Source organism: Malaya genurostris, chromosome 2, assembly GCF_030247185.1.
Source record: "Malaya genurostris strain Urasoe2022 chromosome 2, Malgen_1.1, whole genome shotgun sequence".
NCBI lineage: Eukaryota > Metazoa > Arthropoda > Insecta > Diptera > Culicidae > Malaya > Malaya genurostris.
In genome coordinates this window covers 271,655,360-271,799,538 of record NC_080571.1, presented here as the reverse complement: position 1 = coordinate 271,799,538, position 144,179 = coordinate 271,655,360, and the positions used below count along the sequence as shown (strand labels likewise).

General features: G+C 38.1%; 2 protein-coding genes across 4 annotated transcripts; one reads left to right on the top strand and one right to left on the bottom strand.

Annotated features, from left to right (window-relative positions):
- The first annotated feature begins 49,141 nt into the window (after window positions 1–49,141).
- On the top strand, window positions 49,142–97,601 carry LOC131430042 (tyrosine-protein kinase hopscotch). 3 transcript variants are annotated; one of them, XM_058594660.1, is made up of 14 exons: window positions 49,142–49,633; window positions 73,806–74,351; window positions 74,492–74,882; window positions 83,770–84,092; window positions 84,162–84,563; window positions 84,639–84,734; window positions 84,841–84,954; window positions 85,098–85,387; window positions 85,445–85,572; window positions 85,654–86,299; window positions 86,365–86,469; window positions 86,533–87,104; window positions 87,174–87,511; window positions 96,330–97,601. In XM_058594660.1, exons 3-14 carry the CDS (start codon window positions 74,646–74,648, stop codon window positions 96,481–96,483), a joined length of 3,405 nt encoding a protein of 1,134 aa, XP_058450643.1. In that variant the 5' UTR covers window positions 49,142–49,633; window positions 73,806–74,351; window positions 74,492–74,645; the 3' UTR covers window positions 96,484–97,601. The 3 variants fall into 3 exon arrangements, with proteins under 3 accessions (XP_058450643.1, XP_058450642.1, XP_058450641.1); XM_058594659.1 differs by lacking the exon at window positions 73,806–74,351 and having other exon boundaries at window positions 49,142–49,357; window positions 74,381–74,882; XM_058594658.1 differs by having other exon boundaries at window positions 73,806–74,882.
- A 5,865-nt stretch (window positions 97,602–103,466) lies between these two features.
- Window positions 103,467–131,251, bottom strand: LOC131430041 (putative leucine-rich repeat-containing protein DDB_G0290503). Its single transcript, XM_058594657.1, has 6 exons — window positions 130,000–131,251; window positions 112,809–113,026; window positions 111,906–112,431; window positions 111,685–111,783; window positions 105,326–105,481; window positions 103,467–105,254 (listed from the first exon to the last, which is right to left on the bottom strand). Exons 1-6 carry the CDS (start codon window positions 130,963–130,965, stop codon window positions 103,650–103,652), a joined length of 3,570 nt encoding a protein of 1,189 aa, XP_058450640.1. The 5' UTR covers window positions 130,966–131,251; the 3' UTR covers window positions 103,467–103,649.
- Between the last annotated feature and the right edge of the window lie 12,928 nt (window positions 131,252–144,179).

Genomic DNA, 144,179 nt, shown 5'->3' with positions numbered 1-144,179 from the left:
AGAGTTTGTATGTCATGTTAGTTGGTGGCCGTACGAACCGACTTTGATTATACCGGTTCCCGGCTTCCGGTGCCGGAAGTGCATATAATAGTGAACCCACTTCGTTTTCTTAAGGATGACTTACGCAATCAAAGCACTGTTTTATTCTGTATGTTATACTAGTTAATGCACAAATAATCTCTTGGTTTCTTTCAAAAATCGAAGAGAAAAATTTTGAATAGAATACCACAATATTATATGTACATGAGAAAGGCATCATCACACCACTAGGTGGATTAAAATAGGTTTTTTTTTGCTGATTTGGTGTACCGTATCGGTCGAACAAAGTTAAACATTGCTTAGCATTTCAACTTAACTCATTAAGTAGATGCAAAGTTTACTGAATTTAGCACTAGAGATCCAAACAAAACAATTATTTTGTTTTTAGTTTTTACATTTTGTCTTCGATTCAGCAGTTGTTATGTCGAACTGCTAATGTTACCTTGCAGTTCAGCATAAACTGGTAAGTAGAAATAATATTAATGCTATTTACAAAACGCTCGTATTGCCTTGACCGGTTAATTTGTATTTAACTTAGGTCACCGTGGCTGTGATCGGGAAAGTGGAGCCCATCATGGTGAGAGATTTCTTCAAAAGATATCGAGCTCAATTTCAACAATTGGACGCATTCCAAAGTACAAACAATAAAAAACTTCGAATTTATGCATATTTTAAACCTCGTGTAATGAACCCTTCAAAAACTTGGAGTATCATTCGAAATAAATATTTATGCACCAGTTTCGCAACCGAGTCCTTCTACCACCACCACCACACTATTGGATACCATCTGCGAGTTGTACCCATTGAATCAGTAAACTTTACAATCTCATTTCTGCCTTCCAATCGAACTCCATAACAATTGCATGGCAAGACGATTTTCTTCCCGATCTTTGCGACAACGCGGAGCAGCGGCTGGAGCAGTGGGACACATGTGCAATTCCTATTGAAATTCTGATTGAAAATCACTTCCAACGATATAACAATGATGTTTTCCCTTTTCCCTCGTGCATTTTGGTTGTTATTCTCGTGCAGAAGGGGGTGAGCTGAAAAGTTGGACATATTCTTGAGCATAACTTCACAGACAGAGACAATGCGTTTTGCGGGAGGAAAATCTGCGTACCCCAAACCAGTCCGAAACGAAACAAATAAAATACGGAATGAATCAGGGACACCTAACGGGCAGGGGGAACACTTCAAGCAAAACTTTGTTGTTTCTTTTATGGCTGGTGTGAAGCCACGAATAATAATATGCAAATCAGATTGGCGGAAATAAAAATAAAATGTTGCTTTCTCACCCTCTTCCGGTGGCGAGATTTTCTCGCCAAGCAGCAAGGATCATCGTGCGTTTTTCTTGTGGTGTTGGAGCCTGGGAGGCTTTCCGTTTTTTTTTATTTGTTTGTTTGTACGCAGCACGCAGCTTCCGAGTAATTTTTCACCATCTGACAGAGTGTCATCTATTTTGCACTGTCGCACACCGCCGCACGAGGGGCTCCGGGAAAGTCTGAAACGTTGTATATAACGGCATAGGGTGGCAGATGATAACGACGGTAATAATGATGTCAGACAGCGAGGCAAGTAAAAATGCTGTCGATTTTTTTTTCTGTCGCAGAAAAAGATACAAGGGCTTTATTTTGTTTTTCTGACTGAAAATTTTCGTTCTGCAGTAACTTCTGTCAAACGGCCAGTAAATTTAGAAATTGATCGCTTTGAATTAATATTTCGACCACCAATTATCTAAAATATACAGATTTTTTCTGGATCAGAATCATTTCATCAAAGGCTTTTTCTTCTAAAGGATAAATTCGCCGAACCGTAACTCAATTTAAGAATTAGCTTAGCTACCGGCCGTTCGGATTTAACATAGTCAAAGAAACTAGCTTCGGGCAAACCAGACAACACGAATAAACTTAGACAGATGTGATTTCGGTAGGTTATATGCTCTCTCATGTGGTGTTTACCACTTCCAACCACAGATCACCAGCGCGCTCGCGACCTTCGCTTTTCGTCTTAGTCTAATTCATTCATCAGGAACCGTAAATAAACACTACGAAACCCTTACTTGTGCTCTTAATGACATCAAATTTTCATTACAAATAATGCAAATTCGCTGCAACGGTTGATCGAGTTTGTCCAAGGCAAAGAATCTAGAGGTTTGTTTGCGAAATACCGTCACTTCCGATATTGAAATTTTAAAATATGGAAAAATTGACGTTCGATTAAATGCCCTGCTCTTATATTATCCATTAGAATAAATGTGTAGAAACATTTCCAATATATCGAAAATCTAGTTAAAATATTTTAAGCTATAGTTTTTAAAACCATGACCACAGTTTGTACGGTTTTATTTTCTGTTTTTTTTTTTTTTTTTTTTGAGTTCGCATCCCAACATAGAAAACGAAACATGGACTAACATCAAAAACTCTCAAAATTTGAGGAAAGCGCTTCGTTTTTTATCTATCAAGTTCTCAAGAAAGCCTTTCAACGTTAAATTTCGGACACTTCTTCCAGTGTAGTTTTTTAATTATTCCACGGATGCCTGAAACGTATCACTTATATGACAACTGAAGTTTGTGGCTACTCAGTGAGTGGTTCAAAAATAATCATTTTCTACAATTGTGAACAGATGTAAAAAAAATGGTAAAATTTAAACCTGTCACACCTATTGGTAAGTAAAATAAATTAAAATACGTGTTTATAAAGAAAAATGCGTAAGTTGCTACTTATGTATTTTGCCTTGGCAAAAAATCAGTTCTCTTTCACATCTCATCCAAGTCAGTCGATAAAACAAAATCGCTTACGTTCGGGACGGAAGAAGAAAAGTATGCACAGTATTGTGTAGTGAACAATAGAACGACTTCGAAAATGAGTGAACCAAACAAACAAAAGCTACCACCGACACGAAAAAATACAATTATTGTTGACTTCAAGCAATGCAAAATTCGACCTTCGATACGAGAACTTGAAGGTTTGCTTAAGGAGCAAATGCATCTTGACATTAAACGTGTGCATTTACTTCAATGCAATAAGACAAATAATTTTGTTTACATCCACTTTTATAAAGAGTTGGATGCAATTCAATTCACAGAAGACAATAATAATGTGCACTATGTGGACCACGAGAACATTAAGTACAACATTCCAGTATATATGGAAGACAGTGCTATAGAAGTGCGTGTGCATGATCTTCCCCTAAAGCGTCACCGATTCTTATATTCGCAAAACTATGTCCCAATACGGAGTGATTCGCTCTATTGAAAAAGAAAAGTGGAAGAATTTTTTCCCCGGTATTCTAAATGGCGTACGTTTGTTACGCATGCGCTTGAGGAGGCCTATACCTTCTTATGTGACTTTCGGTTAGGATACAAGAATCCCGTGCAAATCACTTGTTACCTATGACAATCAGATGGCTACATGTCAATATTGACACAAAGCTGTTCACTACGGTAAGCCATGTGATAAACTCACATTATCTATCAAGCTAAATCCTGATCGTTTCCTCGCCCCACTCACACCACTCCTTTCCTGTGACACTTGTGATGATTCAGAGAATTCCTCGATCATTAGTAGCATCAAGTGTTGAGCTCACCTTCCTTCCCTTTCCATATTGACCTGCATGGGCGCAGTCATCTACGTTATTGATCAGTCCATGCTCTAAGTCAAATCGACGCCCCAATATGCAATTTCAACTGGTTTCAGATCAATCACGGGACACTCACGGGCGGTTAACTTTTTCCGACAATACACCGACAGAGCCGTGATTTGGAAAGTTGTCGACATTGTTCAGCTCTTCAAAACGATTCACCCACGTACTCACAAATTGTTTCGACTTTTTCATGTATTTCACCGCGGCAGCTTGGGTCATTTTGGGACGTTTCGGGTGCGAGCACAAAAAACTGCTTTGAAGCGCGTAGCGTACGCGGTACTCATTTTGAAAAAAAAATTAGAGGGTTGTATTCAAGACACGACCGAGCACAATAACATTAAAAATGAAATGTTTCTAGGGTTCCCATAATAAATACGAAAATAATGATGATAATGATGATGATACACTAAACTAAAAACTTATTCAATTGACTATTTACAAACTTGCTCTAGTTTAAGCGCTTAGATTGTTAGCGAATGATAAAATTGACAATTAGATTCTTTCTTGATAATTGATTCTATTCAATTTTGATCCCTTTCCACAAATTTTTACATTGTTAAGTTTTTGAATAACGTCCTTTGACTTCTAGAGTCAATTATGATGAATTCAAACTTACTCGAAATCTAAATGTTAGATACAAACAACCTAAAGATTTGAACCTGAACAAATAAAACTATTTTATTTTATGATAATAATTTTAGAGAAACGTGCAAACTTATTAATTTTATAAACAGTTAATCGATCCAAGAGAAGATTTTAATGAAAAATGTTGTGTTGGAGTTTACACTCAGTAATAGTGTAATTTTATTAATCCTTCTTCAAAATCGTCGATAATCTTCGGAAAGTGTCGGTAAATAATATGGCAACAATACGAGAAAGAAAACATGTGAGACAGTCCGCATAAAATATTTAGTTACTTACATTGATTTTCGTTTTGGCATATTAGGAATATACGGAATGGATACGCAACAAAACTCCGAAATTTTGTTCATATTATAACTTGATGTTATTAACATATGAATGAACATTGTCATAGCTACAACGCGTGTAGTCATCAGACGCTTATTGTTTTGAAGCAAATAACAATTAAACTGAAACTGGCGGTTAATCAGATTCTACGAGGGTTCCTATTCAAACGATACATGTAAAATCACAGGTAAGCTCACCATGAGTTTATCTTTGAAACTATACGATATTGCATCTAATTGTATCGTATATGTGAGCCTGTGGAACTCATTTATACTACTAAACTAGTAAGGTCGCTTTTAGATAAGTTTCAGAATTTAATTTTGAATCATTTGAAGCATTTAATTCCTGGTGGGACAACAACTTGTTCAGTCACATTGTCACGTTTTGTTCGTATGGGAATTGAGATTTAAGTATGCAAACCGATCTGTTGGCAAATTAAAACATTTTTAAGTTTACAATATTGAAGCTTTGGAACCATTCAAGTTAGGAAAATCCATTGACAAATCATCGAGGAACAAGCGCTGCAAATTAGATCCGAAAAATAGTTACCAGAGAACCAAAATAAATTATTCAATTCAAACCAATTTTTCAATGGGATTCAATTGAAATATGCAAATGTCGTTATCTCATAATAGGCATTTTTAATGGCAAAATCGACCAACAATTTGCTAAGTACATGGGATATTTCGAAAGAATCGGTAACCACGCTGATTCGGTTCTTCAATAGCTAGATGATATATAAGATACTCAAGCGAACACGGTGTTGCGCAGACAACAGGAAATTTCACCAACACATAATGCAAAAGCGACAATCCAGCAAGTGAACGCATATACAATTCAGTCATCAGCTCACTGGACGAGCTACTTGTTTCATTCACAGTCCAACATCAACTAGGCAAAGAAATATTGTGCAGTCTATATTTATAGATTTCTCTTTATACTACGCAGAACGATGCGGTGTTTTTCATGCATGACGCAAAGCCTCCTATGCCGAACAAGAAGTTGACGTCATTTTGTACAACAGGGATTGGTGGATGAAAACATAGGTCGATTCCAACCATTTTTTCAATAGTATGCTATTGAAATACTGAAACGACGTCGTCATACATGTTTAAGTTAAAAGTTTCCGAATCGATTGGTTGTTAAATTATAACAATCCATCAACAAATGGCCGAGTTATTAACGTTCAAAATTATGACACAAAAAGGTTACGCGACTATTTTTGAAACTTTTAATTGACACCCGGCCCCATATAGTGAAGAGTAAGGCATTTTTAATGCCAAAAACTGCTGTAATCGAATTGTAAACAATAGTCAGCTGATTTATTCTCGCATTGCATCAAGGACACTACTGCCCTCTGTGCTAAGAAAAAGTATTACACCATTTCACTTTACCGATCGCGAGTAATCGTGATCACGCTCTTATGTAACAGACTTTAATTTACTCAAAACTGCGTAAAATCTATTTTACTCAGTTTTGTGTTGGTATGGTTTTTTGCAAAATCGGCTGGCTTTTGACCTAATTTCAGGTACCAAGTAATGGCGTTTTTCATTGAAAAACACTGGTGGCGTGGATTGCTCTGGTTTTGCACTTTCGAGCAGAAATCGCAATGAAACACCGTCAGAATGTTGCATTTCTGCTCGAAAGTGCAAAACCAGAGCAATCCACGCCACCAGTGTTTTTCAATGAAAAACGGCATAAGTAAGTGTGCACTTTATTCCGTGGTACACTCAAAAAAATAATCACATCATTCGATTTGAATTTGAGTCTAAAACGAAACGTAAAGAAAAGTATCATAGTTCACATCATAGTTACGTGAAAAGTTTTGTGAATATTTTGCAGCCTACACCCTGGACTGACATTTAGTAGCTATTCAATGAGCAATCTTCAAATATTAATAGATGACACATGTAAATGAATTGTATTTTACTTGATATTGCGGCAAAGTTTATCTCAAGTTGTTGCCTTCTACGATATTTTTTATAGAAATCGGCATGAAAGTTTGTTTCACGCCACGTACATATAAGCGTCTTATCGTGGAAGTGGGTTTCCTTGTCTATCAACTGATAGATCCTGCAAAGTTGAAAAATTTAGTTAATACAAAATCACAAATCTTTACTTCGAACCCTTTGAATTAATCATGATTTTAGTAAAGGTTTTTCAAAAATTTGAACTACTAACATTTTGAGGACTTGCAGTTTGCCATTTTCAACATCGAATTTTTCATACTGGAAATTCACGTACAGGGTGCTCCATCTTTTCTGTCCGTATGTAAGCGCTGAATAATTTTCACATTTACCAACCGAGCGATTGCATCAGATATGTTTTGGAAACGTCAATTCAGTACATTTTTTGCCATGAATCACTTCACAACGAAACAACGCACTGAAATAGTGACACTTTACAACGAAAACAGTCATTTAATTATGTTAACTCGGAGAAAAATATCGTGGCAAAAAACATCATCTGACACTACAATTTGTCGTTTCATGTGGACTTCTTTTTGTGGGGTTATCTGAAAAGCAAAATTTACGCCAATCAGCCTCAAACCATTGACTTGCTCAAGGTAAACATTTGTGCTGAAATCGACGCTATAACACTAGAGATGCTCGAAAAGGTAATGGCAGAAAAAAAGAGTCATTTTGTAATTGCCCATAAAGGTGGCCACTCAATTGATATTGTTTTCTAAAATTAGTCCAAAAAATTGTAAGGAACCAAACTGAGTAAGTTAAAAAAAAGTTAATCAACGTTTACATACCGACAAAAAGCGGGTGGGTAATGTCAGAGACATAACCGGATGACGTGAATACGAATAAAATGCATCGTTCAGTTTTTTTGACGTTGAAGATTCTGAATTATTTAACTGGAATTCTAGAACCAAGAATTTTTGATCCGAATGCTGGAATTGAATCCTCAATTTCGATGCTAGATTCGAGAACTGAGTTATGAACTTGAACTCGGTAACTGAATTCTGAACAGTTAAGCTCTGGACCTGGATTCTGACACGCAACTGAATTTTAGTTACAGAACTCCGATCCAGGATTTCGTTTTCAAATTCGGATCCAGAATTCAGCTCAGAAGATCCAGAATTTAGTTCAAAGATCTTCCAAATCTAGTTCCTAAGTTTAGTTACCTTTCTAGAATTGTAGAACTGAACTTTGGAACCGAAATTCTAGTAGAATAATTATTTATCACCATTACATAGTAGAATTAAATGGTGTTAAAATATTATTCCAAAGAAATTATTCTACTAAACCCTCAAGTGACAAATTAGTGACCAAATTCTAGACTTGCATGCAGGATTAGAGTTCTGTTCCTGGATTTCGATCTGAAGATCCAGAATTTCTGGTTCAGAATTCTGAAACTTTATACCAAATCTGAATTCCGACAAGGAATTTCTGAACTGAATTCGGAGCAGAACCACTATTTCTGTTCCAGAATTCAGTTTCAAAATTCAGATTCAAAGTCCAGGTTTCGAATCAATCCTTATCTCAGATCCAGAACTCGGTTCCAAAATCCCGGCTTAGAATCAAGTTCTGAAATTTTGTACGAGGAACCAAATTTTAGATCTGGGTTTTGGGAATGAAAAAAATATCAGGTATTGAATTCTGAAACTGAATTTAAGAACTAAACCTTAGAATTGGATTCTGATCTGGATCGAACGAATCAACTACGTAGGCAAGAATAAATGAAGTATCATTTTTTTTGCGTTTAATGTAATAATTTATTTTAAATTTTTCGTAGTTTTAAAATAGTTTACAAATTAAGTGATACAGTGTTTCTTTTCATCCTTGTTCCAGTTTGTGACCTTCATTCTGTTTCATTGTATTTTGCATATGCTGTAATAATTTTGCTAAAGAGCAAGTGTTGATTTTGCAATTTTCTTAGAACTACTTGAAAACTAACCTAATCCTAGAAATATTTACGTAAAAAGTGAATTAATTATTTCGTATTCCGAATGGATACAGCCCTGTCTAAATTTATAACATGATTCAGTTATTGTTTGATGAATGAAGTATCAATTAGAAGGGTTGATTTTGTACACTGTTCCCCATTTTGCCCCAATGCAAACGACTAGCAGTAGGATGACGCAATCGCACCTGTTTGAAACGAAACTGGCTCTGCGAACGTTCCACAATTGTTTCAAAGATGAACTGAATTCTTGATACTTGATACCAAACATTTTAGAAAACTTTAATTTTGAATTATGTGTGATGATATCATACAACTGAATATGTTATCATAAATTGCTGATCATATTTCCGATGACATGTATCAAAAATTATGTTGATACGTTAGATGCAACAGGAGATATTCACGATCAAAAACTTATCACTCTCTCAAAGAGTAAATTTTGAAAAGGCGCCCCATAGTAAAGTAAGACGTATTCACGACAAAAAGATGAAGCACCCTGTATAAGTCAGCATAAAGAGTGTATCGATAAGTAGTTAGCAACATTCAAACAGTTATTGTTCTGAAATGGCCTTATTTTTTGCAGCGTGTTTTGCGGTGACATGTTTGTTTACAAGTCAATGACAGATACGCAATCGATTGGTTTCGGTACGGTTTATCGTTTCAATGATGAGTCGAATTGATCCGGAAACGCGAAAGAAAATTCTGCACACTTGGTGCTCAGAAAGTGGTGTCACGTACAACGACATTACAAAACGGGTGAAAGTGCACCACACCAGTGTCAAAAATATTATCGAGAAGTTCGGTAAGATCCTTTCCATGAAGGATTTGCCCCGATCCGGTAAGAAAACGGGTCCCAGCCAGCCCGGTCGGGACTTAAAAGTGGTTGAGTACATCAGGAAAAACCCATCGGCGTCGACGCGGGATTTGGCCAAGCAGTTCAACACCAGCATCGGGATGATTCAACGCATCAAAGTTCGGAACTCCCTGAAAACGTACAAGAAACAGAAGGTGCCGAAAAAGCCCCGGTACAGCAAGTTCAGGCCAAAACAAGAGCGCGAAAACTGTTTAACCGGATTCTACATAATAAAGACAGATGCATCCTGATCGACGACGAAACCTACGCCAAGAAAGACTCTCGAGTGCTGCCCGGACCGCAAGATTATACGAAATCGGTGTACCATGACCTGGACGACGCTGACACCACGGTGACGATGGAAAAGTTAGGGCAGAAGGTGTTGGTCTGGCAAGCAATTTGTACCTGTGGTTTGCGATCGTCGATTTTCTTCACGAATTAACGCCAAGGTGTACGAGAAAGGGGTTGTCAAAAATAATGTACAACTCGTGGAAAAGGACATCAACCCACCGAACTGCCCGGATCTTCGTCCAATTGAAAGGTGTTGGGCAGGAGTTCAAAAAAAAAAACTGGACAGCTGCCACCAAGAAAGTCACAAAAGTAACTGTGCAGAATTTAATGAAGAATGTCAAGTGCAAAGTGCGAGCGTTTCACAGAAACTAGGATTTTCTTCAATATAATCAGTGAAATGCATAAAAATGTAATTTTTCTACAATATATCGAAAACTGATGTCAAAATAATTCGCATTTTTATTCAATAATCAATGTTGCTAACTACTTTTCGATACACTCCTTATAGATTTCGTAATAACTTTTTCAAATATTTTTACCGTGAACCTAATACTAGGGCGAATCTGACAAACCTCTTTTCCGCTTTATTATATTCTACTAAGCTATAATCTATAATCTGGCTTAAAAATGATCAGATAGAACGAATAAACCTAGACAAATTTGATTTCTTCGGATTAGCAGTCAAGAGAAATTATATTCTCTGATGTACAAAATTATTTGCCATCATTGAAAAAGGAATCTGATCCCATAATCGCTGCGAATAATAATCGTACTACGAACACTAACATAAGTAAGAAGATCTGCCTGGTTATCAACCGCATTCATATTTTCACAGTCCATACAATTCCAATATCTTACTTCGGTTTTCAGCTAATGGCATACGAATAACAGTTTCCACCCGCACTCAAAACCAACATAATTTGTGGTGAAATCTGCTGCAGATTTTGCACTCCCTAGCTGCAATCGATATCTATCCTTTTCGGAACACAATGTAGGTGGCCAACGAAGAGCCTTATGCCTCATACGGCATATCGGGCCAAAAACACGACATCGCACAAAATCAAACCTCTAATCGGACGACACAAACTGAACAGAAATAGAGGGTGTGCGCACCGTGTAGAGGTACAGTGGTGTAAATTTATCAAATTGTAGCTTCCAGTCAGTGTGGGGCTTCCTGCTTTTTGCATGTGGAAAATATCGAACAAGTTATAATCACTACCGATAGTGTCAAATGCTAAACACAAACTGCTCTTAATTGTCGCACTCTAATTAAACTTCCATTTACCCGATAATGGGGTAATAAATTTGACAGATGATACTTTTCAGATGAGTACCATTCGGCTCGCAATTGTGAGATATTGATTATTTTGGCCGTACATTTGTTATTGATTTTACAGTTACGATCGTTTCTTTTGAGTGTTGTATCGAACAGCACTAGAAGTAAAGTTTAATTAGCCTTCAACTAGTTGACAAGAATTGTACCAACAAGGTTGCTATTTAGGAGACTTAGATATCATCAGAAAACAAGAAATACGATCACAAACTTTTTCAGCTATTACGAGAAATGCTTACCAAATTGTTTTCTTTGCATGATTCTACGGAGCAAACCCTCCGTCGAGGAACATCCTTTTTGCTACAAATTCCAAACACGACAACACAGGATTACATTTCAGACCAGACAGCCAAGCGTGCATCGCATTAAAATTTACGAGGTACAACGGAGGGAAACTGAAGCTGCTTTCTCTCCACTAGAGTGTACTAGTTTTTCCTGCACTTCAACGCTTTTCGGAGCCCGGCCCCGGGTGCGGACTAGTTCTCCAGCCGATGACAGCAGAACAAGAAACGGAAGCAGCGAACGTAAGCTCTTTGCCGGGAAAGTCTTCCAACGCCCGCAAGAAAAACAAAACATTGTGGTAGTCGAACAGCTTTGATGTGTGTTTTTCAGCTTTTTAGTGTGGAACTGATAAGGTATGGTTCATAGTGAGAACTTTGCGCTTCTGTGTTTAGTGATTTGGGTTTGTTGGATGTTGGTGGCAACTTTGCTGAAGTTGGCAAAAGTACATGGCAGCTCACAACAAAGGTTCCGAAACAAGGCAGACAATATTTATTGGCGGTAGTTTTCCCTTGCCTGTCTGCGCTCGCCGCGATGAGCCTGGACTGTGACTGTGGAAACTGGGAAAACCTGAAGTATGCTTGTTTCATTTGGAGCACTGGTGAGTTCAGTAGACCAATTCTCGTTTTTAAAGTGTAAAGTCCGACCAAAAATCTACTCCGTTTGCTAGTTTCACAATGTGCTGGTTTTTGTTACTATCTTATACATATTAAAAACAAGAGATCGGAATATCCCATCACTTGTCTGATTTGAGCAATTCTAGAAATGTGTAGCAAGTCGTCAAACTTTACATACTCCAATTAAAAGGAAACTTTGTTCGCGATTTTAACATAACAATCAATTTATTTTCCACGAGTGAAGAGAGTTTCTTGATATATATGCAGTTTGGAAACTTTAATTTTATAAAAATGATGTGAAAATTATGTTTTTCGGTTTTAGGAATTTTCTTTTGCATTTTATTTTATTTGATTAGTGTGAATTGAAAAGTATTTACAGTGGAAGTAGTTTCCAGACGTTTCTCCATTGAAAATACCTGATATAAATTAGTCATTTAATTAACAGAATAGGACTCCTCATAAAAGTCACCGTTTTCGTGAAATTCAAACCAGAAGTTCAGAAAAACTCAAATTTTTAATGAATTTCGTCCGATTAGGCTAACATCGATAGAACATGGTGGAAAACGAAACACATTTAAGAATAGTTATATGGGGCATTCCACGCAAAATCAGCCACCCAAATTTTTTTTTTCTTCTAACTATTTTTTTCGGTAAAGAACTCGAAAATACTCGACACGAATTTTTTTATTTCAATATGACACGTGCAATTTTCGAGATATGATTTTGCGTTTTCAAAAAAGTGCCTTTTTCAACCGCCTATACTGTAAAATCTAATAGAGATACAGTAATTCGTCCAAGACATGAAATGCGTGTCTTTTCCTTAGCTTTCGAATAAGTGATTCCATAAAACAACCTTTAAAGTTAATATAATGAAAAAAGTTAAAAATTATTAGGCAAATAAAAATTTTCAAACTTGAGCCAATTTATTTGCTTTTTTTTTGTTGAAAAAAAAAGCCTTAGGGGTTTAACTCAATCCTGATAAAGTTTCAGAGTGGAAAGATTATTACTTTCGGAGCAGTGATTTTTTCACTTATGACCCGCACGCGCGGAGCGTACCGCACTTCGCTCGGATATGGGCTTAAAAGGCTATCCGAATTATGCCGATCCGACCGACCCGAGCTCTCCGGCGTTAACTTTTTTTCTGCTTCGGCTATGGTTGAGCTGCACATGCATTCTTTCATTGCTCGAAAACAATCTTCATATTTTCAAAAAGAAAAAGCACGACAAACTGAGCAAATGTCTGCGTGTGTACATATGTGTGTATGTATGTAACAAAAATATGCACTCAGTTTTCTCGAAGATGGCTGAATCGATTTTCACAAACTTAGATTCAAATTAAAGGTCTTACGACCCCAAAGCCTGCTGTTGAATTTCATTTGGATTCGACTTTTGGTTCCGGAGTTACATGGTAATATATGAAAATTAGAGAAAAAGTGTGCACTTAATTTTCTCGAAAACGGCTTAACCGATTTTCACTAAATAAGATTCAAATGAAAGGTCCTATAGTTTACTAAAAAAATTTCAAAAATATGTAAGTGAAAAATTACCATTTACATGAGTATTTTTTCACGAAGGATGGTCAAAAACATGTACAAATCCCATAAAACCGTCTGATAAATTCTTCTAGTTTACAGAACTTGTTAGTTTATGGGCATAAAAACTTAATCCGGCAGTACTGGTCCCTTCTTTTTCTGTCCCGAAAGCACCGAAATTGGTGAAGAAAAACTTCAAAAATAGAATTCACTTCGATTTCACTGCGATGCTTGAACCGATTTTCACAAATCTTGATTTAAATTACGGATCTTGATTTAAATTACGGATGTCTGCTACTAGTATGTGGTATTAGTAAAAGACGGTGCTGCGGTTGATACAAATGTTAGTTATTTTATGATAAGTGCGACCGAAAGAATAATAGAATGTCAATAAATTGAATTTTTGTTTGAAAAAATAAACATGCATCGGAATTTCAAGCGATGTAAATACAATTTTCAGATCCGGTAGTGCAGTAATAGCGTGCCGGTGGTGTAGTGATATCAATTATAACAATAATAATATGAATCCTATAATACATGTTTTATGCTGCTGATTCATTCTGTTTAGCTTGACTTACACATGCAGAAGTAACAGAAACACATGCCCGCTTAGTTTGTTAGATTTCGTTTAATTGGTTTAATGGAAATAGAGCATGAGATAGTGAGTCTATGTTTAACTAGGTTCAAAACTGTTCAAATTTGTAGGTCATATTTGTTGCTGGCAAACGAACCAACTTCGGCTATTTCGGTCATCTGAATCCGGTTTCGGAAGAATTGGAAATAGTGATTAAAAACTGCAAAAAGGATTTCACTCACTTTTCTTCAAGATGGCCAAACCGATTTTCACAAACTTATGAGGTTATGAGAAATACGAGAAAGGCATCGTTACACCACTAGGAGGATTAAAACAGATTTTTAATATGGTGATTCGTCAGTAATACTGTCATCGATAATAATGAGAGGGTCGGTCAAAAACTGTACTTAAAATTTGTTATAATATTTTTTAATCGTGCACTTGAGTACCTCTCATTTTGTAAGTGTGAATGTCAATGCTATGCTCATAGTTGTGTTCCGAAGTAATTCGGTTGCTCGGATTAGGCTGACTCGATTCATAGCAAGGATTTATCTTGGGTGTCAATGAAACAATATATGTAAGATTCATGAAAACTTCAGTACCTGAAGTCGGTCAGGGGTTTAACCATCTATGCGATTACGTTTATTACTGTAAATGAAAGTAAAGACTGTCCCAGAAAGTATGGTTCAGAACCTGTCAATTTTTATGGCTGAGTCCATTTGTTTACACTCTTCTCTAACCACTTGTGCAATTGTTTATTCGTTTTCATTAGTTTGTTTCGAAATGCTTGGACTTTCAGCAGAACAACGTCGAAAATTGTGTACAAATGGTGCACAGAACGCGGACTTTCACTGAGAGAGATAACAAAAATGGAAGGAGTAAGTGAAAAAGCCGTGCGAAATGCAATCAGAAAGTTCGGTGAGGATAACACCTTAGAGGATAAACCGAAAACGGGTCCTGCTAACCCTCAGTTGGATAAACGTATACTGAAGGTGTTCGAGCAAAAGAGGGAGGTTTCAGTTCGGGATGTGGCCACAAAAGTGGGACAATGGCCACAAAAGTGGGGATGTGGCCACAAAAGTGGGACTTCGAAGACAAATCTTCTTCGTGCTAAATATCGTTTGAATCTTCGAACCTATAAGAAGCAGAAACAATAAAAACGTAGTCCGAAACAAGAAGCATCGATCAGGCCGAGGGTTCGAAAGCTGTACAGTACGATTCTTGCTGGAAATTTGAACTGCATAATCATGGACGACGAAACCTACGTGAAACTCGATTACAAATCCTTGCCGGGACCACAGTATTATACGGTGCGAGAAGGGCAAGTGTTAAACCAGTCCGAGACATCGATTGAAGTCGAAAAATTTTTTAAGAAAGCTATGGTCTGGCAAGCAATTTGTAGCTGCGGTGAGATTTCGAAACTCTTCATCACCACTGCTTCAATGAACAGCGAAATATACATCAAGGAATGTTTACAAAAACGACTTCTACCCATGATTCGAAGCCACAAGGATCCTGTTGTCTTCTGGGCAGATCTTGCTTCTTGCCACTACTCGAAATCAACGGTAGAATGGTATACTACCAAAAATGTCACTTTCGTCCCAAAAGACATGAATCCACCAAATTGCGCACAACTTCGACCAATTGAGGAATTTTGGGCATTAACGAAGGCACATCTTAGGAAACATGTCTTGGCAGCCGAAACCATTCAACAGTTTGAAAAAGATCGGAAAAAGTGTCAAAACTTGTCGCCAAGAAGTCTGTACGGAATTTAATGAGGAACGTTCGAACGAAGGTGCGCCAGCTAGTCTACAATGGCTAAGTAGCAAATGTTGAGAATAATATTCTGTTGTTGTAGTCTATTATTATCAGCATATCGAATAAAATTTGAATATCTCACACTTGTGAATTATTTACAGTGAAATCATAAGGAACTGAGAAGTAACTTTATATTCAATTTCCTGCTCCAAATATGTGCATGACAGTAAATGTAAATATTATTATCTAAGTTTGTCTAAGTATCAAACAATTATAGCATTAGCAATATTCTATGAAGCCTTTCATTTGCTATCCTGAACCAATTTATCGACATTTAATTCAAATGTCGCTATGAACTATCATCCATCACTGTTCTATTCTTCTGTCATCCAACCAACGTGAATTCAGGCTAGTTCATTCAAAGAACTTAATCATAAAATTTAAGTTGACATAAAATAAGAACTCAAATACAATCCTTACAATGATGAGGGCTCACAAAGGACCTAAATAAATGGAGCTTTCCTACCTGAAAGCATTGCCATCGTCGAAACTCGAAAGCTGCTTAAACATTTTCTCGCTATCAATAAGTAAATACAATTTAATCAAAAGCATCCCTTATTCCTCCAACCCTCATTTGTATTACCTATACATGCAAATTAGCTCTGCTCAATAGAAACAAAACAAAGAAACTAGACCAGCAAAAAAGCCATTTCCATACGTGACCGAAAAAAGCAAACATCAGATACCGTCATTAAATTCAACCTCGCCGGGAGCAACTAACGAACTCCCAGGGCAGGCTACTTCGGAAACCGCAAATCCTGTGCAGAATGCTATTATAACAACAATGACAACGTTTTCCCGAAATACAAAAAAAAAGCCAACTGCGGAAAAGGAACCATCGGTGCGGAAGAAACAACGAACACAATTGCTTCCATAATCTTATCAGCCGTCAGCCCTGCTGAATGACAAGTTGGGTGAGCTTTTGAAGCTTGAAGCGAACGTATGCAAATTTTTGTCATTGATAAGAGCCAGAGATAGAAAGTCAAAAAAAAATACACAACCAACGATGGTTCCTTCATTTGAACTCGAACGCAGACCAATGAAGGGTCGTCCTTTGCTAGTCGTGGCCGCTCGCTTCCTGCCGCCACTCCTCACTTTGATATGCATCTCGTGCTCAAATGCAGCATGCTCACATGAATCATGATGAAATTGTCGGGTGGAATGGAAAGATATGATGACCGAAAACCGCTGGCATATTCACAAGTTCCGAATTGGATATTCGTTCATTCCCGGTCCCGTGGAGGTACCGAGAGCACTCTATCCGTGCAGGGGCGCCCTTCGAGGTTTTTTTTTTCGGCTTCATTAATACGAAAGGACTGCACTAAACAAAGCCACAAGAAGAGTAAAGTATTGTTTTGCTGTTTCCGGGTTCTCCGACGGTGGATGAAACTTACGGACGGACCGAGTAACGTAGCATGATGTGAGAACAAAAACAAAAACCACCATTTACGTCGTTTGGAACCAACTAACATTGGGATCCGGATCAACAACGTCATCGAAGATGGTTCCCGATGTCGGATGCACCGGAAGCTGGATGCTTCGGAACGTTCGTGCCGTAAAATAAATGGCTGTCGATAAGTGATGCACTGAAGCATGAAGCAGCCAGAGTTGGACCCCCTCGATGTGATTCCGATTCTTCCGGATATTTGTTCCTACATCTTGCTTTTACAACAGTACTAAATAAAGGTTCTGCCAGATGAAAAATTCATAATAGAAATTTTAAAAGACACATTCCCAACATTAAATTTGGACCATTTCTGTTTGTGAATGAAACTTACACGACCAGTAAAAAAACTAAGTTCCACTCTGGTTCGACGTCGAATACCAGAGTGTGCAATTTGAAACATTGAAACTATAGGGGAAAAAATATTATAAAGTTCACAGAGCGAAAACCAAACGCTGTCCCGCATAGATGGCCTGTCCGCCCGATGGGTCTGTATTGGAGTTAGTAGATAATGTCACTCTCAAAAATGTCATGTGTTAATTGCAAAAATGTTCATTGGACAAGCTCAACTATGGGTTGTGTGCCATAGATGAGACGATTATTTTTCCTATTGGTACACAATGAGAAGTTAATAACACGTAGGAACTACTAGAGTAACATTGTGATGTTTTCAATCGAGATAATTCCTTCTATTTGTAATATTGAACCTTTTTGTGAATTATGTTGTGTTCGAAAACAACAAAAAGACGGGTGGGTAATTTTACAGACATAACTGGAAGACATAAATACAAAAAAAACACAAAAATATAATAGGAACTGAAACTGAATTCAAGAACTAAATTCGAAATTTGGAACAAGCTCAGAATTCAGTTGCGAAATTCTGGTTAAGTATTCAATTCATGAATTCAGTTCTAATATCACGAACTGAACTCATTTTCCGAATCCCTAAGTTCTTGAACTGAATTTTGAACTTGAATTCCAAACCTGAGTGACAGAACTAAATTCAGTTTCAAAATCTAGTTCCAGAATCTAAATTCCGAATTTAGTTCCAGCATGCAGAATTCTGGAAATGAATTCTAAAACTTATTTAAGGAATTAAATTCTGAATGAGAATTCATGAATTTAGTTATGAAACTGAATTCAGTAATTGATATCTGATTTAGAAATCAGATTCAAAATTCATGCTTGGAGTTCACTTGTAACAATCAGTGCCAGCTCCAGATCTCAAATTCATATCCTGAACTTGTTCCAGAATTCCGAAACTGAACCCTGGATTCAAATTACAAATTGAGCTTGAGCTTGAGCGACCACCCCTGGTTGCTACTCCGTTACAGATTGGGATTAGCTGAAATTGTACAAAGAATTCCTAGATAATCAGACCTGGGACTGGCAAATCATCCTACATCCAGTGTTGGTGATTGCCGAAAATTTGACAGAAGCTGCTATATTGCTCTCTATATTGTATACAACATTTGCAATCCGTTAGAAGATGCTACAAGAACTCGAGTCATTCAATACATGAACCGCGATAGAATTTTTCTACATTTCTTCGCTCCACTTTATACTCTGAGTATTTCAAGGCCCTTGAAAAAAATACAGTCTGATAATGATCGTTGCTGTGTGGAATTTCCCAAGAGAGGATCGCAAGTTGACAATTATCGTAGAAAATCGAATCGATGGTTCAACTTGATGTTTTTCATACTAGGTTGCAATATTTCAAAACCCTTGTGTGGAGCATTCACATACATTTTCATAGACACAACTTATACAAAAGTTATATGCACATAGTTAGAATAAGCGGCAATAGTAAAATGATTCTATCGCAATTATCCACTGTCCATACAGAATCCGATCGCGAAACGAGAATAAGCGACCGTTTGTTGCTTCAGAGAGGATCCCCACAGCAGCGTGCTAACCTTTGATTCTCAGAAATGTCATCGAAAAAAATTCGCTCTCGCACTGGTGTCTATTCTATGTTAAATGAGCCATGCCGGGTGTTCGTTGTTGCGATGATATTAGTCTCTCTTTGATGGCACTGATTCAATCGTGTGAAGAGTGAAGAGTGAGCATTCTTTGATACGATAAAAGCCATCCTTGCCTACATCTTCTAGTAACCCCAGAGTTCTTTGATCAGTATCGGCGCCGGTCAAGCCCGAACTTAGATCGACTAAGAACTGGGAAGGGTGTTAGTTCAACACTAGTGGTTACTAGAGGCCATATATACTACTGCGCACTCCACAGGTGTCATGGGAGAAGGATATTTGTTAGTATGAATTTCAGTAATGATAGTATTCGCGCGCGACTCAGTATGTTTCGGTTTTAAGATGCTCTAAACTCACAGACTTCCCACGGTTCAACACTATCCGAAACTGAAGTCCCGGGAAGTATTGATTCATATTTCTTATTCGTAGAAACTGAAGGAAAATTCGAAATACTATCGAGTTACTATCGTTAATTGGTTATATTGGTTGATCTGGGCAGCCGGCTACCGAGAAAAAAATATTAATTTATCAAACAAACAAGTATTTTCCTACTATTTATTCAATATACCGATATATGTTAGCTCCAGTGCTGTAGTTGCGGTTAGTCACAGTTAGTCAATGACTAACCAGTTCATGAAACTGAAACTTCTCAGAAAATGAGACAATTGGTTTTCGGAAATTTAAATAATGACTGATTCAAGTAAACACAAAAGGTGCAAAAGTAATTTTAAATTTTAAAAGAACGTGTTCATGGAAGTAAAATTCAATAGGGCGCTTATATACTTGATTCCAAGACGCAGAGTGAAAGTATTTTTAAATACATTCAATACTCCTACTGAGGGCGCAAATCATTATTTATTTTCAAACTAGATTAAAAAAATCTTGTAAAGAAAATTTGAAAGGGCGCCTAAAGAATGATTCCAGGGCGCAGGGTGGTAATATTTTTGAATACATTAAATACTGCTACTGAGGGCGCAAATCATTATTTATTTTCAAACTAGATTAAAAAAATCTTATAAAGAAAATTTGAAAGGGCGCCTAAAGAATGATTCCAGGGCGCAGGATGGCAATATTTTTGAATACATTAAAAACTGCTACTGAGGGCGCAAATCATTATTTATTTTCAAACTAGATAAAAAAATCTTGTAAACAAAATTTGAAAGGGCGCCTAAAGAATGATTCCAGGGCGCAGGGTGGTAATATTTTTGAATACATTAAACACTGCTACTGAGGGCGCAAATCATTATTTATTTTCAAACTAGATTAAAAAAAATCTTGTAAAGAAAATTTGAAAGGGCGCCTAAAGAATGATTCCAGGGCGCAGGGTGGTAATATTTTTGAATACATTAAATACTGCTACTGAGGGCGCAATTCATTATTTATTTTCAAACTAGATTGAAAAAAAATCTTGAAAAGAAAATTTGAAAGGTCGCCTAAAGAATGATTCCAGGGCGCAGGGTGGTAATATTTTTGAATACATTAAATACTGCTACCGAGGGCGCAATTCATTATTTATTTTCAAACTAGATTGAAAAAAAATCTTGAAAAGAAAATTCGAAAGGGCGCCTAAAGAATGATTCCAGGGCGCAGGGTGGTAATATTTTTGAATACATTAAAAACTGCTACTGAGGGCGCAAATCATTATTTATTTTCAAACAAGATAAAAAAAATCTTGTAAACAAAATTTGAAAGGGCGCCTAAAGAATGATTCCAGGGCGCAGGGTGGTAATATTTTTGAATACATTAAACACTGCTACTGAGGGCGCAAGTCATTATTTATTTTCAAACTAGATTAAAAAAAATCTTGTAAAGAAAATTTGAAAGGGCGCCTAAAGAATGATTCCAGGGCGCAGGGTGGTAATATTTTTGAATACATTAAATACTGCTACTGAGGGCGCAAATCATTATTTATTTTCAAACCAGATAACTAAACTTCTTGTAAAGAAAATTTTTAAGGGCGCCTAAAGAATGATTCCAGGGCACAGAATCATGGTGAGGCCGTGGGACGCAGGGACGCAGGGTGGGAGTATTTTTAAATACCTACATTCAATATTCCTACTGAGGGCGCAAATCATTATTTATTTTCAAACAAGATAAAAAAAATCTTGTAAACAAAATTTGAAAGGTCGCCTAAAGAATGATTCCAGGGCGCAGGGTGGTAATATTTTTGAATACATTAAATACTGCTACTGAGGGCGCAATTCATTATTTATTTTCAAACTAGATTGAAAAAAAATCTTGAAAAGAAAATTTGAAAGGGCGCCTAAAGAATGATTCCAGGGCGCAGGGTGGTAATATTTTTGAATACATTAAAAACTGCTACTGAGGGCGCAAATCATTATTTATTTTCAAACAAGATAAAAAAAATCTTGTAAACAAAATTTGAAAGGGCGCCTAAAGAATGATTCCAGGGCGCAGGGTGGTAATATTTTTGAATACATTAAACACTGCTACTGAGGGCGCAAGTCATTATTTATTTTCAAACTAGATTAAAAAAAATCTTGTAAAGAAAATTTGAAAGGGCGCCTAAAGAATGATTCCAGGGCGCAGGGTGGTAATATTTTTGAATACATTAAATACTGCTACTGAGGGCGCAAATCATTATTTATTTTCAAACCAGATAACTAAACTTCTTGTAAAGAAAATTTTTAAGGGCGCCTAAAGAATGATTCCAGGACACAGAATCATGGTGAGGCCGTGGGACGCAGGGACGCAGGGTGGGAGTATTTTTAAATACCTACATTCAATATTCCTACTGAGGGCGCAAATCATTTTTTATTTTCAAACATATACATTGACGAAGACTACAAAATTAGATCGGGAGTGGTATCTGTATTTTAATTATTACACCTTCGTGAAAGTGTAATGAGGTGACAGTGGACAGTAGAATTCAATGAAAGAAAGTGAAATTGGTTCTCAATGATAATTCGAAATAGATAAATGTGATGAATGCGTTCAAGCTGATGCATAGCTTTGCGTGCATGTTTCACTAATTTGTTCAGCATGAACTTAGGATGGAATAAAAAAAAACATATAGTTGGTGAACAGTAAATAATAAGTGCTAGTTACAGCGAGCGCATAAATGTTGTTCGGCACCACAAAGATGTTAAATTCTCACCGTTGACTTAACTGACCAAACCAGTTTGTTTATCCCTTAAATAACAACACTAGAATTTGAACATGTACTATAAAAATGCCACAAAATAAAATATTAATTTTAAAACATTGTTATTAGATTCAAATATTTTAGGAGAGCTTACAAGTTAATTATTGATTAACTTATAAAAATTATTAATTATTAATTCGACATATAAAAGAAAACATATCACTGCTTTTCCGCATATAATTTGATGATTCATATATATTTTTTTATTCGTAAGGATTATTCTAACAATTTTTGTAGCTAAATGTGAATAAAAAGAAATAAGAGAGCGCTTGAGCTTTATTCGATTGATTAAACAAAGTCCAGAATTTATTCAATAAATGTATTAAATTAATAGTGAAATGCGAATAACTTAGAATCTTTGATAGTTCTTCAGTCGAAATTCAGTTTAAATTCGAATAAATTCATGATTTCAAAAAACAATTTTAAACCAAATATGAATTTAAGGGGGGAAGAAGTTCTCCGGGACACGATGCCAAGCATCTGCATCTCAAATCAAGTTTAACAATTGCAGCTGAGTGCATTTCACTAAACACTGTAATAGAAACGCTTCGTGCAGAAAAATCTAAAAAAATGCAAATTAGTCAAAGACAAGTTCAAAAATATTAAATTTAATCTTTAACCAATTGCATTGCGCCCCTGCGCCAAAGAAATTATGGCGCCCCATTAAAGAAGCTAGCGACTAACCAAAGCAAATAGAACAACAACAGCACTGGTTAGCTCTGTTATTAATACTGTTAAATCAACGGATCTGCGCAATAGTTGAATTTTATCATTCAATTTATAATCTTGAAAAACAAACAATAATATGGAAAAAGAAAAAATACCAACTAAAACTTTTCTCCGAAGCTATTCGAAAATTGATAAGTTGAACGAAGAGATAATTAAGTAAAAAGAAGTAATCAGATGTGAAACGTTGAAAAAATCTGTTAACTGAAAGGCAAAAGGAAACTCCTGCAATTGTCGCCTTTCATGACATGGAAGTAGGAACCCAGTGGATCTCTTCTTGGTGTTTTTCCACCCGGCACCTGGATTCATTCTGCGTTTAGTGATGCAGCAAAATGCATTGTATAGAGCTGTCCGATGACTCAGCAAATAAGTTGAGATAGTTTGAATGTTATCATTTATGTTGCAAATGACTTGTGAATCAAAAGGTTAAACTTATAATTTAAGGCAATTTATTTTGGAAAAAAATTAAAATTGACGAAAATGAATCGCCAAAAGGAATAACTTTGTATGCGCCTGTAGAAGAACTCAAATATCTTCGTTCAAACCAAAAAAACTAATGAATCGAACTACATAACTGATAACTACAAAACTAGACGATGTGATCACGATCACGAAGATTGATTGTGTGCACACCTAGAAAATATCATGTAAAACGTCTTCTTAGAACATCATATTTGAGCGTAAAAAATAACTCATTTTCACAGTAAATATAAATTATATTCAATTCATTCTGACTACTTTTAAGTGTTAAAACCTGTAAATTTACACGTTTGCTTGAAATACGGGCGTATATTTATATTATTCTTGTAAAATTCAGTCGTTTCACGGATTACGTTCTATGAATTGTGTCATATGTAGGTACAGAATGATGAAACTTACGTCAAGACAGATTTTCGATAGTTTTTTGAACAGAAATATTACGTAGAGGAAATGCGACTGAAATTTTCGAACACAAGCAATCAAAGCTTGCACGAAAAAAGTACGGGTGTGTAATGTCAGAGACATAACTGGATGTCGTGAATACGAATAAAACTGACACGATTTCTTTACTTTTTCGAATTCGAATTGATAGTTGATCGATTGTGTGAATTGCGAAACTTTCCCCCTTTTCACTACTAAAATTTTAAACGATTTTTGACGTCGATTATCTCATTTCGGATTTGCATATTTCATTGAAAGAAACTATCAAGATGCTGTACAGGATTCATTTCTGCCTTTTAGAAGGACCAAACTGTGGAATTCTCTACACGCTAGCTCTCAGAATATTATTCTAGCAACAACGATCACATCAAATATGTAAGAATACATTCGAACAAAATGTAACATTGATGTTTGTCAAATGAAAAGCGTAGTCGTGCTTAGTCTCTTATGATGTCAATTTTCGGATCATTATCTTGATTTTCGTGTTATGTTTAATTCTCTATCAGCCGGTGGCTAAAACAACACAATTATTAAATAACATGCTTCAGGATCAAGTAAACAATAGATAGATTTTCTATAGTTTTTTGGACAGAAATATTATACGGTAACACATAGAGGAAATGCGACTGAAATTTTCGAACGCAAGTAATCAAAGCTCGCAAGAAAAATATCACGTGTGGAAGGCCATCTGTTCTCGTGGTTTGAATAGCAACAAAAACATCGCAACTAGAATTATCAACCAGGAAAATTTTGTGTGTTTTATGAAATTGAAGCCCAGAAAAGAAAAATTGTAGGAAATTAATTAAACGCTTAATTCAACGTTTAAAAACCTGTAATTAAAGTCAACTCTTGACGGTAGTGTGGTTAAGCCCGTCGTCAAAAGTTTCGGTATAATGAAAGTAATAAACGAAGTTTACCGACATATTTGTAATCATTTAGCTAAATATCGATCGTAAAAAAACTTCAATCCTTTCGCACAAATCTGGATTCAAAAGATAGCTTTTTATTTGGATGTCACACCAACAAACACTTAAAACATTATGAAATTAATTTTCATCTGCGAAACTTTAGCCAAGCGGAATGTAATCGACCCATTGATTAGAAATTTTTTTGTTCATAATTTTCTCTATAGAAAGAGACCCATAGTGTTATCAACCATTCGACTCAGCTCGACGATATCGAAAAAAGTATGTGTGTGCACTTTTTAAACATTTTTCACCGCTCAATTTCCTCGGAAATGACTGAACCGATTTCAACATGCTTAGACTCATTCGAAAGCTACTATTGTATTGTAGATCAAATTCGAAAATCAAATAGCCGATAAACCGCATTTTTTCTATCCGTTCAGTTCTATCAGATTTAACTAACGCTCAAGTTCAAATGTATCATTTTGTTTGAGGAATATTGTCAAATTAGATACGTAACTGCTGAAGCATACTTTTGTTATCTACCCGAATCAATCTGAATGAATTTGAAAAAATCATAGAGCTAGATGGATTAGGAATAAGTTTTTTTTTATTTAAAAACATGTTTTTTTACCCTCGAAATTATTTCTGCGAAAATTTCATACGGGATTACCTTGATTTGTTCATCATTTGTACAGTAAAATAAAGAAAGTTGACAAAATTTTCTTACGTTTCATAGAGTGCTTCTTCTCAGTAGTGAAGACGTAAATCTGTAATAGATATAGTTTACCATTTAATGTTTCTATTTTTCCTACATACCAATGCACAGTGGTCCGAAACGGGAAATTAGCGTGACAAAAATATTTTCACTAATAAATATTAGTTTTTTGTAGTTGGTGTCTTCATAAAAGTTGTTTGTAATCAAATGGTGCTCATTTTGATGAAAAAAAATACTAGCGTAATGAACTCCTTTTGATGAAAAAAATTACTAGGGTCTATGAACAAAAATTTTCATTATCTCGACAACCATTCAAACAAGCTGGTGCAAGCTAGTAAAACGCAAATATTTTTATCCACATCGTACCGAGACGCCTATGACACTGGGCCTTCTTTCTCATCCGCTTCTGTACCGAATAGTCTGTAACAACCGGAAACCGAAGACAATGAGTTTTGGTTAGAATAAATACATTTTACTCTTTTTAACAAACTAATGATTTACTTGGGTTTCACAAAATAAAACTTTATTGTACAACGAAATCATTTTTGAGTTCAAAAAAAAAGTTAGATTTCAGATTTCAATCTAAATAAGGACCACCCTAGTAACTTTTTTCATCAAAAGGAGCGCCATTTGATAACAAACAACTTTTGTGAAGACACCACTGGTTATATTCAATTATTTTTTATTCAGCATCTACTTTGAAATTAATTTAACGAGTTTTTCTGTCGACCAACAGTATCTTACGTCATGATTAATTAAATTTTACATGTTTCTCTTGTACTTTTCTTTTATCCAGCTTTTCGTCAGCTAGTGCATTTTTATAAATTTATACATGTACACTGAGGTCCTTTTTTATGCGAATTTCCGAATTTACGTGGATTTCCAAAGTTACGCGGTGTTAAACGTCGAGATATGGTGTTACCCCAATTTTTTTTTATTCTGAAACTTTTCCTTTTCGATTTGAAAAAAAAATTGGATTACACCAAATCTCGACGTTTCGTTCATTTTTAAGACATTTTTTTTGAAAAAATCTACTTAGGAAATTTTGAGATTTGAGAAATCTCAAAATTTTCTAAGTAGATTTAAAAAAAAAATTTTTTTTTATTATTTCAGATCTGGACATTTCATGTATTTTTATTTGGCATAAAAAAAAATTACTTCAATTTTACCGTTTTTTTCTACGCGGATTTCCGAAGTCCGAAGTTTTTTTACGCGCGGTTTTTTTATATTATTTATTTCCACTATAAAATCTTTACCATCTCGCCACTAGCGTCACGAAATAGTAACAGGCACAGATACCAGTATTTCGGTGTGGTATTTTCAACCTTCATTAGTGTATGAGTTGATTATTGGAAGAACAAAACGATTCTGTTCCTTTTGTAGTAGTTCAGGTGAAATTTATTGATTTATTACTTGTAACTGAGTTTGCTAAGTTAATAGTAATAACTCTCAATAATTAATAAGTTAATAGTAGGTAGCTCTTTCTATGAACCAAATACCACGAACCTACTTTGTACACAGTTCGACAAAATCTTGTACATTTACATCTCATAAGATGCATATGAATGGAGGGTCGTGTTTCACACAAATTTATATCCAAGAACATGTGAAATTGTGTGATTTGAAAATTACATATTTTGAAATCGAATGAAATAAAGAACAAAAGATCAATAGCAACAGCGCGGCTTGAACCGAGAAACAGTAGATCACAAAGCAAGTCAGTTTATCGACTGAACCATAGAGGCCTACATCTGCTTAATGAATAATTGATACATATAAATCTATACAGCAGCACTTGGTAGCCGAGAGCAAATTACTCTCGAAGCCGGTAAAATTCTGTCCAGTCAGCGACTGGCACTATTAAAGAAGGTGACAAGCGATTATAAATACACTCTCCTACTCAATGCTTGATCGGAGAAATAGGTATAAAGCGAGAGGACTAGTGTTTGATGGACAGAGAAGATGTTTGGATGTAAGGTATCGGTCGGGTGACGGCCAGGATGTAGACCATGTTCGATGTACGTTGCTACTATGTCTGTTTCGAGTTTTAGAGTGGCTAAAGCAAGATCAGAGTGGCGAAATGGTAGCGCGTATGCACGGATTGCATAAGAACGCAGGTTCGAGTCCTGTCTCTGAGCGTAGCTTTTTCCAAAAATTCATCTTTTCTGTTAGTTTTTCTTTCACTTGGCTTCTCCAATATATATTTCCGCTCAGTCATTGCAAAAACTGAACTTAGTCATGGCGGCTTTACGTCAAACTAAAATTAATAAATCGTTATTGTTTTTCGGCTCCTACTTATAAAATCCTTTCCGAAGATATCCATATGATTAGGTTTTACAACATTCACTGAACAAACTTTCTATTACAAAGTGAAGTCCAAATAACGTAAACTTTTTTTACGAACCAAATCGTAAAAAATTTGGTACGTGTTTTTGCGAAGTAAATTCCAAATTACTGTTTTTAGGTACTAACTCGAATCTCCGTTTTGGTCGTAAATGAAGGTTTCGGTGAAACAGAGACATTACCGCGTAATTGATGTAGAACTGCGTTTGGGATACATACAAACTCAGTGGCTTTATACCAAACCGTCAAAAAATATCTTTAAATGTTGGCCTTACTTTACTTCAGTCAAAAAGAGCTATCCTAACGGATCGTCAAAAGGTGAGATAACTAAGAGCTCACAAGTTCCTATCTCATGCCTCCCCGTGTGCCTATGATGACATTTGGTCAGGAGCAGTGCGGTAAAATTTCATTTTCAATCGAATAATATAAGATGAAAATGAAATTTATGGCCGCTGACCGTCAGCATATCCCTACTAATTCATTTGACTTTTGCTGCCATTTTCAAGTGAAGCTCCCGGAATTCGTCGTCAGTTGATTAATCGTTGATAGTCATTTGAAGTTTTGCTTGCTCAGTGTCAAGTGCCAAGTAGTGTAGCTCCTTCATTGCCTTCGCTCTTGGTAGTAAGCCAGTTCGAACGAATAGAATTATAAAGGGAGTAAATTATTAAAAATGAAAACTGAAGGAGGAAACAATTAATTTATGTGTATTCTGTGATTGATATTTCAGCTATCTGATTAGTCTTTCGTCTATTATCTTGAACCAATTCGAATGTTTACATGAACCTCATTTGAAGGCCGCTCTCATACTATTGAAAGAGATATTTTGTTACTTCAAGAGATCAACTGACGGTGGTTAAACTGAGCCTCGATTGAAGATAAACGAGTGATGAACTGAATGCTGCCCGTTCGGGCCGTCAGTAAACATCATGTGTGTCAGAGAGTAAAGTTTACTGCATTAGAGAGATCGTCAATGTGTTCCACATTCAGTTTCAATTGATTTGAAAGAAGTTTTACAGCACTGGTCAGGAGAACGGCATCGACTGGGTGCTATCACGTTAGTAGCTAAATGAGAGGGTGCGCATTGGTTTGTATATAATAATTTATTTGAAACGCGAAAATTATTGAAAATCCTTCAAATAGGTAAAATATTTTTCCTTAACGCCCTATTGCTGAAATGTTTTAACACGCTTAATGTGACTTCAAATTGTCAACTTGTTTTCATGAAAACCGTCTGCAGCATTTATTGCAGTTCATATGTTAGCATTTTGCATACCATCCTTATATAATTTGACGCATAAAGCAAAATACGTTTTACGAGTAAGAATAACTTTTTGTGTATAAATAATACAGTGGAGGAGCGTCTATAGAAAAAATATTCAGAATTGTGCAATATCATGCTATACTCATGCTATAATTTACTATAGTGTGTAAATTGGCTGGTTCAGAAGACTTCATTTAAGCAAACTTCAGTATTGGTAAGATTCGGAAATGTTAATTATTCATACAAAACTGAAGAACACTAGCCATATATGGGTGGATTGCTTACCAAAATGTTTGAATCCATTTGATGCAAACATTTCATTTAGGCGAGGCTGATCGATGGAATGGTGAGTTCGGAACACGATATGCTCTGTATTCGAAATGGGCTATCGGATTTCGATTGAGTTAACACCGCCCTGAGTCCTGGGCTAAAGTCATTTGCATGTATAAATAAAATACATGGAAACATATTTTTTCTGTACACCGCCAGCTGAAAGTGAAGCTTGGGATAGGTTTAACACACAATAAAAAAATAGCGATCCTAACGGCCACAAAAAGCACTAAGTAAAATTTTACTGTTGATTATTCTATTTAGAATTTGTATGAAATGGAAGAATATATCGTTAAGCACTTCAAAATTCACATCTGGCCCTTAGAAGGGATCATTTGTTGAGTTTTTCCTAAGTATTACACTGTTGGGTCCTTTTTTACTTGAACGCGAAGCACCTAGGTATAGTTTTAACTTACTTGGCTGAAGATCATATTCAAAATGACAGCCTCCATAGTTAAACATAGATTGATGCAAGCTAACAATCAATCGTTTATAGCTTTGGTTCATTTTTATGTTTTGTATTTTGACTTTGTTTATTTTGTCACTGTTCAATACCTAATAAGAAGGTATCTGGAATAATTTCATCACACAAAATGGAACCCAATCGAAAGTATTAAAGAAAGACGTACGTAAAAAATATCAGCATACTTTACTATATTATCTGTTTCGAGACGTTTTTTCCCAGTATTCCACATTGCGCCAAAACACGTTAAATTTTCAATACCTATCAAAACAAACGGAACAGTCTCGTCACAATAAAGGCCAGAATCCGATCGATTGATTATTACAGTGGAACAAAAATAAAGTTTCGACAGACCAATTTCTCGTTCACACTTCGTCACTTTGAACTGCCGAACTTTTTCTTACTTTTTCTCACTTCGGTTCGACGAATCCCACCAAGCCATCGTCAGGCGTCATCCGCCGCCGCCACTGGTAGCGGCTTCCACCCGAGACCTGCAACGGTTGCAACAGAAAGCCTAACTCTCTAGCCATAAAATCTGACGATCCGTGAAATTGTCACAGCGACTCCCGAACAATTTCGATCAAACGCCCGATCGAAGTTTGGCGGCAGCATGCTTCACCGGAGCCCATTCTTCGGGAGTGTTTTAGTGGAACAAGGAGAAAAAAAGACAGTACAATCCCTAGAGAACGTAAAAATTGGCAGACGACAACTTCCTACCGGTCCTGAGGATTTGGTTTTTGTTCGTTTCTACACCGGCCTGCCTGTCTGCGTACATGTGGGGACGTGAATTTTCCGTCGACGTAATGCGATAAGTGTGTAATATTAATGGGAAAACTTTGCCACTTAATTCAGGCGTTTGTTCTGGTAGTAGGAGACTTTTGAACCAAAAAAAAAATAGAACAATGTGCTTCGATGAGAAATCGGGAAAGTAAATTGGCGTGGGTGCTATTTCGGATATTCGGATTATTTCGTTCTTGTTTCAACCTTATGAGCTTTAGGATAAAGAAAATCATATTATTAACTAGCATGTAAACATAACAAAATCCTAGCTGCGAAAACAGTTACAATGTTGAGTTGAGCCTCCTTACCAGTACAAAAAAAAACAAAGTTCTAATCATTCCCCATCTTTATGCAAACCAACAATTAGCATAATCTTAAAAATAAAATTCTTCACACAAAAACATCAACGATTCACTAAAGTACACTGTCGAAAACGGTGCCTCAGCAGCAATGCAAAACTTTCAAACCGTGGGATAGTTAACACCCATCAAACTAAGATGGCTTGACGATAGACAACCGGATCCATGGTTCCACTTGTTTGAACAGTAACCGAAAACCATATTTAACTAAAGCTTCATCAAGTACTATATCCAGCTCTGTGCCAAAATCCCAAACCAACCCAACCGAAAGCCTAATGAATATTCTGTCCCGGGAGCATCGGGTTTGCACTCCTCAACTCCTTCACTCTCCCTCCTGACTGACCACAGTCGGAAGCCACTTCTTGGTATCGTTTCAATCCGCTTTGCTGCGAGAATACGGAAGCAAGCCAAAGAAATCTCTACCGTCTAGAATTGCATAAATAATCGTTCATTTTATCGCTTCTGTTTCAGAGTTCGGAACGGTAGAGACACCATCATTTTGGATATAAATTTACGACTCCTCGATACAATCGTTGAATGAGAGAGATCCTGGAGAGTCCAGGAAGTTAACCGGAATGACCAAAACTGCGGTTTCAAATAGACTGTAACCAAGAATCCAATAACGAATACCTCGATTTCAAATAACCAGTCTTAAAAACTTGAACATTTCTACCATTTGCAGTTGGGATTTAAGATTTATATGAAACTAAAAATACTGTAATTAAAATCCAACACTCATGTTTTACGTTTCGCCTTTGGCTCATCAGTGCATTAGCAGATTAGGAAAAAATGAAACTAGTCATGTGCACTTTTGCGCAAACGGTGAGGTACCAAAACCCCAATTGAAGTACATAATGAGCCTTTTTTATTTATTTTTTATACATATCAGCCTATAATTCTTTTGTAAAAGTTTATTTAACTCTCTTTGAGAGGTCAAAATAAGTACCGTTTGAAAGAAAAACGACCACTATTTAAGGTATTTATGGAAATGGAAATGCAAGATGGATTCTTCTGACCATCCACTAACAGCTTTTTTTGAGCCCAGTGTCGTAATTTTGTTTTGCATCGTTCGGCATAACAATTTGATTTCCGGAACCGGAAGTACGATCTAAACAAAATTGAACAACAGACCATATGACACGAAGACCTTAAATTTGAATCTATGTTTGTGAAAATCGATTTAGCCTATTCAGAAAAAAAATGCATATTTTTTATTTTTTTCTTTTGCTCATATCACCCTGTAACTCTGGAACCGAAGATCTGATCCGGACACAATTCAATAGCAGCCGAAGGGGCAATAATGTAATTTTCATTTTAATCTAAGTTCTAGAAAATCGGTTCAGCATTCTCCGAGAAAAGTTAATATTTTGTTACACACATGCACACAGAACATGCAATTTGTCAATCTGAGTCGAACCATATTGTAGAAAATTCTTTTCACAGTGTTTGCATAGCTTTTTTGTATGATAAAGGCAACCATCACGTTGAAAAAAATAAAGGGTAGAAGAAGTTGGACAGAAAACGCTGATGGAGAATTTAGAAAGAAGTAAGAAGTAAGAAGTAAGAAGTAAGAAGTAAGAAGTAAGAAGTAAGAAGTAAGAAGTAAGAAGTAAGAAGTAAGAAGTAAGAAGTAAGAAGTAAGAAGTAAGAAGTAAGAAGTAAGAAGTAAGAAGTAAGAAGTAAGAAGTAAGAAGTAAGAAGTAAGAAGTAAGAAGTAAGAAGTAAGAAGTAAGAAGTAAGAAGTAAGAAGTAAGAAGTAAGAAGTAAGAAGTAAGAAGTAAGAAGTAAGAAGTAAGAAGTAAGAAGTAAGAAGTAAGAAGTAAGAAGTAAGAAGTAAGAAGTAAGAAGTACGAAGTAAGAAGTAAGAAGTAAGAAGTAAGAAGTAAGAAGTAAGAAGTAAGAAGTAAGAAGTAAGAAGTAAGAAGTAAGAAGTAAGAAGTAAGAAGTAAGAAGTAAGAAGTAAGAAGTAAGAAGTAAGAAGTAAGAAGTAAGAAGTAAGAAGTAAGAAGTAAGAAGTAAGAAGTAAGAAGTAAGAAGTAAGAAGTAAGAAGTAAGAAGTAAGAAGTAAGAAGTAAGAAGTAAGAAGTAAGAAGTAAGAAGTAAGAAGTAAGAAGTAAGAAGTAAGAAGTAAGAAGTAAGAAGTAAGAAGTAAGAAGTAAGAAGTAAGAAGTAAGAAGTAAGAAGTAAGAAGTAAGAAGTAAGAAGTAAGAAGTAAGAAGTAAGAAGTAAGAAGTAAGAAGTAAGAAGTAAGAAGTAAGAAGTAAGAAGTAAGAAGTAAGAAGTAAGAAGTAAGAAGTAAGAAGTAAGAAGTAAGAAGTAAGAAGTAAGGAGTAAGAAGTAAGAAGTAAGAAGTAAGAAGTAAGAAGTAAGAAGTAAGAAGTAAGAAGTAAGAAGTAAGAAGTAAGAAGTAAGAAGTAAGAAGTAAGAAGTAAGAAGTAAGAAGTAAGAAGTAAGAAGTAAGAAGTAAGAAGTAAGAAGTAAGAAGTAAGAAGTAAGAAGTAAGAAGTAAGAAGTAAGAAGTAAGAAGTAAGAAGTAAGAAGTAAGAAGTAAGAAGTAAGAAGTAAGAAGTAAGAAGTAAGAAGTAAGAAGTAAGAAGTAAGAAGTAAGAAGTAAGAAGTAAGAAGTAAGAAGTAAGAAGTAAGAAGTAAGAAGTAAGAAGTAAGAAGTAAGAAGTAAGAAGTAAGAAGTAAGAAGTAAGAAGTAAGAAGTAAGAAGTAAGAAGTAAGAAGTAAGAAGTAAGAAGTAAGAAGTAAGAAGTAAGAAGTAAGAAGTAAGAAGTAAGAAGTAAGAAGTAAGAAGTAAGAAGTAAGAAGTAAGAAGTAAGAAGTAAGAAGTAAGAAGTAAGAAGTAAGAAGTAAGAAGTAAGAAGTAAGAAGTAAGAAGTAAGAAGTAAGAAGTAAGAAGTAAGAAGTAAGAAGTAAGAAGTAAGAAGTAAGAAGTAAGAAGTAAGAAGTAAGAAGTAAGAAGTAAGAAGTAAGAAGTAAGAAGTAAGAAGTAAGAAGTAAGAAGTAAGAAGTAAGAAGTAAGAAGTAAGAAGTAAGAAGTAAGAAGTAAGAAGTAAGAAGTAAGAAGTAAGAAGTAAGAAGTAAGAAGTAAGAAGTAAGAAGTAAGAAGTAAGAAGTAAGAAGTAAGAAGTAAGAAGTAAGAAGTAAGAAGTAAGAAGTAAGAAGTAAGAAGTAAGAAGTAAGAAGTAAGAAGTAAGAAGTAAGAAGTAAGAAGTAAGAAGTAAGAAGTAAGAAGTAAGAAGTAAGAAGTAAGAAGTAAGAAGTAAGAAGTAAGAAGTAAGAAGTAAGAAGTAAGAAGTAAGAAGTAAGAAGTAAGAAGTAAGAAGTAAGAAGTAAGAAGTAAGAAGTAAGAAGTAAGAAGTAAGAAGTAAGAAGTAAGAAGTAAGAAGTAAGAAGTAAGAAGTAAGAAGTAAGAAGTAAGAAGTAAGAAGTAAGAAGTAAGAAGTAAGAAGTAAGAAGTAAGAAGTAAGAAGTAAGAAGTAAGAAGTAAGAAGTAAGAAGTAAGAAGTAAGAAGTAAGAAGTAAGAAGTAAGAAGTAAGAAGTAAGAAGTAAGAAATAAGAAGTTAGAAGTAAGAGTAAAGTAAGTAAAGTAAAAAGTAGTTGTCTTGTCTTTTATGTAGGCTCATTGAGCACTTATGCAACCAGGTTTTATCTTTTCATTCTTTCAGACTCTAACGATCATTCATTCATTTTTATTATCAGATAACATTATTAAATAAAAACTGCATCCTTCTTTATAACTGAAATATGGTCGAATTTTAACGATAAAAAAAACCTCGAAAGAAGCTGATTAACTGGATTGGCTTTTCTTGGATTCGCACCGACGAGCTACTAGTTGATGTTTCAACCAATCAGAGCGCACTGATTGGAACAACGAGAAGACTTAGTTTCATCTGTCCTACTTCGAATCTGCATCAGCCCTGAGCAATCAAATCCCAAATCATATCCAGGCACTCAGACAGAGTAATCAAAGCGAGAGTCCTCCCACCGGCAAATTTACCTCCGGTTCGAGCAAACTTTGCCTTTCTCAAGTGTTTGCTTGTTTCCGAACAAACCGAGCAGAGCCGTTCCTTCCACAAAAACACCAAAGTGGCATCGCACTCGTTCGGATTTTTCTCTGTTTTGGAAAGCTTCCGATGGATGTTCAGTAGCAGCATAAAATGACAATTGATTGGATTCGTATAGCTTTCTCCGTTGCTTGCTGCCACTTTCTACAATACAAACTTTATTTGCCCTTTTTTCTCCCAGTCCGGGTTCGGTCCAATCTCGAGATATCGATTACCGAATCTGGCTGCTTGTCGGTGTGTTTGCTGTACTCCACAATACCGTGTGTCGTGGATCCAACTTTTTCTCCATCTCTATCTTGGTTTACGGAAAGGCGGCAGAAAATCGATGAAGCCATAAATTTAAGGATTTGCGCATAGAAAATACCGATCGAGTCGAAGCGATAAGAGTTTGCTTGTTTAGATTACGTCGTTTTCCTATTTAAAGTTAATGCAGATTTTCCTTTGTGGTGATACTCCCCTAACTACCCGGTTAAGCTTCAATCGATTTCGATTTGAATCCCTTGCAGAAAGAAAGGAGGACTGTTTTGAGCTCGAACAATCCCGAGAGAAGCGAGGAAAACAATCCCGCAAATTCCACGCCCGAATCACTTTAATGAATCGACTCCTCCGGTGGTTCCCGCTTTGGAGTTTGCTTCGGTAATTTTCGAGCGCTGAAAAGAACTGCACAATCGGATAGGAGAACTTTCCCGGCAGACAAACGGACTTCCGAGCGGGGTATGCACACTTTTACAAACCCGAAGAATGATACCATTCTTGGCCCCAATGCTACATTCGCCGAAGACCACCACTTCTTACTGACCAGAGGGGCTATGGGGCAACCGCGATGGAAGGAAAACTTTGTGTTCCAATGCTGCTTTCAAGTCTTGGACCGAACTTTGGCAAAGATTAATTATTTCGTTAGTGCAACGGCAAATTGAGCGTTCGTAATTCAATTACTTTTCCTTAAATAGTTCTCCTTTGTAAATATTGAAACTGTTGTATTTGTAAGGACTGGGGAGTTGACAATTTCATGATTGATGAGAGCGACGAATGTGTAGTTGAGACTGCTGTTCTCTTTGTGAGGTTGCTGTAAAAAGGTGAGAAGTAGTGAGGTTGAAAACAGAGTTTTGGAGGCTGGAAAAACTGTTAGCATGTAATATTTAAAGTACGTGCCAGGTTTCTAATGACCGAAAATTCTGCTGGATGTAGATTCTAAAAATCAGTTCGTCTAGTTCAATCCTCATCATGGTCGTAGATTAAAATATCTTCCTATCACATACGTTATGCGTGCCCCCAGCTGAAAGGGACGCATCCAAAACGAGATGTTTTCATGTTGATTGATTTCGTATAATACTTCCCATATTTTCCGTTGATTTTAATAGACTTCCGCACATAAATATGCCAAACTGCGCAGCCACAAGGAGAAGGGGTCGGCCGGAACAATGAAAAAAAAACGCAAATGTAGCATTCCACCCGTAGCTGCACAGTTCTGAGGAGTGGCAGATGGGTATTTCCTTCCTATCAGAACATTTTCCCTTTGCTGGCAATATTTTGCATACCATAAACATATACTGTCAAAATTAAATCAAAATAGGGCCTCCGGAGAACTTTACGATGCATTCACTCTGTGCCTGTGTTTATACGCAATAGGAACATTCCGGTCTCGGAATGGCCCACTTCGAGAGGATATCTCAAGTGATCCTGTCGAAATTGGAAGGCTCCTTCCGTATGGGTGTTTTTTTTTTGTTACTTCTAGCTCTCCGAGACCGAACGACTGCACTGGCTAGCGGCTAGGCTTTATGAGTCATATAATCATTTTTACGATTTTAAACTGAAGAGATGGCAAACTTTACGAGGCAATCATATTGCCCCTTTCCCCCTTGTTTGACGAGAATATGAAGTTTTGATGAACTTCTTGCCGAGTGCAACGCAGTGAATAAACATGACCATCATTTTGCGGGTTCCCATTTTTTTTGCAACACTGTAGTTACATTGTCCTGCGGGAGATAAGCACCATGAACCCCTTCACCCATACGGTATTCCTTGAAAAAAACAAGGGAACCCAATCTGCTATGTTTAGGGGAGCACCAGACTATATTACTTATCGTTTATTTATTTTACATCCATTTTGCATCATATTTTATTACTCCGCACTCGTGTCACTGTCGTAAATCTTTTCGGTCCTGGATACCACCGTACACATCGCACACACATGGTTTGCTTCGGTCGTGCGTTAATAACAGGACAATGAGCACAGTAGGATGTCATGGCAGTTGGCGTGTCATATCTGATGGTGACCCCCTTTCGGATAGTACTGCGGAAATTATGAATAAGAATGTATCTGAAGTGGTGTCAGGATTTTCCTGTATGGAAATTGTTGTGCTCTCAGTAAGTCGAACATGTTACCTACGGTACCGAATGATTCGCATATTTGAATATAAAGTAATAATTTTTAGTTGCTTTAGTAACTGCTAAAAACTAAAATATGCTTACATCAAACTCCGTGTTTTAGTTCAGTAACATAGCAACGGCTATAGAAGCAAGACACACACGAGAGTAATATCGGGCCGAGCACACAGCGTTACTACACCAGAAGTCTGCCTGAAGTCATCAGTGTACACGCAAAGAACCATCTCGAATCTAAATGCAGATCCTGTCGATCGTATCAATTCAAAGCACTTTTCAGTGCTAAAGATCATTATTAAGAATTAATTGATTTTTCTCTTTCGTACTAAAAGCATCAGATTCATCAAAATGGAAGTAGACAAAGTTTGCACCGTCACTAACACGTTCAATCACGACTCCCGCAATGCGAAAATGAAAGTATTGATGTAGAACACATCTTTATACTAGTATGGGTATCGTTTGGAAATATGCCGTGCGAAACAGGGTTGCTACATGCACAGAATCATGTGTATTTTTTATCCTTTGAAAAATACAGATTTAAATGTTGCGAAAGGAAAGAATTTCTTGAAACCACTGAAAATCCACATTTGTTTAAAAAGTGTTTGAAGTGAGCAGGATTCACAATCCGGTGTTGATTGTAAGCCGACATGGCATATTTTTTATATAGTTATTGATTGTAACAGTTCGTTTACTTATCTTGAACATACTTTTGATGTTATTCGTTTTTCAAGAATGTTATAATTACAACGAAATAATTAATAATACTAACAATCATAAGATATTATTGTTTTTATCATTGTTGAATCTTCTATATTTTGAATTCGCACCAGAACTTAAATAATTTCGGATACCAATTTTGACACCAATTGATTCAGATTGATTCGAGTAGTTCACAAAAGCATGCTCATGTCACACAGTCAGCATCATTTTTCCAAACTAGCGCTTGACATTTGCGTTGCCTATTTGTATGAGAACAGTGATGCTAATCTAAAAAAAGCCTTCTCAGTCCACTTAGTGGAATTTTCATATATCTTGAAAAATCACCATAGGGGGGAGTACATGAAATTTTCGAAATCGAAAAAAAATTTTTGATGCCAAAAGGCTTAGAATTGCATGAAACGTCGAGATTTAGTGACATCTCGAAAAAATATTTTTTTGAAAAAATCGACTTTTTAGGACTTAGAAAAAATATCAAAATTTTTCTAAGTCCCAGAAAGTTGATTTTAAAAAAAAAATTTTTTTTGAGATGACACCAAATTTCGATGTTTTATGCAGTTTTAAGAGTTTTGGCATCAAACAAAATTTTCGATTTTGGAAATTTCATGTACTCCCTCCTATGGTGCTTTTTCAAGATCGAAAATTGTCAAACCTTTAACACCGGGCAGCACCCCTTACGCATGTCCGATTTAGCTCAAATTTTGCATGAAGGCTTTTTTAGAGGTGCTTGAACTTTTGAGCACTAGAGCTTAACGAAAATAGAGGTGATCCCAAAATTGTGGCACCCTTATATACATAAGAGCGGTAAAAATCAACGCTTTTTGTCGGTTACGTCACTTATACAATCATATCTCCGGAACCAAAAGTCACAGCCATTTGATTTTCGAACTTGATCAATGGTCCGACAGTAACTTTCAAACGAGCCCAAGTTTGTTAAAATCGGTTCAGCCATCTCTGAGAAAATTGAGCGCGTTCAAATACAACGCTTCTTGTCGGTTACTTCACTTATACAATCATATCTCCGGAACCAAAAGTCACAGCCATTCGATCTTCGAACTTGATCAATGACCCGACAGTAGTTTTCAAACGAGTCCAAGTTTGTTAAAATCGGTTCAGCCATCTCTGAGAAAATTGAGCGCGTTCAAATACAACGCTTTTTGTCGGTTACTTCACTTATACAATCATATCTCCGGAACCACAAGTCACAGCCATTCGATCTTCGAACTTGATCAATGGACCGACAGTAGCTTTCAAACGAGTCTAAGTTTGTTAAAATCGGTTCAGCCATCTCTGAGAAAATCGATCGCGTTCAAATACAACGCTTTTTGTCGGTTACGTCACTTATACAATCATATCTCTGGAACCAAAAGTCACAGCCATTTGATCTTCGAACTTGATTAATGGTCCGATAGTAGCTTTCAAACGAGCACAAGTTTGTTAAAATAGGTTCAGCCATCTCTGAGAAAATTGAGCGCGTTCAAATTCAACGCTTTTTGTCGGTTACGTCACTTATACAATCATATCTCCGGAACCAAAAGTCACAGCCATTCGATCTTCGAACTTGATCAATGACCCGACAGTAGTTTTCAAACGAGTCCAAGTTTGTTAAAATCGGTTCAGCCATCTCTGAGAAAATTGAGCGCGTTCAAATACAACGCTTTTTGTCGGTTACTTCACTTATACAATCATATCTCCGGAACCACAAGTCACAGCCATTCGATCTTCGAACTTGATCAATGGACCGACAGTAGCTTTCAAACGAGTCTAAGTTTGTTAAAATCGGTTCAGCCATCTCTGAGAAAATCGATCGCGTTCAAATACAACGCTTTTTGTCGGTTACGTCACTTATACAATCATATCTCTGGAACCAAAAGTCACAGCCATTTGATCTTCGAACTTGATCAATGGCCCGACAGTAGATTTCAAACGAGTCAATTTTCACAGAATAGTCTAAACCAATTTTTTAAGAGATTGTCAGTTGGGTTTTTTTATATTCGTTACCGTTTCTGAGAAAATCAGATTTGAAGTGTGAAAATAGCCCTCTAAAACATCCTAAAACACACTGGCCAAACAGAAAACATATGAACTGTGTATAAAATTTTGTCATTCAGCGTGGCAAACACGAGGTGCCACTCTCACATGACACACAATTTTTGGTGCAACATTAACTACACGCTAGATTGTTGTTTTGCTGTTGGTTAAAATGATAAGTTTGGTTTTATTCCGATCGAATTCTCGTGTGATTTATAAGACATGGAAAAATGTTGTCTATAAAACTTAGGGAAATCGTGTGAGGAGTGTTAAAATTGTTGTAGTTGGAATATTCCTATAACAGGCAGGTGGATTTTGTTATCGTTCCGGAACGTAGTGGAACGTTTTGAAAGATCGCGGCGAATAGTCGAGTAGGTGGCAGTAGCGTTTCCAACGTGTACCAAATTTGAAATTTGACACATAATTTTGAAAAATTTTGTTCGAGCCTGTATATCTATTATCTGTGGTATAGCCAAAGTTAGTTTCTATGGTCATCAACTGATATGACCTACAAATATAGAAGATATTTTCCGTTCTCCACGAATCGGAGTAAGGGAGCTATCTAGGACCACTTCTCAAAATCTATGGAATTATCACAAGGCTTGTAGATTGTTGTGCTCTATAAATGGACATTTACATGTAACGCTAAGAAATGTAATACAATAACCGGATCTCGGGTACAGTTATCAATTTATTAGAGGCAGGTGCGACCAATTAATGTTATTTCAAATCAAAAGATGGCATTTTGGTCAAAAAGCCAAAAAGCCATTATTCGGATTTGAAACAGTCATCAATTTTATTTAAATACTGAATAATGATACTTCCAGTTGCAAAAATTATGTCTGTTAAAAACGTGAGCATCTTACTTGATCGCGAGCTCTGCTTGACTCTGCTTTAGTTTTTACTATGTTTATTGCCTCAAGAAACATTGCATTACAGTATTCGTGAATCGCTGTGTCCTCATCAACTTACCGACTCTGCAAAAAAAGACGTGTAATCCTTCAACTTTTCTAGAAGTCCATGGAATGTAGGAGTCGACTAGATTTTTTCCGGTAGAAATAACTCATACAACCCTTTTTATAGGATTTGTCAGTTTTCGACTACAACCATTTGAATAAAATTGGTAAACAAACCTTTGGCCCTTTTCAAAAGACAGTCTAGATCATTTTTGGAAAAACAAAGCGTGTGCGCAAGGTTTCGTCCAAATCATAGTATGTAAATTCATTTTGACTGATACTGAATGCACCCTTTAGTGAATTACCCGAATCGATACGGAAATCACCTTAATTTGCTTTATAAAAATAGTGTACTATTGTAGAGATATGGAAAAGGCATTATAAAACGACACTTTCAAGCGAGTTGTACTGTAGAATAACTTGCTTATCGAATGCATGGTACGAGTCGAAATATATATTCTACAGGGTGCTCTCCATCTTTTATATCGGTATGCAACCATTGAATAACGTTGAGGAAAAACAACCGATTTCTATAAGTGACGTATTTTTATTCAGTTTAGTTCCTTGCAATTTTTTTGGACTAGTTTTTGAAAACAATATCAATTAAGTGCCCACCTATTTTAGCAATCACAAAATGACTCCTTTTTTCTGCGTTTGTCTTTACCTTTTCGAGCATCTCGGGTGTTATAGCAACGATTTCAGCACGATGGTATACCTTGAGCTCGTCACAAAAAGAAGTCCACCCGAAATGACAAATAACATTGACAGATGGTGCCTTTTTGACACGTTTTTTTTCCGATAAGCACGTTGAGCTACCACAATGTAACGACTGTTTTCGATGTGTGAAGCGATCCATGATAAAAATTGTACTGAATTTATGTTTCAAAAAAATATCTGATGTAATCTCTCGGTTGGTAAATGTGATAGTTATTCAGCGTTTACATACCGACACAAAAGATGGAGCACCCTGTATATAGATATTTTTCCACTCACTTTCGATTTATTTATTTATTTATTTAATCAACAGTCCCCTAACTTAAGCCCTAATGGTTGTTTCCAGAATAAAGAGTTTGCAGCTAATGTAGAGTTTTCACGTAGGACTACGTTTTTCCTTACTATAGTCATTTCGAAAATTGCACGCATCGAGGGCGTTACAAAAATGTTTCAGTTTTTATTTCAGCACACTAGAGGACCGCCTTATTCCGTAATACACCGAAAAATTGTACATCTCGACAAAACCATCGCCGGACAAGGCCTGTTTTAGTTAATTTGTTGATTCCGAGGTTGATTTCATATAAAACAACTGAAGCTTGGCACTGTGTTTCAATGCAGAGCTTGACAGTTTTATATAAATCGCAACTTTGCAATTTGTTTTACTTTGCATCCAAAATCTTAAGTCGAGAAACTCAAAATTGTTACCAATTTAAAGAATTGCTATGTTTTAGATGAGAAATAAAATCTGGAACATGAACACGGGTGAACCGATTATTATAGAACAAATAGTTTATTTGCTGTGAAAGACATATCATTCCGAATTTTCATTGCCTCTTCAATGCAAATAACCTATTATTCAAATTTGCTACACTCGATTCCCGGAAACGAGGTCACCGAAAACTGCAAACTAAGTAGCATAATATTTTAATACTACGTTTAAACCGATTTCCCTACGGGTCGACCAGATCTTCGAACATAGATGAAAAAAAGGAGAAGTCCCTTTCTCAAAACAAAAACGAATCGAAAAAAAAAATGTATCGTAGCACTTCGTGCTTCCACCCTCTTATCAGTCCCAGTGGAAACCTTCGGTAGTGATAGGAACGGGAGGCAGGCAACGGAAAAGAATCGAATGACCACTTCATTTCCCTCATTTCAGTTACATTTAAAATGTTTTATTTGCACTCGGCCGCCAGCAGGGATGAGAAAACTTTTTTCCTGTCGCCTTTTCAGTACAGTTTCTCTGATAGGCCCGGTCCGTTCTAGGAAAGCTTCGGTCGATATTGGTTACTTCCTGCTTTTTCTATGTGTATATACATTTTCAGTTGAACAAGTCGCCAACGCCGCTAGCAACAGAGATAAGACATTTAAATAAATTCAAGCACACTAACCGAAACCTCGAATGGAACCCTTTTTGCGTGCTGGAATGTTTTGTCCCAGTTTATTTGGATTATTTAAAGGAACCATTTGTAATAATGGTCTTTAATTTCGATGGAAAAACCAACGCCTCGGTGTATTGGTTGGTTTATAATTTGCGTCTTTCGTTTACTAAATTTTCGCTTTTTCATCTGAATTTCAGTAAGACTCTATCTGCTCACAGAGTAAAATTTTTGTTACTGATTTAGTGAAGCCGGATAGGTGTTTTAGATATAATTTTTCATTGAATGTAACATAAATGTCTACATCATTATTTATAAATCAATGTAATTCAATCAATTTTGCATCCAGCATGATCTCGGTAAGTCAGTGCATCTGAAGATGTACACTTATGTTGTATGTGCCAGGGATGTCAGTTCATTTTTTCAAAAATCTGTGATCAAGCCAAAAACCTGTCTGTGAAAATCTGTGCACGTTTTCCGTACCATAATAGCAAATCGGAATCACATTTGGTAAGCAAAAAAAAAGGTCCCTCTACCAACAAGCTCTGTACCGTTTTACTGAACCGCTCTGTACTAAACTGTGCTCGATTTCAAAAATCTGTGAAAATCTGTGATTTATTTCAGAATCTGTGAAAATCTGTGATCATTTTCAGAAATCTGTGAAAATCTGTGCTATTTTAAAAATCTGTGCAGAAAGTTAAAAATCTGTGAAACACAGATTAATCACCTGGCATCTCTGATATATGCCATTCATCTGTCACGCAGGTATACACACCAAATAATTTTAGCGGATGTTGGCAAATTTTTTAATAACTTTGAAACTGCTGAATCTTTGGTAATCAGTTCTGTAAAAGATAAGTATACTTGTATACATACTTGTACTTTACAGTAGTGATGTGAAATTTATCTACTTTACAGTCAACGGAACTACTGGATTTCAGTAAATCCTGTTAAAATATTACTGAGCATTAGTTTTTATTTTAATGACATGGATTGTAAAGAAATGTTATTACACACTTAGATTTTTTTCCCGAATCTCTGATATGTTCAATATTTTTCTAGGTAAAAGCAAATTATCTAATTTGTTTTTACCGAGATTTTTTGTTTAGAGAAAACTATAAATTACCGAGATCTTCGTCGCTTTTGGAAACAAATTATCGAAATTATCGGTGTTCAAGCATGTAAGCTAATGCCGAGATTTTAAGCAATTAATTACAATAAAAGTTTAAATATAAAATAAACATTCCAGTTAAAACTCGTTATCATTGATTTATTTATTTCAACATTATGTTGGCTGTTGAGCTAATAGGCTAGAGAATGTATAATAAGGAAAAATATGTCCCATGAAGAAAATATTGCCAAACATATAGGCCGTAGAATGGATGCACTTCCATGTTATTTACAGTAGAGAACACAAATCGATTTTCCGCAGAAAATCAGATTCCGGCTACAACGGAAGTAATGGCTCAATAAAACATTGAATATTTAAAGAAATATATCACACCGGAGTCCAATCAATTTCATGCAGTAGATTAGCGTTGCGAGGATAAATTCTCTGGGGAATTTTTCGTCACGAATAATCGTCCAACATTGAACAAATATGTTCTTATTATCACGAAACATATCGCTATATTCGGATTCAATTTTTATTTGCAACTAATTCCACATATGAACACATACACTTATTTATATCACTCAGTTTTGCACTGAAGAAAAATGGCTACGAATTTAGGTTGTCTAAAAATTGTTTACCGAGATTTCGATAAGTTGATATCATTAATTTGCTGATTTCGGCAAAACGATCAATTGCTGGTAAACACGGTAATTTACAAAATCGAATACCAGTATAACATAACCGATTATCACAAACTTAGATTCAAATGAAAGGTCCCTTAGTGCCACAGGTTGCTATTGAATTTTACCCGGATCGAAATTCGGGTTCTAGATTAACGGGGTCTAAAAACCTGAAAGTTCTTACAACCCCATATAACCTTACCAAATTTCATCCGTATACAACTTCCGGTATCGGAATTACAGGCTGATAAGTATAAAACATTCATTTTTTATGGGTAATTTATGACCAAGTACGTTGACTTTGAGTATACCTGATCATCGTTCCTGGTTCCGGAAGTAGTTTTTTTTAGTAGTTGTCTCCATACCCAGAAGACATATCAAACATACCCGCTTTGCTCCCCTTTTCAGAACATTTTTATAAAACAAACATCGCCTATTACGCCAAAACGCATTTTTTGCGTAATCTTTTGTTAAAAACTAGCAAAATAAATTAGTAACAACACCATACAATTTAGAATTAATCGATTTTGGCATTAAAAATGCCTTACTCTCCACTATATGGGGCCGGGTGTCAATTAAAAGTTTCAAAAATAGTCGCGTAACCTTTTTGTGTCATAATTTTGAACGTTAATAACTCGGTCATTTGTTGATGGATTGTTATAATTTAACAACCAATCGATTCGGAAACTTTTAACTTAAACATGTATGATGACGTCGTTTCAGTATTTCAATAGCATACTATTGAAAAAATTGTTGGAATCGACCTATGTTTTCATCCACCAATCCCTGTTGTACAAAATGACGTCAACTTCTTGTTCGGCGTAGGAGGCTTTGCGTCATGCATAAAAAAACACCGCATCGTTATGCGTAGTATGAAGAGAAATCTATAAATATAGGCTGCACAATATTTCTTTGCCTAGTTGATGTTTGACTGTGAATGAAACAAGTAGCTCGTCCAGTGAGCCGATGACTGGATTGTATACGCGTTGACTTGTTGGATTGTCGCTGTGGCATTATGTGTTGGTGAAATTTCCTGTTGTCTGCGCAACACCGTGTTCGCTTGAGTATCTTATTTATCATCTTGCTATTGAAGAACCGAATCATCGTGGTTACCGATTCTTCTGGTATATCCCATGTATTTAGCAAATTTTTGGTCGATTTTGATATTAAAAATGCCTTACTCTTCGCTTCCCGAGGCTGGGTGTCAATTTAAAACATGCAAAACTAATCGCGTAACAGTTTTCTGTCATAATTTTGAACGCTTATAACTCAGTCATTTGTTGATAGATTTATATAATTCAACAACCAATCGATTGGGAAACATTTAACTCAAACTAATGAGATAACGTCATTTGAATATTTCAATTGCATACCATTGAAAAATTGGTTTGAATTGAGTATTTTATTTTGGTTCTCTGGTAACTATCAGGTCAATTTAGAATTATCGGCGATAGATTTTTCGGATCTAATTTGCAGCGCTTTTTCATCGATGATTTGTTAATGGATTTTCCTCGTCTAAATGATTCCAAAGCTTCAATATTGTAAGCTTCAAAATGTTTTAATTTGGCAACGGATCGGTTTGCATACTTAAATCTCCATTACCATACGAACAAAACGGTGGCGCGCAAATGGATTCTGTATAATGTTGTGTGATGATGATAATCATAGATACTTCTTTTTCATTATATGTGACTGAACAAGTTGTTGTCCCACCAGGAATAAAACGCTTCAAAAGATTCAAAATTAAATTCTGAAACTTATTTAAGAGAGGCCTCCTCGGTTTAGTAGTATAAATGAGTTCCACAGGCTCACATATACAGTACAATTAGAAGGAATATCATATAGTATCAAAGATGAACTCAAGGTAAGTTTACCTGCGCTTTTACATGTATCGTTTGAATAGGAACCCTCGTAGAATTTGGTTAATCGCCAGTTTCAGTTCAATTATTATTTGCTTCAAAACAATGAGCGTCTGATGGCTACACGCGTTGTAACTATGACAATGTTCATTCATGTGTTAATAACATCAAGTTACAATATGAACAAAAATTCGGAATTCTAAAATTGAGCTTTCAAGTAACTTTGAATTCATCATAATTGACTTCTAGTTAAAGGACGTTTTTCAAAAACTTAACAATGTAAAAATTTGTGGAACGGAATCAAAATTGAATAGAATCAATTATCAAGAAAGAATCTAATAGTCAATTTTATCATTCGATAACAATCTAAGCGCTTAAGTTAGAGCAAGTTTGTAATTAGTCAATTGAATGAGTTTTAAGTTTAGTGTATCATCATCATTATCATCTTTATTTTTGTATTAATTATGAAGACTCTAGAAATATTCCATTTTTAATGTTATTGTGCTCGGTCGTGTCTTGAATACAACCCTCTAATTTTTTTTTTTTGGTTTTGTAGTATCGCCGTCGCTGCATCTTATTAATATCTTCGAAATCTTGGATAAATTGGATCACAATATTTGGTTAGAAAATTATAAAAATTTGCCTATCTTGTTGCTAAAACTGTTTTGTAGAGTAACAGCGAAAATAAAACGATCAAATCAAACAATTACTGAACTATACATCAGCTCCTCTGGTGTTCGTTTGCTCAAACTTCGTACTACTGATCAGCGCAAGTTTCATTTCGGCGACCCCTTGTGGTGACAACAGTTTGACATTTTTACGGTTTCTTTGGTAGTGTGAGGAGAATTGAGTTGTCAAAACATGCGAACCTACACATGTTTATGGGCAAAATCCAGATATAAAGTTATGATACAATTCTTAATTGACAGTATCCGTGACCAGCGATGTCAGATCTACGGATATTCCGTACAACTACAGATTCGGAGATTTACTACGGATGTACGGATCCGTAGAAAAAAATCTACGGAAATTGCAATATTTCTACGGATATCTACGGGAATTGTTATTCTTATAAGAAAAACTACGGAGCTTTTTCTGATGACCAGAAAATAAGTCGTTACTTGCTTTTCCCCCTGGACTTTCCGAGGAGAATATCAATCTACGAAAATGTCACTACCAACTATCTGGCATTGCTGTAACTGCATCCTAAATGCAACATAAGCGGAATTGATAACGTGGTGTGAATGCTAAGCAGCTCTGATATGGTATCGTTGTATGCATAAATATTGGTATCGAGTGTTAATAACATCGGTCAATAATTTTTTCACCAGGTTGTTTAGGAAATCCGTTCGAGTTATGTATTTTCAGAGTTTGATAATACTGTGTTATTTATGCGGTCACTCTTAGCATTTTGCTAAAAATGTTATTCAAAATCGTTTCCTTGCAGTTCAGAAAAATCAATGTAAAGAATCATAATCGCGTTATAGCAATTGAACAACGGAAAATAAATGAAGCCCTCACTTGCTGTTATGGTTCCATCTAGATATGTTTTGAATATTATCAAATCCGTAGATTGTTGTTTTCGGAAAACTGTACAAAAAATTATTAGAAATATTTGCCATTCACCATTTATTTGAACATGATCCCCGGTACCTCTCCACGAAACATACACAATAATCGTAGTAAGCAATGTGTGGGCGAGTTGTTTTTCTACGACTTGTTTCGATACTCGTCCAGGGTTACCATATTCACAGATTTTCCTATGAAATTGAAATTTTTTATCCATTTTGCTAAACAGATCCTGCGTCATAGTTTGCAGAATTTTTCAAAATGCACTCATTTCAACAGATTTTAGATAATAGTTCACTAAACTGGTAGATTTTGAGAACGTTTCTTACAGATTTCAATCGAAAATAATTAAATGCATTACAGAAGATAAATTGTTTAATTTGAAACAAAGATTTTAAAATGGCAGCTCTGGACTCGGCTTGTATGCGTTTGATGGTGTTCGTGTGGCATTGCAGTCAAAGTGACAGCTCGAGCTATGAAGGCATACGGCAGGATGGTCAGGAATAAGAAAACAGTGTCGATGTGTGACGGTGTTTGAAATTCATTGGAAAAATCTGTTTTTAGGACGGGTGCAATATTATCGGTGGTATAAACCGACTCGGGTTGATTTGGATGCTGAAGGTAGTGAAATTGTGCTGCAGTGATATTGTTTTTGTCATAACCATACGCGGAAAACGATATTGTTGGCACCGAAAATCGTGAATAGAAAATTGATCGCAAAAACCAAGCAGGATAGTGAAAAAATACACAAAGATGGCTATCATCATGAGACTTGGGCCGTACTTCGGAGCAGTAGATAGTAGAATACTGCAAGGATAACCCTGATTAGTAGCAGATTTGTTTGTATCAAGATTCCGACAAGAGGGAATGTCATATCATCGTGTCAAATACGAAAAGGTACCATTTATTTCTAAGAATTGATTTCTTCGCTGATCCTTTCAGGTGTAGTGTTGTGACGCAGCAAGCAATGAATTTGTTACCGCATTCTGCACTTATCAATCGACATATCTATTTGATAGAAACCGGCAATCTCTGCGCTAGACCTGTTACGCATAAAAGAAATTATTCAAAAAATTACCAAATACGGACTTATTCGTATTGTTTGAACTGTAGACGTTGAAAATCGGTATCTAAATTCAAGATAATAAACAGCTCATAATAAATGAGCTAAGGCTTTCTTAGTCTTTTGTTACGTTTATCAACAATAATTTCGACATTCGTTTATTTTTTATCTGTTCGTGAAAGTGCTACCAAGTGATAAGTACATAAATGTTAAAAGAAGATTCTGAATAAATCTCATTCTCAGCTGTTCATACTAAGTCAGTACACACTTGATGTACGCATATTTAGAAGAAGACGCTGGAGCTTAAAAATACAGCACAAGCAGTAATCGCAATGAGTTGGTTTTAGAGTTTATTGGTGACTAAATAAGCTCTACTTTTTGAATTAACTTTGTAGTTAAAACTAGAGATGGGCCATCCGTTCGCGAACTGTTCAAAAGAACTAGTTCTTCTACTACTAGCGAACTACGACAAATAGAGTAAACATTTGACAAGACGAACGAGAAAAGGTTTCTTATAATTTTTCATTCACATCGTTTTGTCGAATACTTTGAAACTTTCTATGTGTCGAATACTTCGGAATTCCACTTTAAAGTGGATGTTTACGGGTGGCTTTTTGGCTGTCATTACAAAAACAGCGCGAGATATTTCAATCGTTATGACGCAAACTTTCGTACTACGCATAATTGTGCCATATTTTATGGGTTTTCCAGTATATAGGACAATTATGCGGTACATTTTGGAAACTGGATTCAAGCAGATCTGATGATTTGATTCAAAAATCAAAAAAGTCTTAAAATTGTACGAAACGTTGAGATCTAGTGCAGAGTTGTTACGGTCGCGCGGATTTGTGAATTTTTACATTGATAAAACCTAAATTTACGAGAAGGCGGTTCTAGCAAATGTTTTCTTCAATTGATATTTCAGCAGAGCTGTTACCAGGAATTACAACAACTTTTCGTTATATGCGCTTGCATTTTTCCATTGTAATGCGGAATTCGAAAGAAGATTTTCGCACTAAAGATGTTGATGTCTGATTGAAGATATCGTCTCAGTGAAAACGCATTCAATAATGCAAAGAACGTAATAAGAAATAGTTTGTTGGTTCCACTATCCAACATTTTCAATTGCTCTTTGCGTTCTGGATTTTTTTCTGAATTTTCGTTTAGTAATCTGGACTTCGTTCATCATGCGTTCGACAAAACCAATCATAATATAATGATCTCCAAGTTAAGTAGACTGGAATTCAAGGGATAATTTTTGAATTTACTTCGATCATATCTAACTTGTGAACAACATTTGCCATTTGCTGTTACCCCTGGAGTTCCTCAAGGAAGTCACCTTGGACCGTTTATATTTTTATTGTATATTTTTATTGTATCTGTATATAGAAAAATAGTTTGATAATTCAACCGTTATCTCTTTTAGTCACAGAAAGTCTGCATTCAAGTTCGACTACAATATTTCACAAACTGTTCATCGTCGAGCATCGTCTGATAAGGACCTGGGTGTTCTCCGGGATTCCAAGTTAAATTTTAAGAAGCACATAGAGTTTATTATCTACAAAACCTCTAATCTGTTAGGATTTATTTTCCGCGTTACTAAAGAATTCTATGATGTATATTGCGCTTTAGTTCGCTCAACTCTCGAATATGCTGCTGTTATCTGGTCACCTTATTACCGAAACGATGTCCAACGCATTGAAGCGATTCAACGCAAATTTCTTCGATTCGCTCTCCGATGTCTTCCATGGAGATATCCTTAAACCTACCGGGTTACCATGACCGCTGCAAACTGATAAGTTTCGATTTATTATCTGTCTGTCGCGTAGTTTTGTGCCAGATCTACTTCAGTTGCGAATCGATTGCTTCGAGCTATTGCAATTGTTACAATTTGACACTCAACGTCGTAATTTTCGTTCCTATTTTTTTCTTCGGATTCCCTATGCTAGATCTAATTATGGATATAACGAGTCCATTGCTAGCATGTGCCGCATATTTACCAAATATTTCAATTCTTTCGACTTTCATTTATCACGTAATGTTATCAAGAAATCGTTCCTCGTGTTATTGTCTCATTAGATGTAATTACTATAGAAACACTACATTTAAGGAAATGTATTATTTGGATGATTGTAATCTGTTGATGCAAAAGCTGAGGAGGTTTTATGCCTGCTGGAGAGCAAGTTTGACAGAAACTAACTCCAGTGGGCTTTTCTCTGCTTCAAACAAAAGAGTAAAAAATGAGGACGAAAAGAAAGACATTCATAGTAAATTCCGACAGCAAGAAATTTTTCCTAACAACCCTGCATATATGAATTTGTCATGAATACATGTGCTCTGAGCCATTCTCAGATAGATTTTTATATGTGGATAAGCCCACTATTTACGACTCACTGTTCATCTGTTGACCATTTTGAGTTTACTGCTCACTAAAATTCAGCTAGTACCCACTGGTGAGCTGTAGAAAAAACCTTAGGAATCACTGCTCAAGACTATGATTTGAAAAAAAAAGCTGAATCCCAAACCCACGAAGTCGGAAGAACAGTCGATGAAGATTGGGACACAACAATCAAATCGTACTTTAAAAACTTACAACACGTTTCATAATTATTTTACAAAACTGTTGTACATAAAAGTTACGTTCATTTTATGTAAACTTATGTATGGTAGACCGATTGGTTTCGCCCAAGATCCCGTAATTCGAGAGTTACAAATTTTCCTCGATCAGCACTTAGTTTGGATAATAGAATAGAACTCGGTGACGTCTCGTCTTCATGTGCACCTCGTGCACTGCACAACCGGTCGAATTCAAGGAATGTACAGCGTCCCCAACGCCTTCCAAATTCAATTATTTTGTTTTGGAATTTTTATTTATTCGATGAAAGCAGGTTGGACGCACCGAAATTGCGTATATTTGCACGCATCTCATATACATCAAACATAAAATTTCAAGTATCTGTTGTCGCTGTGTTAGTGTCTTTTCCGTGCACATGAGTTACTGCACAGATTCAAGAAGAGAAAGAATTACTCAGCTCATCTCTGAAATTTGTTTGTTTAATAAAAAATCCCATCCGAAAGTATATCGTTATCTCATTCCTCAGTGGAAAAAAAAACAGGAAGCCCGTAAAGAACTCGAGAACCATGGAAAAAGTCAACAAACAAGAGTTTTTCTTATCTAAAAAAAATCCAAGAAATTCAATGGAATGGTTTTTAATGGCCGCATGAATCGCCATCCTGCTCGTTTTACCCTAAATGCCCAGCAGTTCTAGAGTTTTCTGTAGTATTTGTTCTGTAACTTGAAAAAAAAATCGAGTGCGGTCTACTGAAATAGCTTGATTCTATGTAAAAATATCTAGAGAATCGAATGGAAGAGTGTACACTGGCCGCACGAAACGTTTTGGTGGCGTTTTTACCCCATTTCCTCCATTTCATCATATCTTATTGTAAATCGTTCTTAAATCTCGGTAAAATTGTCATCAAAACGTTTCGTGCGGCCTGTGTAGGTTCTTCCATTCGGTTCTACAGACTTTTTCCTATAAGATAAGCTAGATTTAGTAAACTTCAAATAAGTTTAACCATGATTTAAGACTGATTTACAATAAGATATCATGAAATGGAGGCAATGGGGTAAAAACGCCACCAAAACGTTCCGTGCGGCCAGTGTAGGTTCTTCCATTCGGTTCTACAGACTTTTTTACATAAGATAGGCTGGATTTAGTAAACTTTCAAAAGTTTTACCGAGATTTAAGGACGATTTACAATAAAATACCATAAAATGGAGGAAATGGGATAATATAGTCATCAAAACGTTTCGTGCGGCCAGTGTAGATTCTCCCATTCGATTCTCCAGACTTTTTCACATAAGATATACTACATTTAGCAATCTTGCAAGAAGTTTTACCAATATTTAAGAACGATTTACAGTAAGGATCTCATGAAATTGGGGTAAAATAGCCACCAAAACGTTTCGTGTGGCCAGTGTAGGTTCTTCCATTCGATTCTACAGACTTTTTTACATGAAAGTAGGCTATTCCAGAATACCGCACTCGACTTCTTTTCAAGTTACAGAGCAAATGTTATAGGAATTCCCAAAACTGCTGTACATTTGGGATAAAACGAACTGGATTGCGATTCGTGCGGCCATTGTAAACCATTCCATTGAATTCCTTGGACATTTTTACATAAAAAACGCTTTAGTTTGTTGACCTATCTCAATTAGATCATGAGTAACAGTTAATTTTTTGCGGGTTTTCATCGTTTTTTTCCCACTGTGCATTGTATTGAAAAACCAATTGAATCTCCATTCCTCAATCTTTAGTTTTCACTTACAACGAACTGTTACATCTGCTATCATACCACATGAGCAGTGCACAACTAGTCAATTTTGTCACGAGACGTCACTGGTAGAACTGGTTCACTAAGACAATGCGCATCTCCTCTGCACTACTGACCTTTCAAATTCCTGGTAAGTAACATACATTCCAAACAAAGTGGACATAATCACAATTATGTATGGTTTGATGTGTCAGAAAGTTAAATATGAAACTTATCCGAAGTGGCAACCCTAAGCTGAAGTGTGCTACAAACATTGGGATCCTATGAACTAAATTTCCAGAAAATGCTTTATTTGTGAACACGCGGCTTACTTCAGGATGGAGCGCCGTTTCAAAATGCTCCTCTTGAGATGGTGATTAGAAACTTGTTGTGTATTTATTTTGTTATCTTCAATTAAGTAACACAACTTCTACTTCATACATTGGAAAATATCCATTGAAAATTGTGTAAAATAACTTGATTGAGTAAAACTTTCCTTTCCCCTTGAAAAGTTGACGTATGCACAATCAAACAGAGGGACACCAAGTGAAAGGCGTCGTTTAATGTTTTCCAGTCTAGGCCGATTTGACCGTTTTTTGACAGCATTTTGGCATTATTATGTATGACAGTTATCCGAATCTCCCGACCGCTTAAGTGCCGATTCTGATTGACTTTTTCTTTCCCACTCGGAATAATTATTGAATGCTATGATTATCGGTTTCGCCTCCTGATTGACAGCCAAATGATGCATTGCTCGTGTGTGTGTTTGTAAGCTGACAGAGCACGACTCGAAAATCCCGTTAGCGATTGTAACGCCAATTTTGCGCTGATAGCATATTTGCGGCATGCTCAGAGCAGTGCACTGAACCCGAGCTGTCACCAGTTGTAGGTCATACAGTAGTCACTTCGAACCAGAGATGCCATTTATACAGATTTATCTGTATTATACAGATTTTTATATGCTCATACAGATTTAATACAGAGTACAGATTTTATACAGATTTTCTAAATTTAATACAGATTTATACAGATTTCACAAAAAGTAGGAAAGAAAAAATTAAACTTTTCTGTCTGAGTTATCTTTTAGTATTTGATTCCAGTGACGAGATAAAAGTCTATCAATCAACGGAAAAGTCACAAATTAATATGGAAAGCTGTTGTGAAATATTATTATTATTATATATATTAATATTCGAATCCAATTTTAACTTATATTCAAGGAAGTAATGTCATCATGACTTGACGTTGCATATTGGGCGTTGGAATTCCATGTCAAATTGTGAAGTCAATTACAATTCAATTAATGTGGATAAAAAAAAACTATGAAATTTCGTCGTTGAATATTCTTGTGAGCGCGGCAATGACTGATTGAATCTACCAGCCTACAACCACAATCTATTGGAATAACATCTTTTGGCATCATTTTGTTGTGAGAATGTCATTTTGTTAGTGAATACTGATTAATACACATTTTTTATACAAAACAGTATAGATTTTCTATGAAAATATCTAGCATCTCTGCTTCGAGCCAAGATTTCCTTCCAAAGAAAGGTTGAATCATTTCACTGAGAGCGTCAACATCTTCCTGCAAACTAATAATTAATAATTAATCTACAAACTAGTTCCACGCAAAAGTCAGTCTCGTGATGATTTCTTACGCAGTCAGATTGTTTGTGTTTGTAGAATGTGAAAATTTGAAAAGTTTTTTTTATTTTCTTTCATATAATTAGATTGACGCGGTTATCTACACTGTGCTCTGTAGTACAATGAGAAGGTGAAATATGTAAATGTTAAGAAGGTGGCTTTGGATTTACGGATCTAAGAACGCGTACCTACGGTTGGCGAATGGGAACGGGACTTAATTTATTGTTTTTCATGTTTCAATAATACAAAAAGCTAATGAAAATTATATAAGGCTGTTTCACCAATAGTCATCTTGTTAGTAGAGTCGCCATATTATTTTGTCGCTTGTTTGACTTTCCATCAACGAATTATGATAAAATCGAATACAATATCTTTGCTTCAGCTCCAAGAAGCAATACCTCAGAAAAACTAGGTCGAAAATTGTTCAATACTGCTGTTATAGCGACGCGAAAACCCGAAGCGAATGTACCTTTTTTCATCTTACCCTTAAGGTTAATCTAACTAATAGTTTTCGTTTATGAAATAACCACTGCGGCTGTTACGCTATAAAAAACTTTTTTATTTTGCACATGTTCTATTAATGTTCTTACGAATTATTCCAGGTTTGTTTGTTCTCCAACATCTATTCCATTTAAAGTCAAACTGCAATTTAATTAATCAGTTTCATGTATAAAAGATCACGTCAAGCAAAAATATTGCAAACTGGGACATTGGATAGTTTTTCTTTGGTACACAAAGAATTCATCCCCTGACACCTGATATCACGGTATTAGACGTTTGTCCCAACGACCGGATTGCGATAACCTTCGCCACATGCACAATATTTACTCTCAGAAAACCCCTGCACGATAGAGATATGCGTCTTCTGTGTAATGATTAAACACGAGTCTGGAAATCCCTACAACTACAACCAATCCCCTGAACCATGTCTTTGTCGATCATCGACTCAGATCATCCGGTCCGGTATTGACTCTTAAATATTGCCATTACTATTAGTTGATTTTAAGATATTTAACACTAAGATTCAATTTTGCGTGTACAAGCCATTTTGTTACATCATTCAAATTAAAAAAAAATGGGCGCGTTCGAAGAAAATAATAGTTCATCACGGTTGATATCAATACCATACAATACGTGGACCGATTTAAAAAAACGGAATGATTTTCAAACCAACATTAAATATGGTAACCTCATCAGCATTTACGAGATGTATAAAATAATTTTGGGTAACTTTTATTTTAGATAGAAAGTAACGTTGATTTGTTTTTGTATTGAAATTCGTAAGTTCCATGATCATGGTCATTCGGAGTTTAAAAACTACCTAGAGGACAGTTTTGTAAACATGGAAAATCTGTATAAAATGAATGAAAAATTATTTGCAGGAAAATGTAATTTTGAAATAATGAAAAACGAAAATATAATTCTGAAAAGAATAAAAATTAAATTTAAAATGTTTTAAATTATAATTCAAAATCGCAAGATAGCCTGTTTGTGGAAACAAAACTTATTAACTGCGAATCAAATAACAATTGTTTTTGATTCTAAGTGAAATGAAATTAGATCCAGCTTGAAATAAAATATATTTGAATTTATTGTTAATTTTATTTACATCTGTGCATGTAAAAACAAAAATTACTTGCTAAAAAAATATAAAATGTATTTGAATCAAAGAGAAATGCAAATAAGCGCTGATTCAAAATAAAATATCTTTGAATACAAAGTGTTATGTTTAAATTCCAAAACTAATTTTTCTGTGTGTGGGACCAAAGTGGTGTTGTGTTCTGTGAGCTGTAACTATAACGGGCAAGCGGCATAGGCTGCAATTTAAGCGTTTGAGCCGTGCATTAAGAGAAGAAACGCTGAAGTACAAGCAAAAACATGATAAAGTTATTCTGAATGACAACGCTCGGCCTAATGTCGCAAGTGAGGTGAAACAAATTTTTGGAAACGTTCAAGTGGGCCATTTTGCCGCACCCTCCGTGTTTTACTGACATTGCTCCTTCTGATTACTAGTTGTTCCGACGGATGCAGCACGATCGGGCAGGTCGCTTCGGTTTATTTCTTTCGCAGAAATCGAAAATTAGCTTCTAATCTGGATCACCTCAAAAGACGACACATTTTTTCGAGATGGAATTCGAAAATTGCCGGAGAGGTGGTTCTAGAGGGGTTTAGGAAAATTTTAGGCTCACATATTTTTTTAAGTTTTATGGTGATTTTACCCTTAATAAATACGAACTGTTTTTACTGAACCATTCATTTATTTCTAACCGTCATTTTATATCGAAATTGAAGACAATTTTGGAAACTCCTTTAAACTGGGTTTAAAACTATAGCAGTTTATAGTTGATATGTTCTGATAATTCAATGATCCGAAATTCCGTTTTTCAGTACCGGAAATAGTGGTCAAAATCTTTAAAATGGTACTCACTTCATTTTCTCAAATATGATTGAATCGGTTTTCACTAACTTAAACTCAAACGTGGTATTTAAATGTGGTAGAATTATGCAAACGAAGTCTTGAAAACTGGGTTCTAACCTTTTTTAATTTGTAGTATTGTTGTTACATAACAGATAATGAATAATATTAGAAAGGCATCATTACACCTCTAGGCGGATTGAAACAGGTTTTTTTTGTTCGCTAGGGTCAAGGGCCCCTTACGACCCTGGGCTCTGGAGTACGTGCATCAACTGCCCCTCTGTAGATGCGGCCTTGACATTATAGATATTGTTTAGTGCCTTAATAATTTGCATAGTAAACTCCAGTTTACTATTGAGAAGGAAGACGATGAAAAATTGTAATTTCCCGAATTTAGGTTTCTTTAAAGTAAACAACTTTTACCCGAACTCGACAAAATTTCGAATACCCGAAACCCGGCCATGTTCTGGGAGAAGACCCGTACACGTTCAAAATGAAAACATCGTCACCCGTACCCGACCCGAACCCCACAAAGATGATTTTTCTGAACCCGAATCCGACCAATACCCGAAACCTGATGAGTCAAAGACGGAACATAAATACAAAAAATAAGTACATTCATGTGTACTCAGTACAAATCGATTACTTGTAATCACTACTATCTGAAAATGACCAGTAAGTCGTAAGCTTTTTTACGCTCCAACAGTAAAAACACTGTGCCTCGGTAGAACACAGTTGGGAATGTTTTTGTTATTTTACATCTTATAAGATGAACATAAATAAAGCATCGTATTTCACGCAAATTTATGTTCAAAAACATGTAAAAGTGTGTGAGTTGAAAGATACGTGACTTACATTGAATGAAATGAAAAGCAAAAGATCGACAGCTTCTGCGCGACTTGAACCAAGAAACATTAGATCACAAAATAAGTCAGTTAATCGACTGAACCACAGAAGCACATATTTGCTTGGCTGGTAAACGATCCATATGAATCCATAGAGTCGCACTTGCGAGCCGAATGCAAATTATACTCGGTGCCTGTAAAATTCTGTACAAGTGGAATATTGCGTCATTTGGAAAGTTAAGTAGTTATAAGTTGTATTTTTTTTCTGTGCAGCTTAAATGTCTCAATTAGAGATAACTTTACGACTACTTAGCGGTTTATGTTGAACTACTAAGAGGCGTGGCAATTCAACGTGTAGTACAAAGCATTCTTTCAAATGCTCCATTATTCATCGTTTACTTTTCATTGCACAGTGGTACGGAACGGAAAATTAGCGAGATAAAAAATATTTCCGCAATGAAAATTTTTTTGCCTTTCCCATATAGAAAGGTTATGCAATCACTTGAAAAACCGATTAGTGAAAATTGTCATATACCATTCGACTCAGTTCATCGAACTGAGCAATGTCTGTGTGTGTGCGCGTGTGTATGTGTGTGTTTGTATATGTGTCAAATAATCTCACTAGGTTTTCTCGGAGATGGCTGAACCGATTTTGACAAACTTAGATTCAAATGAAAGGTCTAGTGGTCCCATACTGAATTCCTGAATTTCATCCGGATCCGACTTCCGGTTCCGGATTTGTAGGGTAAAGTGTATTCAATATTGTACACCGTCACTTAAACTGGCGAAACAAAAACCGTAAAAAATGTTATAAACTGGACTCTAAACAGTTATTCCCAATCTTAGGGTCAATTGAAAGGTCTTATGGTCCTACCAATAAATACTGCATATTTTCGGATGCAACAAACATTTAAATTGTAATTTAGAGTGCGTACTAGTAGAGTTTGTATGTCATGTTAGTTGGTGGCCGTACGAACCGACTTTGATTATGCCGGTTCTCGGGTTCCGGTGCCGGAAGTGCATATAATAGTGAACCCACTTCGTTTTCTTAAGAATGACCTACGCAATCAAAGCACTGTTTTATTCTGTATGTTATACTAGTTAATGCACAAACAATCTCTTGGTTTCTTTCAAAAATAGAAGAGAACATTTTTGAATAGAATACCACAATATTATACATGAGAAATTTACACCATTACACCACTAGGTGGATTAAAACAGGTTTTTAATAGTTGGTGTCTTCACCAAAGTTGCTTTCAATTAACTGGCGCAGCTTTTGATGTAAAAAGTCATAAGGGTGGTTTATGTTTGTATTGAAATCTGGAATCTAATTTTCTTATTAAAATTTATAAATTATTGAATTTTGCAGCAAGGTTGTAGGATGATTCATTTTGAGAAACTTTACTGAAGAAGTCATATTCCTAGCTCTTCATTTGATCGATTTACATAAAATTTTCGAAGTAAATGTAGGGTGTCTCTTGAAAATCACTTTTCTTTTTGCTCTAACTAAGTTCAACACGAAAATCGAATTCCGAAGTGTTGTCAAGCTAATTATTGCGCATAATTTAGCTTTACTGAGTTTTTCAATGTAAGCTACTTTAAAAATATTATGATTGTTTTTTTCATCAAAAATTAGCCAACCTTCTAATGCCAGATGCCAAATCGATTAAAAATAATATTAAACGGTTTCTGAAGTTTGAAGACAAATCTGAGAGGGTGTTTTTTTTGTTTCGATTATAGAGGTTTTAACTTTAAGCCTCCGGGCCAGAAACATTTTCTAATACTATGTGCGGAGCTGGGAATCGAACACAGGTGAGCTGCGTGAAAGACATCGACTTACCCATCACGCTATACCCGTTCCCAAAAGAGAGTGTTATTTTTTAAACTCATATAAATTATGGTTCAAATCACCTTACAAAAATTCGAAAAAGCCACATAACTCTTAAACGCCAAAACGTAGCAACATACTATCTTCAGCAAAATGATGCGTTTCAAATGAGCCCTATAAATGTCTCATACATCATTTAAACTAGAAATAATCAACAAGAAAACCCCAGCCGAAAACAGTTTTAACCTAATACAATTTGAATACTCGACAATTTCCGTTTCGAACCGTTGTGTAGTGGCAACTCGAGTTAGCCAGTAGTTGATTCAAAACTGCTGCGGTTTCTTGATACTCCGAAGATTATTTGATTTATGATGATGTGTTTTAGTCTGGTTAAGACCTAGAGCTCTCTCAAGCTAGTTTTAAATTTGATCAGAATCTAGAGGTAAACGGATTGGGAAAACGACAAGCGAATTCAACTTTGTAATGAAAACCGCGAAAATGTTACCAGGAAAATTATTTTGTCAACTAAACTACATAACTGCATATGGAAACACATGAAAAGATAGCCTAATTGATTAGAAGAACCAAGCATGTATCGCATTACTTGGCCGCCACGGCATTCAATTATAGTCCTATCCCTATGGAAACCCATCCAACAGGAACCAAACACATACCGCATCACAAGTCTGTCTTCATTACTTAGTTGCATTCACTGGTCATTTTTTCAATCTGTTAGATACTGATCAAACTTAAAACTAGTTCAATTTTATAAATGCTGCACTTTTTTTTCAAAGCTGCTTAAATTGAATCTGTATCGCAGAATAAACTTTTGAAACAGGCCTACAATACTTCGAGAATTGAAACAACCAACAAATAATTGTCATGTTAGTCATATCCGCAGTTGAACCGACTAACTCGACCAATTATGCAATTATGATTCGATTTCAACCGAATGAATAAATGATCAATTTTGCATAATCATACTATTGTATTTTCCGGAGACCGGAAAATTGATCTGAAAATATTTGCAGTGAAGTTTAGCCAATTGATGAACATTGCCTGTATTGAGTATGAACTGGAATGGAATATTTGATTGATTAATCTACTTCGATCTGCAACTCTTGATATAAAATAAAAACGTGTATGTTGGCGTCCGTTGTGTAGAATTCTGTTTCGTTATACGTTATCGGTTATGTTTTTTCTGCTATGAGAGGCAATCATATTCAACATGTACCTTCGAATTAAGATTAATTAACATAGTTTATCCAATCATTTCGATGAAAGATAGTTTCTAATGGAATTTATATGCTCTAGATTTTTAAGCACTTTCCCTTGGAATCAAACGTCACCTTTGCTGATTTATAAAATCTATCACGATCCGAAATCAAATGAACGCGGTTCTTCAAACAGCACGCCTTCAATTGCACTCACCCTGCGAAAAGTCAGTGTCAAGGTGCTAACCATACCAACCATGCACATGTTGTCTGCCTTTTAATAATTGACTATGGCCCACTCCAAACCGTCTATCGGCGTGTGTAAGATTCGTAAGGAAATAACCCCCCCCCCCCCCCCCCCCCCGGCTTAGCACTAAACGTTAGAGGTTTGTGATGTTCCAAACAACACCTGCTCTACTGATCCCGTGACCTGATCAACCTTCGCTACCCCGCAATCCCGGGAGTGAAAAAAAAACGTGCTCTTCAATGTGTAATTAATCTGCACGAACCCGGTGAGTTTGTTCGTTTGAATGAATTTTGTTTATGCATTAAATTACACACTTTTTGAGTGCTGGTGAATTAAAAAGGGCCTGTGCAGTAGGGGTAGATGGAATTTTCCTACGGCTAGATTGACACGTTTTAAATTTTCTTCAATCATTTTACTCATTGAATTACTCAATTTTTTTTACTTCAATTTTAGAGAACTAAGAACTCTGATCAAACTGAAAAGAATCATCGTCATTAGCACCCATTACTATTTTCAAAAACGCCTGAAAATGAATTCGGATTCTTAATGTCAGTAAGATAGACGCACTTGCTGTGCGGTTTTCTCGTATACTTACCAATCGACTGTGAAGTTTGTTGAAATAGAAGGTCAAGTTCAGCATCGGATGGTACAATACTGATTTTTCCTGACTCACAACGTATCGCTCACGGCGACTCTGATGATAATATTCTTAAAGTGCGAATGTTTGCAGGGCTGAATAAGCATTCAAGCGGTACTTCGAATATCAGAATCAGAATCGAATGACCGAATCGACCTCGAAAGTTGTGTACAGATTTATTCACGAGCTTCTTAGAGTACTGATGAAAGAAAAAGAAGGAATTTTAGCAGCTTTTCAAGAATAAATTTTATGTGGTAACGACTCGAGCAAATTTCACCTCGACTATCAGATATAAATTAGTTTTTGCTGATAGGGTCACTGGTAAATTTCATATTCGGCAAGCGATTTGCAGTTGCGTACAATTGTGCAAGCTTCCGTTACGAATGTGTGACGAGATGACACTGAAGACTGTCCCAGAAAGTATGGACGCACTTTGAAATAATTCACAAGTGTTAGATATTCAAATTTTATTCGATATACTGATAATATTAGACTACAACAACAGAATATTATTCTCAACATTTGCTACTTAGCTATTGTAGACTAGCTGGCGCACCTTCTTGCAAACGTTCCTCATTAAATTCCGTACAGACTTCTTGGCGACAAGTTTTGACACATTTTTCCAATCTTTTTCGAACTGTTGAATGGTTTCGGCTGCCGAGACATGTTTTTCTAAGATGTGCCTCCGTTAATGCCCAAAATTCCTCAATTGGTCGAAGTTGTGGGCAATTTGGTGGATTCATGTCTTTTGGGACGAAAGTGACATTTTTGGTAGTATACCATTCTACCGTTGATTTCGAGTAGTGGCAAGAAGCAAGATCTGGCTAGAAGACAACAGAAATCTTGTGGCTTCGAATCATGGGTAGAAGTCGTTTTTGTAAACATTCCTTGATGTATATTTCGCTGTTCATTGAAGTAGTGGTGATGAAGGGTTTCGAAATCTTACCGCAGCTACAAATTGCTAGCCAGACCATAGCTTTCTTACCAAATTTTTCGACTTCAATCGATATCTCGGACTGGTTTAACACTTGCCCTTCTCGCACCGTATAATATTGTGGTCCCGGCAAGGATTTGTAATCGAGTTTGACGTAGGTTTCGTCATCCATGATTATGCAGTTCAAATTTCCAGCAAGAATCGTATTGTACAGGTTTCGAACCCTCGGCCTGATCGATGCTTCTTGTTTCGGACTACGTTTTGGTTGTTTTTGCTTCTTAAAGGGTTCGAAGATTCAAACGTTATTTAGCACGATGAACATTTGACTCCGAAGAGCCCACTTTTTTGGCCACATCCCGAATTAAAACCTCTTTCTTTTGCTCGAACGCTTTCAGTATACGTTTATCCAACTGAGGGTTAGCAGGACATTTTTTTCGACCTGTTTTTTGGTTTATCCTCAAAGGTGTTATCCTCACCGAACTTTCTGATTGCATTTCGCACGGCTTTTTCACTTTCTCCTTCCATTTTTGCTATCTTTCTCAGTGACAGTCCGCGTTCTGTGCACGAAACAAACTAATGAAAACGAATAAACAACTGCACAGGTGGTTAGAGAAGAGTGTAAACAACAAGACGCAGCCATAAAAATTGACAGATTCTGAACCATTGCGAAATGGCAGCGGTTTTTGGTTGCGTCCATACTTTCTGGGACAGTCTTTACATTCAAAGAATAAATTCGTCATGTCACTCCCGAGCATTTTCCGAGACTAGTTTTAAAAAAGTTGTTCGTTTCGAAGGGTTCAGTACTGTAATAGTTATCTTGTGAACGGGTTGTTTCTCGTTTATTTGTTTATTCAGAAGGAAGATAAAACTGTACTGGAGGTAATTTTTGTTGAATTTACTCTCCAACAAGCATAAAACACCTTTATCTTTTGCGTCAACAGATTACAACCATCCTAAACCTAATGCTGGATTTTGGAATTGAATACTTGATCTGAATTCGGAGCCTGGATTCCTAAACTGATTTCTGGTCCTTGATTTTGAAACTAAGTTTTTGAATTGAACTGTGAAATTCAGAAAATTCAGAATCTGAATGCTGGTCTTGGATTCGGGAGTTAAAATCAAATACTGAATTATAATCCTCGATTCTGGTACTAAATTTTGCACCTGGAATTCTGGAATTCTTGTATAACTGATAGAGCTTGGCATCTTAGAGCTAAAACAGTGTGCATTGATAATTAACTATTAAATTAAAAAAAATCCTTTCGAATCCGTGCTAATGCCTATCTCTTGCTCTAGCCACAGTATCATTAGAACATTCATACGATTATGACCTCGGAACAGGAATTGTTCGTCGTTAGTTTTGTGAGCTTATCACATAATCTAATAGTAGCTTCGACGCGTTTAAAACTTTGGATAAGGCTCAGGCATCGCCGAGAAATTTTGGCGCATAAGAAAGCATTGTGATTTGTCGCTTGCGTCACCCTATAATATTACATCTGGCGAACCGGGAATGTTCACCATAACCCTTCTAAACGTGATTAATGACCTCACAGTAGCTTTTAAATAAGTCTAAGTTTATCGAAGTTCGTTCAATGAACTCCGACAAAATTGAGCCCCCGTTATGCCATTATGTTTCCGGGGCCAGCCGTGGCAATCACTTAAACTTTGAACTTGATCAATAGTAGAGCCTATATTTGTTGAAATCGGTCTTAACATCTTTGGGGAAATTGAGCGATATAAAAAAAAATTCGTGTTGGCGGTTGCGTCACTTATGCTATTATATCTCCGAAACCAGAAGTGACAGATCTAATGGCTGTCGAAACTGATCAAACAATTCTAAGTTTTTCGAAATAGGTTCACACACATAATGGGTGTACCGTGTAAAATCCTCACACACACAAAATTCATTCACAAAACTCGAGTTTTTATCCGATTATCACCAAATTTTCTGGAAGTGAAAATAAACAATTAAAGTTGATGAGCATCCGTTCTTAAACCAGTTCAATTTGTTTTAAAGTTAGTTTTGGCCCAGTATTTGGCTATTGGGTTTAAGATATTTCGACACATAATCGTAATCATTCGCCTTACACCATTTCAGCACGCCTTTCATGTAGTGGCATGATGCCAAAACCGCCATATGTAGACACTCTTACAAACACATCTGTTCGTTCATGGTGCTTGCGGTAATGAAAAATGTTATCCACTTTCCGCAAATACAAATCACTCATTAAATTAAGAACTTTTTGGCGACCTTTGACATCTTCTCTATCCGGAGGTTCTCGGGAATATCACACTTTTTCCTGGCAGTCACATACAGGTTTCCTGGAATTTGGTTGAAGTCCATTTTCACATATGTCTCGTGGTCCATCAGGCAGGAGCGCGGTTTCGCTAACTTCTGATGAAAATAGTAATTAGCAAAATCTATTAAATTTTGGAGCCTTGTTTGGGTTTAACTGCTCAAATCTCATTTAAAAATATTCGTGCTTTATGTTGGAATATTTTCTTTAGCGGGTAGTAAAAAGACAATCCCGGGATAAACGGATAGTATAAACGACGTCCCGGGTTGGCGGTTCAACGCATAGGACGCTGGTCTTACAAGCCGAGCGAGTTCGTATGTTCGAGCCCCGACCTGGAAGGATTCTTAGTGTCAGTAGGATCCATAGTACTAGCCATGCAATGATTCTGTACACTAAGAATCGGCTGCGAAGTCTGTTGAAACAGAAAGGCCAAATTCCACTAAAGGAATGTAATGCCAAGACAAAAAAATAAAGACAATTTACTTAAAGTTAATATTTTAAAAGATCTGAAACTTTTCTGCAATATTTTATCTATGTCTGAAAATATCTATCGATCTGTCAAAAACATATATGTTCTCGCAAAGGTTTAAAGCAAGATTCCTCCAAACAGTTTTCAAAAAAATCCAAAAAACTTTTTTCTGTAGATTTCTAGAAAATACTCTTAAAAATGATATAGAATGAGGATCCACACGACTTAAAATTTTATAGAAAAAAGGGTGTTGATCGACTGTTTTCTCGAAACCACGATTTTTAAACTAGGTGTCACTGGTATTCCAAAACTATTGCACATACCAACATGAATCAAACGTCATTTTAACCGTTAGATGTCTCTCTATGTTCGGAACTACAACGAAAAATATTCATTGTTATTCTAAAAAGATATTAACAATTACAAGTGCAAAATAAGGGTCGAAAATCGATAAATGGTCGTCATTTTAGTTTTTCTCGGTGGAAATTTTTCAGTCTAGTTTCGACCGTAGTCAGCTCGGTACAGAATATAAAACTGTTTTGCCTTTTTCTTTCCGATGATTGGTTTCCAAGAAATGATACCACCCACCAAAAAATATATTGAAAACATAAAAAGAATAAAATTGTTTTAAAAATTTCTACGTACTTTTATCTGTAAAAAGCATAACTCTGGAATATTGTTTTAACAATAAGTGCTTTTTTTAAACACGTTTTCTTTTTGAAGACTCGGCCTTGTCATAACTAAGACCGAGTCTTCAAAAAGAAAACGTGTTTAAAAAAAGCACTTATTGTTAAAACAATATTCCAATAGAGTAAGAAACTGCATGACTTACCCAAAAGCTGAAATTATTTCTCGAAATGATGGCTCCCAGTCTTTAAAAGACACAAAACAATTTTGATTGTTTTTACATTTGCCAGATTGGACTATCCATCCAAAAAACTTGCAATCAACGGAACTTGTCTATATTGTTGATAATGCTGATTGGTATTTTTGCTTGTGTCAATAATATCAAGAAAAAATGTTAAAAACCATAATAATTCTATCAACAGCTGTTTTGAAATGTTTGTCTTTAATTTACGCTTCGAACTGTTTAGTTGAAACAGCCTGGGCATGAATCAAAATCCACCGTTTGCAGGAGATATTTATTTTCCTTGTCTGAGAGTTGAAGTTAGTTCCTGAGGACCTTTAAAGAACCGTTGAAATTTTTAGAATATGGTTTGGTTTGTTCAGTGAACCTATTTTCATTTTCCTTTTGATTGTGCTCAACAATGGATTCCGTAGTAGAATCACAAGAATGTTGATATTGATGTCGACGAAGGAGCAATTGATGATAGGAGAATTAAATTTAGTTTGAGCTTTTGCAACTGATTGACTCCGAACTTAATCATGTAATGATTTAAACAATCTATTTCTATATCGATATCAGCCGAATTTCCAAAAATAATTTCAGGGTTCACTTTGCTTTCGGTATTTTCTAAGGTGGTAGAATATAGAACTAATTGAATTGATCATTACTTTATTTGTAGGATTTCAAATTTGTTATTGGTAAACGATCCAAATCAAAGACTGTTTAAGTCATCAGTTCACTACAAGTGGTACATTGATCTGCTGGAACCAGATCAGTTGAAGAAGGATTTCTCATAGAAGATAAACTAGTTGGGCTATTTGGAAATAAAACCGAAACTTGCTGATTTCAATCAGCAATCGTCGCACAACTATTCGAACAATAAACACCGGTTTCACCTGTGCTATCCTTTGTGGGTAACCCGATCTAACACGGTAATGATGAGTACTGAGAATAACTGTGCCAAATGTAGCCTGGCTATATCCGGCATCAATTCAATTTCATGCCGCGGGTATTGCAGATTTAAGTTCAATATGACCAGTTCTGACGTTTCTCGAGCCCTTTTAGCTATTTTACATCGTATCGCCAAAATCTGTACTGGATGTGTGATAATTGTGCAGCTTTGTTTGATAACTCGCTCGATTTCGAAAGCTGCTGATGATAAGTTACCTCTAGTGTCACTCAGTGAGGCGATCAACATTTTTCAAAGCGAAATAATGCATTTGTCGAATCAAACTCCCCGTACTATGAGACACAGAGAACTAGAATATGGTTCACAGATCCTCGTCGTGCAGCCAAACGGTATGTTTGTCGGGATCGAAACAATCAGGAGAGAATGTTATTTGTGTTCCTATCTGCGACCGACAGGCGAGTTTTTTCATCTTCTTCAAAGTCGGTTTGGAATTTAAAATACTACTTTGGACCCATCAACCTGGCCACAATGAATTTTATTCCGTCAGTTCGAAAACTATCCAGATAAAAAATTTCGGAACCGTATATTCAGCTATTGCAGGTGCCGAAACGGTCTACGGCTACAAATCTCTTGTCCTTCGAGACGTTTGTGACGGATTCTATGACCTACGGTTTACAAACTAACGTTATCTACACGAACCTTACCGCTACCTTTGACAAAATTAACCACGCCATTACAGTCGCAATTGGACAGATTATATTTTGGTTCTAGCATGCTGCGTTGGTATCGTTCATACCTTAATAATCGCAGATAATCAATCAAAATAAATGATTCTGTATCCAAAAAGTTTATCACTTCATCTGGGATTCCACTAGACAACCATCGTGGACCTCTGATCTTCCTCTTGTACTTCAACGATGTGAAACTCTCTGTCCACGCTTATGTTTTGCTGATGATCCAAATAGTTCGAAGCAACTAGAATGCCGACGAGAATAACCCTTACGAGTGATTTGTTACGTGCTATATTGATCACTGACATTTGAACAATAAAATAGGCTGCTCTGCACTTCTGAGTGAAATTTCTTTGAATGTACGTAGTAGAGCTCTCCGGAATAACGTATTTCTTCGATTACCACTAAGCCGTACTAATTATGGATACAGCGGTACTAAAGACTGTCCCAGAAAGTATAGACGCAACCAAAAACCGCTGCCATTTCGCAATGGTTCAGAATCTGTCAATTTTTATGGCTGCGTCCTGTTGTTTACACTCTTCTCTAACCACTTGTGCAGTTGTTTATTCGTTTTCATTAGTTTGTTTCGAAATGCGTGGACTTTCAGCAGAACAACGTCGAAAAGTTAAGTACAAACTGTGCACAGAACGCGGACTGTCACTGAGAAAGATAGCAAAAATGGAAGGAGTAAGTGAAAAAGCAGAGCGAAATGCAATCAGGAAGTTCAGTGAGGATAACACCTTTGACGATAAACCGAAAACCGGTCGAAAAAAAGGTCCTGCTAACCCTCAGTTGAATAAACGTATACTGAAGGCGTTCAAGCAAAAGAAGGAGGTTTCAGTTCGGAATGTGGCCAAAAAAGTGGGCACTTCGAAGTCAAATGTTCTTCGTGCTAAAGTACGTTTGAATCTTCGAACCTATATGAAGCAAAACAACCAAAACGTAGTCCGAAACAAGAAGCATCGATCAGGCCGAGTGTTCGGAAGCTGCACAATACGATTCTTGCTGGAAATTTGAACTGCATAATCATGGACGACGAAACCTACGTGGAACTCGATTACAAATCCTTGCCGGGATCACAATATTATACGGTGCGAGAAGAGCAAGTGTTAAACCAGTCCGAGACATCGATTGAAATCGAACAATTTGGTAAGGAAGCTATGGTCTGGCAAGCAATTTGTAGCTGCGGTAAGATTTCGAAACCCCTCATCACTTTCGTCCCAAAAGACATGAATCCACCAAATTGCGCGTAGCCTAATTTATGGTTTCTATCACAATTAGAGCATGAAAATTTTTCAGTGTTTGCAAGCGAATTTCCACAACTTAAACAGAAGTGATTTAGGCCGGCAATTTTTAATGTGGAACACATTTTGGTTTTCTTTATAGGCGTGCAAACTAGAAACTCAAGAAAAATACACGTAGAAATGTGGTCAGGTTTCAAACAATTACAGCTCAGTCCATTTTATATAAATTATTAATATTATGTCACCATTTGATTGGAAATATTTCTACGTATTGATTTGAATGTTCATAGCCATGTATTTTTTATTGTATATCATTGAAATGTTGATTAATAGCTATCAGTGTCCTATTTTGTCTGCAAAAAATCTCCGGCACCCCGGATTTCCCTGCCATAGTCGACGGTTTTGAAGGAGTAAGCGATATATCAAAGGGAAAGCATTGCTCTGATTGGTCAATCGATACTAAAGCGCAGCTGCTGGAAGCAAGCGAATCTATAAATATAAGCAAAATTATAGCTAACGTTTCAGTCCAATGAGTAGCATGCTAGGGGTACGTTGTTGCTAGACAGCAAGACAAAAAGTGCCATAAAGCGATTTGAAGCTTTAATTGGTATGCTCCAATCTTGTGTCATGCAAGTTCGGATGAAATTCCATGTTATGTCGTTTCGTCTGAGAAATTGACAACTACCCCAGTGTAAATTTGGAGTGCATTAGATTAATTTCCAATTTATATAAGATGAACTCGATTGATAATAAGAAACTCGCTTCAACCGAAATCGCAAAATGGTTGTAATGGTAGAGAAACACTATAAAAATAACTGCTTGCATACAAAACTTGAGCACAAGTTTGGCGAAGAGAAGCTTAAATATCGATATCCGTATCGCAAGCTTAAATATCGATATCCGTATCGTGTACAAACATATAATTGCATACATTTGGGCTATTGGTTTAATTTTGTCGGCTATAAAACAAATACAAATCACGACAAATAAAGTCTATATTCTGGGTTCGCGTGTTCGGTTTTGGTTCCCAATAAAGTTCAATCTAAGCAGACTTTCATGCATTTGCGAATCCACGAGTGACGATTGATTGAAATGTTTGATTGTAGATCATTAGAAATTTTGGTTGCCTTGTTCCACATCAATGGCTCGAACAACCCCATGGGCTGATCCTTTTAGTTTTTCTTGCAAACCGGGAAAAATCGTGAAATTGAAATCGGAATTTCACTCGCCACCTTGAATACGTATTCATGTCAAAAACTAATCAAGATGAGACTATTTGAGAGATCCAATCATTGAAAATGAGGGACAATTAACCGCTCCGATCAGAGGTAAAACATGGGCTGAAAAGTCCCGAGCCTAACACATAGATGGCGCTAGTTTTAGTGCAGTCACCTTTTTCAGTTAATACTAACCTTTAAAAGGCAGCTGTTAAAATTTCATGACATTTTATTCATTAGTTTGTGAGTAAGTGTGCTAAGAGTGACGCTACGTTTGTTATTTTCTGAACAATGGATCAAAAACAGTTTCGTGTTTTAATATTACATTGCTTCTTGATGGGTAAAAATACCGTTCAAGCGAAGCAATGGCTTGAAAAGTGTTATGGAAAACAAAAGTGAAGTTGCGTAAGTTAGCTGACATGGTGAAGATATCAAAAGAACGTGTTTGCTTTATTTTGCTTGAGCATTTGACTATGAGAAAGCTCTGTTCATATTGGGTGCCGCGTTTGCTCATTGTTGATCAAAAACGAGAACGTGTTGATGATTCCGAGCAGTGTTTGGCCATGTTCAAACGTAACAAACCGGAATTTTTTCGTCGATATGTGACAATGGATGAAACATGGATTCATCGCTTCACTCCGGAATTAAAACGATCGTCATCTGAGTGGACAGCAACTGGTGAGCTTCGTCCAAGGCGCCCGAAAGCACAATAATCGTCTGAAAAGAATCTTGAGAAAGGAAATACCTTTAACAGTGAATATTATATAGCGTTATTGGAGCTAAAATTGCAAAGAAACGACCGCATATGGCAATGAAAAAAACATTTGTTTCATCAAGAAAATGCACCGTGTCACAAGTCAATCAAAACAATAGCAAAACTACATGAATTGAACTTCGAATTGCTCCCGTATTCGCCAGATTTGGCTCCCAGTGACTACTGGCTGTTCGAAGACCTGAAAAAAATGCTCGCCGGTAAGAAACTAAAAAATGTTAGAGCAACGCTGATTGCGTTGCTCTCGATGAAGATTACGTTGATGATTAAAGTTAATTTTGAACCAAGAAAAATCAAATTTTCTTTGTTAGGCCCGGAACTTTTTAGTCCATGTGTTAATAATAGTCATGAAAAACAAATGAGTAAGAGTTTTTCAGTTGAATATGGATTTGTTTCATTTCTGAACGCCTTTATCAAGAATGGATAAAAAAATGACTAATTCTGTCAGCATGTGACTTGGCGATAGTCATTTTCATTGACTCAAAATAGACGAAAATGACGAGGAGCTCCGCTTGCAAATTATGGGAATAAGATCCATGCCAAGTCAACGACAAAAGCAGAACAGTAGTTTCAAAGTTCGTTTATCCTGTCAGTCATTCTCGGTTTTCAGTGTCGATATGCAATCGGAGCTTCGAAAATCGACAATGATAGAAAATGCAAGATAATGATTTTTACCCGTTGATGCTTGTATCTATAGTAGTTTTGGTTTCCAAAGTGGTTCTGGAGTGTAATTACTTTTATTTATTTATGATATTTTAAACACTTATTATAGCCAAAATTCACAGATTTTCATTGAATCGAAAACGAGTAGGAGACTGTTGAATTGGATTCTTTCATTGAAAACGCATGACAATTTTATGCTTTCCTTACCACATGCTTTTTTTCGAGCACAAAATGTTCTAACAGTGATAACGAAATGCGCCCAAATGATTACTTTCAATTTCCTAGCACATATAGCGAAAGAACGCCTCAAAAGCGGCGCACATGAATCGCTCTCGTTTTTTTTTCCTTACTGCGCATTAGAAACGTCTCACGCATGTCGTGTGTAGTCGATTTGAAATCAAACTTCCCAAACAATTCCATAACACGATACAGCAATTTGAAATGAAGCGATATCAGCACGCTTCAATCGAACAGACTATGTGTAGTCCTGTCAGACAGATTGGCGATAGTGCGATGTGAACGGTGTCTGTGGATTGATTCTCATCGCACCCTGCTTCCTCTATCCAACTCCTCTATGCTACCGTATTTGTTTACGTTCTGCATTCTCTAACAGCGCTATCGAAGTACAATTATCTGCGCCGCGCTAATGCTCGTGTAAACAGTAAACTATCGCTTTGCTCCCGTAAGCGGAATTTTCCTACTTCCGACAGCACTTATTAACTAATGTTTCACTTTCTTCGATTCGTTTATTTTGTTTTATTTTTTTTTTCATTGCAGATAATCTACTCGCCGAAAAGCAGTCCTCGGCGGACCTCGGACCTGAAGTGACATCGAAAATCACTCTGCCGCTCGCAGCACGACGCGTCGCTAGCTTTGATTAGTCGAGTCCGTTAGATCGTGATGTTGACATCGAAACGACGTTAATTTTGATTGAGTGTTTAGCTAGGGACGCGTGAACATGACAGTTTCCTCGGTGCTTTCCTCTCTCCTTATGTTTCAATTTCCATCAGATTCCGATATCGATAATGTCCCAGTGATTGTCCGTGACTTTTGCGACGTGATTTCTGTGTCCCCGACGTTTTTTTGCTGTGGTGCCACTAGGGTAGAAACGTTGTCCATTGACCGATTGTAGCTTCTTTTTTTTGGTAAAGTTAGCAGCTCTAAATTTGACTCAGCGCCACGACGTCCGACCGAAGACAATAGTCAGCGTTTTTACCCTACATCCGATGAAATCGAGTCGAATGCAAAACAGAACGATTCCAGGCCCCATTCAACTGTTGCTGGTCGACCGTGCGGATCGGTTTCGTGGAGCAGCTTCAAATGGTAAACAAAAATGTTGTTTTTTATTCCAGTGGTTGTAATTGAAACTTGCCGTCGTCGTCGTCGTCGTGCTGTTTATCAGAGTGCGCATAACGTTGCATCATAACAATGAACGGTAGACTATAATAACAAATCTGTTGTAGTTAGTAGTGCAGAAGAAAGTTAAAACAAACATGTGCAAAAATGAAGGATAACATTGGCGAGTGCGAACAGTTGCAGTGGTCGATCTGATGGTCCTCTTAACGTCGGTTTAACCCTCGAAACCTATTCGGCTGCCATCCAAGCTTAGTGTTGAGGATGTCCGATGAGAACAAATGCCAGGTGTACATCTATCTGAGTGAAAGTTTCATCGACATCCTGATCAGTGAGGGCGATACCTGCGAGGATCTGTGCTCGGAACTGTGCAAACAGTTTGGAATTGGACCGCTGGTACAGTTGCTGGTAGGCCTGCGGATACACGACGAACGATGGTTCCTGCCGCCGAGTGGCCGGCCCCAAGCCGGCAAGAAGTACGATTTTCGCGTCAGATACAAGGTAAGTGATGAACGTTGTAGCAAAATTATACCATTAGGCTAGTGTCAATGAATTCTTAAAGCTGATCCCGGTTTTTCGAGAATTTAAAATACTCATCGATAGCTTATCAACTTTTCGCTCAGACTCTGTTTAAAAGAGTCATAAAGATGAACTTGCCGGAATTGAAATATTGAGCTAATTTATGACATGGATGACTAGTTAGAGATGGTGGGGTGAACAATTGCTTAAACCCGAATCCGACCCGTACCCGATTAAAAGTAAAAAAGTTTTACCTCACGGAGAACCCTTCGATGATAAAATTGCGATGTCGCAGTTTTTGATTTCTTGATCAACTATCGATTTAACTAATTTCTTTTTGATTCAACCAATATGGTTTTTGATTTGCATATATTCAAGTAGTTGAAAAATATGTTGTTTTGAATGCTGTCAAATGCCGGAGACAATTGAAAGCAAAACAATAATCGCAATGCAAAATCAACAACTTTTTTAGTTGAAATCTGTTCGCGTCACTTCAAATGTCAATGAAAACAACACCGATGATTAAAGCGTTTGGTGAAATTGTGTTCATTCGATTTGAGAAATTTATGATAACAAGTGTTTATCTAACAGCAGTGTTGTGATAAAATTAACCTTGTTTAAGATGAAAAGGATTTGGTGACAAATTAAAAAAAGGTTAATGAATGATCATCTCGTAATCTTTCAGGTATGCGCAAAAGTTTTATGCTTAAAATTCGATCATTGATTTACTTCCAGCAGACTGTTTTACTTTCAGCTGTTTGATACCGATGATGATGTTCATGCATTAGCAATAAAACGCTTTTTGACATGAATTTAATCTATAAAAGTAACAGGAGCGAAGGGTTTCAATCACACAGAACGCGCTGCGATTGGATGGCGCGTTTGAATTGCCGTCGCAAAATTCCAATTCCCAGCGGTTGATGCACCCAAGCTCATATAAATTGACTAAAATTATCAGTGCATAACTTTAGTTCAACCGTTTGAAGGCATCATCTTTAAATACTCATTTTAGGTCAATTTAATAATTTCGCTACTTACTCGCCCCTCCGAGCACTTTTGTTGATTTAAAACATTTTTCTAGATCAATCATTTCCGATCGAATCAGAAGTATTATTTTAGAATTTAGATCTTTACTAATCTCGACTTGACATGATCATGATCATATAGAAATCAAAATCACTTAGAGATCAGATCAGTTCTAATTTCGTATTGATAATTTATTCCTTGGTTAAGATCACTTGAAATCAGCAGTGATCGGTGGTTTTCCCAGCCCTAATGATATTACATGTCAATATAAAATACTGTTTATATTTTAACAACGATATTTATTTCATGAATCTCAACATACCGAACTTATTTCAAATAGATCATGACGTGTATCAGTAAGTATATTTTGATTATTTTCGGAAATCAAGATCATTGTTCGAGTTGATTCAACTATTTGCAATGTCTAAAACAAATAAAACCGATTTATTTTTCAACTAACAGAATTTTGTTTCAATAACAACACCAGTTATTTCAACTAAAATATATGTTGAAATTGAAAGGTATGTGTCCTCACTAATTGACAGCATTTTTTCTCAAACAGTTGAATTAGTTGTTTCAACCATCGTTTCTGCTAATCGAAAAACAAAAATGACAGTTTGGTTAAAACAACAATCGATTAGTTGTACCAAATTTTAACCAATCGAATCCAGAAAAACAACTAAAATTTTGGTTGAAATGGAATCGCGGGTGGTTCCGTGTAGAAGCTATAGATTTCGATCATTTAGGGGTTAGCCAAATTTTGTGCTAGGGCATAAAACCGTTTTTATTTTTTTACGTTTCGTCTTTGACTCATCAGTGCAGAGCAGTTCAAATTGAACTGCTTAGTGCTAAACTCGGCAGTTCAATTTGAACCGCTAGGCAGACGTAAAGTTTCTGCAATTTACAGAACACTTCTTGTTTTGCAACGGAGTGCAATGTCTTTTCTGAAGTGCCGATCGAAAACGTGTTTTCGACTATTTATGGCCGATGCAGGTTTGGTCATTTAGGCGTTAGCCAAATGTTGTGCTAGGGCACATAACCATTTTTATTTTTTTACGTCTGCTTAGCGGTTCAAATTGAACTGCCGAGTTTAGCACTAAGCAGTTCAATATGAACTGCTCTGCACTGATGAGTCAAAGGCGAAACATAAAAAAATATAGATTTCGAGTTATAATTTTATCTTATAACGATTTTTTTCAGGCCAATTTGCGTATAGCTTTACGTGGCCGATTGACCCACGTTTTTGTTACATAATATTATTTTGTCGTGAATACGACTTACTTTACTATGGGGTGGCTTTTCAAAATTTACCCTCTGAGAGAGTGATAAGTTTTTGATCGTGAATAGCTCTTGTTGTATCTAACGAATCAACATAATTTTTACTACATGCCATCGGAAATATGATCACAATTTTATGATAAAATTTTCAGTTGTGTGACATATTCTCAAATAGTTCAAAATTAAACTTTTCTGAAATGTTTTGTATAAACGAGTATCAAAGAGGATAATTCATAAGGCGTGTTTGCCTTTCTCGTATTTTGAAAGCTCATAGCTCAGTGATCTGTGGAAGGATTTATATAATCTAACTACCAATAGAATCGAAATTTTTCAACTTAAACGTGTATAGCAAAAGCATTGAAGTATTTCAATAGTACACTATTGAAAAACCTATCTCATTTGACCCATGTCAACACCAGCCAATCAGAATGCGTTCTGAGGAAGAGAACAAAATATCTGCTGCTGTACAACAAATCATTCGAGAAAATGTTCCGAAAAGTGGTGAATATCGTAGTGAGTTCCTCAATTTGGTCATTCTGAATGCTAGAAACGAATACCTACAGCATATTGATAGTTTCTTTTAATAAATTATGCAAATCCGAAATGAAATAATCGACATTAAAATTCTGTATGCGGCTATTTTTATAGCCGTTAGGACCGCCCATTAGTGAAAAAGCTACAAACGAAATCACGTAAAAGAAAGCTCCTAACAAAAATTGAATCAGTTTGGATTCTATCGACACTGCGAGCAGGTGTATTTTGTGCCGTTTGCAAAGCTAGTTTCGCTTCCGACAAGAGCGATAACGTCACAGCTGCCAGTCATTTGCATTAGTGAAAAAGCAACGATGGAGAGCATTACACGAAATCAGCCGTTCTAATGGCTCTAAAAGTTTTCTAAATAACTATTAGGATTTCTTGCTCGCAAATCGAAGGAAAATACCCTCAGTTTAGTGCAAATCTAGAACTGATTGATTTGATTTTTGCACTTTTCGCTGTGTGAAATTCACAGTAATCTAGATCAAGTGAAGCCTTCTTTGTTTTTGCGGAAAATGTGGAAAAGGGGAATGCTTGCATAATTCATACAATTTATCAACTAATTGATATTCGGAAGTGTTAAGGAACATGTCAGTTGTTTTCGTATTCACGACATCCAGTTATGTCTCTGACATTACCCACCTGCCTTTTTTTTATTGTTGGATCTCGTTGTCACCCTTCTTCTAGGGGGAGAGGAGCTTCCATTTCCTTCTAGCGAAGATTTGAGGTCATTTTGTCCGTTGCTCACATCATCCATTGGTACATCGTTGGAGTTGTGAGTGGTTTCCGTTTCCTTGTTTTCATTGTTGATCGCAGTCTTGGGTTCATTTGCAGTTGCTGTAGATGCGCTTTGTACATTGATTGCAGTTGATAGTTGGTTAGATGGTGAAGGTGTTTTTGAAACAGGAGCACTGCATTCACTAGTTTCCGTTGTTGGGCGGTTGTCCTTGTTTTTGTTTGTTTTGTTTGTTTTCGTAGTTTCAGTGCAAGGTTTGCCGTAGTGTGCAGGTTGTTCACAAAACTGACATGTAATCAATTGATTTTCATACGTGATCAACGTTTTACACGGATGTATCCCGTCTTAGTCACAAATGATGTAAGATGGAATTGCTTTACCTAGTGGCATACGTACCACTCGCACGCCATTCCGGATACCCGGGGAAAAATTCCGCCATACTTCCCTTTCGATGAAAAGAACTTCACCGTACTGCGACATACTTTCCTGAACATACCCATCGCTGGTCTGCGGGGGAAGGTCATGCACGCGTACTTCTATGGCGTTGTCCACCATGTACACAGGGATTTTATATTTAACATTGTCATGATCAATACTGTGCACCCCGTTATTAACCGAAGCAAATGCAATTGCATCTTTTTCACGTTTGAACATAATGTACACACAGTTAGACGCCTTGTTGAATTGATTCTCACTTACATCAGTAACGTTTAGATGCATTCGTTCCTTAAGCAAGATTTCAATTTCGGTTGCTGCTGGTCTAACTTTGCAGCGCTCGAAATCAATACAAATTGAATTTGGCCTTGTAGGTCAAGTTTCAGGCTTTGTTAAATAGTATTTGCCCATTTCGTACACTCTATTGTTCACTGCACTGTATTACCTTTGTTTCTGTCGTCGCGACCGTAAGAAATTTTCGACTGGAATCAGGAATCAGAACAAATTGGCTCAAATGGCACGTTCCCCTTGATATTTGGAGATTTGTGCCTTGCCATCAATTTGTTTTTAGCATCATTTTCCCGATATATAAGAGGGAAGGATTGAAAGGAAATGGTTGGACTAGGAGGATGGGAAAAATTGACGACACAAAAACACATAAAAGCAGAAGTAAATTCTGCACCCCTAAGGAATGCTGAACAATCTGCTGAGGATCACATTTAGTGGAAGCAGAAGTAAATTCTGAACCTCTACGAGGTCCCGAACAGTCTGCTGTTAATAAAACCTCCAACCCCCGAGAGGATTTAGAGATCTTACAAAAGCGACACCATTCTGCACTCCCGGAAGAATGCAGAACGATTCGCAGTATGTACGAGCAGAAGTAAATTCGGTACCCCCTAAAGGATGCCAAACAATCTGCTAAACCCTATTTAAGGTGAATACAGAAGGGATTCATTCACTCCAGGAAGAACGATGAACCCTTCTGACTATAGCGCCTCACCACATTGGGTAAGAAACGAGAGAATATCCTTCAATTTTAGCTCCGCATACACAGACTCAACCATGTATCGAGAACCAAAAACCCGGATACGTAGCTGCGTCAATGCGGGACAGTTACATATCAGATGATATGAAGTACCATAATCGCATTCACACAAATCACATGAATAATACTCAGCACGTTGGATAGTAGCCATGTGATAATTGAGTTTGCAATGTCCAGTAAGAGCTCTGACCAGAATACTGCAATTATGCTTGGAAAACACTTGACACTTTGACATTTTCAGATTTAAATCTGGTAGAAATGCTTTTGTCTGAGCAAACTTACAGCTGCGCCAGTAGCTGGCATGTTTGGATGCAGCCCAAGAACGAATCTTGTGCTTTATCCAACTAGTTGAAAGTGGTAAAGCTGGTTCAGGACCAACGAAATCATTCGTTGCACCAGCTCTAGCCAACTCATCAGCCCATTCATTTCCAGTAATACCAGAATGGTCGGGTACCCATAAGAAGTAAACAGCATTTGAAATGCTGAGGTCTTCAATTTGAGTTCGACATGCGATCACTAAATTCGACCGTGAGTCATTCGAACTGAGTGCTTTGAAGGCTGCCTGACTGTCGGAACAAAAATAAATTCGTTTACCATAGATCCTCTGCTGAAGTGCCGATTGTACTCCACACAGAATTGCGTAGATTTCTGCTTGGAACACAGTACAGTATCTACCAAGTGAAAGAGAACGCTCCAGCCTCATTGCACGACAGTAGACACCAGCACCAGCACGACCATTCAACAGAGAACCATCCGTATAACAAACTATGTGTTCATCAAGTTGTCGTTCCAGACAACCATTCCTCACGAAGGGGATAGCTCACATTGAATGTTTTGAAAGGAAAACTGCATGTGAGAGTTAGGTCACTAGGAGCGAGTAAATACTCATTCCACGTAACCATTTGAGACCACAAGCGAGTGTGGCTGGTAGCATAATCTAATGGGTTACTGTTCCAAAGCCCTGTAACCTTAAGACGGGGTGTGTCGGGTGCAATGCGAGCACGAATTCTTCGAGTTATAATTGTTTAAAACCAATGTTGCTCAAAAACACATACCCCCTTTTATTTATCTGAAAAAAATTTCTAGACTAGTGAAAAATACATTATTTGCCATCACACATGCAAAGTTCCATGAAAATCGAATGGTGTCGTGTCAGAATTTTCTCATTCATGGATGATTTGGCGCAGAATTGCTCTACAGACTGTTGCGTTCGAGCTATCAGGAATCAGGAATCAGAACAAATTGGCTCAAATGGCACGTTCCCCTTGATATTTGGAGATTTGTGCCTTGCCATCAATTTGTTTTTAGCATCATTTTCCCGATATATAAGAGGGAAGGATTGAAAGGAAATGGTAAGGGTTGGACTAGGAGGATGGGAAAAATTGACGACACAAAAACACATAAAAGCAAAAGTAAATTCTGCACCCCTAAGGGATGCTGAACAATCTGCTGAGGATCACATTTAGTGGAAGCAGAAGGAAATTCTGAACCTCTACGAGGTCCCGAACAGTCTGCTGTTAATAAAACCTCCAACCCCCGAGAGGATTTAGAGATCTTACAAAAGCGACATCATTCTGCACTCCCGGAAGAATGCAGAACGACTCGCAGTATGTACGAGCAGAAGTAAATTCGGTACCCCCCAGAGGATGCCAAACAATCTGCCAAACCCTATTTAAGGTTAATACAGAAGGGATTCATTCACTCCAGGAAGAACGATGAACCCTTCTGACTATAGCTCCTTACCACATTGGGTGAGAAACGAGAGAATATCCTTCAATTTTAGCTCCGCATACACAGACTCAACCATGTATGGAGAACCAAAAACCCGGATACGTAGCTGCCTCAATGCGGGACAGTTACATATCAGATGATATGAAGTACCATAATCGCATTCACACAAATCACACGAATAATACTCAGCACGTTGAATAGTAGCCATGTGATAATTGAGTTTGCAATGTCCAGTCAGAGCTCTGACCAGAACACTTCAATGATACTTGGAGAAATGCAGTAGACACTTTGACATTTTCAGATCTAAATCTGGTAGAAATGCTTTGTCTGAGCGCAAGTTTGCAAGCTGCGCCAGTAGCTGGCATGTTTGGATGCAGCCCAAGAACGTATCTTGTGCTTTATCCAACTAGTTGAAAGTGGTAAAGCTGGTTCAGGACCAACGAAATCATTCGTTGCACCAGCTCTAGCCAACTCATCAGCCCATTCATTTCCAGTAATACCAGAATGGCCGGGTACCCATAAGAAGTAAACAGCATTTGAAATGCTGAGGTCTTTAATTTGAGTTCGACATGCGATCACTAGATTCGACCGTGAGTCATTCGAACTGAGTGCTTTTAAGGCTGCCTGACTGTCGGAACAAAAATAAATACGTTTACCACAGATCCTCTGCTGAAGTGCCGATTGTACTCCACACAGAATTGCGTAGATTTCTGCTTGGAACACAGTACAGCATCTACCAAGTGAATGAGACTGCTCCAGCCTATTTCACGACAGTAGATACCAGCACCAGCACGACCATTCAACAGAGAACCGTCCGTAAAACAAACTATGTGTTCATCAAGTTGTCGTTCCAGACAACCAGACAATCATTCCTAACGAAGAGGATAGCTCACATTGAATGTTTTAAAAGGAAAACTGCATGTGAGAGTTAGGTCACTAGGAGCGAGTAAATACTCATCCCACGGAACCATTTGAGACCACAAGCGAGTGTGACTGGTAGCATATTCTAATGGGTTACTGTTCCAAAGCCCTGTAACCCTAAGACGGTATGCACAAGATAATGCTTCTTGTTTTAGGAACACATGTAGTGGTTTAATGCACAGTAGCGCCTCTAGAGCAGCAGTAGGAGTTGTCGTGAATGCTCCTGTCATCGCCATTAGGACCATCCTTTGGAGATGATTTAGCTTTGACTGAACTGTCGCGACTTCTCCTTTCTGCCACCATACAAGACATCCATATGCTAAAATTGGTCTAACGATAGTTGTGTAGATCCAATGAATATATCTGGGTTTGAGTCCCCATGATTTTCCAAAAGCCTCTCTTTTCCCGGGAAAAACCCAAGATATTCCGTTCACGACTGCAATGTTTAACCTCCATCAGCCATCGGCACGGAAATACACCTTGACTTAGGAGTTCCTATTTATGTGGCCTTTTACGACATGGAATAGGAAACCAGTGGATCAATTCTTGGTAAAAAATAATTCCGCCGGATGCCACACGGCTTACCTGTTTGGTGGACTTATACCACCGGTACAGGTGGACCGTAGCGTTATTCTTAGCAGTTGGGAAACCGCTACCGACACTACACGGCTATCTAGGCTGCTCAGAGAGGGAAGTTAACATTGATGGTCAACTTCCATGGATGGCCGAACAGCCGGTTAAAGTCGTGTCAGAATTTTCTCATTCATGGATGATTTGGCGCAGAATTGCTCTACAGACTGTTGCGTTCGAGCTAACTTACAATGACAATTCTTGTCTGCAAAATCGTGCGCAATGGTGATTTTAAGTGAATTTTGTTTGAAAAAATTATTTATATGTAGATCTTCTCTGTTCCTAGTAGAAATTTTCAATGGACATTTAATTGGAATGCGATTGGAAAGCTGATTACGTACGCAACCTTATCTCGCTATTCACCTACAAAACGTTTTGTGTTTGTGGAATTGATGAATGATGTCTCTAATGTTTTGCATCTTATGGGAATAATGGACAATATAAAAAGTCTTATATAAGCGTTTTTCGTCATTAAATCGATGCCTATACTAATTACCGCCTATCGTTGTGTTCCCTCTCTTATTTCTCCTCAGTTACCCAAACTGTCCAGCATGAAGGCGTTGGATCGTGCCCTTTTCAACTACTACTACTACCAGCTGCGGCACGATCTTCTGCAGAGCAAAATTACCGAGATCGAGTACGACGAGTACAAAAACAAAATCTTGGGCTACGTCGTCAACGACATGTACCGAAAGATGATCGAGGATGGTGTGACCGTGGCGGACCTGAAGCGCACCTACGATGATTACATTCCACGTAAGATAAACAAGGAGCACTCGTGGCTCTTCGTAAACTGGGCCCGAACGAAGGTGTTCAGCTCGTTGAGTAAGATCTGCTACAAGGATCACGACGTAGAGTAAGTAGACCACCGGTAACATGTTGCCCTGTGGGCGTGATTCTAACCTGTTGCTTACTGGTTTTTCAGCTATGTCAAATGTGTCTATATCGATGATATAGACAACGTTGCGCCCGGTTATTTGTATGAGGAATATAACGTAAGCATACCGTACCCTCCGGAGGACGGTATGAGCAAACCGGGGAAATGCCGGGTGAAGATCAAATTCATACCGTACGCTCGGAAGACCAATTCCAGCGCAAAGTCGGGCAAGAATGTGCAAACCGATGACAGCGAATCGCTGTCCGGATTGAAGGTGTTTTATTCGCGGGAGTGGCGACACGTCGCGAATATCGATGAAATTTTTACTATACTAGTAGAGAACCTAACGGTGAATATTTCACTCAAGGATCATAAGAATCTTTACTCGATAGACTTTAGCAGTCAGACTGAATTAGATTCATTCGTTACATGCTTAGCTGGATATTATAGGTAAGTGTTCGTTGTCTAAATCTTTGTTTCAAGACAACAATCAGATCTTAACCTAAACTCTACCGTTTTCCGTAGGTTAATGTGTAAGTGGACGGTGTATCTTTGTAAACCTTACTTGTATTCACCCTCGTTAAATAGACTAACGGAGCTCAAGTGTCATGGACCTATCGGGTAAGAATTCACCACCTCAGTGACGTGGCTGTTGCATTCAGTAGCAGCCCGGTGTGATCATCACTTTGATTTATGGACTATTTCGCACTGTTTATTGTCATTTCAGAGGAAAGTTCTCCTATCGTAAAATAGCTGAAAAGAATAGCAGCATCGGTGCTAACATCGTACGTCAATGCGAATCCCATTACGACACCTACTATGTCGACATTCTAGAGCGCGAGTAAGTACAACAGATTCTACCGTTTGCCGATTCGATCGAGTCTGTCGTCATGCACTCGATCGGATCGTCGTCATCGTCGATTTTAACGAGCTTCTCGGGTTTTTTTTACCACCACTGCGTCATTTTATTGTGCAATTCGGCAGGAATCAAATGAAGACTTATAAACTAACGTACGGCCAAAACCGTTGGCATGTGCATCGAGACGCCGGCGAAGTAACCACCTACGACGAACTGCTGGACGTTCTACGGAATCTCAATCCCAACATTAAAAATCTGTACCGACTGTCACCAACGGAACACGACAAGTCCTCGAATCTGCTGCTGTGTCTGCCCCAGAACGATATGATCTCAAAGCGAATGCTCGACGCCCACGAAATGCACCAAGTTCGGCCACAGATTGTGTCGGCGTCCAAGGAGCTGGTCATCAACAGAAGTAAGTTGGTCTGTATCTGCTGATACTGCTTACTTGACAGTTTGGTTTTAATTTCAGATGCGCTCAAGAACGAAAGTGATGGATTTTTCGAAAGAACCCGGGCTGAATTAATGCTTCCAAATAATACGAAAATGGAAGTCACACTGCGATTGTTGAAAAATGACAAAAAAGATGAATATTTAAGTGTAAGTTACGAAGCAAATCAGGTTTAGTAATGGTTGAGCAATGGAAATAAATGAAATGGTTTTTTTTTCACTATCTCGCAGGATTTTCTGCAACTGGCTGACTTCTGGGCCAACATAGACTGTAAGGACATCATAAAGCTGTACGGTGTAACGCTGTACAAACCGATCTCAATGGTGCTGGAAAACTACCGGGACGGACCGCTGGACGAGTTCCTTCGGCGGCATCGGCACGTGTCACTTTCGGCGCTGATTGACGTTGCCCATTCTTTGGCGCTTGCTCTCTATTATCTGCAGGAAAATGGCCTGGTGCACGGTTGGATACGTTGTTCGGCCATGCTGGTGACCCAGTACGATCGGAACGAGAACCGACTGATAGCGAAGCTCGGTGATCCTGGTCTGCAGCAGCATCGCCAGTATACCGATCGGGATTTGCTTTGGGTACCGTTGGAGTACCACGAGTTTGGACCAAGGGAAGTGCAATTGTTGAAACAGGACCTGAAGGCAGATGTCTGGGCTTGTTCGACGACTCTGTGGGAGATTTTCAGCCGAGGCAAACGGTTGATGGTGAAGAATGCCAAACAGTTTCTGGCCAGTGGACATCGGTTACGGGTGCCACCCGAGTGCGAGGACATCAAGGAGATTTACCAGTGCATGTACAATGGATGGTTGGCGGATCCGGACAAACGATTTGCTCCGCAGATGATTATCTCCAAGCTGGTGCAAGCTAGTAAGTGTAGAACTAGATTCAAGTACTATTTTTTTTTCTAAAAACCTATGTTGTTTTTTTTTCAGAGCAAAAAAGCAACTATTGTGTGATAGGTCATGGTAATATAAACGGAACAACGAATTCCACAAATGGTTCATACTCTAAGCAAAGCGTACTCTCTATAGAAACAGGTAACGTCTAAAACTCCCAACAGAAAAACAACAGCCACATTTGCTAACATGCTCGGATTGCAGATTCTACCTTGCTGAACTCCCGAACCGACGTTTCCAGTTCGTCCTACGTCAGCCACGGCAGTGAACCCGGCAGCAGTGCATCGAGCGAGTGCAGTTCGCATCCGTTGATATCGAACGGTGGCTCTAGTCAGTACAGCGTCGGTTCGTACAGTGGCTGGGGCCAATCGCAGGCGGAACGCTTCCTGTACGACTGTCCGGATTTTATCGAGCTTCCTCGTGGGACCAAAGTGATATTCCAGGGTGAACTGGGCCAGGGATACTACGGTAAAGTTTACAAAGGCTGTATCGACGATGGAAAATACTCGATTCAGGTGGCTCTGAAAACGATCAACAACTACGGCAATTCGATGGACATAGACAAGGTGGTCACGGACTTCAAGCGCGAGGTGTCAATTATGAAACGTCTAAAACATAGGAATATAGTTAATTTTATTGATTTTATCGATGAACCGGACAAACTGGTTGTGGTGATGGAATACATGGAACATGGATCATTGTTAGATTTTCTAAGCTACGAACGGCACACTTTGAGCAAGTTGAACTTGTTGCGGTTTGCGAATGATATTGCTAACGTAAGTTGGTTGTACTCTGGCGTAGGCGTTCGATAATAAGCCACAACTCGATGCATCTTTTCTTTCTAGGGTATGCACCATCTGTTCGAGAAGAAAATCATTCACCGGGATCTGGCAGCCCGTAACATTTTGGTTCAAAGCGTCGATTGCGTGAAAATTTCCGACTTCGGTTTGGCACAGATGACCGATGGCGGCAACTACTACGTGGCACAGAGTAATCGCGAGCTTCCGATCAAGTGGTACGCACCGGAAACGTTGCGTACGCAAAAGTATTCCTTCCAATCGGACGTGTGGTCCTTCGGTGTAACGCTGTACGAAATGTTTACCTTCGGTGAAACACCGTACCCAAATGTGGAAATTTTCAACGCAGATCAGTTGTACAATCTGATTATCAACGAAAACGTGAGGTGAGTGTGTTTGGGGGAATTTTCGTAGTTGCAATGCACTAGACACTTATCTTAAGCGCTATGTTAGAGTCTTTGTAGTCCTTCTACTACATACCATACCTAGGAGTTGTAGTTTGTTCAGATCTTCTTCTATTTGGTAGATTCAATTTGATGCTTTTATTGTGTGTGTGTGTGTGTGTGTGTGTGTGTGTGTGTGTGTGTGTGTGTGTGTGTGTGTGTGTGTGTGTGTGTGTGTGTGTGTGTTTAATTTCGACATATGCTCCTTAGTTCTGAAAATGGTATTAAGCAAGAGAAGCAACGTGCTAAAGTTTTGCTCGCTCATCGCGAAAACACGAACAACCCGCACACGGTAGTTAGTTAGCAAGTTAGGAAAAATTTTGAATGAGATTAAATCAACTGTCTCCAACGTAATAATAGTGCTTAAAAATGTTTATCGCCACTCAATACAATAACATTAGGGGGGCATCGAAAACCAGAGGTCACCAGAAGTTCTAAAGTGAGACCCCCGATATTGAAAATCGACAAATTGAGAAAAAGATGATAATATATATAATTATACGATAATAATTCGCTTTTTCCACTACTGTGATGATTGATTCGTGATACTATTGAAAAATTACATTAGAAACTTTTCATCTGGAATGAAATATTGCTTTTTTTGTCATTCGTTTATATAAAATCGTTACGCAACAAGATGAGACTCATATGCGAGTACTTTTGTTAACGAACAAAACTTCATGTTTGATTTTTTATTCGTGCGACTTTTTTTTAGTTTGTGATGTCATGTCAAGTCTTGATACAATTAAATTGTATAGTGGGGGACGGGTATAGCGTGATGGGTAAGTCGATGCCTTTCACGCAGCCCACCTGGGTTCGATTCCTAACCCCGCACCGCACATAGGGTCAGAAAGTTTTTCTGGCCCGAAGAGGCGAATGACCTTAAGGTTAAAGCCTCTGTAATCTAAAACAAAAAAAAAATAGAATGGTGGAGACTCTTCCACGGAAGACAGCTCAAACAGTGACTTTGTAGGTTTTAATGCCACCAACACCCTAGAGAAATATCCTGAAATCTCTCGTTCAGCACAGTACATTCGAGATAATTCCAATTTAAAATATTAGCATATGCCTAGATCTGATTTTGATCTTTGATATTTTGGCGAGGAACTGAGATCGAAACGTAAAATATCCAAGAAAAATTATCGTACCGGCCATATCGAAAGATCGATTCAAAGATAGAAGATAGTCTTACATTTTCTTAATTTTCGCATGCACTGCCAGCGCTAAATATTGGTACAGTGACCAGACACTGTACATTTTTTAGTTACTGAAACGTGATTTTTAATGCGTGTGACAGATATGCGAATACTTTCCATATGAGACAGACCCGACGTAAAAATAAACGTTATCCGTCGGTCTAACTCTACCCAACTAACATTTTTAATATTAATAAATACTTGTAGCTGTCTTCAATGCTACATAATAAATCTTGCATTAATACTTTAAACTTCACAAAACCCTACTGATAACCTCTATAAGAGCATGTTTCTGCCAAGTGGACCATTCTTCAAGATTTATAAAGCTGAGTGAAGAATCAGCATAAATCTGCTTTAAAACTCCAAATTCAAGGAAATTTTGAAGCCAGTTTTACCATTGATATTAAATTTATTCGGGTGGAATGAATTCCGCTATGATAAAACTGTCGTTTTGGTAATATTTTTCTTGACTATGTGTGTGCCATGTAATGAGTAAGAATATATTAAATTTTATTTACGAGTTTGAGGCTTTTTCCAAACGTAAAAAAATCATGCGCTTTTATTTTTTATCGTGATTGTATGGATAAAAATAAGAATTATAACTAATCGCCTTGAAATAAATACGGTTTTTGCGGAAATCTCCATGATTTATGAGAATTATTTTGTGTGATTCATCGTCATTTTTGTATAAAACTACTTCGTGACGTTAAAACTTGTGCATTCGTTCTGAAAATGAATCATAAAAAAAGGCGGGTGGGTAATGTCAGAGACATAACTGGATGTCGTGAATACGAAAACAAATGACATGTTCCTTAACACTTCCGAATATCAATTAGTTGATCAATTGTATGAGTTATGCAAGCATTCCCCTTTTCCACATTTTTCGCAAAAACAAAGAAGGCTTCACTTGATCTCGATTACTGTGAATTTCACACAGCGAAAAGTGCAAAAATCTAACCAAACTGTTCTACATTTGCACTAAACTGAGGATATTTCCTTTCGATTTGCGGACAACAAATCCTAATAGTTCTTCAGAAAACTTTTAGAGCCATTAGAACGGCTGATTTTTTATAATGCTCTCCAACGTTGCTTTTTCATCCATCGAAATGACTGGCAGCTGTGACGTAATCGCTCTTGTCGAAAGCGAAACTAGCTGTGCAGACGACACAAATACATCTGCTCGCAGTGGCGATAGAATCCAAACTGATTCAATTTTTGTTAAGAGATTTCCTTTTATGTGATTTCGTTTGTAGCTTTTTCACTAATGGGCGGTCCTAACGGCTATAAAAATAGCCGTATATAGAATTTTAATGTCGATTATTTCATTTCGGATTTGCATAATTTATTGAAAGAAACTATCAATATGCTGTAGGGATTCGTTTCTAGCATTCAGAAGGAACAAATTGAGGAACTCACTGCGATATTCACCACTTTTCGGAACATTTTTCTTGAACGATTTGTTGTACAGCAGCAGCTATTTTGTTCTCTTCCTCAGAACGCATTCTGATTGGCTGGTGTTGACATGGGTCAAATGAGATAGGTTTTTCAATAGTGTACTATTGAAATACTTCAATGCTTTTGCTATACACGTTTAAGTTGAAAAATTTCGATTCTATTGGTAGCTAGATTATATAAATTCTTCCACAGATCACTGAGCTATGAGCTTTCAAAATACGAGAAAGGCAAACGCGCCATATGAATTATCCTCTTTGATACTCGTTTATACCAAACATTTCAGAAAAGTTCAATTTTGAACTATTTGAGATTATGTCACACAACTGAAAATTTTGTCATAAAATTGTGATCATGTTTCCGATGGCATGTAGCAAAAATTATGTTGATTCGTTAGATACAACAAGAGATATTCACGATCAAAAACTTATCACTCTCTCAGAAGGTAAATTTTGAAAAGGCACCCCATAGTAAAGTAAGTCGTATTCACGACAAAATGTCCATCATATTTCCTCATTCTTGCATTTCGATGTTTATTTGATGTCAACAAATGCTACGGTTGATAAAGGCTTGGTAACGCGCAACACAGACCCCATTGAGGTCATCAGCCTCTTCCCAGTAACTCTTATCCCTACCTCCCCGTGGAACCGGCTGGGCTGCGAGCAACCTTAGAAAAGATCGGGTAACCAACCCCGCTGGGAACTTTGGTCGTAGGCTGACAGGAAAGTGGGGGTTTGCGGCTCACAATAGCGTCTGTTCCTCATGTTAGGGGCGGCTGATCGACGTCCGAGTGCCAGTGAAGGACTCTAAGCTCAACTGTGCACTATGGTCCTCCGGAAATTTAGCGGGTTTGTGTCCGGCCCTGCGAGCCAGCCGTGAAAAAACTATTGCAACGAAAAATCAGCAAGAGAGTAATACGAATCGAAAGCAATGGCAACGACCTCAACTCATCGGAAGCACCCGCATACTCGCCGATCTACTGAAGGACCGCGGGTTCGACATCGTAGCGCTGCAGGAGGTGTGTTGGACAGGATCTATGGTGCGAACGTTTAGAGGTGATCATACCATCTACTAGAGCTGCGGCAATACACGCGAGCTGGGAACAGCTTTCATCGTGATGGGTGTTATGCAGAGGCGCGTGATCGGTTGGTGGCCGATCGACGAAAGAATGTGCAGGTTGAGGATCAAGGGCCGTTTCTTCAACTTTAGCATAATCAACGTGCACAGCCCTCACTCCGGAAGCTCTGATGATGACAAGGACGCAGCTCGAACATGAGTTCGACTGTTGCCCAAGCCACGACGTCAAGATCATCATAGGAGATCTAAACGCTCAGGTAGGCCAGGAGGAGTAGTTCAGACCGACGATTGGAAGGTTCAGCTCCCACCAGCTGACAAACGAAAACGGCTTACTCATCGATTTTGCCGCCTCCAAGAACATGGCCATTCGTAGCACCTTCTTCCAACATAGCCTCCCTTATCGTTACACGTGGAGATCACCACAGCAGACGAAATCGCAAATCGACCACGTTCTGATTGATGGAAGGCACTTCTCCGACATTATCGACGTCAGGACTTATCGTGGCGCTAACGTCGATTCTGACCACTATCTGGTAATAGTGAAACTGCGCCCAAAACTCTCCGTCATCAACAATGCACGGTACCAACTACCGCCACGGTACAACATAGAGTGATTGAAGCAACTGGATGTCGCCTCAGCATACGCGCAGAATCTCGAGGCAGCGTTGCCAGGCGAGGACGAGCTCGACGCGGAGCCCCTAGAAGACTGCTGGAGTACAGTAAAAGCAGCCATAAACAACGCAGCCGAGTGCACCGTCGGGTACGTGGAACGGAGTCGACGGAACGAATGGTTCGACGAAGAGTGCAGAGTGATCTTGGAGAAGAAGAACGCAGCGCGAGCGGTAATGCTGCAGCATGGAACCCGGCAGAACGTGGAACGATACAAACAGGAGCGGAAAGAGCAGACCCGCATCTTTCGGAAGAAAAAAACGCCACCTGGAAGAAGCGGAGTGCGAGGAAATGGAGCTGCTGTACCGCTCTCAAGAAACACGGAAATTATACAAGAAGCTCAACAAATCCCGCAATGGCCCTGTGCCGCGAGCCGAAATTTGCAGGGATAAGGACGGGAGCCTCTTAACGGATGGGACGTGAGGTGATTAAAAGGTGGAAGCAGCACTTCGATGAGGACCTGAATGGCGCGGAGAACGTAGGCATGGGGGTTCTAGATAACGGGAGAAACGACTACGTCAGTGCAGCAGAAGACGGAAATGATCCAGCTCCCACATTGAGGGAAGTTAAGGATGCCATGCACCAGCTCGAAACCAACAAAGCAGCTGGTAAGGATGGCATCGCAGCTGAACTCATCAAGATGGACCCAGAAAAGTTGGCCACGTGTTTGCACCGATTAATAGTCATGATCTGGGAAATCGAACAGCTACCGGAGGAATGGAAGGAAGTGGTAATTTGCCCCATTCACAAGAAAGGCGACCATTTGGAATGCGAGAACTTCCGAGCTATCACAATTCTGAATGCCGCCTACAAAGTGTTATCCCAGATCATCTTCCGTCGTCTATCATCTAAAACGAATGAATTTGTGGGAAGTTATCAAGCCGGCTTCGTCGATGGCCGATCGACAACAGACCAAATCTTCACCGTGCGGCAAATCCTCCAAAAATGCCGTGAATACCAGGTCCCAACGCATTACCTGTTCATCGACTTCAAGGCAGCAAACGATAGCATCGACCGCATAGAGCTATGCAAATTATAGACGAGAACAGCTTTCCTGGGATGTTGACTAGAATGATCAAAGCGACGATGGACGGTGTGCAAAACTGCGTGAGGATCTCGGGTGAACTATCCAGTTCATTCGGATCTCGCCGAGGACTGCGACAAGGTGACGGACTCTCATGCCTACTATTCTACATCCTGGAAGGAGTAATGCGACGAGCCGGGGTACGATTTTCACGAAATCCAGTCAATTTGTGTGCTTTGCGGATGACATGGACATTATCGCGAGAAACTTTGGAACGGTGGCAGAGTTGTACACACGCCTGAAACGCGAAGCAGCAAAGGTTGGACTGGTGGTGAATGCGTCGAAAACAAAGTACATGCTAGTAGGCGGAACCGAGCACGACAGGATTCGCCTAGGAAGTAATGTCACGATAGACGGGGATACCTTCGAGGTACTGGAAGAATTTTTTTATCTCGGATCCTTACTAACGGCTGACAACAATGTGAGTCGTGAAATACGAAGACGCATCATCAGTGGAAGTCGTGCCTACTACGGGCTCCAAAAGAATCTGCGTTCAAAAAAGATTCACCCCTACACGAAATGTACCATGTACAAAACGCTTATAAGACCGGTGATCCTCTACGGACACGAAGCATGGATCATGCTCGAGGAGAACCTGCAAGCACTTGGAGTTTTCGAGCGACGGATGCTAAGGACGATCTTCGGCGGTGTGCAGGAGAACGGCGTGTGGCGGCGAAGAATGAACCACGAGCTCGATTCACTCTACGGCGAACCCAGCATCCAGAAGGAGGCCAAAGCCGAAAGAATGCGATGGGCAGGGCATGTTGCAAGAATGCCGGACAACAATCCTGCTAAACTGGTGTTTGCCACGAATCCGTTTGGAACGAGAAGGCGGGGAGCGCAGCGGGCAAGATGGGTGGACCAGGTAAAACGTGATCTGGCGAGTATTGGGCGTAGTCGAAGATGGAGAGAGGCAGCCACAAACCGAGTATTGTGGCGTACTATTGTTGATTATGTGTTATCTAAAATGTGATGTAGTGCAAATAAAATGTATGTAAATGCTACGGTATAAAACATCATGATGGTGGCGATGAAATTTTCTCTAATGCAAATTACACTTAACCTAAGAAGCAATAAATTAAATAGCCCTGTACTTTAGAACCCTCAAATTTGCTCTGAGTGAAATTGTCATCCGATGAACACGCACACACACAAAACTAGATATATAAAAGAATTTAACTGACAATAATGTTTTAAAGAAAAATTTTGAAAGCAAGATTAAGAGTGTTTGCATGGTTGTATTCTAGTAAAAATTGTTTTATTTTTAGTCCAGCTGTTAGTCTAGGTAAAGGGTTTCATAGAAGCTTTGAAAACTATGGCATTACTAGACACTTATTATAGTGGTCATAAAACAGGTAGTGATTGAAAAATCAATTACAAAACTCCTATAAATTATAATTAAAACCATAACGCATTCGAATTGTTACTTGGGTAAAGTGATCAGAACTCATATGGAACTAATATGCGAATATAGGTAGTATAAATATGCAGTAATTGTAAATCATTACCATTTTGCGTCAAATTCGATCAATTTGACCTTAAACTCCTCCAGGTTAACGATACTTGCTACACTCGGATCTGAAAGTAAAATCTGTAGTCATCGGAAGGTATTGTTTGTCGTTGAATTATTACATTAAACTCCCTTTTTTAGTGAAACTTACTACAGCTTTCCTCCATGTTTACCCTTATGAAAATCTCTTATTTGTGTAGAAAGTGCTGTGCAGGGTGCAAGTGACCCTGGCTGCCCAAATAAGCTTGAGACGGCAGAACACGTCCTGTTTGTCTGTCCCCGCATTGCGACATAAAGGAATGGTCTACTAGACGTATGTGGCAGAGAAACTACACCAGATAACCTAGTCCAGAGGATGTCCCACAGAGAGGAGAACTGGAACGCAGTGTCGACCGCGACCTCCCAGATCGCGCGCATCTTGCAGTGGAATTGGAGCGCAGAATAACTGGTAGCCGCGACCGCCGGCCGCTAAAGAGGGATCAGCGAACAAGCGTCGGTTCGGGAGTTTTTCCATTGTCGGGGCTAGATCGTTCATCGGGGTCTAGCCGAGTAGAAGCCACAGCATCGAAGTTGAGTCGTCGGGGCGCCAGTAAACCGAAAACCACGCTCCAACCGGAATCATAGGATCCACCTCGGCACTGATTCGAGTGTCCCGTGTGACGAAACACGAGATTCGGTGTCAGGAGAAACTCTTTCGTCTGGGAGCTCTCCGTCGGCGTAGTCTAGATCCTTCGACGAGGATTAGATGAGTAGATTGCGACGTATCTCCGGTATGGATCGTCGGTGCGCCAGTGAACCGGAAGTCATCCTCCAACCGGAATCACTGGGCCGACCCAGTTCGAAACGTTCACGGATTTCGGGAGCGTCGGTTCCGGGAAAACTGCCATCGTCGGCGAACTTTTCCGACGGTGTCGGCTAAATCCATTGTCGGCGATTAGCCAAGTAGTTCGTGACGTAGACCAGCCCTGGGTCGTCGAGGTGCCAGCGAACCGAAACCAAGCTCCAACCGGAATCGACGGACCGACCTTGACATCCTCCTGGTCGATCCCCTGTAGCGAAACAAGTGGCTCAAAATCGAGAGATAAATGGTCTAAAAGTAGGAGAGAACGACGCAGACGTCCATGGCGATGCATAAGGCCGGGAAGGGTGCTTTGAGCACTGATAGCCTTCCACCCCGAAGTAATACCTAAAGGTAGTTCCGGGGAGGGAGATCCAAGGTGTTTTAGTGGGTAGTTCCAATTATACAGTGGTAGTCCTGTGTAGAGTCCCACACTCTGTGCGTAAAAGCATTTCACCTTGTAAAAAAAAAAACAAACAAATAAATGCCAACTAGTTGTAACCATAAATCAAATAAAATTCGCAGGCCACCTCTATACTAACATTTTAGGATCAGTTAAGGGCTTCTTAATTACATTACCATTACACTGGTGAAACCAGATGTATTTTATTTATGCTGTAGCCGCTTCAAATTGAATTGACATGGCTTATGGACACTTGTGTTCAAGTTGACATCCAATGACTATACTTGCGTGCAACATTTTACGCATCAGTAACTTGGATCCAATTTTGAAATGAATGAGAACTTTACATGACTTTTTTTTGCTGAAGTGTGTTCTAGCTTGAATGGCTTGAATTTCTTTGCTCTGCATAAGACGATATTCACACCGACGACTCACACCCAACATCAGAATACAGAGTTATACATTATAGACCTTACCTTACACTAGATCATGTGTATTTCAATTTCATGTATCTTCTGCTTCTGTTTTCCAGGTTAGAGCTACCCGGCAAAGACCGAGATGTATACGATCGGCTTATGGTGCCCTGTTTCAATCTGGACACCCAGTTGCGGCCTACCTTCCTGCTGTTGCTGGAAAAAATCGAAGAACTTATCAATCAATACGGCGAATCTATTCAACCGCTGTAGGAAAGAATCTATTCAACGAAACGATGATAACAGCTGCGAACTGAAAAGTGGTGATGATACCAGCGAGTGATCAAATGGTTTCAAAAAAAAAATGGTGAACAGCTGCTTTCTATTCTGAATAGGCTAGAACATATAGATACAATTTTGAAACGATGCATTAGAGGAAAAGAGATTGCATTTCTTTTTGGAGGACGTACAACACAACTTTTTCACTAGTTTTATGCACCGCTACTGCAGTTCCACTTCGTATCTATTGCAACTGCTTGTTTACACGAAATGCACCTTAAGGAACTAAAAGCCAATGTTTTTTTCCTATTTTTCTAGATTTTAATCTGTCTATTTGTACAATATATACGTGTCAGCTCAACAATTATTTTAACAGCTGTAACTGAAAGCAGTACCCGTCTAACTGTGCATATATGGATGTGTCTTACGTACAGTTGTTATATTATCTACTTTAAGAGGAGCGCCGGCTCCGCATCCTGACTTTTAGCGAGTAATGCGTGTTGATTATTAGCCATTGACCCAATCGGAATATCATCTAGCAAAGATCAAACAGTGTCGACATTAATCGGAAATTTATATTCTCAAAGTGCCACAGAAATAGTTGAGGTTTCTTTTTTAAGTTTCTCTCCCTCCTGAACAAGTCCTATTGTTTTGTGGGAGCTTGTTTTAAATTTGTGCCTTTTTGTTTAGTTATATAAAGTTTGTTTTCTGTGGACGAAAGCAAACCTGTAGTTTATCGTTTCGCATAGCAAAGTCAAACATTTTTGTCGAAGATGAGATCGGAAGTAATGATACAAAAACATTAAAGACATTTTATAATCGAAACGGAAATCCTGTTATGAATTATTTCTAATTGTTGTACTTGTTTACCACGTGCTTACTATTGCTACCAATTCACGTTTGCACGCCCCAAAAAAAAAGAACAAGAGTTGGTTTAGAGAGATTTTATTAGATCTAGGAAACGAAAATCAATTGACCTGAAGCATTGCGAAATATATGACGAATTCTTAGGTAAGGGAGATATATTTTGAGTTAGAAATTATACTAAAATTCCAATGAAGTGATGAAACGAAAGAACTTAAATATATATAAGTGTATATGAATGTTCCAAACATGAGACTGTTTTGTTGCCTGAATATATTCGAACAATGTCCCAATTATACTACACTATTGTGAAAACAATCGCTATTTTGTCAATTGCAAGTTAGTGTCACATACATTTAATGAAATGAACATGTTGAAATTTAGTCCAAGTAAAAAACATTTGCGGGAAACTTTTTTTATTGATTATAAACCGACTGGTCATTCTGGTCGGACAGAAAGTTTTAAACTATTACTTTTGTGAAAAAAAACGGATTTCAGCACCGGATCGTGACCAAAGATATAAAAAGTCAAAGTCTTGGCATTACATTCCTTCTATAGAATTTGACCTTTCTGTTTCAATTTCTGCACTTTGCAACCGATTCTTAGCGTTCAGAATCATTGCATGTATCCTATTGACACTAATACCGTTTTCGTTTATTGATTAGAGTAGCCCGAAAGCTGACCCAGAGTCGCCCAAACAATGTTTGATATGTTTGTTTTAGCACCCTGAGGTCGCTCTAGATCGGACTCCAATCGCGTAATTTCGCTCTGAAAATTTTCTCGGGTCACACCACGTATCCATGCGAGTTTTTTTATTGTTTCTTTCTCTAATGAGTTGTTGTTTAGGGCGCGTATCACGTGTTCTTTTTACTCGTAGTCAAAGTCGCCCGCGTGTAGGTTAAAAAACGAAAACGGTATAAGAATCCTTCCAGATACAAAGCCCTCGAAACGAAAATGATATTAGGTGAATTAGGGTAAATTGTAAATGCTAATCGCACCCGATAGTAAATCATGAAAATGATTTAAGGGGTGGGTAGGGTCTAACAAACCTATTTACAACAAAGATCATCGAATTGATTGTAAAAACTATCGAAGCATAACACTCCTCAATACCGTCTACATTTCAGGTACAGAGTTCTATTCAGCAGACTGCGTCCATTGGCAGAATATTTTGACAGCGAATACCAATGCGATTTACGAGAAGGACGTTCAACGAAGGATCAGATGTTCACCTTGCGATAAATTCTCGATAGTTTTTGGGAGTTCAATTTACGAACTCATCATCTGTTGCAGATTTCAAGAAGCATACGACTCAGTGAAACGAAACAAATTGTGGCAGATCATATTGGAACATGGCTTTCCGACAAAGCTAACTACACCCAAACCTCCGTTTACGAACACTTTTTATACGTTACCTCTTTTTACGGAACTCTTTTTACGAAATAAATCCCAAATAACGTAATCTTTTTATACGAAAAAAATCCCAAATAACGTAAACTTTGTTTACAAACCTACTTCGTAAAAAGAGGTTTTGGCATACATCGAAACCGATTTCCGACTCCATGGAAACTACTACAATATGGGTATTTTTGGAACGGGTTTAAAGAGTATATTCCGGAAAATGATGTTTGAGGTATTTTGGAAATCCAAGATGGCGACTTCCGGTTGATTGATATTTCTCGAAAACCCTTACAATATGGTTATTTTCGGAACGGAACTGATGAGTAGATGTCAGAAAATGATGTTTGAGGTGGTTCTGAAATCCAAGATGGCGACTTCCGATTGATTGATATTCCTTGAAAACCCTTGCAATATGCGTATTTTCGGAACGGAACTGATGAGTAGATGTCGGAAAACGATATTTGAGGTGGTTTTTAAATCCAAGATGGCGACTTCCGGTTGATTGATATTCCTCGAAAACCCTTGCAATATGGGTATTTTCGGAACGGAATTAATGATAAGATGTCGGAAAACGATATTTGCGGTGGTTCTAAAATACAAGATGGCGACTTCCGGTTTATCGATATTCCTTGAAAACCTTAACATTATGGGTATTTTTGGAAAGTATTTAATAAACAGATGCCGCAAAACTATGTTTGGTGTCGTCTCGAATTCCAATATAACATCCTCCGGTTTATCGATATGCCTTAGAAACCCTTAAAACAAAGAAATTTCCGAAACATATTGGATACCAATAAACGATGTTTGAGCTCGTTTCAAAATTCAATGAGGTGACTTCCGGTATAGTGTTTTAAAGGAATACCAAGATAAAGGAAAATGGCCAAAACTTTAAAAAATACTAATAAACTGGAAGTCACTGTTTTGCATTTCAAAACCACCTCAAATATCATTTTTCGACGTCTACTTTTCAATCGTTTTCCGAAAGTACCCATATTGTAAGGGTTTTCGAGGAATAGCAAGAAACCGGAAGTCGCCATCTTGGATTTCAGAACCACCTCAAACATTGTTCTCTGACATCTACTCATCAGCCCTGTTCCGAAAATACCCATTATGTAAGGGTTTTCAAGGAATATCAAGAAACCGGAAGTCGCCATATTGGATTTCAGAACCACCTCAAACATCGTTTTCCGACATCTACTCTTCAATTCCTTTCTGAAGATACCCATATTGTTAGGGGTTTTAAGCAATCTCAATAAGCCGGAAGCCGCCATCTTGGATTTTGAAACGAGCCCAAACATCATTTTCTTGCACTTACTCTTCACATCCGTTCCGAAAATAACCATATGATGCGCGGATTCCACATTAATTACACAAAACTTCTGTGACGAAGTAAATTCCAAATAACGTAAACTTTTTTTACGAACTACCTCTTTTTACGAACCCCCGTTCAGTTCGTAAATGGAGGATTCGGTGTATACTCATTTGTTTAACGCTCGATGGATCGAAATCAAACATCAAGATAGCTGGTACGACTGTCGATGCTTTCGTAACGTTAGATGGATTGTTGTTCAATATAGCGCTGGTTAAAGCCGGGTATAAATAAACGAAATTAAAAAAATATAACGATCGAAGGTGCGTTACGAAAATCCGAAGTGCAGAGAAACGGAACTATCGTCAATACGTCTCACTCACTCCTTGTTTTTGCGGACGATATTGATATTGATGGTGTGGATCGTAGAGCTGTGGAAAAGATTTTTGTGCCCTTCAAAAAACAAAAAAACTGCGAGAATAGGGTTGACGATAAACTCTACCAAGACTAAGTACATGCTGGTTGGTAGAGAACGAGGCAGCCACAACGATGTTGGATCCGAGGTGAAGATTGATAAGATACAACACGAGGTTGTTGACGAGTTTATATATCTTGGAACACTAGTGACATGCGATAATAATATCAGCCGCGAGGTAAAAAGGTGGTTGAAGCTGCTAATAAGGTTATACGGACTCCGTAAACAGCTGCAGTCTCGTAGCTTGCAGACACGCACAAAACTTGCTCTAAACAAATTGTTCATGCTACTCGCTGCCTTATATGGTCACGACGCATGGTCGTTGAAGGAAACAGATGTTCGAGTACTCGGCGTCTTTGAGAGAAAAATCCTCAATACTCGGCGGTAAAGAAGAGAATAGAGAATGGCGCAGACGCATGTATCCCGAGCTGTACCAAGTGTACAAACATGCGGACATTGGAAGGCTTATAAAACACGGCAGACTACAGTGGACTGGACATGTAGCAAGAAGAATGCAGGAAGAGAGAATGGCCTATGTGATGCCCAGCAGAGAACCTGGGAGAGGTCGTCGACTGCGGGGTAGACCTCGCACTCACCGGGTGTGCGCAATCGAAGAAAAGTTCTACAAAAGTGGTATTGAAATGTTAGAACAGCGCTGGAATGATTGTGTTGCTCTTGACGGAGATTACATTGATGATTAAAGTTAATTTTGAACCAAATTAAGGTCATAGGCTGAAAAGTCCCTGGCCTAACAAAGAGACCATGTTTTTTTGGGTTCAAAATTAACTGTATTCATCAATGTAATCTCCGTCAAGAGCAGCACAATCATTTAAGTACAGCTCTAACATTTAGAAAACACTTTTGTAGAACGATTTATCTTTTGCCTCAAAATAGGCCTCAGTTTCAGCGATAACCTCTTCATTCGTGCGAAATTTCTTACCGGAGAACATCTTTTTCAAATCTGGGAACAGCCAGTAGTCGCTGGGTGCCAAATCTGGCGAATATGGTGGATGAGGGAGCAATTAGAAGTTCAATTCATGGAGTTTTGCCATTGTTTTGATTGACTTGTGACACGGTGCGTTATCTTGATTTTTTAGCGATTCCAACCTTCAAATGCTCCAATAACGCTATATAATACTTACTGTTAAATATATTTCTTTTGTCAAGATAGTCAATAACACCTCGCACATCCCAAAATACCGAGGTCATAACCTATGCTTTTGAGCGCTCTGGACGAGGTTCAGCAGTTGCTGTCCACTCAGATAACGATCATTTTGATTCCGGAGTAAAGTGATGAATCCATGTTTCTTCCATTGTCACATATCGACGCAAAAATTTCAGTCTGTTACGTTTAAACATAGCCAAACACGTCTCAGAATCTTCAACACGTTCTCGATTTTGGCTCACCTCAGAAATCACCTCTATCTAGATACGGGCGTTTGACCGGAATAATCAAAGCTAGGGGCTATCCCTCAGTTGTGTCCGAATGTGCGGCAGCGAGGTCAGACAACAGGTTATCAAAAACGGTATAGCCGCATTGGACCTTTCAAAATCTCAGTGAATTAGAGCAAATTGTATTAAGCAGTATGTTGTTCTATTATACCAAACGACCATCACAGTACCAAAGATTTGTGAATTTTATACCAAATGAGCATTATGCCAAATGACTTTATGACAAACGGGTTATGCCGAACGGTATTATCCTAAACGACCTTATGCCAAACGGGGTAGCCCTCAAGATCTCTGCTTCGATTGGCTTGAAAATTGGATAAAGCATGCTCCAAATGTTTTAATATAACAAAATACAAAGAAAAAATATGATTTTTCGAAAGTGTTAGACCCTACCTAACCCCTAAAAAATAAATGGTTTCTTTCTATATTTTAGACAATAAACTTCAAACGCTTTTTTCTCAAAAGCACGTTTCAAAATTTTGTGTCCATCGTCATTTGAACACTACCCAATACCCACACCACACTAGAATACCTAACCGCAACGTTTTCCTTTTCATTTTCTATTACTTGGGTAGGTTCGCAATTTAGACTTTAAACAACTATCAAAAATTTAAATAAACTATCGAATAATAACGTAAGGGTTTAGAAAAACATCTGTTGAAACTGTTTAACTTGCATTTTTTTACTTGACTTGATTTCGCTGAGATACAGAATACATACATCCTCGAATATACTTCTTCGCCGATTTATTTCTCAATATTTTTTCATGAAAAAATTACAGAATGTTGTTCTAATGGTGCTTTGTGTTATGCAAAACATTCGAACTAAAAAATATATGCAAAACATTTAAATTTTGAAAGATTGCTCTAAAACAATTCGCAAAACAGGTGTTTTTTTTTCACCCGTTAGACCGACGACACGACCTGCCAATCTTCTAACAAAACTGTATCGCAAATTTAACTATTGCAAAATATTTAAACTGGTTAGACCCTATCTCTACTCACGCATTGCTCTAAAAACGACCAATGTGCTCCCCAAGACATGATAAAGTCATTTAACAGCGTGACAACACCCTCGCACTCGTAGCGAAAGCAGTTAAAAACAGAATTTCTGAACTCAGATAGGAACTTTTGTTCCACCCGCCATACTTTCAAGATTTTATCCCTTCCGACAATCATTTGTTTTAATCGATCTTTCAAAAATTTGCTGAGCAGCACTTCACTAGATATGAAGTTATGGGAAAATTGCTTCACGACTGCTTCAAAACATTAACAGTTCTTTCGATGTGGTTCTCATGAGTTTGTGGAAAGGAAAAAGAAATCATAGCTTTCAACGTCAACTGCTTTGAATAAAGTATCTTGATCCTATTACTTACAATCAACACGTATTTTCTTTAAAAAAAAACCCGCATTATTACCCGACACACCTGGTAGGTTATTCTTAACCGTATTCTACAACTTTCTGAATCAAACAACATTCTAAAAGACCACGAAAGTATATATTTATGCAGGCTTAAATATTCGAAAGATACATTATTAACACAGAAACAGTTTCGCTACGAGTACGCGTTACGAAAAACATAAATAAGATATCTGAGGACATTCTGGTGGACATGTCTTTTATGATATAGTACGAACGGAAGATGGCACTCCGATGACCTCATTCACCGGTGGGCGATGCCGATTCACCGTTTGATTCTTCGTCGGATTCCTGGCTCGAGGTAGCATTGCTGGGAGTTGGCAGAAGATCTTCGACCTCTTCGAGGATTTCCTCGTCGGACACGAGAACCAGTTCGATCGGTCCGTTCGGGGGTATGACAATGGCACTGTTCAGCATGACGTTCTCAATCGAAGCTGTCAGTGGAACAATCGTGTGCTCGACTGGCTGCATAGAGTTAGTCGAACTTTCTCCAAGGCGTTCCATCACTGGTTCGAGTTTTGTGGCTTCGGACTGAGCTTCATCACTTGAGCCGTACCGAGAGTGAAGCAAATCGAGTTGAGTTGTTAATCTCGATCCTTTCTTCAAGGTTCGATTCATTTGATTGATGAGAGATTGACTTTGTTTCTCTAGCTGCTGAAGCCTTTCGGACCGGTTTTGAGTGTACTCCTGTTCTCGTTTTGTCAGTATTCCCGAATCGGCTGATTCCTCTGCCTTCGAAGTAGTTGCTTTAGTATCGGCAGAGTTTCCCGGCAACGGTGATTCGGACTGCCTTGCCAGGAATCCACTATGAATTTCATCAATCTGTGCCGAAATTTCACTTCCGCGATTAACGGTTCGAGATAGTTTGTCGTGAAATTCTTTGGCTTCCCGTTCCAAACGCTCTAGCCGGGCGGCCCTCCGTTTAAGGTATTCTTCCTCGGTAGAAGATAGTGCCGTTGGTTGTTCAAATTCAACCGAATCCGTGGTGGGAGCAGCGGATTCAACGTCTTTCGAACATCCCGGAGCCGAATAACTATCCAGTCTCGAATTCAGTTCAGCCATTCGTTTAAGTCGAGCTTCACGTTTCATATTAAACAACTCTTCGCTGGTCAATTCCGGATCTTTTGAAACTACCTCTATGACTTCCGAATCTCTTTGCTCGATCATTTCGATTTCTGAACATTCCGAATCTTCACTGATGTCATCTTCTATTTCTTCGTCTTCCTCCTCAATGCTTTCCGGTGTCAAACCAGCAAGTCTCAAAAACATCTCTTCTGCCGTCTCGGGACCGGTTTTCTTTGCTTTAATTTTCTTTGTTTTTTGCTTGGACCTTTTTTTCACCGAACCTGTAATGTCGTTTTCTGGAAAAATCGGTAGATCTTCTATTTTTTCGTTGCAAAATTCATTAGCTCTCTCAACATTACTCAGGGACTTCATGTCCGTTTCACTGTGACATTTCCTCATTTCTAGGGACACCTGCATGATATTCGTTAACGAAGCGCTCCTGCAGCGATCAAAATTGAACCTATTGTTTCTAAATTCCGGCGAACGTTTCGCCGTCTGCTTGACGCCCATAGAGTAATCCTCATCCTCATCGTCCGTCGGCTGTTCGTCACTGTATCCACTTTCACCGGAGTTGTTCAACGAGTCCTGCTTCTTACGGGCTGCGAACTCTGCTTTCAAGATTCTCCACTGATCTTCGGACTCGATATTCTTCTGCCGGGCCGCAGACCACTTCAGGCGGCAGTACTCCAGCTCTTCCTTCAGTTCGCTGAGCAGCCGTCGCTTTTGCTGCAGGTGATAGCGTAAAATTTGCTCCTGCGTGTGCAGCTGACGGTGTTGGCGCTGCGGATGGATGGGGAAGGTGAGTTTACGTAGGAAATAATAAACTTTTTGGAAGATGGTTTCATACTTACTTGCATTTTGCCAACCATGTGCCATGTTTTGGTCAACTCCAAACTTACAGCACTGAGACGTTTCTCCTGCGTTTCCAGGCGGCGCTCCAGGTGGGTGTTGAGCGTTTTCAGCCGATTGGTTTCCTTTTTCAACGATTTCTTCTCGAGGATGAGGTCCTGCGAATTTATAGTCAGATGAGTATAGATATTATTTTCAAAATTTCGCTAAAATTTGAAGCGCCTAAATGAATTGGAAATAGGAAACTTTCGGAAAATTACATCCTAAAGGTAGAAATCGAACCCGGAACAAGAAAGGTAATAGTTTTCTGTACCGATTTCAAGAAGCTTATAGGCTCGTTTGAAAGCTACTTTTGAAGTGTGGATCAAATTCGAAGATCAAATGGCTGCCACTTCCGGTTCCGTAGATATGATGGTATAGGTGCCGTTACCGACTAACCGCACATTTTGCATTGGCTGAATTCCCTCGAAGATTAATCAACGAATTTCGATAAACTTAGGCTTATTTGAAATCTAATAATAATCATCAAACTTGAAAGGATTAAGATGAGCATTTCCGGTACGAGAGATGCACTAATATATGCAACGTAACCTACAAATCCCAGTGTTTTTAATGCAGAAAAACTTCTCGGAGATGAAAGAATCGATTTTGAAAGACTTAGACTAGTTTGGAAGCTACTAGTAGGTTATTTTATAAACTCATAATACTAATGACCGAGAATATATATATTTTTTAATGGGAATGTTTAAACGGCAAGAGACAGTCATTATCACACCCCTAGGTCAATTAAGAAGGGTTACTAAACCTTGAAACTGTCCTAGCCTAGGAGGTTTGAAGAAACTATGAAGATTTTTTTGTCGTGAATACGACTTACTTTACTATGGGGCGCCTTTTCAAAATTTACCCTCTAAGAGAGTGATAAGTTTTTGATCGTGAATATCTCATGTTATATCTAATGAATCAACATAATTCTTGCTACACGCCATCGGAAATATGATCAAAATTTTATAATAAAATTTTCAGTTCTGTGACATATTCTCAAATAGTTCAAAATTAAACTTTTCTGAAATGTTTGGTATAAACGAGTATCAAAGAAGATAATTCATAAGGGGGCCGTTTGCCTTTCTCGTATTATGAAAGCTCATAGCTCAGTGATCTGTAGAAGGATTTATATACTCTAACTACCAATAGAATCGAAAATTTTCAACTTGAACGTGTATTGCAACAACATTGAAGTTTTTTAATAGTACACTATTGAAAAACCTGTTTGATTTATCCCATGACAGCACCAGCAAATCAGAACGCGAGATGTCTGCTTCTATACAAGAGCATCCATATAAAAGTTGAGTGGTTCATTTTTCCTACCATTTGCTGAGCATCTGTTCCCGAAACAAGACACACGAGAGCAACATCGAGGACCTGTCGTCTCACTGTTTCCCGATCTGAATGCACGAGACACAATGACGCACAATGACACCGAAAATCGGTAGAAAGGCAGCCAAAAAGTCCAGCAAGGCTCATTGCTGAAACAAGACACACACGAGAACCATATCAGATCTCTATATTTCCTACCAAAAGATTCATCAAGATGAAAGCTAAATTAATTTGCACCGTCACTAACACATTCAATTACGAACGGCAATGCGAAAGCGAAAGTGATGATTTTGAACACATCTTTATACTAGTATACAAATATGCCGTGCGAAACAGAGTTGAACAAATTGAACAAATAAAAGAGATGAACAAATGTTTCCACTTGATTCTACTATCCAGGCGTATCAGAACTGGCTAAATTTAAAGCAATCCTAAATATTTCTTTAACACAGTGATGTGGTCGTCCTGAAAAGGACGGGGTTTTCAACTTCTCATCGTTACGGATGGCGAGGGATGATTTTCGTTTTCTTGTTGTCACGGGCAGCATTACCGGCCAATTCCAACACTTCGGCAGCCAAGTACTCCATCACTGCCGCCAGATAGACCGATGCACCGGCACCGACGCGCTCTGCTAACTCTCTCTTTTATATCGTCTCACTGTTTCCCATTCTGCGAAGGGGAGGTCCCTACACCGTTACCAGTAGCAGGTATAAAATGAAATGTGATGTGAGAAATAGCGTCATTTAAGTTAAAGCAGCTACTCTGAACGTACGAGACACCGTCAGCTAGATGGCACCGAAAACCGGAAAAAAGACAGATTTGTACCGTCACTAACACATTCAATTACGAACGGCAATACGAAAGCGAATGTGATGATGTTGAACACATCTTTATACTAGTATGGGGTCGTGTGAAAATATACCAAGCGATACAGGGTTGCCATATATACAGGTTAATCTGTATTTTATTTATACATACATATATGTACAGATTAATATGTATTATTATTATTATTATCATTATTATTATTAAAATGACTTGCATACCGAAGATCGTCGATACATTTCAGACCAGGCCATTGCAATTGTTTCGTACTGAAATTTCGAGAGAAATCAGATATCTTCAAACTTCATAGCTTCAATAAAAATAAATTACAAATTTGTCGTACCTAGCCTCCTATATTGGCAAATTAAAAAGGAATTGTTTCAAGTTTGGAAAATATAGCTGTAGAATAGTAGCTGTTTAATGTAACTAATCTGTACTTTAATGTAAGTGCATCGCTTCAAACTCTATTAGTGAAAAATGGGAAAGCTTGCACAATTCATATAATCAATCAACTAACTGATATTCGGGAAAGTGATGGGAGCGTGCCAGTTTTTTCGTATTCACGACATCCAGTTATGTCTGACATTACCCACCCGCCTTTTTTATAATAAAATTTTTATTTTGGCCTTTTTGCGTAAAAGCTTTACGCGGCCGATTGGCTTACATTTTTGTTATTTGAAATTTTTTTTTTTGCTATTGGATCTCGTTGTCATCCTTTTATCACCAACAAACTAACCGGTTCTTTTCAGGGCATCGAAAATTCTCGGAATGGTTTTTGAAAAAAAAAATATTTCGCATGTATACAAATCAAAACAAATGCTCGTAGGATTAATCGCGTATAATAAATTTCAATTAAAACTGATTGCAAAGCTGAAATTGTAGGAGAAGACGTTCGGTTGCCGGCCCCCCACCGTAACTTTTGACAGAAAGAAGATAGCGTCATTCCGAAAAATGTCATGTGTGTGTAATTGAAGAGTCCAACCAACTCTTTTGCGATCGTTGCGCTGCTTGAGTGGCGAGCTTTAAACTAAGCGATGGTGATAATTTTCAAATTTTGCTTGAATATTCGAACAAAATGCAGGGTTTTTATTTTTTTTCTTATGAATCGAATACTAACATACAAAAACGTGTGAAAATTTGATAAAAAAATCGATCATTTATGATTCAGTAACATTCCATGGTATGTTTGATTGATATTTATGGAGAAATCGTAACCTGAAATACCAAATTCGAAGAAGTGAGGTTGGGTACTGTTTTCATATCTGGGATATTCTTTGTTTTTTGGGTTGATTTTTGAGATTAATTGATAAATTATGATCAAAAGTTTTATGACTAGTCTATTTACTCATGTTTTATCTTCTGAAACAAATCTGTATGTGAACTAAAAATTTAAAATTTCATTAGAGATTGTCAAGAGTATAGGACAATTTGAAATCATATGTTTGATGACAACACGTGAATAATCGTTTTTCTTACCCATATTTGCATTCTTTCAAACTCAAGTAAATTGAAAAATTCTTCAAAAATTTTTCTAAATACATGGGATATGTCAAAACAATCACCATAACGCTATCTCGTGGTGACCACGCTGATTGGATTGTTCAATAGCAGCACGTTCTTTTTGTGCCGAATACCAAAGCAAACAGACGCGTGTACTTTTTGTTGCGCTCAAAACCAATTTTAATTGCTTGAAAATCAACACAAAAGTTTTTTATGATTTTTTTTATAGTATCATAAATTTAAAAGCACCAATCGAAAAAGTGAGTGGATTGAATATTAATAAGGTGAAATCGATCTATTTCGTGATTTAATACCAGATGCTATCAAAATTTTCGCCACCAAATGTCTACCGATTTCGGTTACCGGAATCCCATTTTTTTCGACAAATCACGAAAAACTGTAAGTGATATGCAGAGATGTCAAGTCTGCAAATATGTCGGTAACTGGCATAACCCCTGAATGATCAAATTTTTTAGTTAACATGTATCCTAATTTTTCGTCTAAAGACTTTTTACAGACTTTTGAAACTTCGATTGTTTGCAGACATTCGTCAGAAATTACATACTTTTGGAAATTGGTGCAATCTTTTCGTTTTTGCTAGCTAAAATTATTGTATTACCTGACATCTCGGGTGATATGCAACACGTGGACAACTTGACGGCTTCAATACATCCTTCATATAAGTAAAAACTGGTTCTTGGTTCTGTTAGCCAAATCGTTCAAGTCAAAAATGAATTTTATTGCACTGTTTAATGCCATTAAATGTTACTTAGTGGATAAGAAGCCAATAAATTCGACTGCAGCAACGTATTCAATCCCGCGAAGCCGGTGGAAGACCGGCCAAATTAACACCACCATTCAAATCATCGGCCAAGAGAGCCAATCAGACAATAAAGATTTCGGTCCAAAACGCCTCCGTAATGTATAAATTCTGTTTTTCCTTGAATAATGGCAGTCTTTACTTATATTTTTCCATTTTTAGCGAAATTTCTGGGGGTGCCGGTAACCGAACACCTTTTATGAAATGGAAAAACAATATCACTTTACTATCAACTTAGTTTCTTATTCAGTTGTTAGCTAGGAATTTTAGCTTTCTATTGATGTATATATGTCCGCATAATGTGCACTAAGTCAGAAGTAATACGCTTAAAAGAAAAGGGTTCCGGTAACCGGACACTCTCCCCTACCTAATATAATTACAGTCTACAATCGCAATCTTAAAAACCTGTTTTAATCCACCTAGTGGTGTAATGCTGCCTTTCTCATGTATAATATTGTGGTATTCTATTCAAAAAATTTTTCTTCGATTTTTGAAAGAAACCAAGAGATTGTTTGTGCATTAACTAGTATAACATACAGAATTAAACAGTGCTTTGATTGCGTAGGTCATCCTTAAGAAAACGAAGTGGGTTCACTATTATATGCACTTCCGGCACCGGAACCCGAGAACCGGTATAATCAAAGTCGGTTCGTACGGCCATCAACTAACATGACATACAAACTCTACTAGTTTTAATTCAAATTTTGAAGATTTTATACAATTTTGTCATCGCACTGTAAATGACGATTTAAATGCTTGTTCTATCCGAAAATATGTAGTAATTTTTGGTAGGACCATAAGACCTTTTAATTGACCCTAAGATTGGGAATAACAATTTAGAGTCCAGTTTATAACATTTTGTACGGTTTTTGTTCCGCCAGTTTAGGTGACGGTGTACAACATTGAAAACACTTTACCGTATAACTCCGGAACCGGAAGTCGGATCCAGATAAAATTCAGGAGTTCCGTATGGGACCAAGAGACCTTTCATTTGAATCTAAGTTTGTGGAAATCGGTCAAACCATCGCTGAGAAAAGTGAGTGAGATCCATTTTGAAAAATATGACCACTATTTCTGGTACTTCCGGAACCGGATACCGGGAACCAGGATAGCCGGAATCGGTTTGATTAGTTGCCTACTGATAATGACTATCGATTTGTGTAGTTTTGAGACCAGTTTAGAATTTTTTTTACGTTTTTTGTTTCGCCGGTTTAAGTGACAATATAGAACACACTTTACCCTATAACTCCGGAACCGGAAGTGGATCCGGATGAAATTCAGGAATTCCGTATGGGACCGCGAGACCTTTCATTCGAATCTAAGTTTGTCAAAATCGGTTCAGCCATCTCCGAGAAAACCTAGTGAGATTATTTGACACATACAAACACACACATACACACACACACACACACACACACACACACACACACACACACACACACACACACACACACACACACACACACACACACACACACACACACACACACATACACACACAGAGATTGCTCAGCTCGATGAACTGAGTCGAATGATATATGACACTTGGGCCAATTTTCACTAGTCGGTTTTTCAAGTGATTGCATAACCTTTCTATATGAGAAAGGCAAAACAAAAGCGTCGTCTTTGTTTTATTCTGTATACACTCAGGAGTTTGTGATATGTTCGATACTGCTAAAAATTTAAAGCTTTTTTTCGATTTCGGAAAACATCACGACTTGATTCAATTCGATTCAATTTAATTAATTCCAGACTTTCCGAAAAAAGATTAGCTATCGTCGAGATCGCCGGTGGGGATGTTAATGGTAAATAAAGACCCGTTAATTAATTGCAATCAATTACCTTCAACTTGAGATACGTCTTGCTAACACTGACAACCATTTTGCTCTGTCCGTGTGTGTTCAGTTCCGACTTTAGACAGTCCTCGCCTTCACCGTTTTCCTATGCGACGCAACCACATTCGCAAAAGGGGAGAGAGAAAAAAACAAAATCAAATAATCGGCCATGACATCATTTATCAGAATCATCCGAATGATTAAACCACCACAAAACGCATTACTCACCACGAAGGGAACCTGCTCGGCGCGTTCCTGATGATTCACCAGCTCAATCAACACTCGCCACACTTTTGGCAATTTGTCAGCAATTTGCTCCGGTGAAGCCTTCTGTCCGTCACTGAGCCATCCTCCGGCCCCATCCGATCCTGTCGTTTTATCGTTTCCATCGATTCCACCCGTCGGTTCATTCTCCTCCTGGTCCACCTCGGCAATCAGGTCGTACAGGGCGCGTGGCAAAAATGCTCCCAAATCGATCGTTTCCGCTTCCTGTTTGGTCATCTCGATCAGCAGCGCTCGGTTCTCCTCCAGCACCTCGGTCAACTTGTCCAACTTGACACCGCTGGTCGCTTGCTGACGGTTCATACCGAGCAGGAACTTGGAAATAAACTGATTTACGACGGTCATTTCGGCCTGCAGCTGCTTCGACTCGGCGCTCGATTGGGTGAGCTTTTCTTTGGTTTGATCCAACTCGGCCCTCATGGTTTCCAGTTCGGTTTGCATGCCGGCGACGTGCGATTCGAGATTTTTGTTTCTTCGAATGATTTGGGAAATATGAAAAAAGAAAAAAATCAACATTTTAAATACTTCGTCGCTGAAATCGCGCTTTGTTTTACAATTCCAACGATCTAATTATTTGTCCGACACGTGACGACGATAATAAATTTTTGGCATTAAATAGGGTTGTTGCCTGAAAGTTTTGTTCGTACTGTCCTGATTTCATTCAATTAAAAACAACGCAGCATGGCGGGTATCTACGCTTCGCTTCGTTTTGTTTACAGCGTCCGTCGCAAGAAAAAAAAGACGAAACGAACAAAGAAAATAACGCCGTACAGACAGAAGCGAAGCGAAGGAAAACCCGGGAAAACAAATCGCGCGCAATTTCACACTTGATTCGCCTCGTTTACTTACTTCTCCTGTTCGGCTTCGAGATCGTTTTTGCGCAGCTCGAGCTGTCGCAGCAGATTGTCGCGTTCCATCCGCGAGACACGTTCCCGCTCCTCGTAGAGTTCACGCAGATTGCGGATATTGCTCATTTGTCGTTCGTATTCCCGGCGCAAATCAGTGGACATTATCTGCAACTCACGTTCATGCAGCGAGTCTTCGATCTGGCGCAGCTTCGCCTTCAGCTGCGGGTGTGAAGTTATGAAAGAGGAAACAATTAATTAGGTTGTTAAGCAGTGCTGTTGCGGTACAAGGACATCGGTATTTAAAGTGGAAAATTCTCGCATTTGTTTTTATTTTTACGATGTGCCTTTCTCGCACAATTTGTGGCACCGAAAATGCGCCCCAAAGAATGCCGTTTATGCTTTGAAAATTATTGCTATTTAATTAATTAATAATTTAATCAAGCTATTAATCGTAACAGATTTTCCGGTTTCTTTCAATTATATCCAATTATCGAAATATGTTATGATTAAAAGTATTGTAAAAAATGTTGTGAAAACAGATTCTGTGACCAAAATAAATCTTTGTTCGGACTATCCGGACACCAGAGAATGTTGAACCAGTTCAATCCGCTCCCGTGAAGAGTTCCTTTCCGTTGTTATCTCGCAGATAAAAAAACAATCGGCTGCTCTTCCAATTTTTCATTGTTCATAGACAGATAAAGATTATTTTCCCGTTGCTCTTTGAATTCCCTGGCAAAATGGAAGCAGATCTTTTGAAATTATTAAACAAATTTTGCGTTGCATTCAATTTCATTAAAACTCTTGCCCCTCTATTGTTTCACAAAAAATGGGAGATGAAAATTGATTTTAAAACCCCCTCCTTCTAATCTCAATCCCCTTCTCCTAGTTTGTCGGTAAAATTTCAAATACATTTTACAATAAACATCCCTTTTAAAGGCACTTGCTACAAACTCCACCCTTTTGATCACCTCTGCAATGAATATCTAAACTCGTCGAGTAAAACAAAAAATATCAAAAAATTAGATCTGGTAATCTATTGAGTAGTTTCGTAGTTAAGGTCGTACCCCCGTTGGATGAGATCCTTACTTTATCCACCCCTCTCCCTGCTCTGAGGATCAGCTGAAGTGTAAATAATGTCTGTACTTAGCAAGAAGTACCTTTTTTTAGAAATTTCTGTCTACTTCACAATAAACTTCCTTTTTTAGAGGCACTCATTATATCCAAATACCCTTAGAACCATATTTGAATTTTTTTTAAATTATGCATGGTCTTCCACAAATATTGATTCTTGTCAAATTAGATAAATTTTGCCACTGACCCTCCCTCTCATGTTAAGGAAAAAAGAAAATGTCCTAATGATCATCTCTGAAGAACAAGAAGTGTCTGTGCCAAGTTTGATAGCAATCCGTTCAGTAGTTCCAGAGTTATGCCGTTACAAACATTACACCCCACTTTTTAGAGCCACTTAATACATCCAACCCACACGAATATCCTTTTATTAATATCTAAGTTATGCAAAAAGTATCTACAGTCTTTAAAAAGTATCAATTCTCGTCAAGGTAGATAAATTTTTTCATGACTTCCCTTGTAAAAGACATTTGATACGCTCCCTCCCCTATAAAAAATATACCTATGATCATCTCTAAAGAGCAAGAAGTACCTTTGCCAAGTTTGATAGCAATCCGTTCAGTAGTTTCGGAACTATGCCGTTACAAACATTACACCCCCCTTTTCAGAGACACTTGCTATATGCACCCTCCATATAATCATATCTAAGGTATGCAGAATGTTTCTATGGTCTATCGTCTATCGTATCGATTCTCGTCGAGTTATGTAAAATTTATAAAAATTTATGTAAAATTTATAAAAATATCCCTTATGACCATCTCGGAAGAGCAAGAATCTGCATTAAAAAAACCGCATACCTTCGGAAATACGCGTAATTTCGGAGATCCGCGTAGAAAAGTGGATTTATAAGTTGAGACCTAACATCACGATACTACACGCATGTCCAAACGACATGATCAATATCGCGGTAACGTTCGCCACAAGCACAATGATTAGTCTCGGAAAGTCCAATTCGAAGAAGATGTGCGTCTAACGTGTAGTGATTGGACATGAGTCTGGACATCACACGAATGAAGTCCCTACTCATATCCAGTCCTCTGAACCATGCCTTTGTCGATATTTTCGAAATAATTGAGTGCATTCACCGACCCAGATTCCAAAAAGTTTGACAGCTGGCGAGTGTCATTTGATCCTTTGAGATGCGCTGTAGTATTCGTTGAAAGAAATCGGTCGCTCATAAACTTCACCCTCAAGAGCACCACATTTGCCTAAATATTGGTTAAATCGAGTCAATTCAAGTGCTAATTTTTTCACTCAGTTTTTCTTTCGCGCCGAGCTAGTAAAAGTGCTATCTAAATCGTGAATAAATAGCAGCTGTTCTGTGGAACGTCTATTAAACTGTTATTCGAACATTTGATTTGCCTTTTCGCAAACCCAAGAACCTACCTCTCATGAAACTCATATCGAAGCTGTCAACACTCACGTTCACTCTCGAATCACTCACGCATGTGACATCTGATTGCCGCTCATCAAAATGACTAGAAGCAAATCTGTCACTTTGATGAGCGGCAGAAACTGTCACTTGCTCTTACGGTCTTCTGAAAAATCAACCGAGAAATGTGATACTAGTATGTGTTTTGCTTCTTCTGGTACGCTAGGAGCCAAAATAGTTTGCCGTTATTGTTGTAAAAGCTTTAACGTGAAGTGCGTCGATGTAAACAACTCACTCGTAAAAACCATTCGTGATTTTCCTTGAGTTTATTGGTTATGTTCCCAAAGCCGGTAATCGTCTATGAAGAATTCAAATGAAACTATGCAGCTTACACTTTAACGTACTGCGTACTACTGCTCAGGGCAGTCATTTGGGACCAATTATATTTTTACTAAAGGGTGATTTTTTAAGAGCTTGAGAACTTTTTTAAACAATAAAACGCATAAAATTTGCAAAATCTCATCGGTTCTTTATTTTAAACGTTAGATTGGTACATGACATTTACTTTTTGAAGATAATTTCATTTAAATGTTGACCGCGGCTGCGTCTTAGGTGGTCCATTCGGAAAGTCCAATTTTGGGCAACTTTTTCGAGCATTTCGGCCGGAATAGCCCGAATTTCTTCGGAAATGTTGTCTTCCAAAGCTGGAATAGTTACTGGCTTATTTCTGTAGACTTTAGACTTGACGTAGCCCCACAAAAAATAGTCTAAAGGCGTCAAATCGCATGATCTTGGTGGCCAACTTACCGGTCCATTTCTTGAGATGAATTGTTCTCCGAAGTTTTCCCTCAAAATGGCCATAGAATCGCGAGCTGTGTGGCATGTAGCGCCATCTTGTTGAAACCACATGTCAACCAAGTTCAGTTCTTCCATTTTTGGCAACAAAAAGTTTGTTAGCATCGAACGATAGCGATCGCCATTCACTGTAACGTTGCGTCCAACAGCATCTTTGAAAAAATACGGTCCAATGATTCCACCAGCGTACAAACCACACCAAACAGTGCATTTTTCGGGATGCATGGGCAGTTCTTGAACGGCTTCTGGTTGCTCTTCACTCCAAATGCGGCAATTTTGCTTATTTACGTAGCCATTCAACCAGAAATGAGCCTCATCGCTGAACAAAATTTGTCGATAAAAAAGCGGATTTTCCGAATGGACCACCTAAGACGCAGCCGCGGTCAACATTTAAATGAAATTATCTTCAAAAAGTAAATGTCATGTACCAATCTAACGTTTAAAATAAAGAACCGATGAGATTTTGCAAATTTTATGCGTTTTATTGTTTAAAAAAGTTCTCAAGCTCTTAAAAAATCACCCTTTATATCTTTACGATCTCAATATTTTGCTGAAGTTCTTTACTGATGCTTTTAAGCTATATCACCAGGTTAAATATCAAGAAGAAAATATATTTTCAATCACAGCTTGATTTATTCGCCAATTGGTGTCATACCAACAAGATAGCATTGAACGCCTCAAAATGTTCTGCTATAGAAATAATTCTCTCGTTCATAAGATACGAGTACAGCATTATGGAAAAAGTTTGTAAAGGACTTAGGTATTATTCTTGATTCCAAGTTAAACTTTAAAAAACCACATCGATCATGTAAAATCCAAGGCTTCGAAGTTTTTAGGATTTATTTTTCGCATAACCAAGAACTTTGTCAATGTACAATGCCTTTAGGCATTAAATTGTGCAATAATCCGATCGACACTTGAATATGGCGCCATTATTTGGTAACCATACTATCAAATCGACTATGAGTGCGTCGAAGCTATCAAACGAAAATTTGTTCGAAACTTATATCATGTTATCTGTTCGTAGGAATGTCTCAAAAGCGGTTTTCATAGCCGATTTGTTACAATCAAGTATTGATTGTCTCGAACACTTACAATTAATTAAATCCGACATTCATCGTCGTAGTCTGCGTGTTATCCCTTTTTGAGATTACCTTCCGCCAGAACAACAATTTACTAGTATGTGCCATTTATTCGATAACTTGTATAATGGCTTCGATCAGGCCCGTGCGCAGGGGGGGGGGGGGGGGGGGGGGGGAAGAATTCTTTTTAAATTAAGTTTCATGAACAATGGAGTACTTATTATATTAAAGTGCAAATTACTTGACAATTCATACTACGTTTTCAGAATTTTTTTACAGTTTCAATATTGTGGATGACGCAACTTTCTTTTTCAAATTTTGGCGCCTTTCCCACTTTCTGTCAAGTGATACTGGAAATGCAGTCATCGATGTTACGCATTTGTATAGTGCGTGCCCGAAGTACCGACTACCACCGCTCTCAATAACGCGCATCTTTTCTCTAGAGTAAAGCCCAATACTTACATGCAGGGGAACTATTTTTTTTATCGTTTTCGCTAAAAAATGTTCGACAAAATTGTCCCCCCCCCTTTAATGATTTCTGCGCACGAGCCTGTCAGAATTCGTTTTACATTGTCAATATAGTGGACACCCACCTCTCCCCTTGAAACCCCCCCCCCCCCCCCCCCCCCATGGATGATTCCTGCGCACGGGCCTGGCTTCGATTTCCATTTATCTTGGAATGTAGTCAAATGATTGTTCCTTAGTAACTATCACGTTAGTGTTTGAATCAATGGTAGTTTGAAAGTTTGTTATAGTCTTTGTAATGTTTACTCTAGTATTAATTATTAGTGTATCATTTAAATGTAAACTATCTGTTTGTACAAAAGATGAGGAAGTTTTATGCCTGCTGGAGATAGAGGTTTCATTAATTCTTAACTCCAGCAGGCTTTTACCTAAAGCCAAAACCTTGGTATTACATTCCTGTAGTGGAATTTGACTTCTGTTTCAACAGACTTCGCAGCCGATTCAGAGTGTACAGAATCATTGCATGGCTGGTGCTACGATTCTATTGACATTACGAATCCTTCCAGGTCGGGGCTCGAACATACGACAACTGGTTTGTAAGACCAGTGCCTTATGCATTGAACCGCCAACCCGGGACGGCTTTTACCTGATCCACATGAATAAATAAATAAATGATTGGCTTTTAATTACCTGGAATGGAGCAATGAGCTGGGACCCAAACTATTGTAATTTGATAATTATTATTCAATATGTCGTTCAGGCACTGTTTTATTTTGCCCAAGAAAAATGGCTCTTTTTGCCAGCAGCGTTAGAGCGAATGACACTAGGACTTTCTGAGAAGAGGAAATAATGGTTTGGAGATAATGTGATGAGCACACTACACTAATCCGGGATTTCACGTACTTTGCGCTTCATGGATGTGTCGAAAAATAAAGTTGAGTCAGGGACCTTTCGGAGGCTGACACGGATAGGAATATGACTCGAAGGGTTCATTTCCAGTTACATATGGTGTACGAAGATGTGATCGTAAAGTAAATGCGGACCAATGCATTTCCACACTGCTATGAAGCGCAACCCTGAAAGATCAACTGATCGTTTCCGCAAGGTGAAGCAACATTTACAATTCACAAAATCGGATGTCTGCTGTATTTAGGTGAAATAATCACGACAAAGAGTCAGTGTTAGAAGGGCGCCAGGCAAGAAGACTAGCATGAGCATGTGGCTCAAAGTTTATTCATTTAACCGTGAAATTATTTATACATTAGAATTATTAATAAAATACTAGTAATAACTACCGTAAGAAAGGTTAAACATTCGTTTGTCAATAAGAAGCGTACATTAAGAGTGCAAGAATAAAGGTTATCTGGCTACTATAAACGGCAGTTGGCAAAATGTAATAGAAGCGGGAGTAGCACCTTACAGTAAAAGGAGAATTTGCTGAGCTAACGAACATCTGGTCCTTCGAGCCGGATTATTAACGACTGAGATCGTTTATCCGGAAAACAAACTGAAGATACGTCTATTTCATATACATCGTACCTGACGCTACCTTCCCGCCATCTTAAAAAAAAAAACGGCAACTTCGGATTCGGTTTATAGTATTAACTACTATTTATGGCACATTTTATACAATATATCAGGTTAGTGGCATTCCAAATTCATACACCGTTTGTGGTCATTCTACCGGGTCTTTTGCTTGCATGGCACCTCTATACTAATTCATCGCAACACACTCAATCGTGGAAACAATCGATCATCGTCTGAGAAACCAACTCAGAGTAGCTGACAGGAGATATTTGATTCATACAAGGCAATTAATTGCCTGGGTCAGGTAATTAGCGCTCCAATTCCCTATCTTTTTCTATTCCGAGCTACCTGGTCTCAAATTATAGATCCTGATTTATCATCGTATCATGTCTGGACTGGAGCGAAAATTGCGTAACTTAAAAACCCGTCGCCGCAGTATAACAACGTCTTTCAATTTGATCAAACAATTTGTTGCTGACTACAACGCTGAGAGAGATATCGCTGAGGTACCAGTTCGACTAGAAGCGGTCGTTTCACTGTGGGCAGAGTTCAACTCTGTTCAAGCTGAGTTAGAAACTACAGATGAAGCACCTGATGCTTTAGAAGCATATTTAAAGGGGAGAGCCGAGTTCGAGTCATCGTTCTATAGGGTTAAAGGTTTTCTGTTGCAGCAGGTTCCTGCTATTCCAACAGCAGCACCAACACCAGTCGTAAATAGCACGAACAGAGTAAAATTACCGGATGTAAAACTACCAATATTTGATGGAAAATTCGAAGCCTGGTTAAACTTCCACGATCTATTTGTATCGTTAGTACATTCCTCATCCGATTTGTCGAGCATCCAAAAGTTTTATTACCTCCGCTCGTCACTCAGTGGAGAAGCTTTAAAATTAATTCAAACTATACCGATTAGCGCTACAAATTACCCTGTCGCATGGAATTTGCTGGTGGATCATTTCCAGAATCCAATTGTATTGAAGCGGAACTATGTGCAAGCTTTATTCGATTTCCCACCTTTACGTCGCGAGTCAGCTACCGATCTACACTCACTAGTCGAGCAATTCGAAGCGAATGTCAAGGTGTTAAAACAGTTAGGAGAACAAACCGAGCATTGGGATCTGCTTCTAGTTCACTTTCTCTCCAGCCGATTAGATCAAGTAACAAGACGCGACTGGGAGGAACATTCTGCAGCTCATGAAACTGTGAAATTCAGAGATCTTACTGATTTCATTCAACGAAGAGTCAATGTTTTGCAACAAGTAGCCACAAAACCAGTAGAAATCACACAGCAGCAACAAACGCAAAATAGAAAACTAACTCAGCCTCGTTTTGGAACACATGGAGCATTCCAGGATAATCGGTCCCGAAAATGCATCGCATGCTCCGAGGAACACTTTGTCTACCAATGCTACACTTTCGCTCGTTTGCCAGTCGATGAGAAAGAAAAACTTGTAAAGCGAAACCATCTATGTCGCAACTGCTTCAGAAAAGGACACTTCGCACGAGAATGTGCTTCGGAGAGTTGTTGTAAGAAATGCCAATCTAGGCATCATACCTTACTGTGCACAAAATTTATTTCTAATACTGGAAATTCGTCGAACAGTGCTGCTGTTAATCCAATGGTAGGCAGCACAACGATACCAGCATCTGTAAATAACACGTCTAGTCAACGTCTAACGACAACTGCTACCGTTGCACACTCCGGGATTACCAGTTGTAATTCACAAATCCCAGGACGAACCAAAATAATACTTGCAACTGCGGTAATTATATTAATTGATGATACTGGTAAGGAGCACTTGGCGCGCGCATTGTTAGATTCGGGTAGTGAGTGTTGTTTCGCAACGAAAAGATTATTCCAAATGATGAAGGTGAAACAAACTAGAGTTGATTTACCGATAGCTGGGATTGGAAAGTCGTCGGCTACAGTCAAATATCAATTCCAGTCGTTAATAAAATCGAGAAACTCGAAATTTTGCGCGAATGTGGAACTCCTGATTCTACCGAAGGTCACTATTGATCTCCCGTCACTCAACGTTGACACTACTACATGGAAAATACCCGAAGGAATTACACTAGCCGATCCAGCCTTCAACTTGCCTAGTGCAATAGATGTTGTATTGGGTGCCGAGATATTTTTTGATTTGTTTTCTGTTCCTGGTCGTATTTATCTAGGCGACACATGCCCGTTACTTATCAATTCGGTGTTTGGCTGGGTTGTGTCCGGCAAAGCGCGAGGCGAGTTTGTCGCCAATTCCGCACTCTGCAATTTAGCAATTGTTGACAATCTTCAGACCACAATGGAAAGGTTCTGGACTATTGAGGAAGGCAAAAATTCTAGTAATTATTCATTAGCGGAAACTAAATGCGAAGAAATATTTAAACAGACGGTACAGCGCAATGCTGACGGACGATATACAGTTCGACTTCCATTCAAGGATCGTCAGATCGAGCGATTGGGAGAAAATAGAAAAACTGCATTGCGGAGATTTCATTTGCTAGAAAATCGTTTAGCTCGCAATCCTGATCTTAGTCGTCAATATCGAGAATTCATTAATGAATACCTTAGATTAGGACATATGTCACCGGTTTTAGATGAAGCAAATGATTTGAGTTCATGCTATTACTTGCCCCATCATCCTGTAATTCGCGAAAGCAGCACGACGACAAAGGTTCGTGTTGTCTTTGATGCTTCTTGCAAAACGAACACCGGACTATCTCTAAATGATGCGCTTTTAGTCGGACCGGTTGTACAAGAGGACCTGCGATCGTTAATAATTCGTGCTCGAATTAATCCAATCATCTTGATTGCGGACGTCGAAAAGATGTATCGGCAAATTATGTTACATGCAGACGACACTCACTTTCAAAGAATATTCTGGCAATCTGCAACAGATGAACCCCTTCAAACTTTTGAGCTTAAAACGGTGACTTATGGCACCGCTTCTGCTCCCTTTTTGGCAACTCGTGTTCTAAAGCAATTGGCCATAGATGAAGCAAACAAGTATCCAATCGGTGCAAAGGCAGCTCAAACAGATTTTTACGTCGACGATCTTTACTCTGGATCTGCAACAGAAGAAGAGGCAATCGAGCTACGCAAGCAATTAGACTCGTTGCTTGCTGCTGGCGGGTTTCAACTGAGGAAATGGGCATCAAACAGCAAAATAGTTCTTGCGGGAATTCCACCCGAAAACCTTGCGATTCACGGAATGGTGGATCTTGATAGATACCAAACTATTAAAACGCTCGGTTTGCACTGGGAGCCGATGAGCGATTGCCTAAAGTATCAAATTCAGCTTCCGTTGTTGGAAAAAACAAGATTAACGAAACGTTTGACTTTGTCGTATATTGCTCAGATTTTTGACCCTCTTGGATTGGTAGGGCCCGTCGTTGTAACAGCGAAAGCGTTTATGCAGACACTCTGGTCACTCATGGATGACGATGGAGTTATATGGCAGTGGGATCGTGAACTACCACCACTCTTGTACGATCAGTGGGAGAAATACCATTCGGAACTTTCGTCGCTCAATCGACTTCGGGTAGATCGCTTTGTGCTTTTGCCCACGGCAGTTAAAATAGAATTGCATATGTTTTCGGACGCTTCCGAGAGAGCCTACGGTAGCTGTGCATATTTACGATCGATCGATGATAGTGGAAGAATCAAGGTTGCTCTTCTTACCTCGCGTTCAAAAATAGCTCCACTTAAAAAACAATCGATTCCACGTTTAGAGCTCTGTGGTGCTCTTCTCTCAGCAGAGCTGTATGAGAAAATAATATCAGCTACTTGTTTATCATGTGACTCCTATTTTTGGACGGATTCTACGATTGTTATTTGTTGGCTGAAGGCAGCACCTTCGACCTGGACGACGTTTGTAGCGAATAGAGTGTCAAAAATTCAGCACGCTACACAAAATGGTACTTGGAGACACATTTCGGGTTATGAAAATCCGGCGGATATATTATCAAGAGGTTGTTCTGCGCCAGAATTACTCAATAGTACATTATGGTGGCACGGTCCGTCGTGGGCAACTAACGGTATAGAAGAGTGGCCAAATCAAAGTGTAGTTAAGGATTGTCAAGGAACTACAGATCTCGAGCGACGCAAGCTTGAATCTGCTGCAATTTGCACTTCAAAATCAATTTCCTTCATTGATCAATATTGCTCAAGGTTTTCCTGTTATCAACGATTAATTAGAATAACCGCGTATCTGTTTCGATTTCGAAAAAAACCTTAGGCTACCAAAGAACAACAGGATCACTGGTTGGTTCGAAACAATTGAGCTCAAGAAGGCGGAGAATACACTGATTCGCCTAGTGCAACAACAATGTTTTTCGGAAGATTGGAAATGTCTGTCAAAGGGAAATACGGTTTTGAGTAACTCAAAATTACGATGGTTTCATCCATTCATATCTTCAAACGACAAGGTAATCAGAATAGGAGGAAGATTGGGACAGTCACATCTATCAGAGGATGTTAAGCATCAAATTTTACTTCCAAGCTCTCACGCACTCACGAAATTACTTCTGTTGTCCCATCATCTTCGACTGTTGCATGCTGCGCCTCAGTTAATGATTAACACTGTTCGACTACGATATTGGCCATTGGGCATACGGAAATCAGCCAGAAACATTGTGCACAAGTGCATTACTTGTGTACGAGCCCGTCCCAAATTAATTCAACAATTTATGGCCGAGCTTCCAGCTGCTCGTGTAACTGCATCACGGCCGTTTTCCGTGGTAGGCATTGATTTTTGGGGTCCGATTCGCATTCAGCCAAGACATCGACGAGACAGTCCGTTAAAATCATATGTGGCTGTGTTTGTTTGTTTCGCCACCAAGGCAGTCGTGGATTTGAGTACAAGTAAATTTTTGCAAGCATTTCGGCGGTTTGTCTCACGACGCGGACTGTGTTCAGATGTCTATACAGATAACGGTCGAAATTTTGTTGGAGCGGCAAATGAATTACGGCGTTTTATGCAAAACAAGGAATTCAAGGATAAACTTTCCATCGAATGCAATGACAATGGAATTCGATGGCACTTCAATCCGCCAAAGGCATCTCATTTCGGTGGACTCTGGGAGGCGGCGATTCACTCTGCACAGAAACATTTTCTTAGGGTGCTTGGTGGGTACACGCTAGCTTTCGACGATATGGAGACTCTTCTCGTTCAAATTGAGTGTTGTCTCAATTCGCGTCCACTCACACCACTAAGTGAGGATCCTTCGGACATGGAACCATTAACTCCCGGTCATTTTCTAGTGGGATCGGCACTAAAATCAGTTCCGGACACCGATTTTGATGCCATCCCTTGCAACCGACTTACACGATGGCAGCTAACACAAAAGGCGGTACAGCAGATTTGGAATCGTTGGCATCGCGAGTATTTGGTAACTCTTCAACCTAGAGCCAAATGGTGCAATCCACCAGTTATTTTAAAGAAAAATTGTTTGGTCGTCATCATGGACGAAAGTTTTCCACCTGCGCGGTGGCCTACCGCCAGAATTCACGAGCTGCATCCTGGACCGGATGGAGTAGTAAGAGTAGTTACCCTACAAACCTCTCGGGGGCTCATCACTCGCCCAGTTTCGAAACTATGCCTTTTACCAATTGGCTCATTACACCCTGAGCCGACAGAATGAGTTATAGCAAATTTCGTCAATCACCATCAATATTAGAGGAAGACGTTCCTAGCTAGTCAATCCATCTACATTCAACAAATGATGTCATTCAAGGTTTTCTTCATGCCAAATCAGTCAGTAAAAACAAAGATATAAGGCTCTTGCATACAGAGTCCAGGTGAGGACCTGTCCATATGTTCAAACTTTTATTTTGGATCTACTTGATCTTTATTTCTTTCATGCAATCCATAATCGAGAAACTAATCACATTGCCGACGGAAAGGATAATCCTTGATTCGTCGATTCATACCGCAGTATCGCACTTCTTCAGAAATAGTAATTTCAGCGGGGAGGAGGATGTACGAAGATGTGATCGTAAAGTAAATGCGGACCAATGCATTTCCACACTGCTATGAAGCGCAACCCTGAAAGATCAACTGATCGTTTCCGCAAGGTGAAGCAACATTTACAATTCACAAAATCGGATGTCTGCTGTATTTAGGTGAAATAATCACGACAAAGAGTCAGTGTTAAAAGGGCGCCAGGCAAGAAGACTAGCATGAGCATGTGGCTCAAAGTTTATTCATTTAACCGTGAAATTATTTATACATTAGAATTATTAATAAAATACTAGTAATAACTACCGTAAGAAAGGTTAAACATTCGTTTGTCAATAAGAAGCGTACATTAAGAGTGCAAGAATAAAGGTTATTTGGCTACTATAAACGGCAGTTGGCAAAATGTAATAGAAGCGGGAGTAGCACCTTACAGTAAAAGGAGAATTTGCTGAGCTAACGAACATATGGTTAAAATAGACTGCCATGAATCTTGTTTGAGATTGAAGCTAAACTAGCCTTTCGAAGTTATTAATAACCAGGGGATTCATTACCTCACATCTTATTAGCAGTCGCGATGAAAGCTCTCAAAAACGATCCTTTAATAGAAGAACTCCCGCCAGAACTTCAAGATTCATTGTATGTGTCGAATGCATGCAGCCATTCGCAAACAGCGGTACTGAATTCGTTCTAATTTAATAATATGGGAGTTTGCGGCGAAACGAAAGTAAACGCATCCATATTCCATCACTGAAAGTATCGTTGTCTGATACAATTTTATTAATATTTAATATTTTTCCGGGTGAGCATCCCACCAAGATCCTGTAATTGTTCTCTTTAAAAAATTTACTCTTTGTTTCCATTTTGTTATCAGATACCTAATGTGTCCTTCTCACGTGCATTTGGGATCAGACCACAACCCGGGGTATTTGAAAGTCAAAACCTGTTGAATCATTCTTCCCATCATATGAAGCTAAAGCTGCGCGGGATCATGCTTTCTTGAAAAGACGACCAGCTCTGTTTTCTCCGCAGAGAATTCGATACCCAGATGAACAGCCCAAACGGACAAGTTATCTAAGGTATCTTGCAATAGTGTTTGCAGATCAATAGCTTTGGGTCCAGTAACTGAAACCACGCCATCATCTGCCAATTGTCTTAGTGTACATGGGGTTACTAGACAGCTGTCAATGTCATTCACGTAAAAATTATAAAGGAGCGGACTGAGGCATGAGCCTTGCGGTAGACCCATGTAGCTAATTCTGAATGTTGCCAAATCGCCATGTGAAAAATGCATGCGTTTCTCTGACAAAAGGTTGTGCAAATAATTATTTATAACCGGTGGAAGTCCATGTTGGTGGAGCTTGTCAGAAAGAACATCAATGGAAACTGAATCAAATGTTTAATGTCCAAAGAATCTCATGCCATTTGATGTTTTTTAGAGAGGGCAATTTAGATGTCAGACGAAAGCAATACAAGACAATCAATTGTCTTTTTATTTCCACGGAAGCCAAATTAACAACAAGCCGTTCGACTCGACTCAAATGTCGAGACGTCGAAGAATAATTTTGTCGAACAATTTTTGATGCAGGACAACATTGCAATGAGTGTATATGAGTTGCGATTGGAAGCTGGTTTCCCGTCTTTTGAATGACGATAACTTTCATTTGCCTCCAGTCAGATGGAACAATATTTTGCTCAAGAAACTTGTTGAACAATTCCAACAAACGTCTTTTAGCGAGGTCGGGTAGATTCCTAACCAAGTTGAATATAATTCTGTCCAATCCGGGAGCATTATTGTTACAAGACAAGAGTGCTATAGAAAATTCCAACATTGAAAAGGGGCTATCAATGTACCATTATTTGGAGGAGACTCTCAAATATTGCTCTTCGTAGGAACAAAATCTGGGTAAACTTTCCTAGTAAATTCAAATATCCATCGGTTCAAGTATTCCTCACTCCAAAGAGTGCTCATTGAGGTTTCTCTAGACAAACTGCCTCCAATAGCTACGCTTTTTGACCCGAAGTATGTTCTTGTAATTGATTTCTAAAACCAACAATTTTTCAAAATTCTGAGAAGTTCCTCCTCCCCGTTTTAGAAACGTCTTACAAGCATCTCGTTTCGTATGTTTAGCATCTGAGCAGCCTTTGTCCCACCAAACATTGGAAGGCCTACTGTTAGTCGTTAGTCGTTGAACCAAGAACGAATCAAACGAATTTTTTTTACCGCGCTATTTTCTCAGATTTTAACAAGCTTAAGCTCGTTTGAAAGCTACTGTTGGTCCATTGATTAAGTTTAAAGATCAAATGGCCGTGACTTCTGGTTCCGGACATTGTTTTTCATTGCTCTAAACAAGGGTGCCAATATTTTGGGATCACCAATAATTTTGAAAAGTGATAGTGTTCAAAAGTTTGAGCTCCTCGAAAAAAGTCTCCGTGCAAAATTTGAGCGAAATCGGATATGGGTAAAGGGTGCTGCCCGGCGGTTAAGGTTTGAAAATTTCCGAAATATTATCATAAGGGAAAGTACATGAAATTTCCGAAATCGAAATTTTTGATTGATGCTGAATGTCTTAGAATTACATGAAAAGTCGAGATTTAGTGTCAATTTGTTTTGGAAAAATCGCCTTTCTGGAACATATAAAAAACCCCCTTTCCAAGTCCCAGAAAGTTGATTTAAAAAATAATTTTTGGTTGACATGACACGAATGGCGTTTTTCATTGAGAAACACTGGTGGCGTGGATTGCTCTGGTTTTGCACTTTCGAGCAGAAATGGCAATGAAACATCGTCAAAATAATGCATTTATGCTCGAAAGTGCAAAATCAGAGCAATCCACGCCACCAGTGTTTTTCAATGAAAAACGGCATAAATCTTTTTTAAGATCTATAAGAACTCCACTAAGTAGATTAAGAAGGGTATTTTTTAGATTAGCATCACTCTTCTCATATAAAAAGGCAACGCAAATGTCAAGCGCTTGGTTTAAGAAATAATGCCAAAAATATGACATAAACGCTGAAGCATGCTTTGGCGAATTAAACTGAAGTCTTTTTTTATGCGAATTTACGTACCGCATAAAAAAAAACCGCATAAAAAAACCGCAAAACTATGACAATTCGCATAAAAAAAACGCATAACTCTGAAACTTCGCATAAAAAAACCGCATAACTCTGAAACTTCGCATAAAAAAAGACCGCAGAAGGGAAACCGCATAACTCTGAAAATTCGCATAAAAAAACAGCATAACTCTGAAAATTCGCATGAAAAAAGTCGCGTAAAAAAAACCGCGTAAAAAAAACTCGCATAAAAAAAGACCGCATAAAAAAAGTCCTCAGTGTACTCGAATCAATCTAGTTAAATTGGTGTCAAAAATGAGCCTAAATTATTGTAGGAAATTATCTCAATGAAAACGCAAAAAAAAGTTTTAATGAGACTGTTTCGATGAAAGAGAAAGGCATTATCACATAACTAGGTGGATTAAGAATAGGTTTTTGCATTCAAAGTTAGAAAAACTTAATGGATTTTTCTGGTTTCTTGCATTCAAAGTTTTTCTGGTGACTGTCGTTGTGGAATGCAGCATGGATCTGGCCGCCCGTAACTAACAAGCAAACCATGTTTCATCCGCAGCTGCAGTCTTTAAATGCAAGAACCGACTTCGGTATTTGTTTTCGAAGTTTTTTCTCTCTGGTTCTTGCAAAATCGATTAACCGATTTTCGTTTTGTGAATTCCATCCGATGAATTTCGCACTAACTAGAACAAATGTTAGAAGCACCCTCTCAGATTTTAATGAAACTTATTGTACTTGAAGACTTTGCCCCAAAAAAACACTTTCCCAAACACCTTCAATCTAGACTGTCATTTGAAAAGGGCAACAATTTATTCTACCATTTTTTTTAAATGGCTGTAGTCCAAAAATGACAAATTCTACAAAAAAGTGTTGTATGAGTGGTTTTTACTAGATTAATCAAGTATACGAATGAAAAACACGGAAAAATAATAATCAACTCCTACACTGAAAAAAATCGATTTTGAAAATTTAAAGTCGATTTGCAAAAAAAAAAATGGAATTTTTGATTTATATGAAATTTTGTTACAAGATAGGTGATTATGTTCCCTACACTCAAAAGTTCAAGTTGTGAAAAAGAGAAAAGCTTTTCCTTGTCGAAACTGTTTTTTTCAGTGTTATTTTTATTCAGAACAACTGCTGAATTTATAAAATGAGCGTTAGATGCAAATAGAAGCATAAAATTAGATTAGCAAATAAAATATTGATACTTCAATGAAAAGCAGAAATGTTTACGAAAAACAACAAGAATCGATAGATACATTGTAGCATCTTGTTTACTAAATGTTTCACTTAAGCAATGAATAAGCGAGAAACATAGACTATTTCATTTCAAACATTCATTATAGAATTCTAAGGAATCACTTCACCATGAAAAGCAGCCCATCTGACTAATTACATTTCACGTTTTACAGTTAACTTTTCTCAGAAAAAAACATGACTAGAAAAAACTCGTGCACTAACTAGTATTTTGGGTGCAACCGCCACTCGAAAAGATATTCGCCCAGAATCTTAAAAATCTCTTCAAACCATCAATAAGCTCCGCCACCACCACGAATTAAAATTCCGTTCAAATATTTTTCCACCGAAGATCAAGTTCAGTAAGGTCACGCGACAAAACAGCCCAACGTTTTGGCAACGATTCGGTAAACATGATGTTCGGCTATGAGATTTCCACCTGGTTGGTCACCAGACTAGACTAGTTCACCATTTCCCGTACTTCGCTTCCTTTTTCTTCACCCACTTACCTGCTCAACCTGGTCCTCCCGAATGACGATGATTTCCTTGCTGGCCTTGATCACGTCCTTCAGTCCTTTGATTTGATTTTTCAACTGGCCGATGTCGCTTTGAAGGGCAAGCACTTCGGCATTTGAAATCTGTAGCTCAAACTGAGATTCGGCTAGATCCGCTTTCAATTTTCGAAATTCCTTGTTGCGTTCCTCTTGGGCAGCTTCTTCTTCGGCAGACGGCGTCCGGAGGGTTTGAATCTGCGACCGTAACTGATGGATCACGTTCTGCAGCGTTAGAATCTCCCCGTTGGCGATCTGAAGCTGCAGCTGTGACTCAGCCAGATCTTTCTTCAGACCGAGACGTAAATCGTCCGTTGTGTTTGCGGGGGCCGGAGTACTAGAATCAGAATCATCACTTTGTTCTAGATGCTTTTCCACGTTGCTTTCACTGTCGTCGTGAGACATTTCCACGGCTTTCGCCTGCGTCCCATCATCGCTGGCAGCCGGTAAAGTCAAATCATCGACAGCTGCTGCTGTGACTAGTTCCGTTGTTTGCTTTGTGTGCTGCTGGCTCTGGATGTACCGTATTAGAGCACGATTTTTCCCTTTTTCCTCGGCCAAATTGCTTCTCAGCTGATCCAGCTCATGCTTGATATTCGCCATTTTTGATTTTCGTAATTCTCGTTTTGTGGTTAACTCTTCGCGAAACTCTGCCAGTTCAGTACACTTTTCTCCACCATCACATCGGCGGCCAACTCCGCACGGGCCGTCATGAGGACTTCCTGCTTCATTTTCGTTGTTTATCGTTTGAGTTTTTGATTTATCGCCTACTATTGCACAACTTTTTTCCCCGGTGGAAATGGTAACCGAACTGCTACCAGCATCAGTACCATGTACTTCTCGCTGCCCCACACCGTCCTCTACCATCACTGCGGGCTGCTCGTTTCGATCCGCTCGACCGTGGGTCGACAGTAAACTTCCCATTTTTCCCTTTCGTTTTTCGTTTCTGTTTTCGCGGAAATTTTATCGCTTGTTTAGGACTGCAGATGACAAATGTTTATTCGCTACCGTCGCCAGACGTTCGCTGAAACAATTATGATTGAACCATTTCGCGGCTATTTGTACAGATATAGTATAAGCTCGAAAAAAAAACACTACCAGTAATCGGATGAAAACCTATAACCGAGTTGAACCGAAACGCAAACAATAAGGAAAAGCGCGATAGAATCGATCTGTTCGTGTTCGAGTGATCGCAACGACTAATCTATTTTTGGCACCACTGTCTGAGCGCTCGATACAAATATTTGACCGACAGAACGCCGACCGAAAACATCTACCAACCTAGCAGCAGGCTGAAAAACGACGCCCGCGTCGTCGGTTCGGGACATTTTCACGATCTACCTGTGGGGGGAAAAGTTATTTACCCTACTGTTGAGATGAATACAATACTCGCCCGTCGGCAGCAGAACCGTATCGTAGCGTGCAAGTTCGTGTTTGTTTTGATCTATTTTTACTTCGATCAAGAAAGGTAGTAGTACATCAAGTGAGCGTCGGAAATTTGATTCCACATCGAGAAGATTTACGCGAACTTACACTTCATGTTGGCGAAACGATGATGATAATGAGACTGTTTTTCTTTGCGTAAACGAACATAAAATATTGACACAAAGTAAGAAACTGTCATTCTTTGATGTGGTATCAGTCTACTACCGGAAAAAGGTGAATATAGAAATTATTTTAACGAGATGCCAACGCTCATAAATAATGATGTTCTGACGCAATCACAAACCGGACAGAATTTTGAGGCAAGTAGCTTCGTTTTGTGTCTCAGATTTCTCACTCATTTACACGGAAAGCCTCCCATATCACAAATTTGCATTATTTCACTTGTTGTTTTCTATGTTGACTATTATAGCGGAAATATTGTTGTTTCAAGGGGGCACTACATGAAAAATCGAATTTTTATTTATTGCACGGAGAACTCGCAGATCACAAAATTACAATATTGCAATTGTTGTTTCACGCCCTGGTTGTTTCAACTATAATGTTGTTGATTTAACTAACATATCTGTTGATTTTGTCATAACCATTCAGGTAACCGAAATTGTTGTATTCAGATGCTGTCACTAGGCGGAGAACGAAGACAGCAAAACGCAGAACAAAAAACCTCTTAATTTCACCAGAAGCGTTTCATATTGAAAATTTTCAATGGTAAATGAACGTCATTTATGTTAGTTACGTAGTGGTCGTTTTATGTAAGTGAAAGTATGCAGAAGAATATAACATTTAATTGTAAAACAAGTTTTCCATGTGTTAAATAGATATTCTTACAGTATAAATGTTTTAATTTCATCTGAGAGTAATGTATTCTAGGACAGTTCATGTCAATGCTATTAGAACCGCTTAAAGCTTAAAAATTTGCTGCTAAAGTGGTACTATTTGTATTTTCTTGAAAGTGTATCTGTAGCATTAGGTTTACCAGCGAGCCATTCTGCAAGTGAAGGAAAACTTTCCTAATTCCCTGTGACCATTTTTCTGGTGAGTTCCCTTTTGAGAATTGTAATCTTTTGGTGCATTTATATATCCTTTGTGAGTTTAGTGATAAAGATATAAGCAGTTAGGTAAAATCTTGTTGTTCAAGCAACATTAGCTGCCCCCCGAAGAGGCTAACAGTAAAAAATATTTATTGCAATTGGCGTCTTAAGTTCAAATAACTGCATAATTGGTTGAAACAACTAAGACATTTTTTTGCTTTTATGCATACAAGTAACTTTGCTGGGATTGTGTCTTTGCTCAATTGCACGAGTGACATCTCATTGAAACGTTTCATTGTTCGCTCAGTGTGTTCGGCATTGCTCAACTGAAACGTTTCATTACTTTTTTGTGGTGCGTGTCTTTGTTGGGTGTCTTTGCTAAGCTGCCAGCACGATAAATAAAAAATGACAGATTAGTTAAAACAACAGTCGATTAGTTGTACCAAATTTTAACCAATCAAAATCAGAAAAACAACTAATAACTAATATTCCGTGTGCTTTAAACGAAGCTACTGTGCATTAAACCACTACATGTGTTCCTAAACCAAGAAGCATTATCTTGTGCATACCGTCTTAAGGTTACAGGGCTTTGGAACAGTAACCCTTTAGATTATGCTAGTAGCCACACTCGCTTATGGTCTCAAATGGTTATGGGAAATGGGATGAGTATTTACTCGCTCCTAGTGACCTAACTCTCACATGCAGTTTTCCTTTCAAAACATTCAATGTGAGCTATCCTCTTCGTGAGGAATGGTTGTCTGGTTGTCTGGAACGACAACTTGATGAACACATAGTTTGTTATACGGACGGTTCTCTGTTGAATGGTCATGCTGGTGCTGGTGTCTACTGTCGTGAAATGAGGCTGGAGCAGTCTCATTAACTTGGTAGATACTGTACTATGTTCCAAGCAGAAATCTACGCAATTCTGTGTGGAGTACAATTGGCACTTCAGCAGAGGATCTGTGGCAAACGAATTTATTTTTGTTCCGACAGTCAGGCAGCCTTCAAAGCACTCAGTTCGAATGACTCACGGTCGAATCTAGTGATCGCATGTCGAACTCAAATTGAAGACCTCAGCATTTCAAATGCTGTTTATTTCTTATGGGTACCCGGCCATTCTGGTATTACTGGAAATGAATGGGCTGATGAGTTGGCTAGAGCTGGTGCAACGAATGATTTCGTTGGTCCTGAACCAGCTTTACCACTTTCAACTAATTGGATTAAGCACAAGATTCGTTCTTGAGCTGCATCCAAACATGCCAGCTACTGGCGCAGCTTGCAAACTTGCGCTCAGACAAAAGCATTTTTACCAGATTTGAATCTGAAAATGTCAAGATGTCTACTGCATTTTTCCAAGCATCATTGTAGTATTCTGGTCAGAGCTCTGACTGGACATTGCAAACTCAATTATCACATGGCTACTATTCAACGTGCTGAGTATTAGTGTTATTTATGTGAATGCGATTACGGTACATCATATCATCAGATATGTAACTATCCCGTATTGACGCAACTACGTATCCGGGTTTTTGGTTCTCCATAGATGGTTGAGTCTGTGTATGCGGAGCTACAATTAAAGGATATTCTCTCGTTTCTCACCCAATGTGGTAAGGAGCTATAGTCAGAAGGGTTTATCGTTCTTCCTGGAGTGAATGAATCCTTTCTGAATTCACCTTAAATAGGGTTTAGCAGATTGTTTGACATCCTTTAGAGGATACCGAATTTACTTCTGCTCGTACATATTGCGAATCGTTATGCACTCTTCCGAGAGTGCAGAATGGTGTCGCTTTTGTAATATCTCTAAATCCTCTCGGGGGTTGGAGGTTTTATTAACTGTGCAAAAGAACGCACATAGTAACAAACCTAAATAGGTTTTACAGCAGACTGTTCGGAACCTCGTAGAGGTTAAAAATTTACTTCTGCTTCCGCTAAATGTGATCCCCAGCAGATTGTTCACTATCCTTCAGGGGTGCAGAATTTACTTCTGCATTTTTGTGTTTTTGTGTCGTCAATTTTTCCCATCTTCCTTATCCAAACCTCACCATTTCCTTTCAATCCCTCTTATATATCGGGACAATGATGTCTTAAACAAATTGATGGCAAGGCACAACTCTCCAAATATCAAGGGGAACGTGCCATTTGAGCCAATTTGTTCTGACATAAAAAATCGAATTTTTATTTATTGCTTTAATCGATAGATGCAGCTTTTGAGAACATAATTTCAAAATTTCAAAGCTTTGGTATTGCCAAAGATAAAAAATAAGACATGAGTCTAACCGATGAACAAAACTTATTTTAATCCACCTAGTGGTGTAATGATACCTTTCTCATATTACTCATACCATCATAAGTATTACAGTGGAGTTCTGAAGACAACTGTTCATTGAATAGAAACAGGAAAGTTTGTTCAAACGTAATCTCTCAAAATTTACACTTTATAGTTCCGGAACTGTAAGTATTGTCCACTATGACTTTCCGTTTGAATCTATGAGTTTGTGAAAATCGATTTGGCCATCTTGAAGAAAAGTAAGGTTGCTGTTTTTGATCACTATTTCCTACACTTTCGAAGCCTAATTTCGAAGTTCGTATGATAAAAAGTTCCGAAACCGGATGTCGGATCCAGATGAAATTCAGAAATTTTATTTGGGATTTTAAGACCTTCTACTTAAATCTAAGCTCATGAAAATCGGTGAAACCATCTCTGAGCAGATAGTCTTAGTTTCATTTTGGACTATTTAAAGACAATTTTTGGCTGTTTCCGGAATCAGAAATCGGCAACCAGGATAGCCGGAATTGGTTTGATAGGCCGTCTACAAACATTCACTAACGGTTGGAATAGTTTCAAGCCCAGTTTTGATTTTTTTATCACGTTTTTGGCTTCAACACTCAAAATGACGCTACACAATTTTTACACACTTTTCACTCTGTAATTACGGAACCGAAAGTTGTTTTGAAATGAAATTCCAAAGCTTTATATGGAATCATAAGACCTTTAATGTGAACCTAGGTTGTGTGAAAATCGATCACTCTATAACTGAGGAAACTGAGTAAGTGATTAGCTTAGGTGTTGGTTTTCGTTTTTGCCTTTCTCATATAGAAAGGCTATGCAATCACTGTGAAAATCGACTTTTTAACCGAGGCCCGGAAGGCCGAATGTTATAAACCATTCTACTCAGCTCGACGAACTGAGCAAATGTGTGTGTGTGTGTGTGTGTGTGTGTGTGTGTGCACTCACTTTTCTCAGAGATGGCTGAACCGATTTTCACAAACTAAGATTCAAATAAATGGTATTATGGTCTCATAGTTTGCTATTGAATTTCATTTGAATGTGACTTCCGGTTCCGGAGTTTTGAGAAAAAGTTTACACTCAATTATCTCTGGAACGACTCAACCGATTTTCGCAAACTAAGATTCAAATGAAAGGTCTTATAATATCCTGAAAATTTGTAGAACATTTTATCTGAGTATGACTTCCGGTTCCGGAACTAAAGCGTAATAAGTGGAAAATTACCAATTTTATAATTCTTTTTCCAAGAACGATGATTAAAAACAGGTACAAATCCCATAAAACTGTCTGATAAAATTTTCTAGTTTGCAGATCTTGTTAGTTTGTGGGCATGAAAACTTAATTCGGCACTACTGGTCCCCTCTTTTCCTGTTCCGATAGCACCGAAAGTGGAGAAGAAAAACTCCTGGAACTAAATTCACTTCGATTTCTCTGCGATGCTTGAACCGATTTTCACAAATCTTGATTTGAAGTTCATACTGTCTTTAAACCTACTGTGCAATTTCATCCGGATCCGACTTCCGGTTCCGCAGTTGCGTGAGTGTCAAAGTTTTCAAATCGCCATATAGAGTGACAATATATACAACACCGAAAGAAGAAGAAAACACAAAACGAACAAGGCGTGATTTGTTCTATTTCGTACACGTTGTGTACGAACTTTCCTATTTCTATTCAATAAACAGTTGTTTTTGCGAGTTTCACGGTTATATTTATGATGTAATAAGTAATATGAGAAAGGCATCATTACACCATTAGGTGGATTAAAAAAGGTTTTTATATTTTATATTGATTTTAAAAAAGAACCGATTAGTGTAATTTATCTGATGTTTGCAACCGTTCTGTGCTTTTTGGCAATCACCTTTTCATCTACACCCAAGCCTACATTCTGGACCTGGATTGGGCAACTGGAAATTAAAACTGGAATAAAAACTAAGTTCGGAACCTAGAACAGGCTCTGAATTCAGTTGCAAAATTCCGATTAGGAATTCGAATAAATAATTCAATTCATGAGGTTAGTTTTAGAATTCTGGAACTGAGCTCATTTTTAGAGTCCAATTTACAGGTTCCGAATTTATGAGACTGAATTTGAATAAATAAACTGAATTTATTTCATAATTCCAGTTCCAGAATCCAAGTTTCGAATTTAGTTTCAGCAAGTTCATTTAGTTATGTTCGAATTCCGAACATAAATTAAAAAACTAAATTCAGTTCAAATATCTAGTCAATAAATTAGTTCCAGAAACCAGAATCATGATTCAGTTCCAGAGTCTCAGTTTCAGATTCTGGAACTGAATTCTGAAACTAAATTCTAAACTTGAAATTATGTTCAGATTTCAGGTGGAATAGAATCCAGGTTCTGGATTCAACTTTAGAATTCAGTTCCAGAATCGAATCCAAGATTCTGTTTCCGAATCCAGATCCAGTAGCTGCTATTTTCGCGGCAACAAATTTGGCATTTCTCTCGTCTGCTTGTAAGATTCGATGCGAAATCTCATGCGGGCGGCATGCTTTTAAAAAAATTGCCAATGATTTGTTCGTGAAATATTGCGCATTTCATACTTGATTGGACTCCTGCGAAATAAATATTTGCACACTCCGTTTCCCGCAGTACACACATACAAATAAGTCCAGTATATGAAAACTAGTGATGCCACTTATGCAGATTTATACCTGAATTTTCAGATTTCTGATTGACGCCGTAGATATTCAAGGATTGTACCCATTATCAAATGTTAAATGGACATTTTGGAAATTTACGTCTTTAGATCATTTAGCTTTCATTTTGCACGATAAACTGCGATAATTTTTACAATTGTCACTGCAACAATTTAATAGCACATAATTTTTAAAACCTGCTTAAAAATTTAACCTGGCATCCCTGATGTGCACGGCATATTGCGTTTCTTGATAAACATTAGAAAAGGTCCCAAGGGCAAATGACAGTTTCTCTTTCTTTACTTTAATTTCTCTTTCAATTACTTATTATTCCTGAATTTTTCAACAAATTCATAAGTGCAGATCAAAAGTTGATTGTTTCAGTCATCATTCTAAGTGTTAGAGAGAGGGATTGCCGATAGACATGTACTAATCAAAATAGAGAGAATAAAAAAAGAGAAACTGTCATTTGCACTTAGGACCTTTTCTAGTGTATGTCTTCATTTGTACTAATATTAGTGTGTGAGCAAAAAATTCCTGTCAGAATTTTTAGAGCTAGAGTCTCAAAATTCGTAACATTGGCAATATGATAGCTGGATATCTTGTTAATATAATCCCATAAATACGTTTATTTCTTAAGGCAGTTTACATAAGTTTTTCTTCGCCGTAGCATCACTTTTACATAATATTCTTATCCTAATTTAATTCTAACATAGTCACAACGTTTTGCATTTATTAAAACATATTCTCTTATTACTTAAATATCATCTTAGGTAACTCGTCATTAATTATGAAATCTACTCGGAAATATTATTTGAACCAAACGATTAACTTCTATAAATTATAAAATAAGCTGTTATTTTCAGACATTTTGTTAATAATTTCATAAACTGTTTCGAGTTTGTTTGTATCATTACATTATTTTTATTCTAATTTAGCTATTGGTTGAACTCATGGACGCAGCTGGGATCAGAACTAAGTCTTGAAAGGGGCCTTTATTAAATTGAAACTCCAGTTTTCTTTATGAAATGATAAATAAGTTTCATGTATGAAAGGTCACGACAAGCAAGAATGTCTCGAACTGGGATATTGGATAGTCTACCTTGGGTACGCAAAGAATTTATTAGTTGAGATCTGACATCACGATACTCCACGCATGTCCAAACGACATGATCAATATCTCGATAACCTTCGCCACAAGCACAATGATTAGTCTCGGAGAGCCCAATTCGAAGGAGATGTGCATCTAACGTGTAGTGATTGGACATGAGTCTGGACATCACACGAATGAAATCTCTACTCACATCCAGTCCCCTGAACCATGACTTTGTCGATATTTTCGGAATAATTGAGTGCATCCACCGACCAAGATCATCTTTATCCCAAGAAGCTTGCCAGCTGGCAAGTGTTCTTTGGCGAGACGAGCTATAGAATTCGTTGAAAGCAATTGGTCTCTCATAAATTTCACCCTCAATAGCACCACGTTTGGCTAAAATATCGGCTCTTTCATTGCCAGGAATGGAGCAATGAGCCGGGACCCAGACTATAGTGATTAGATAATTATTGTTCAATATGTCGTTCAGGCACTGTTTTATTTTGCCCAGGAAAAACGGTTCAGTCTTGCCAGTCATGTTTGAGCGAATGGCTTCAATTGCACTCAGACTATCTGTGAAGAGGAAATAATGGTTTGGAATTAATGTGACGATTACACTCAAACTATAATGAACTGCTGCTAGCTCTGCTATATAAACAGATGCAGGTTCTTGAAGCCTAAATGAGGCCGAAACATTATTGTTGAACATACCAAACCCTGTCGCTTCTTCAATTCGCGATCCGTCCGTGTAAAACATTTTCTCAGAGTCAATATGCCTGAACTTACTTGAAAATATTTTTGGGATTTCCGTCGAACGTAGATGATCCGGGATTCCACGCACTTCGCGCTGCATGGATGTATCGAAAAATAAAGTTGAGTCAGGGACATTTAGGAGGCTGACACGGATAGGAATATATCTTGAAGGGTTGATTTCCTGTGACATATGGTTAAAATATACTGTCATGAATTTTGTTTGAGATCGAAGCTCGACTAGTCGTTCGAAATTATTAATTACCATGGGATTCAGCACCTCACATCTTATTAGCAGGCGTGATGAAAGCTCCCAAAATCGATCTTTTAATGGAAGAGCTCCCGCCAGAACTTCAAGACTCATTGTATGTGTCGAATGCATGCACCCTAAAGCAATTCGCAAACAACGATACTGAATTCGCTCCAGTTTGATAATATGAGAGTTTGCAGCGGAACGAAAGCAAACGCATTCATATTCCATCACTGAAAGTATCGTTGTCTGATACAATTTTATTAGATCTTCCGGATGAGCACCCCACCAAGATCCTGTTATTGTTCGAAGAAAATTTACTCTTTGTTGGCATTTTGTTATCAGAAACCTAATGTGTCCTCCCCACGTGCATTTGGAATCGAACCACACCCCGAGGTATTTAAAAGTTAAAACCTGTTGGATCATTCTTCCCATCATATGGAGCTGAAGCTGCGCGGGATCATGCTTTCTTGAAAAGACGACTAACTCTGTTTTCTCCGCAGAGAATTCGATACCAAGATGAACAGCCCAATCGGACAAGTTATCTAAGGTATCTTGCAAACCAAGACAAGTTATCTAAGGTATCAGTAACTGAAACCACGCCATCATCTGCCAATTGTCTTAGTGTACATGGGGTTACTAGACAGCTGTCAATGTCATTTACCTAAAAATTATAGAGGAGCGGACTGAGGCATGAGCCTTGCGGGAGACCCATGTAACTATTTCTGAGTGTTGCCAAATCGCCATGTGAAAAATGCATGTGTTTCTCTGACAAAAGGTTGTGCAAATAATTATTTATAACCGCTGGGAGTCCATTTTGGTGAAGCTTGTCTGAAAGAACATCAATGGAAACTGAATCAAATGCTCCTTTAATGTCTAAAAATACAGATGCCATTTGTTGCTTTTGAGCGAAGGCAATTTGGATGTCAGACGAAAGTAATGCAAGGCAATCATTCGTCCCTTTATTTCTACGGAAGCCAAACTGAGTATCTGACAACAAACCGTTCGTCTCGACCCAAGTGTCGAGACGTCGTAGAATAATTTTTTCGAACAATTTTCTGATGCAGGACAACATCGCAATGGGTCTATATGAGTTGTGATTGGAAGCTGGTTTCCCCGGTTTTTGAATGGCGATAACTTTCACTTGTCTCCAGTCAGGTGGAACAATATTTTGCTCAAGAAACTTGTTGAACAATTCCAACAAACGTCTTTTTGCGAGGTTGGGCAGATTCTTCACCAAGTTGAATTTAATTCTGTTCAACCCTGGAGCGTTATTGTTACAAGACAAGAGTGCTATAGAAAATTCCATCATTGAAAATGGGTTATTAATAAAACCATTATTTGGAGGAGATTCCCGTATAATGCTCTGCGTAGGAACAGAATCTGGGCAAACTTTCCTAGCAAAGTCAAATATCCATCGGTTCGAGTATTCATCACTCTCATTGCCCACGTTACGATTCCTCATTCGTCTGGCCGTGTTCCATAGAGTGCTCATTGAGGTATCTCTTGACAAACCTTCGACAAAATGTCTCCAATAGCCACATTTTTTGGCTCGAAGTATGCTCTTGTACTTGGTTTCTAAAACCATAAGTTTTTCAAAATTCTGAGGAGTTCCTCCTCCCCGTTTTAGAAACGTCTTGCAAGCATTTTGTTTTGCGAGTTTAGCCTCTGAGCACTCTTTGTCCCACCAGGGGTTGGGAGGCCTTCTGTTAGTCGTTGGCCCAGGAAAGCGTTTAGTTTGGGATTGTTCTGCTGCCTCCAGAATCGAACAAATGAGGAAGTCATATTCTTCAAGTGGAGGGAGCTCTTCCATTGAATTCAAAATACTAGAGATACTACTTTGGTATTTAATCCAGTCGATATATTTTGTCAAATCATATGGAATACTAGCGGAAGTAGCAATGCAATTGCTACTGCTAATTGAGATGATGATTGGTAAATGATCGCTACCGTGTAAATCAGGCAGTATTTTCCAGGTGCAATCTAGTCGAATTGATGTTGAGCAAAGAGATAGATCTAATGCACTTGGGCGTGCCGGAGGTCTTGGGATCCGTGTCATGCTACCCATATTTAATACCGTCATGCTAAAATTGTCACAAATGTTTTGTATTAAAGATGATCTGCTATCATTGTAAACGGAACCCCACATAATACCGTGCGAATTTAAATCCCCCAGAATCAATCGTGGTGCAGGAAGGGCTTCAACCATTTCATTAAGCTGTTGCTGTCCAACTTGTGCTTTTGGAGGAATATAAACCGAAGCTATGCAAATATCTTTGCCTTTAATGTTTATTTGGCAAGCAACAACTTCTATACTAGAAGTCGAAGGAATGTTTAATCTATAAAAGGAATAGCATTTCTTAATTCCCAAAAGCACTCCACCATACGGAGAGTCTCTATCGAGACGTATAATGTTAAAATCATTAAAATTTAAAGCTATGTTTGAAGTAAGCCATGTTTCGCATAAAGCAAATACATCACATTTTTGACTATGCAATAATATTTTAAATGAATCAAGTTTTGGCATGATGCTTCGACAATTCCACTGCAGGACAGTGATTGTATCATTTGCGACGGGTGATAAATTATCCATCAAAAGATACAAAACCTGAGACAATTGGCCATTGAGCTGATAACTGCTTCAAAAAGGTTCTAGCTATTGGAAGGAATGCCATTATGAGGGTCTTTAAGGGTTCAGATATATTGAATGCTGAGAAAATCCATTCAACAATTTCCGAAAACTTCAGTAATCCTGTTGGTGGCTGTGAAATGGAGCCCACTGGATTATTATCTTTTTCTGTACTAGATCCTGGATTGGTTTGTGAATTTGACAAACCAGGAGGCACAGTCTTTGGTTTTGACTTTTTTTGTTTAACACGGGGATCTTTTTTTGAAGATGAAATTTTAGGTGTCTTTTTTGGTAATTTGGAGGAAGACTTCTTTCTCTTAACTGACCCTTGGGTAGTGATAAACGAATTACCTTCACTATTTTCGTCAGAGTCAGAGTCCTCTGGTTCCTCTAGATTTGAAAACCCGTTTTCGGTTTCCAAAGGGGGGACATCAATGACCGTTTTAAGCATTTCTGCATATGTGCGCTTAGACCGTGCATTTAAAGAAAGCTTAATTTTGTCTTTGTGCACTTTAAATGCAGTGCATACTGAAATATCATCATGAGGACTATTCCCACAATAAATACATTTTTCAATTTCCTTGTTGCAATCATTATCTTTATGAGGCCCTTCACACTTAATACATTTTGGTTTATTACTACAGTAAGTAGCTGTGTGGCCGAATTTTTTGCAGTTCGTACAATTCATTACATTTGGAACAAAAAGCCGAACAGGGAGACGAATTTTATCGACATAGACATGGGACGGCAACGCAGACCCGGCAAATGTCACTCGAAACGAGTCTGATGGGCGATAAACTTTTTTTTCCTCTTCATGAACTACTGAGTACAGTTGCTTGCACTCCAGTATTTTCACACCCTCAAGCATAGAGTTCTTGAAACGACCAACACCATGCTTGAGTAAATCATCTACCGAAAGACTCGCTTCGGTAACAACACCGTCAATTTCGACATCTTTGGAGGGTATGTAAACTTTATACTCTTTATTGAAATGTTCCGAAGAGACAATATCATTCGCGTGTTTCAAATTATTTACCACAACACGAATTTTATCGTTATTTACTTTTATGATCTCTTTGATTGAAGAGTATCGTGATGTCAAACCTTTATTAATTTGAAAAATGTTTAATGGCTTTGATATACGTCTAAAAAAGACTATCCAAGGCCCAGAAGAGCTCTCCTGATATTTTTTCGTTCGTGGGGGTATCGGATTCATGCTAGGATTTACGTCCATGGATTCATCCATTACATTAAAATTTTTAACTAAACTTTAAAATAAAATTTGAAACCAACACTACACAGTACTCAATCAAAAGGAAAAGAAAAAACTTCTACCTTGAAATTGTTGTCTATCTCCGTTGCACTGCCGTGTAGATCCTCTTTGCTCTAGATGTTCTTGTTGGATGTATCTGGACGTTGATACAATGCTGAAGCTCACTGTAGCGATAGAATATGATGTGATGCTACTGCTACCTGACATCCAGCACCACTCGAATTCCGATTTGCTTTCGTCTTCGCCAGCTGTAACCAGCGCAGGTCACCGGTGTATACCTGCGTGTTGTATGGCAGTGGAAAGACCGAGTTGTCTTGTCTCCTTCTTCCTAGTGCTCCGCACCGATATGCTTCTGCACCGAAGTGCCTTCGCACCGGTGTGCCTTTGCACTCTCCTGCTTCTATGTGCCTTTGCACTCTTCCTCTTCGATGTGCCTTTGCACTCTCCTGCTCAGCACTTGTGGCTGTATATTGCGGCCTGGGTAGAGTTTGGGAAACGCCCTTTGTTGTTTCCTTCACCAGCTTGGCCCAGCACTAGGGCTCTCTTATGCAGCACGACTATACGTTTTAACGGCTGCTGCCAACAGGTTTCTACCTGTAGTTCAACCGTTGTCGTATTTAACGCGTGTAAACCAACCAGCGTTATTAAACTGTACGCTTCTATACACAACCTTCTCGGTTGAACGGCTATTACTCGACTGTGAATATCTTGTTAATATGATGTCTTA

Coding starts and splice junctions, on each gene's coding strand:
- LOC131430041 (XM_058594657.1), bottom strand. CDS start 130,965: ATGGGAAGTTTACTGTCGACCCACGGTCGAGCGGATCGAAACGAGCAG. Junction 113,027..129,999: donor GGGAGGACCAGGTTGAGCAG/GTAAGTGGGTGA, acceptor TCACACCCGCAG/CTGAAGGCGAAGCTGCGCCA. Junction 105,482..111,684: donor AGACGTATCTCAAGTTGAAG/GTAATTGATTGC, acceptor ATAAATTCGCAG/GACCTCATCCTCGAGAAGAA.
- LOC131430042 (XM_058594659.1), top strand. CDS start 74,646: ATGTCCGATGAGAACAAATGCCAGGTGTACATCTATCTGAGTGAAAGT. Junction 84,955..85,097: donor GTCGACATTCTAGAGCGCGA/GTAAGTACAACA, acceptor GCAATTCGGCAG/GAATCAAATGAAGACTTATA. Junction 85,388..85,444: donor GGAGCTGGTCATCAACAGAA/GTAAGTTGGTCT, acceptor TTTTAATTTCAG/ATGCGCTCAAGAACGAAAGT.